This window comes from Myxocyprinus asiaticus, chromosome 9 (assembly GCF_019703515.2).
Source record: "Myxocyprinus asiaticus isolate MX2 ecotype Aquarium Trade chromosome 9, UBuf_Myxa_2, whole genome shotgun sequence".
In the NCBI taxonomy this organism is placed as follows: domain Eukaryota; kingdom Metazoa; phylum Chordata; class Actinopteri; order Cypriniformes; family Catostomidae; genus Myxocyprinus; species Myxocyprinus asiaticus.
The window spans coordinates 13124714-13254587 of NC_059352.1; the positions used below are offsets into that span (position 1 = coordinate 13124714).

Below are 129874 nucleotides of genomic sequence, written 5' to 3' on the forward strand. Positions count from 1 at the left end.
TCTTAATTATTGCCCTGATGGTGGAAATGGGTATTTTCAATGCTTTAGCTATTTTTTTATAGCCACCTCCCATTGTGAAGCTCAACAACCTTTTGCCGCACATCATAACTTTATTCTTTGGTATTATCCATTGTGATGGATGACTATGGGAATATGGCTTGTGTGTTACCTCATATTTACATCCTTGTGAAACAGGAAGTCATGGTGGAACAATTTCATGTTCTTAGTCATCCAAGTGTACTAAAAATTTTTAAATATGAATGGGAATATACTTCAGATATATTTTACTCATAAGAATTTCTAGGGGTGCCAATAATTGTGGCAAACAATTTAATTTTCAATAAGTTTACTTCAATTAAAGGTTAGATTTGTGTGTATATATTGAATGAACGATCAAAAGGATAAACAATAAAGACTTATTTTTCACAGCCTTCTTTGCTCATATATACCAAGGGTGCCGATATTTTTGGCCACAGCTGCATATCAGGTATGGTCATTATGGACTGTTGTTAAATAGAAAATAGCTACAGTATGAGAAATTACAGCATACTATTTTAGAGCAACATAATGACAGAAAATAATGACAGAATTTTCATTTTTGGATTAACTATTCCTTTAAATTAATCAAAATAAAATGTTTCTATATATTACATTTGGGATGAAACATCTACAAATTGAGACACAACATGGCTTGCGGTACTGGTCATGGTCTCTTGTCCCTGACATAAATGTAAATACTGAACAGGTTGATTCCCTATGAAGGCTGTGTGTTTGTGAGTGTTTAAGAGCAGAGAGACTTTGGCATGTTTCCTTGCTCAAGGTCAGAACAGCAGCACTCTCCAGCCACTGATGGACAGTGCGCTCTTGTGCGCATTCAACCCACAACATCTGTTCACCACCAGCCTTGACCGCTCTGATCTGACACCACCCTCGGCTTGATCGTACCACCCAATTCCCTCTCCGGGGCCAGATGGCGGCCTGCTCCCTCCTTCAAACCCCTTTCACTCCCTCTCTTTCTCTCTTACCGGAGCTGCTTCTACCCATTCAGCCACCTGCCCCACAGGTATCGCCCCAGGCTCGGGCCCTGCCACTCACTGTTGATCAGTCTCTGGTGGCTTCACTGGTCCCTCCTGTCAAAAGACAAATTGTTCGACAGCCTGAGCTTTTATGAATTCAGCCCCAAGGTCTAGGGCTCGGAAAAATAAGTTAAGGAAAATCCTTGGCCTGAGCTATTCAACTTTGAGTCAGAAGTCGAGGTTTTTAGAAAAGTTGAGTGTGAAAAAGGTAGAACATCAACAATGAAAGCATTGGCTATTGCACGCGGTTCGCATTAGGTGACTACATGAACGTTAAGTCACATATGAAGTTAATTACTTAATACAGCATATTTTGGTGCATTTAGAGGTCATTAATGTAAAACAAAATAAGGCATATTATTGGAATAACCAGTCTAAGGCCATTTTGTTCTAGAACTAAAGCAATGCCTAACACTGACAAATATCATGTCAACCAATATTGCCAAAATGTATCAATTAATAAACAAGCCAATACAAAAGCATGAAAAGAAATACGAACACAATAAACATTACTTTCATCACCATAATACATCATGATGGCGCCGCGGATGGCCGCCTCGGTGTGGAGCGCTTCTATTGTTTTGTTATTTTTGTTTGTTTGTCCTGTGTTTAGTAATCTTTTTTCAATCAGTTTTACCAAAGACGAACTGCTGAACATTCGACAGCATACACCAGTCAATATTTTCCCGGAATTTGAATTCGGACGTTTTGTTTGACATTCTAGTCGGAGGCGCAGCTGTGTTGTTTAAACGCGCTATGAGACGCAGGCGAGGGAGACGAGCCGGTGCGCTGGTCAGGCTCCGTCGGCGCGGCTTTCGAACAACGCTGCCGAGCATTCATCTAGCAAATCTCCGCTCTCTCCCTAACAAAACAGACGAACTACATCTCCTCACCCGCACAAACAAGGACTTTTCAAACTCTGCTGCCTTGTGCTTCACAGAAACCTGGCTGAGTGAATCCACTCCAGACAGCACAGCCGGGCTTTCAGCTGTTCGGAGCGGATCGCATCGTGGAGTTAACGGGGAAAACGAGAGGTGGTGGAACATGCTTTTACATCAATAAAAGTTGGTGAACAGATGTAACAATGTTAAAGAGGATGTGCTGTCCTAATTTGGAAGCGCTCTTTATTAACTGTAAGCCTTTCTACTCGCCACGGGAGTTTTCCTCGTTTATTCTGGTGAGTGTGTATATCGCACCAAACGCATGTTTGAACACAGCGCTGCAACAGCTGACTGATCAAATCACAGACATGGAACAACAATACCCGGACTCAGTTATTATTATTCTTGGGGATTTTAACAAAGAAAACCTCACACGTGAACTTCCCAAATACAAACAGCACATTACATGCCCAACCAGAGACAGAAATATATTGGATCACTGCTACACAACAATAAAGGATGCATATCGCTCTGTCCCTAGAGCAGCTTTGGGACTATCTGATCACTGTCTGGTTCATCTTCTTCCAACCAACAGACAGAAATTAAAATCTACTAAGCCTGTATTAAGGACTGTAAAGAGATGGACCAACGAAGCAGAGCTGGAACTATAAGCCTGCTTTGACTGCACTGATTGGAGTGTTTTTGAGGCTGCAGACACCAATCTGGACGAGCTCACAGATACTGTTACATCATATATCAGTTTTTGTGAGGATATGTGCATTCCTACTAGGACTTATTTAACATTTAACAACAACAAACCATGGTTTACAGCGGAACTCAGGCAGCTTTGTCAGGCCAAAGAGGATGCTTACAGAGTTGGGGATAAAGTCTTGTACAATCAGGCCAGGAACACACTGAATAAGGGAATCAGAGTGGCTAAAAAAAGATACTCTGAGAAGCTGAAAAACAAGTATTCAGCTAACGACCCTACATCAATGTGGAGTGGCATGAAACAACTTACGAATTACAGGACTCCTGCCCCCAAACCTGTGGTGGACCAACAACTAGCTGATGACCTGAATGTGTTCTACTGTAGATTTGAAAGGCCCAATCTCACACCCCACACCCACTCTGACCTTCACTTCACACAAACACCAACACCTCCTGCAACCCCCCTCCTGCTACTCAACCTGCACTTAAGATCTGTGAAGATGATGTGAGCCGCGTCTTTCAACTACAAAGGATAAGGAAAGCACAGGGCCCAGATGGCGTTTCACCTGCATGTCTTAGATCCTGTGCTAACCAGCTGGCCCCCATCTTCACACAGATCTTCAATAGATCACTGGAGCAGTGTGAAGTCCCATGCTGCTTCAAACGTTCCACTATCATCCCCATCCCAAAGAAACCAAAAATCACAGGACTTAATGACTACAGACCTGTCGCGCTGACGTCTATGGTCATGAAATCATTTGAGAGACTGGTGTTGACCCGCCTGAAGAACATCACTGGACCCTTTCTAGATCCCCTTCAATTTGCTTATCGAGCAAACAGGTCTGTGGATGATGCAGTCAACATGGGATTGCATCATATCCTACAACATCTGGACAGACCAGGGACATATGCAAGAAACTTTTTGTGGACTTCAGTTCGGCTTTCAACACCATCATCCCAGCTATACTCCAGAATAAATTACACCAACTCTCTGTTCCCTTGTCTATCTGTCAGTGGATTACCAGCTTTCTGACGGACAGGCAGCAGCTTGTGAGACAGGGGAATCTCACTTCCAGCACCTGTACAATCAGCACTGGTGCCCCCAGGGATGTGTGCTCTCCCCACTACTCTTCTCCCTCTACACCAATGACTGCATCGCCAAGGACCCCTCTGTCAATCTCCTGAAGTTTGCAGATGACACCACTGTCATCAGCCTCATCCGAGATGATGATGAGTCTGCATACAGAAGGGTGGTTGAACAGCTGGCTGTTTGGTGCAGTCAAAACAACCTTGAGCTGAACACGCTCAAAACGGTGGAGATGATTGTGGACTTTAGGAGGAACACCCCAACACTGACCCCCCTCACCATTCTAAACAGCACTGTGGCAGCAGTGGAGTCATTCAGGTTCCTGGGCACTACCGTCTCACAGGACCTGAAGTGGGAGACACACATTGACTCCACTGTGAAAAAGGCCCAGCAGAGGTTGTACTTCCTTCGCCAGTTGAGGAAATTCAACCTGCCACAGGAACTGCTGATACAGTTCTACTCAGCAGTCATTGAGTCTGTCCTCTGCACTTCAATAACTGTCTGGTTTGGTTCAGCTACGAAATATCAGAAGACTACAAAGGACAGTTTGGACTGCTGAGAGGATTATTGGTTGCCCCCTGCCCCCCTTTAAGAACTATAGGACTCACTTCCAGAGTGAGGAAAAAGGCTGGAAAAATCACTCTGGACCCCACTCACCCTGCCCACTACCTTTTTGAACTGTTGCCTTCTGGCCGACGCTTCAGAGCACTGAGCACCAGAACCATCAGGCACAGGAACAGTTTTTTTTCCCTCAGGCTATCCATCTCATGAACAGTTAAATTGCCCCATTGAGCAATAACTATGTGCAATACACAGTTTAGTCTTTCTTATATTTATCCAACACATCCAACCTCCTCTGCCATTTCATTCCTCTGGAAAAAAACAACAACAAAAAAAAACAAAAAAAAAAAAACATTTGCACTGTACATAACAGATTTGTATTTACACTGTACATAACAGATTGTATTAGATTTGCACTACCCATGTGTATGTGTGTATGTAAGTATGTGTGTCTGTATGTATGCGTATAATTATTTTTTATTTTTTATTATTATCTATGTCTTGCTGCTGTTTTTGTATGGTTGTACACTGGAAGCTCCTGACACCAAGACAAATTCCTTGTATGTGTAAGCATACTTGGCAATAAAGCTCATTCTGATTCTGATTCTGATCAAGTTTTTTGTTTTTGGGAGAGGATCCTTGTCAGAGCTCAATATTTGGTTAAAAAGATTAGTGTGAATCTAATGTAAACATGCACTGGCTCATCACAAAAAACATAAAAAATACTTAAAAAATATATTTGTAAATTTTTTTCTTTTGATTTTGAGGTGAAATATGACATGTTCTTGAGCGGTTTTGTTGGTTCTTAATCACCTATTGCCGGTAAACATTTCTGGGCCCGTAGAGGGACTTCTGTTAAAATTATTTTCCACAACTCAACCAGATTACACTTATTAAAATCTTTCTACACGACAGAGAAGTGTATACTTAATAAGCAGTAACACATAACAGCTCAACTTCTACCTAATTTGAGCTTTCAGATACTGTATCTGGACGGGCCACTAAATCAATAAGAGACACACAAAAGTCTTCTGCGATTTCAACAGTTGAGTATCCCAAACATAGTCTTTTCCTACTGTATGTAAACAGCCTATGCGCTGGGTGTTTTCTGAAAGTACATAGCCAAAGGCATTTTGAGAAGCAGGGGACATTTTGGTATGCTGCCCTCCTCTAAATGCTGGGCTAACCACAGATGAGGCGCAAAAAGAGGGGGGCATCTTTAAGTGGCCACAACTTGAATCATTTAAAATACTTATCCATGCTTTTGTCATTAATGAGAGGGGAAGCCTCCTCTGATAATCCGTGTAATTGGACAATGGGCCTCTCTCAGTCAGTTATTGACGAGTGGCACTGTTAGTGTGGTGATATGTTGCTTTGCTTGCAAAGACTATGGGACTGTTTAATCTACTGTAAGGACTATATATCTTTATTTCAGCTCTATAGACACAGCACCCTGATTCACTCTGGACATATGCAGTAAATAGAGTATGTGTACATAAATTCTTTACATGCATATATAGTGTAATAACCAATAACACCCACATTACACAATTCATTCATTGTGTTCAACCAAAATGCATTGATGGTTTCATTATCAGTGCGGGCCAATGTTAATTAAACCTACTTACAAAATCCACACCTCCAGATACAGCCATTATCATAACAGTTCCCAAATATGCTCCTTTTAATTGCTATTCAATTAATTCACTTAAATGAATGTTTCCCTGGCAAAAAAGTCATTTTCAAATGAACAGCTTTTTCAAATCATTCCATATAAATACAGATAGATACACTTATGTTCAACAAAGTCAATGTGGCATGAAAATGATTCCACTGTGCTTCAGCATTGAAAGAGGAACAGTGTTCCTGTTAATAAAAACCCTTTCCGTTAACCCTTTATGTAAAAAAAGCACACATTAGGACGATGATACATCTGTATGCTATACACAAATACCTTTTAAGATACATATAACAGGATGTAAAATCATTATGAGACTTTATGTTAAAGCTATACCATTTTCTTTTAGAGTATAGCTTAGCATTTGTGAATCTTTAGCACGAAGACGAAAGATAGATGTCATTCATGTCATTCATGCTATGTCATTCTCTTCGAAGCCAGCAAGTAACATCTGCACCAATTCTGAATGGAATTGAAAAAATAATGATTATTTTCCAACAGGTTTCTCAAACACAACCATTATCGGGATAAACAGCTAGACTCACACCACTGATTGAGCCAATGTTGCTGTGTTGGGCGGTTCGGGATTCTATTACTCCAATACAGAAAAATAAACAAACCCAAACCTAAACCATAAAGTCCAACCTCTTACACAAACCCTAAACCATGATTTTAATAGGAAAATAATTTGTATGTGCCACGGAAGAAAGAAAACATCTGGGTTTGTAACAAGACATGGGAAGTGTATTACGAGTTATTGGCATACATCAGTCATTTGTATTGCATAAATAAACATGGAATGAGTAAGCAAATGTGTTCACTGACGTTTTCTTACTTAAAGAGATAGTTCACCCAAAAATGAAAATTCTCTTATCATTTACTCACCCTTATGCCATCCCAGATGTGTATGATTTTTTTTCTTCTGGTGCACACAAATGAAGATTTTTAGAATCTCAGCTCTGTAGTTCCATACAATGCCAGTGAATGGTGGCTATAACTTTAAAGGTCTAAAATGTATATAAAGGCAGCACAAAATTAATCCATACAACTCCAGTGGTTAAATTCATATCTTCAGAGGCGATATAAAAGGTGTGGGGTGAGAAACAGATCAATACTAAAGCAGAGTATCTGCAGGTATCAGCTCATCCAATTTAATCCATTTTAATACCATTTTCAAGACCTTTTCAAAAATATTTAAGACTTGCTCATTATTTTAATCACTATTGGGTTAATACGTATATTTACCCACCACTAGATGCAGCATGAAGTCACATTTTAAAATGACATGATGCTAATGTGAGTGTAAAGGGCTGGGTTGATACTGTATGCCTACTGTGTGTATTTTTATGCAGACTTCAACGGTAGTTATTAAAGTTCTTTACTTATGCTTATGTTCATTACTATACACAAGGTGCCTCGACTGGATGTCACTCCAAAAATCTTACATAAACATCCATTTGTTTTTGTTTTTCAGTACACTCATTGAGGCTCTCGTAAAACATGAGCACAAATGGCCCTGCGTTATTGACACTACCAGCAAGATTCTCCTTGATCTAGACCAAATCGAATTGTACAGTGGTGGCCAAAAATATTGGCATCCTTGGTAAATATGAGCAAAGAAGGCTGTGGAAAAAAAATCTACATTGTTTATCCTTTTGATCTTTCATAAAAAAAAAAACAAATCACAAAAATCTAACCTTTAACTTAAATAAAACAATTGAAACAGGGGAAATATCTCATTATTAAATAAATATTTATTTCCAAAATGCATTGGCCATAATTATTGGCACCCTTTTATTCAACACTTTTTGCAACCTCCCTTTGCCAAGATAACAACTCTGAGTATTCTCCTATAATGCCTAATGAGGTTGGAGAACACCTGGCAAGGGATCTGAGACCATTCCTCCATACAGAATCTCTCCAGATCCTTCAAATTCAGAGGTCCACGTTTTTGGACTCTCCTCTTCAGTTCATCCCACAGGTTTTTTTATGGGGTTCAGGTTGGGGGACTGGGATGGTCATGGCAAAACCTTGATTTTGTGGTCAGTGTACCATTTTTGTGTTGATTTTGATGTTTGTTTTGGATCATTGTCCTGCTGGAAGATCCAACCAGGGCCCATTGTAAGCTTTCTGGCAGAGGCAGCCAGGTTTTGATTTTTTTTATCTGTTGGTATTTGATAGAGTCCGTGATGCCATGTATCCGAACAAGATGTCCAGGACCTCTGGCAGAAAAACAGCCCCACAACATTAAAGATCCAGCACCACATTTAACCGTGGGCATTGGGTACTACTTCATCTCTTTGTGCGCCAAACCCATCTCTGGTGTTTGCTGCCAAAAATGTCTTTTTAAAATGTTTTATCTGGCCATAGAACCCAGTCACATTTGAAGTTCTAGTAATGTCTGGCAAACTGAAGATGCTTGAGTTTGTTGTTGGATGAGAACTTTTTTTTCTTGAAACCCTCCCTGTGATTGATGATTAAGGGAATTTGGCCTGTGTGTTACTTCATATTTATACCCCTGTGAAACAGGAAGTCATGGCTGAAAGATTTCATGTTCCTAGTCACCCAGGTGCACTAAAAAATGTAAAATATGAATGGGAATATACTTAAGATATATTTTACTCATAAGAATTTCTAGGGGTGCCAATAATTGTGGCCAATGTGTTTTGGAGAAAAATATTTATTTAATAATGAGATATTTCCCCTCTTTCAATTGTTTTACTTCAATTAAAGGTTAGATTTTTGAGCATTTTTTTAATGAAAGATCAAAAGGATAAACAATGCAGATTTTTTCCCCCACAGCCTTCTTTGCTCATATTTAACAAGGGTGCCAATATTTTTGGCCACAACTGTATATGCTGTCATGCCACACATGAAACTTTTTGCTTTATCTGAGCTATGTTTTTGCTATATCGGGGAACATTGTTTGGAAAAGCTGGCAAATATCGTCATTCAACCTGAATGAGTGGTGCTTTACCACTGTTCTGAGACACCACATAACTGAATCAGTTGCTGTTTATTTATTTGCTCCAGTACAGCAGTTCGGTTGGCATAATAAAAAGTAGTATTTACCAACATATATTTTTACTAAACCATTTTTGTGAATTAACAGTATGTGCAAAAATTACAGTACAATTTCACTCACTTTTTTGGAAACCATTTGAATATTATTTTACTATATTATTAATAATCATTGTGGGTTTCTTTCAAGTGTTTTATTATAATGTAAAATTGAATTATTATAATTTTGAGGATTAGATATTTTTTTATATAATAGTAATATATTTCAGTAGAATTTACTTCACCTTCACTTGGAGCTTTTATTTTGGCAGACTTGGAGCCTTTATTTTGGCGGAAAGGGCAGTGTTTATTTAACAGTTTACATTGTTCCTCATTTTAAACCTGGTTAAACACGGTCATCTCCTTTTCTGTGATACTGTGTCAGCGTTGTGTTTGAATGGCCAGCTACCATAATCTGTTGCATGCACCATTAAAGAGTATAAATACAACATTTATTGTTTGAATTTCGAGAAACAGTGACATTATTTAAAAGGTTAAACTAAAATCGTGTTTCTCCAGAAAATTACATCTGACCCAAATGATGGAGCTTGACACAATTTGTGCATGTGTAGCTGTAACCGGTGCTGTCCTGTGCTCTCACTCTGCATTGGTGTGTGTGTAGATAATCAGACGAGATGCCGGTGACATAATTTTTATGAAAGTCCCACATTGAAATAACTAATTTTGAAATTAATACGAACATGAATGTGTAAAAAGTTATTTTACAACATAGATTATTTTACAACATAGATTATTTTAGGATATCACACAATATGGTGAAATTACTTTATATTCAAAAGCTTTTTATATAAAAAAAATACAAATAACTGAAGATGAGTATTAATATCTGCTACATAGATAATAGTTAAACTGTACATATTAAACGCAACCTATATGCAATTTGGAACAAAAGACAGCTATGTTTTTGATATCTGGAGAATATATCTGATATCTGGTGGAAGCGCTTTCCACCACTGAGGAACAGAGAATATGAATGATCTGAAGAGCGACTTTGTGACACTTTGCAATGGAACCACGAGGCATCACTCATTCTTAGATCGCAGGGAGCGAGAGGGGACATAGACCTGGAGGAGTGAATTAAGGTAAGAGGTGCTATTCCATCAGCTGTCCTGAAGGCCAGAGTCAAAGCCAAGTTGTTATACAAATCTAAAAACGTGACTTTCTCTCCAACTTATAGCATGAAAAAACCATGAATGAAACTCTGAGGGTATGTTGAAAGATACGGTACAACTTACTGAAATGTGTCTTCTCTCATGTAATCGCTCAGACTGTTAATGTTGAAATGACAATGGGGAATATCTCGAGCCCTGGAGCAGCACTCACGGGACAAGCGCATATGTACACTGAACTAGAGATAATTTAGCAGAGATGGACCACTTCTATTAAAATGAATGGGAGAAATTTGAACACTCAACCAAGGAGCTGTGAGCGCCCAACGGTCAACGGATGTAGAAAGGAAGTCCCGCCTTACAGTTAAAAGAGCCAAACACCTTTTAGATACAGACATCACCTGTCAATGCGCATTAGCTATACAAAATTGCGTTTTTTACCGTAATATGAGGTAAAGAATCACAATTAATGATACCAGTATTGTCAGATTTATATTTTATTGCTGATTTGATATGTTCTTTGATCATAAACTTGACCAACCATTTTGTTTTTTTATCCCTTTTTCTCCCAATGTTGGAATGCCAAATTCCCACTACTTTAGTAGGTCCTCGTGGTGGCGTGGTTACTCACCTCAATCCGGGTGGTGGAGGACAAGTCTCAGTTGCCTCCGCTTTTTAGACCGTCAATCCGTGCATCTTATCACGTGGCTCGCTATGCATGACACTGCGGAGTCTCACAACATGTGGAGGCTCATGCTAAACTCTGTGATACACGCACAACTTACCACGTGCCCCACTGAGGCCCCATAACCACTTAATTGCGATCAAGAGGAAGTTACCCCATGTGATTCTACCCTCCTTAGCAACTGGGCCAATTTGGTTGCTTAGGAGACCTGGCTGAGTCACTCAGCACACACTGGATTCGAACTCGCGACTCCAGGGGTGGTAGTCAGCGTCAATACTCACTGAGCTACCCAGGCCCCCTACACTTGACCAACCATTTTTGACATTTTGATTTTTCACCATTCAAGTAGATGGGAGCTGCACTGGCATGACTGGAAATAGCCTCCCGAGAGCATTCCAAAAATGGCCGACAGTGGACTGACTTACTAGAAAGACTTTGGCACTGAACGTGCACATAAAAACCGCGCACACATTCTATTCTCTGCTATCTGCAAGGAGCAGGGTAAGGTTTCATTCAACCTTACGAACCAAGGAAGGAAATGTTCAAACAAAAATAATAATACAAATAAAACCTCAGGTATTGCAATTTAAGACTTTTTAATACTTTTTAATGACCCACAGATACCCTGTAAAGTCCTTTTACTATAAATTCTCCTCCCTGCCGAGTTGGTGGTGAGATGCACAAAGTAAGTGAATCGCTAAAAACAAAACAAAAAATAAGAATATTCAAGTGAAAGTAGAGATTTATTATAAAAAAGGACTGTTTCTCACTCACATCCAACACATCGCTTCTGAAGATATGGATTTAACCAATGGAGTCATGTGGATTACATTTATTCTGCCTTTATATGCTTTTTGGACCTTCAAAGTTCTGGCCACCATTCACTTGCATTGTGAGGACCTACAGAGATGAGATATTCTTCTAAAAATTTTCATTTGTGCTCAGCAGAAGAAAGAAAGTCATACATATCTGGAATGGCATGAGGGTAAGTAAATGATGAGAAAATTTTCATTTTTGGTGAACTATCTCTTTAAATATAGTAGGAAGCTCGCTAAAACTTGATGCCATTATTGCATTAATTTCAAATTCTCTTTGTTGATTGGTTGGTCTGTATGGGAATAAAAGTTACTCCTTTTTGTACCAGCCAAGTCGTACGATATCTTTCAATTTTGCCATCTCATACGAATTACTCCAAGATGTCATGGGACTATGTTGAACAAACAGAGAAATGTTTTAATAGCACCAGAGAGCCACAGTGTTTTCACATTTCGAGGAAGTCAATCCATGGTTGGCTTGTAGCTGACACTGCATATTAAGCTGGGATATGAAAAATTATATTAACAGTGAAAAAATTACAAATTTTACCTTTACTGTACCATGAAAACTGGTAATGTTAGCTGTAACTAAACAATACCAATTCTTTAATTGAAACAAGAATAGATATAATCCCTTTTTTTTCTTTTTTTTTTTTTTTAAAGTAGGTAAAAAGTCTCATTAATTTTGGTCATTACTGCTTGAAACGTATCGATTTAAACATTGCAATAAGTTCAAATAATGTATCTTGCAAAAGCCATTCTCGCTTCTCCACCCCCAGATTTGCCTCTAAGCACAGTGTAATCAACAGATTGTTAGACATGCATTTTCTAGGCCTACGACAATGCATGATATATGGGGTCGATGAGAGTGTTCCTAATCCATCCATTGCTAAAATTTATTAACTTATTATAATTGTATACACAAACATTGTGGTGATTTAGGTGACACAGTGGAAAGATGAAATCCGTTTATATTAAAAGGGGTGCTCACCCCTGAAACACAGAGCTGGCAACACCTTTCAACGCCTGCTTTTAACAACATGGTTATTGTTTTATTGATCAAGGTTTTATTACATATTTGACACCCGTGTTATGTGTTAATCGAACGGTGTATAATTTTCGGACATATATTTTATGAGATTACGACCGCAACTATAATAATTTAACAACTATTATTTTTTTCTGCAGATGGAGGGTACGGAAATGGCCGACAGTGCTCGCATCACGGACTCACCTCCGATCCTCTCCTATCCTTTTGTTCTGTGGAGTGATATCACTATTAGTGGGGCCATTCACTGATGTATAATTCGAGCACTCTACACTTAAATGTTTCCATTTTATGGGAAAATTATACAATGCAGAAAGCTTGGCTCCTACTTTCGTAATGTGACATTTTTCAAGGAAGGACGAGTTAACCTATATGATCAAAATAAGAAAACTCTGCCACAAGAGCCGAAAGTAGCATCAATAATATTAATTACACTGCTTTTCCTGCAGCTGTGCTACACGTATTAAAAAAAGGAACATATGATATTACTTTTGAAAAAGCATCACACAGCTAAGCACAGTGCTAAAGTGAGACAAAACGCAAAACTCTGTACTCACACAAAAAGAAGGGAAGTCATTCCATGAGCTTTCATGTATTTCTCAAGAGTACATTTGCTGAAGGTGGCAAAAACTCTCTCAGAAATATTAATTAATTAATTTGTTCATCTCATTCTCTATAATTTAAAGATGTTATTAGCCCAGATAATAAAAGCACTGATACTCTCCAACCTGAACACACATAAGGCACTTTGTGGATCTCTTTAGTGGCCTTGTCAGCAAATGTATTATTTGCCACTGAGCAATAGGTAAAAACTTGTAGGTTTGTCAAACTCATTTTCAGCCTTTTTGAAATCTTCACAAAATCTCAGCAATTATGTTTGACCTTGGGTGCCCAAAGGCTCCTAATTCTAGAATAATTGTTCGGCATGGTAATTTAAGTCCGAACTGCTTAATAATCATATATTTTCAAAGTCAAAATTTGGTGGTGTGGACTGTGTTAAAAGCAGAAAGGAGTCCATTCCATTAGACCTATTAATCACTGAACAAAGGCAATTACAGTAAAAAAAAAAAAAAAATGTATAGTTTAAAAAAAGAATTTCATAAGACTTTAAAAAGTATTTTATAGTCAAACATGAACTTTTATAGTCAAATCAGTTGTTCAACACACAATGCACGTTCATAAATAAATGGCATCCTTTAATCTGATTCTACATAAAACAGTATTTGTGTACTTATTCATGCGATTATCTAATCAGCCAATCGTGTGGCAGTAGAGCAGAGCATAAAATCAACAAGATACAGGTGAGGAGCTTCAGTTAATGTTCACATCAACCATCAGAATGGGGAAAAAATTTGATCTCAGTAATTTCGACAGTGGCACGATTGTTGGTGCCAAACGGGCTGGTTTGAGTATTTCTGTAACTGCTGATCTCCAGGGATTTTCACATGCAACAGTCTCTAGAGAATGGTGCCATAAACAAAAAACATCCAGTGAGCAGCAGTTCTGCAGACGGATGAGAGAGCTCAATGGAGAATGGCCAGACTGGTTCGAGCTGACAGAAAGGCTATGGTAACTCAGATAACCACTCTGTACAATTGTAATGAGCAGAATAGCATCTCAGAATGCACAACACGTCGAACCTTGAGGCGGATAGGCTACAACAGCAGAAGACTGCGTCTGGCACTTTATTTGGACCATAGTGTTCCAAATTAAGTGCTATGTGAGTTTATTTTGGCAAATTTTATGATGCCTTTAGCTGTCAGTAAGAATGTACTCTCAGCTCTGTTTAACACCTTTTTCCATATTTAAATCCATTCCACAGAATTCAGCAGATTTACCCCCAAAATGAGTCCAAACAGTGCAAAACCCTGCACTCTGACCCCAGCTTAGCTGGGATATGTGAAAAAGAATTTCACTGTATATGTACAAATGTATAATGTGTAAATATATAAATATAATAAAAAAATTTTTTTTTAAAAAAACAGAACAAGTTTTCTGTTTCTGTGTGGGTCTGCACATTTTTATAAACTAGGCTGATTGACATCCTCATATTGCAAGAAGCACCTTCTCTTCAAATCAGTTTTGGACAGTTGAATATTTGACAACAAGTGAGTAGGTCACACTACACAGTTAAAATCATTTAATTATACATTTGCCCCATATAATCAGTCATTAAAGCTGCATTTTAGCTATGGATGAATTGAACACAGAATGGCTTTAAATAGACCCATAAGGTAAAAGCTCACAACTTGGTAAAATTAAATGGAATTAAAAGTGTCTAGTTGTTTTGAACACAGGTAACTGGTCAATTTTAAAACAAGGTTAAAATGTCATCAGGTGCTCCCCTTTATCATTCGGTTTTGTCAGATACTTTTAGGAGAGCTTCGTGAAGACAAGGCCATCATTCCAGCTTATTCTGGTTAAAATGATGGAGAAATATTCCTCCCATGGACAGTAAAAATAGATATCAGAATTTCCAATTAAGACTACAGATAAATGACCTCACAATACTGCAAAATATCGCAGGAATATGAGAAAAGGGGGAAATTGGATTTGGAGAAGTTAAACAGTATATGACTTAAGCCTATTGGGGATTCTTTCTCAAACAAAGAAAGTGAAGGTTTCCTAAGGCGATGTCTTCACTGGGGATTTCCCAGGGTGATCCAATGGGGGGCTCAGAAAACCCTTCAAGTTATTCACCCTACTAAATAACTAAATAGATTTTTTTTTTCTTCTATTAACTGATTATCTTTTCTTGGTAGTCCCACATTGGTTAAAGGGAGTCTATTTGACTTTGTTTTTTATTTAATTAGATGTCAAAGCCAAAATGATCATCTTTGATGAATAATTTTGAGTTATTGATATTCCTGGCAATATTGTCTTGGCTGTAAATGGATAATCCAGTATAATATAGATATTCCAGTCTGAGAAGCAGAGTAGACATTTTGTATGGTCAAATTTGTCTTTTTTCTAACTTATTTTTTTATTTATTTAGGAAATTATTCTGAATTCCAATTATGTGTGTGTGTGTGTGTGTGTGTGTGTGTGTGTGTGTGTGTGTGTGTGTGTGTGTGTGTGTGTGTGTTTTAACTTTTTTAGACTTTGACCTCATTATGGTATTTATCCTTTCTTTGTGAATTAAAATATCCTGAAATTCACTGTCAACATATTCCAGTCAGAAAATGACTGACCAAGCCAGTTAAAATGCACCTTTGATTTTTTAACAAAGAGAGCTTTTACCATTAGTGTAATTATGATATGACATCAGACATTCTCAATAAAGTATTGTCTTGTTGTTACTGCGTAAGACGGATTATGATTGGCTTTAAGCGCAGGTACATTATGAGGTGAGCCCTAAGTAATGCTGAGAACGGAGCAACTTTTTTTTTTATGGTGTCAACCAGATAATAAGCTTCTTGATTCATATATACTTTAAGAGTCAAGGGTAACACAATGCTAGACCTGTATTTTCTCTATCTCTCTGTATGTGTGTTTGTGTGTGTGTGTGTCCTTACTGGTGAGGATCTCTTTTGTCCTACATTTTCATGTGTCTGGTCTCTCATCTACTAGTGCTACAGGCTTATCTTCATACCAGCACTGTTTTTATACACTGACAATTCATCTTGCTCATTACCATCACCTCTGATACATCTTATTACAAGGTTAATTCGGACAAATCTGAAACCTATCCCCCTGTATCTTTTAATGTAATATCTCTCAAATAAGTTACAAAACAGTGTAAAAGACCCTCTAGTGCAATGCAAAGGCCCACAGCAGCTGGCATTAAATTGGTGAGTTCCAACAGTGAACATTTTATTGTGTTCCTGGGTCTGTTTGATGTTTTATCTATATAAATCTACGTAATGTGTGTCCATGTGTGGGGATGGGATGCTATACTTATCATTCAGTTTCTTCTTTAATATAAATGAATTAATCTATTTTTGTCATTAAGCATAATGTATTTCATTACTGGAGGATAAAAAGAGGGGTTAACTCATAAATAATTTACAGCGAGGGAATCTAGTTGCAGTATAATTAATTATCAACTGGATTTAGATGACTTCATGGAAGCTCATTTTATCTGTCGTCGTTTCAAGGTAAGAAGGATGTTAGCACAGCGTATTATGAGACAGAGTTATATTCCACCACGTCTGACAACTGGTATAGGCCTATATTAAAAAAGAAGCTAAATAATATATGCGTATATGTGTGTGGATAAATGTGTACAGAACATAATATACATACAAACAGTATACACCACAAACTATGATACTATGAACAGCAGTCAAGTAACGATGTATTGACGACCCACAGTCATGCACAAATCAAGCCAATTATGTGAATTCTATGTCCAGTTTTCTCATGATACAATAAAAAACATATTCCAAATATTGGATTTAACATTTGAACATTTTGTTACTGCTCCATGGTCCTTGATGTGACAAAAATGCGAAGCCATTGGCTGTTGTGAATTACATTGCCATCAGTCAAACAAAAATGCATTATTTTACTGTAACAGATTTAAATGTAAACTGATTGAAGTGGTATTATTGTTTTAAAATGACAGGATAAAAAACTTAAATACCAGAAAATACAATACTGTATTTCAAAAAAGATACAGAACATGATCTAAGTCTGAAGTCCTTATTTAGGCCTGTATATGGTCCAGGGTATACACCGGTAGTTACCATGGGAGTCATTAGTTTCAGCCTATTACAGGTACGCAGTACAGTAGGCATATATACCATGTAACAATGTAAAGCACTGGCTGTAAATATACTACTTACAATGTCCCTTTAAAATGTGGTTTATATTTATTGCTTTAGGCTGCAATCCTAAAATCCGAAGTGACATGTTGGGCATTACTGTATCAAAAGCAAACTACTATGAACTTAAAATATTTGATGTATGTGCCTATGTCCTTGGCCTATTTAGTAAACGTGTAGTAAACCATTAATCACTGACCACTGTCCCTACTGGTGCAAAATATTTTGATATTAAACAGCCTAATAATCTCATGTTAAAAATATAACAAAATGATGGAAATCCTAGCCACACCAGATAAAACTACTTCATCTATCCTGTCTATTGTGTCCAGCTTGTACAGAGTGCTGCAGTGCTCTCACTTACCCAGTACTGTTGAACAAGGCATCTGTCACAGTCCACTCCAACAAACATTCCCACGTCTTAATTTTTCAATTAGCAGGCCCCTTGCTCTCTAAACATATGCAAACACAGCAGGGCATCTTTTAAAATGCAACTTTAATCTGCAAGCTAGTTAGAGTAAATTGGCAGGCTTGTAAACCTTGATAAATTTGAATAGAGCTAATTATCAATTTATCTCTGCTGACTGGCTTTAATAAGAGGAGCACATGTTGAGGAAGCTGAACTAAGGATTGTTTTAAAAGGGTCATACATGAGAATTAAAATTGTCCTTGATATTGTCGTGTAAGGGTACATGTAAAAGGGCATTGTACTATAAAAACATACTGTAAGTAACTCAAAACTTCCTCTCCAACCCAAAAAGAGCATTTACTGCTTCCACCCTGCTAAAAACATAGTGACGTCACAATTCTTTTTTCAATTGAATAGTCCCGCCTCCACAACATACGTAATGTACATATGTTTGTTCTTTTAAGATGTTAGCCAATCATAACAGTGGGCATGTGGGCATGTCTTAAAGGTGAAGTACACAGAAACCAGGCATTTCAGACAGAGGACCAGAAGCAGGGTGTAAAAAGATAATGTAATACTGCATTATGCCTTGTTTTTTTGTGCAAAAAAAAAAAAAAAAACTTTCCTATCATTATAAGTTAACCTTTAGTAAAATAATAAATAAAACAAATGCATGACATGACCCCTTTAAATGAACAGGTCTGCATACACCTATAAGCATTATTGTGCACAACGAAAAGGACTAGACTACTGAATTCGGTGTGATTTTTTTATGAGTTGCACGACTAAAGTGCCCCTTCATCGACACAAAACCAAAGATGTGAACAAAAGACTATATCTATATCATTTAACATTATCATTAATATTGATTATTGATCAATTAGTATTGGTTTGATCTACTGACATCCCGATTCGATTCGATTCTGATTAACTTGGGTATATTTCAGTTATAATGTCCATTTTGCTTACATGTGAAAGAAATAGTCTCTAAGCTAATGCTGTTAATTATACAGGGGATCTTCTAACTTGCTACATTACGAAATATTAACTTTACAAATTTTATTTTACTATTAGCTTTTCATAATTTGTCACAATTTAGCTTTTTAAACATGTGCAAATTCCATGTATTCCATCAATAAATATGATGTCTTGAAATATATTACAGTATATTGCATACATATGTTTTATAACATGTTGATTGATTACACACAGTACATTACTTGTACTATTTACAAGTATTTACATTGATATGTAGAACAAGAGCTAAAACTGTACTGTCTTCCAGTTTTTCAGCCGATGAGTGCACACTAACGAGAGAGAACTGTAGTGCCAGACTTTGCAAAGAGTTAAAGGTAGATATCAAAACTGTTCAAATGAAGACCGTGATTAATTGAAAAATCTATATTTTTACCCATCCCTAATGCTTATTATTTTTTATTTCAAGACATATATGTGATTTTGTTAGGTTTAACATAGCAGGGGGCCTGGGAAACTCAGCAAGCTAAGAAGCTGGCTACCACCCCTGGAATCACGAGTTTGAATCAAGGGTGTGCTGAGTGACTCCAGTTGGGCTTCCAAAGCAACCAATTGGCCTGGTTGCTAGGGTGGGTAGAGTCACGTGGGTTACCTTCTTCATGGTCACTATAAGGTGGTTCTCACTCTCGGTGGAACACGTGGTGAGTTGTGCATGGATGCCACGATAACACGCTCAGCAAGGCACGTGATAAAATGCACGGGCTGACTGTCTCAGAAGCGGAGGCAACTAAGATTCAGCGAATCGAGGTGAGTCACTGTGCCACCACGAGGAATTAGGGCACATTGGGAAATGTTATTCTCCATTAACAGTACAAAAAATGCATACAAACTCAACTGCACAGACAAAATCCTCAAGTAAAACTGAATTATTACCAATAACAATTTGCTTCTACCATGGTACTTAAACAGACACAATTTGGAAAGTCAGGGCTCGAAGAAAATCCAGTTTCCCACTCGTAATTACGAGTTTGTGGTGTGGTTCATGTTCATCCCATAAATACAATCATTTCGTGAACTTGACTTGAACGCAACAGAAGACCCACTGCTGCAGTATCTTTGGAGAGTGCGGTTTTGGAAAGAGGAAGCGTGTCTAATTCAACAGTTCTGTCTTGTGGAAGTTCCAGAATGGCTATAATTGATTACAGCACCTTTAAATATACAATCATATGAAACTGCATCCCAAAAATATGCTGTTAAAGCAATGTGTTCATTTTTCAGTTACTGCCATTTAGTGTGCATTTTGTTTCCCTCAAATACATTAGTCATTAAATTACTTCCATATTATTTGGCACCCTGGGTCCGGTTGGGATTCACTGCTGTAATATATGAGTCGTTTATTCTCTGAGACAGCGATTAAATGGAGAAAGAATTGCCTTTTTAGCTGAAGTTTCCTGTGATTTGAAAAGACCCCATAATCTCACATCTCCTTAATTTTATTCAACTAAATGTACTGAAATGTACTTGGTTTGTTTTCTTTTCTACCACAAACTAAACGCACGTCATGACGTCATCAGCACATTTAGGTGTGTCAATCAAATGTGAAGGGCTCTTCAAACAAGCTGTGACTAATAGCGGAAAAAAGAGAGATGGTAGGTGCGCCCCAATGCAGTTAAGTGATGCTTGTAATCCTGCTTTTCTCAATAGCTTTGTTTAAAACCGACTATTCTTTGTTACATTAGCGAGTTTGAGTCTCGCGACGTACCTATTAATCTCTTTCAGCGCGCGATTGTTTATGCTGAGGGCGTGTCGCGCGCTGTCATAGCACATCTGTTATATTATGCTTAAAACTCCTGGGACATCTTTTTAATTAATCGTCAGTAAAATTATATAAATGGTAAGTGTCCATACATAGTTTTAGCAAACTTTTGTGGGGGGTTTTATGAATCGATTTCTTAAAAACTTGATATTGAAGCATGAATAATGATATTTGCATTATACTATCAGACAGATGGATGGACAAAAATCTAGATCACATGAAGAAATCGAGCTTGATATGATCAAAACTGGAGAGAGAACCACTTTGGTAAAAACTGGTAAGTATAAACAATGCTTAATGCACACACATTAGTACAAACTATCTTTGAGCAATGATTTTGGGATGCTGCATGAGATATTGGACATATTATAGATTGAGACATTATAGATAGAGACACTACATTTTTCAAGACATTTTGAGATGAAAAGATGCCACAGTGGTTTCTTTCACAACAGTTGTAAAATAGGTGAAATCTAACCCCTTTCATATGCACACCAAAAAGCTTGGAGTTTTGATAGCTTAATATATATATATATATATATATATATATATATATATACATATATATATATATACACATAGAGTATACTAATATATATATATATATATATATATATATATATATATATATATATATTATACTCAGACTTGCAGTATATTCAGAAAACAAAGTATCACAATGTGACTTCTGTTAAACTCTTCTGGATCATTAGCGCATAGCTCACCACGTTTATTAATCAGAAAACAGTGTAACAGAGATTATATCATACTGTACAAAACGGTAATGATTGACAGCTTTGCTGGGACTGAATTGCTGACATTGACATAACTGAGATTTGTCTGCCCATTCTGAAGTTTCTGTTTGAATTCTGTGCATGGAGAGTTATTAAAAAGCATGCACTCTTACCATAATAAAACAAAAAAGATTCGTCATATACGTATTGTACGTCTGTCATACCATAATATGTTCAGTTCACAAAAAGTGAACACAGTGAACACAAACCATAGTACTTCTGAAGAAGCCATTCTTTATCCTCTTTTCTAAATTATTCAATTTGAAGGAGAGAGAAAGAAGGGGGAAAAAAAAGCAATACAGCCCAAAGCCATTTTCATTTATCTTCTCTATTTTATTTTGGTCTAACAATGCAGATTCCTCTACGGAAAATATGTCCTGTGTGTTAATTAATCATTAGACATTAAATGTTAAATAAAAGAGAGAAAAAGCACATTGAATCATTAATTTGGGATAGGTGGGAGAAAAAAAATAAACAAGGTAGTGCCTCCAAAGCAATGATTCATTAATAGTTTGCATTCAGATCTGGCAGATTCATTATTGAATGTTTTCTGCACTCACTTTGAGAGCAGTGTGTGCATGGGAACACATCTCAGCATGTTTTATAGACAGGGCTTGATAAACATGGCTTCAGGATGAAAGAAGTTTTTAAAACGAGAGTTGACAGTGGGTTTTAGAATACTGATTGTTCTGCAAATGAAGTGATAGCCTACATGCAAATGTTTGTTACTTATGTTTAGAGTCTTGAAAGGTGATGTGCGTAATTTCTCAATGCTTAATTGCTTCTGTCCCAGTTTAATGTGCAGAGACAAATAATACGCTATAAATAAGCCATTATATACATGATTTCCGAAAAAATGTGATAAGTTTAAAGGAGTATTTGCAAAACCTGTTTGTAAAGAATATGCGTAATGTGGGCAGGCATGTGTTTTTGTGTTCATGTGTCTGATGTCAGAAAGTTGCAAATGAAATCATCAAGCTGTTTTTGCAACTTAGTTTTAATAAATGGTCTTTTTGCACTGGGGAAAAAAGTTTTGAGTTCTAAAAAATACAGTATGCTTTGTCTCAAAAGATCAATCATGATACTGTATGACCTTTAATGCTTTCAGAGGACTTAGAAAAACTGACACTAAAAGGAAGAGAACTTGCTATAAAAAGGCACTGTTAACATTTTTTGTTATTGTTGTTGTTGTTTTTGAAATACCACACGTAAAATTGTCCCTACTACCTGATATGGGTGCAATAGGTGTCCTGAGAAATTACACCTGTGACAGTCAGAGCGACCCTTACTTTATTAGACTATCAAAAATGCTTTCTGACATAAATAGAGTGCAACAGTGCCCAGTCGAAATCACTGAGATCACATTTTTTCACCATTCTGATGGTTGATGTGAACATTAACTGAAGCTCCTGACCCGTATCTGCATGATTTTATCCATTGCACTGCTGCCACACGATTGGCTGATTAGATAATCGCATGAATAAGTAGGTGTACAGGTGTTCCTAATAAAGTGCTCAGTGAGTGTATTTAAAGTAATTAGCAAAATATTCATATATATCCAAATATAAAAGTAGTCTAAGAGTGTAGGGAAGCCGACTTGGTTGCATCATTCATATGGAAGTGGGCGGTCACTGCAGAGCTCATTTGCCGCAGTTTGTTTTGCTGCGATTCTCTAATTGGTTGATTTTTCCACCTCAGGATCATGAGAGGTGTAGCTTTTCACAAGGAATACCGCTATTAAACACGATTAAAAAAGAAATACAGTTGAAATAACGTAGACTGATGGCTTCAGCAGAAGCATATCCCATCGATTAGCAACTTCCACCGAGTTACCAGTGAGGTTCAGAATTGATTTGAAAATTTTGCTATTTGTTTTTAAGGCCATGCATGGTCTTGCACCGCTAGACATCTGTGTCCTTCTTCAACGCCATGCTCTCCCCAGATCACTCAGGTCCTCAGAACTTGTACTGTTATCTGTTCCCCATTCTCGCTTTAAGTCCTCCGGAGACAGTTGCCACTCCTAAGCTTTGGAACAGCCTGCCCCTTCATCTTAGGTCCTCCCCCTCTACTACCATTTTTAAATCTAAATTGAAGACTTGTTTATTTTCTTTATCTTTTGATTTAGATGAAAATCATGACTTTTTTTTTAACTGCTTTATTGTACTTTTATTACTTTCATTTTTCTGTATATTTGTTTTGAAAAAGTTGTAATTATATGTATATCTTATGCTTTTCATTGTACAGCACTTTGGCACAACAACCGTTGTTTTTAAATGTGCTTCATAAATAAATGCCTTGACTTAGGAGCTCACGGTATGGCAAAAAAAATAGAATCTCGATTTTTTTCAAACTTAAGCAATTTTCAGTTGAAAAGATAAAAAAAAATAATTCTTTATTAGAATGCAAGGCTCATTGTATATCAAACAATTTTTGTATGTATACACCATGTCCAGAGCACACAACGCCCTTTAGTGTGTACGTGCTGAGCAGTACAGCAATATGAAATGATTTATCATTACAATTCAACTCGTGAAGTTTGTCAAAATGATCGCTTGTCAAATGTTGGCTACACAGTACATTTGAAACATGTCACAGAACAAAGCAATAATTAGCAATCTATTTGAATCATCATGGTAAAAGAAGGTGCTGGGGGTGGGGGCCTGTGTAGCTCAGTAGTAAAAGACGCTGGCTGCCACACCTGGAGTCACAAGTTCAAATCCCAGGGCATGCTTAGTGACTCCAGCCAGGTCTCCTAAGCCTAAGCAACCAAATTGGCCCGGTTGCTAGGGAGGGTAGAGTCACATGGGGTAACCTCCTCGTGGTCGCTATAATGTGGTTCGTTCTTGGTGGGGCATGTGGTGAGTTGAGCGTGGATGCCGCGGTGGATGGCGTGAAGCCTCCACACGCACTATGTCACCGTGTCAACGCGCTCAACAAGCCACGTGATAAGATGCGCAGGTTGACGGTCTCAGACTCTGAGGCATTCGTCCTCCACCACTCGGATTGAGGCGAATCACTACGCGACCACGAGGACTTAAAAGTGCATTGGGAATTGAGCATTCCAAATTGGGTGAAAAAGGGGGAAAAATCCCCCCCCCCCACCCCATAAAAAAAAAGAGAAGGTGCGGTGGATGTTTGATGTATAGCCTATCCATATAATTTGATATAAAGCACCCATAAATGTCATGTAACTAACGCTTTATTATGGGTATTTAAAACAAAGAGAGCACATTTTATCTCTTCCTTATTAAGCCTTTGGTGGATTGGCAACTTATCTAACTATAGCATTTGCTAAGATTTTTATGCAAAACCTTGATTCCTCGATTAAAAAAAAAAAAAAAGTCGTGTCAAAACGTAAATTCAAATTAATAAAAAAAAATCACCCAGCCCTACTTTAAAGGTTTATAAGGTATCATAAATAATCAATTCCCTTTGGAAAAAAGAAACAGGGATTTTTACTGGAACCAAATTGTTATGCTGTATAATTGCATGCATTGCAGTTTTTGCTGTCTTTGGAGGGCGGGGCATGTATTAAGAGAGAGCATGTGGAATCGCTTCAATACAGCACCTTTAATATATCATTTTTGGATTAGTCTAAAATTGCTGAAGATAAATCTTGTTGAGTATCATTGTAAACATGCAAATTATTCAAAAATACAATGGATTCTCTTCTTTTGCAGGAGTGGAGGTTTCCAGCATAGCACCTGGGAAAACTGAACAGAGGCTTTCTCCCATTCCCGAGCTAGATCCCTGGGAAAGAGAAGCAAACGCAAGCTCTCCAGAATTCTCTTACTCCTTATGTTCAGTGGACAAGTACAGCACTGCCTCCTTTTCCACCAACTCACTGTCTGAATCCCAGGAGAGAGGAGGTGAGCCATGCATCATCACATTTCCCCCCCTAATACCTCTTTCCCAGACCACCACAGTGGCCCTAATGTGTTTTAATGAATAATAATTACAACATCAACAGCCACTTTGAATTTTCTCATAGTAAAAAAATTCTCTCTGAAATGAGCTGGTTTTATACACTGTGTTGTTTTAAAAATCCTTTGATTTTTTTATGGATTTATGTGTTGCCACAAGCATATAATTATGCATTTTTAAACTGTTAATTATTAAAACGTATCTATAATTCACAGTGAAAACTACGGAAAAGCATGCGTTTTTTAAGCTTTCTACATAAGTTGTATAACTGAATTAAGTGGGTTAAGCAGCACATTCAATTAAACTTGCATATAAAGTTGAATTATTAAAACCAAGAACTGAGAATGTTATGATTCAACAGCTTTTTCAATATGAAATTAATTAGAACAATATATTTTCCCCCTCTTTCAGCCGGTAGGTTCAGCTTAGTTAAGGTGCAGTCATTATGTCCCTTTCTAGGGCGTTACACATTTGTTACAATGTATTTCCTGGTATTATATTCCGAGGTTAATCTAATTCCTACTCTTATGCTCAGAGGCAGTGGTATGATGTCCCGCATTATGCTCAGATCTACTTAAACTCTTGAAAGAAGCTTGGTATATATATATATGTGGCAGGGAGGAGGGTGGTGCCGGGTCGTGATGCTGCACACCCGGCCCCTAATCAGGCTAATCAAGCCCTCAAGAGGGATAAAGGCGACCGGAGGCGGCAGTTCCAGAGAGAGAGAGAGTTATGGGTAGCTGCCTAGCATGTGTTTGTGTTTGTCTTTTTTATTAAGTTTATTATTATTTATTCCCGGGTTGCGGCACCAGTGTACCAGGAGGAGGCGAGAACCTTAAACAAAAGACAAACACATGCCGGGCAGCTGCCCGTAACTCTCTCTCTCTCTGGAACTGCTGCCTTGGGTCGCCTTTATCCCTCTCGAGGGATTGATTAGCCTGATTAGGGGCCGGGTGTGCAGCATCACGACCCGGCCCCGCCCTCCTCCCTGCCACAATATATTATATATATATTATATAAGGCTGTATGGCAATGTTTCTCACAAGCAGATCATCACATTAAGTTGACTAAGCTAAAATCCTGCTAATTCTTTGGTCTGTGTCATCCCTGTTTATTTAATTACTAGTCAGTGACTTTCTCACAGCATAGCACAGTTGATCCTTCAAGGAAAGAAAACACCTGTACAGACAGTTGATAATTGATTACATCTCCAAACAGCTCTATTCCTTCTCTCTTTTGAAGCAAAGGTGATTCGGTAAATTATGCATGTGTACAGAAGTGCCCGGCGAGAGCAGGGAGGCTTTTAAACTGTTGTACACAAGCGGTGCAGACAGACAGCAGGTCATTAAGGGCCTTTGAGTGTCTATCTCGATCAGCTGAAATCCCAAGGTAAGAGTTTCAAAGAGGCATTTAGGTTCTATAGCATATGTAACAGTGTAAGGGCTTTTTAGCTCTTGTCATGATCATGTCATGTCATTTTGAGTGCTTGATTTAAACATTTTTGGACATTATTTTGTGCTTTTTTAAAACATTTGGTAACAGTATGCTGAGGTAGAAAGATGTGATTATTCAAATCAAATTTCAGACAGAAATGATGTAGTACGTCATCTCAAACATGTCAATCTGTTAACTAGCTGGTGTCATACAAGTCATACAAAACCTATTAGGAATATCGCCCAACCTGGTCTTACAGATTCAAATTACTACAGTGTACATTGTTGTGAATCGATTTTAACTTGGCTCGTTGTGCGTATCGCGGCAGTGTCCTGGTGAAGTAAACACTATAGACACTTGTGTTACACTACAAAAACAATTTTCACACAAATCACAGGTAAAATGGCAGATTATCAGTTTATTAATACTTTTTGCCATGTTCCTCACATAATGCTATCTTATGAAATCAAAAACTTACTATAGCGCATGACTTGTAAGGTGATACATTTTAACATTTGCATGACTTAACCAACTCCATTTACACGCTTGTTCAAATTGCGCAGTAGCTCAGCTGATATCGCATTGTGCTTGTGGTGCAAAAGACCGGGATATGAGTCCTGAAGAGCACGTGAGTCGAGACATGAGCCAAAAGTGTTATAAAAGCACCACAAAATGACATGGTTTCTTCTGCAATTGGTTTTTTCTCACATTTGCTTTTATGACACTATCGGTTAGGTTTAGGGTAGGGAGGTAGGTTTTCTTTAGCGATCGACCGAAATTAATTTTTAACAACCGATACAGATTATTTTGTATGTTTACATGTCCGATAACCAATATGCAGAACCAGTATTTAATAATAGTTTTATTTTGGTACAGTGGTAACCAAATAATCATTAGACTACAACAATTAAAACATAATAGGGTAATTCTCATGTAAAACTGATTTCAAAGAGGCCACACAAGATTTTTTTTTGGAAAGTTAACGGATTTAGTTTAGTTTCTTTTGGAACACAGAAAGGGAAGTCTGAAATCATTGTAAACAGTCAAATCAAGACATATTTTAACATTTTTCCACATTTTGGAAGACTTTCTGGAGCATGTCCACAAAAATTCTCATTACCACAACACACAAAATTGTGGCCAAAAATCTAAGTAGTTGATTAGTTTGAAAATAATTCACATTTATTTGAAATTTACATGGCAACCTTTATTAGATGCTCTAAATAAATAATCATTACTCATCAAATTTGATTAAAAAAAAAAAAAATTATATATTGTTTTTTATCTCATTACCGAAACAAACCTACCAATTTCACACACCTTGTTTTTTTGTGTTTTTCAGATGAACCCAAACAGTTTTTAAAAAAGTTTATGTGCAATGATTGATATAAGGATAAATTATCATAATTGCCATTTAATAATTGTTAAAGTTTCTTGCCTGTGTAAATGTATGTGTTTCGGTAATGTTAAAAAAAGTTGTAATGAGAAATCCATTCAAGCTTTAATTCCATTAAAAAATGTTATAAGACCTTCCATCCACCCTCAAGCACCTAAATCATTATTTATGCACATTATTGGCTGCTAATATAAATATAAGAGCATTTTATCTACCTGATTTACCCTGTTGTACATGTTAAAGTCTAGATCACTTGGATAGCCTTTAAAATTGTGATACACTCAAGTCAAGGGTATTAGCACACCAGCTTTAGCTGTATTTATTAAAGAACAACTGATGGTACAAATATACTTAAATCAATGTTGAAGAATTATTTTATTATAATAAAACTTGGCATATTTGGCTAACAGTAGAGAAGCTAATGAAAAGGTTAAATTATAGCAATATCTGATCTGTTTTCTATGTAAATATACAGTATATCACAGATTAAATTTTCACAGAAACAGGCCTCTTTCAGAGGGCCTAGTGAGGAGGTTGAGAGACCTCATAATGTTTTGATAACATTAGAGAAGCTAATGACTCAGCAAAATTATATTCTTGCATAAATTGCATATTTGGACCCAAATAATCTATAAAAAGGTTTAAAAACATTGTTTTAAACTTTTTTCTAAATATGGAAAATAACATGTTTTAGTAAAAAGCATATGCTTTGGCTGACAAGAGAACATTTAACCTATTTTGTAGCCATTTTGAAGGTCAACGCTAAAGCTGTTCTGCTTAATTCCAAAAAAATCAATCTTTATGAAAAAATCTTGTTGGACAGAGAATAAGAACATCCCTGATGGACATTTTCATTTTTTATACATTATTTTGAAAACATTTAGTATGCCATGCATAAGATTTATTTATTTATTCATTCTTTTATTTTTTATTTGGTGTCACAAATGGAGACATTGTGGAAATGAGAATTTTAAGGACATTTACTGAAAAGGAATGTAAAATATTAAAGAGGTCATAAAATGATAAATAATTACGTAAGATATAAATCTTCCCTGATGTCCATTGATAATGTCATTGTTTTGCACCAAAACTGTCATAGTTTAGTAATAAATTATAATTTTCCACCCTGTCTCTGGCCCTCTGTCTGAAACGCTCAGTTTTGGCATAAGCGTCTCCTTTAAACTTCAACGTAAATGGCCACTGTTGTGATTGGCTAACGTTGTACAGCCCCTCAAAAACAGCCATATTTGAAAGTCAGTCGGAAGAGAATGAACAAATGCCACAACATTATAAAACTAAATTTCAGGGTTTACACAAAACGTACATCCAACACATTGCATCTGAATATATTAAACTGTTCACTCAAGCACATTAGCACCATAAACAGTCTATTATGAATGAAACTATTCATGAATTAAACTGTTTACTTACTGTTTTGTGATCGGGTCCAAGTGATTTTAACTTCCCCATGCTTCAAAAACAGTTCCTTTGCAAAGCTTGAATCGTATTATGACGGGTTCAAAAGCAATCCATGTTGATATGAGCCGAAAAAAATGCAAATACATAGTCCAAAACACGGTGGAACATGACGCACACACAAACAGCCTCATCCTGCACTAGTGCACACATTGCCGGAAACACATTAAAATGGTCAAAGATGTGCATCTAGTGCTTGTTTACATACACCAACAATTAAAAATAGTGCAGACGGCGCAAGAACAGCAAGACGCAGAGCAGCTGAATGAAACTGAATGGCATCTCCTTTTCTGAGTTGTAACTTGACACCGCGTCTTTTAAAAGCGGCACGAGATATATGACAATGGTCAAAGACATCTATGGAATGCATGTTATATGCAAAAGAAACTTCAAAATAGTCCAGATGTTTCCTGTTTGGTGTTCTGGAATAGTTGGTCACACTAGGCCTGTCTGTCCTGCTCTCTCCCTCTCTGTTTACTATACGAACTGAGCGCCAGTGGGTGGGGCCAAGGGTTCGATGATGACACATGTTGTGGGATGTGTAAATACAACTGAGCAATGTCTCATGATGCCACGAACACACAGATTGCAAAACGAGATGTTTCAGAAGGGTGGGAAATATAAATGCTCTTTTTAGACTGGGGAGGAAGTTTTGATTTCTGAAATATACAGTATGATTTTATAATACAGTTACCTCTTTTATGTCTATATATCAAGAAAAATTTGATTCTCCATTTCATGACCCCTTTAACTTTTAAGTCTGACTAAAAATGGGCAAGACAGACAACATGACTGTTTAATTTCATTCTAATTTAATTTAATTATTTAGTTTTAGAGGAGACTGGGGCTAGTTGTCACACTTTTTTACTGCAAAGTGTAGGGGGTATTTTAGAGTCAACTTCGCAACTTCGCCACATACCTTAAAAGTTTTGGCTAAAAAAAAAAAATATTGAACATTTTCACTGTTATTGCCCAGGAAATAAGCTAAAGCTTTTGTGAGAACTTGCCCCAGTAGCAGCAGGTTTACACACTATATGGGGTAAGTTGTTACATAAAAAGCCAATCATAGGCTTTTCAGCTAAATATATAAATTAAAACAATTATGAGACACAAAATGATTCATGAAATAACATAAATGGAAAAGGTAACATACAAAAATATCAAAATGTTGTTTTGGCCAATATGCCTATATCTTTTAATATTGCCAATCTAACTTTAGCAGCATGCCTCTCTCTTTTAACTTAGATAACAATATAATGCATTAATAATATTAAAATGCATTCATATTGGAACTAAAAAGACAATTTTAAGTTAAAATACTGAAACAAAGGGCCCTATTTTAAGAGCGCAAGCGTAAAGTGTAAAGCAACGCCTTAAGTCAATGGGCATGGCCATGGCCATGAAGTTTTGATATTTTCATGCAAGCATGCGCTAAGTCTAAGCGCAAGTGGGTTTGGTGAAATCGCGCGCGCAGGGTGCTAATCAGGTCAAGGGAGGTTCTTCTCCGGCACCGTCTCCATCCTATACAGTCCGTTCCCTGTCCAGCACCAGCGATATAAACAAAGACAGCACATTCATAAGAAGTTGGTATTGTAAATGGACGTTATGCAATGAACTAGAAAAATAGAAATATGGATTTTCATTATTTTGCACATTATCTACTTCCTTGTTAAATGAGACATGCTCCTTTTATATGCACGGAAAATGTGGTTCATATAAATGTAGGCTCCGTTAAATTACAGAGAGTGTATGTAATATTAACCATTTTCATCTACTGACACACAAATCATGGCTAGTATTAACAGTGATTGAATCGGCACGCACTTTACTTCTAGGCCTACCAGTCGACATTGATTTACAAAAAATTTAATTCATGTATTGAAACACAAAAAAATTTAACCAAAAATATTTCTAAATTGAAATTACACTTCAAACGAAACAAAAATATAATCAAAATATCAAAGTGGTCAAAAAAATAATTCTAAATCCAAACATTTTACTCTCTCCAAATTCTTCTACCTACCTCTTTTGCAGTGACTTAAAAATCACTCTATGACAGGTGGAAAATTACTAGTCAAAATTATCATTAATACAATTTTAAATATACAAGAATAATAATACATATAAAAATAATTATAATTGAAAAATAAACCATGTCCTCTCGAAAGTTTAACACAAATCTCATAATGTTTTGTTTCAACAAAGGGTGTCAACAGCGAACATCAAGGACATTATTAGATGATCTGAACTTTCAAAATTTGGACATTAATTTTATTACCACCTGCTGGTGAAATCTCAAAAATGCAAATACAGGAACTGAATTTGGACTTTGCGCTGAGTTAAGAGGTGGTATTGAAATGTCTTAACTAAGGCTGCAACCATTATTTTGATAATCGATTAATCTAACGATTATTCGACTATTCAGCGATTATTTCAATGATTAATCATTAGCTCTTAACCGATTATTCAGCTTGTGCACCGACTTAAAATTGTATTAAACATGCTTACTAACAATAAAGAGGACAAAATCATCTTTTACAAATACTTCTAAATGACATTCACTGAATTAAAGGGGAAAAAATAGTGTAATTCAGTAAAGAAATTCACTACAAATAATCCTATTGTTAGAGTGTTTTTGTCTTGTTTTCCATTTAAAATTGTCTAAAATCCTTAAAACAAGATACATTTACTTGCAACATATAAGATATTTAGACTTGCTTAAAGAGAATGTATCTTAAATATAAGTGTATATATTTATTAATGTATGAATGCATCTTTTTTTTAAAGGATTTTTAGTATTATATTCAACATTCTCAGATAACAGTTTTTTTCTTGTGCAGTATAGCTGCTAAAGAAAATGTATGTTGTTTTATAAGAGTTTTAGATATTTATATTGGAAAACAAGCCAAAACAAAAACAAATCAAAAAATGTATTTAGTTGCAGTGTCTTTCAATCTTTAACTCAATAAAAAACAAACTCTCTCATATTAATAAAGCTGCGTATTGCTAATTTTCTTCACGATAAGAAATGCACAGTGACATATATTATGATTCAATAAGTCGCGAGCCATCACGTGTTGATCTAGCTGCAGCAAGCGTGCACACTCGAGGGATAAGCGTCCCCGTGACACAGTGTGCCTCAGCCGGATTCAGTTTCAGTCTATACCCCTTAGATCGGGAAATATAATTCCCTCATACTTTGCAATCTACATCACCTGAAGCTGTGAAAGTTTAGAGTGCATCTGGACTGTGAGCTGCAGTGCTGCTCTCACGCATCATTATCAACCGTAACGAGAGAAAACTGAAATTCACGGCTTTTTAACACTTCTGTGTTCAAATTTGAAGGCTGTTTATTGGATCAGTTAATGTAAACATCATATTATGTGACTACGCATTACTATACGGAGAGCTTACGACCTATTAGTTAAGTCTTGCCTTAAGAACAGATGGTGCAACCAAATTAAGCACTGACATAGTTACAAACTAACTAGTAGTTACTAAGCCCTTAGTGTGAACTTTACGTCTTAACTTACGTGAGAACTTACGCACAGCTGGTGCAACCCTACCCAGAAGAAGAAGAGGCCGCTAAAATGTGCATATAGTGATTTTATATAGTGAATTAAATGTTACAGTATATGTTAATATAATGTCAGGTTTTTTGTACCAGTTGATTTTGTTTAAAGCGCTGACTGTATATGGTGACCAGAAAAAGCATTAACATTAATTTAGTTTACCTGTGAATGCCGCTGCTTTCTGTTGAACACACAGTAGAGTAATGGCTTCTCTGGGCACTTTGGCCAATTCTTTGCATACCCACAAGATGAAGTCATTTATTAGTAAATCTGATGTTGAAAAAACAATGACTGATTAATCAAAAAAGCGTAAATATCAGAAAAACATATGTAAAAACTGATTATCTCAATCTCTAGTTTTGTTGATTTAAAACTCGATAGAGCACTAAAAGCCTCATCTGTTTGGGAGAACATATGTCGTGCTTTTAGTGCCACAAAATGGACATTTCACCTCAAAACTGCCACGATATGTGCAATAAACTAGGTACTATCACTTTGCAACAGCAATATCATTTTGAAAGAGCAACCACTGAGCAATAACATTTTTCTCTGGGTCAACAGACAAAGCAAGTCAATGCATTCTCCATTAGGGAGGTTTTATAAGCTTCTTTTGAATGCACTTCCTTCTTATGGCAGGCATGAAAAAAGAATAGGTACATTAGCATTCCCTGTTAACTGCCCACAAATGCCATGATTTCTTGGTCTTGTTGTTCAGAGGACTGTGCCGGGGTTGTGCTGAATTGTCTTTTCTGCCGATTCTACGACCTGTGCCTCATGCTACCTGAAACGTGTGAGCGAGCTGCTAAATGCATCTGTCCTGCCTACATGTACTTTTCTACCCCTGTGGAACCTGTGCACAGCACCGACTGGAACTGCAACTGTGATTTTGACTGTGGTCTTATGGATGCCTGCCATGAAACAGGGGAATGCCTTGAGCTTGCCATGGAAATCTCTGAAGTTTGCTATCGCTGATGTGCAAGCAAAGCCAAAGACTTCAAAGGCTCCAATGCTCTGTTGACACTTTGGGATGATACTTTTACTTGTTTCTTTGGTAAGTGTTTTCTAAGAACTAAATGTACTGTAAATATTTACTCCAGAACACTACAAGGTATGCCAAAACAAGTACATTTGTTAGTTTGTTGTTGAAGATATTGTAGTTCAACCAAAAGAAGTTACTCTACGTTGGAAAATATAAACATAAACATGGCTTTGAAACTGTTATAAACAATTTCTGCACTACTAGCAGCTGAAAATGAAATTGCAAAAATAATGATTGTTTCCAAACAGGTTGCCCAAACAGCCGCAGTCAGATTTTATATTGCTTTTGACAGATCAAAGTTATGAGTTAAGACATCAAAACATAGCACTTTACAATAAACATTGTGGCTTTGTTGTCCGACACTTTGATTACAAATCAAAACCTGTGAAAAAAATAAAACATTTTCAGTTATTTACACAAAAGTTATAGTACTGTAGAGTCAACAGTTATGTTTGCAATGCCACAGTACATATACACACTCTTCAATAACAATAGACAACACAACAAGACTCTGCGATAAGTGTAATGAATTGTAGGATCAAAGTGACCAAATACTGAGTTGTGCAGGCGTTTAAAAAAAAAAAAATCATCCTACTGTATCAGCCTTACATGCTAAAGAGATCTATACACTAACAGACTGTTGTACCAACTTTCAGCATTTTTTTTTTCATAATGAAGAGAGAAGAAAAGTTCTTCACCGTGTCCCTGTGTAGATGGCGTGTTTAAACTAGAGTGCAGTTGTTAACACAGTCGGTTTGAGACAGCGTTTTGTAGGACACTCGTCCTTCTAGGGCCCATCAACCTTTGTCCTTCGTTCAGGAAGACTGCTCTCTTGAGTGTACAGCGACGGTGTAATAGATTGTTTTTGTCAGCGACAGGCTCTCGTCACATAATGGGGAAAGAGACACTTTTGTATGTGTGTTTGTGTGCATGTAATTCAGGTATCTATATCAGGGAGAGGTCAAGGTGAGAGAAAATGCTCATGCCAGGCACTGGAATGGAGTGTTATTGTGTTATCATGGCTTACTAAACATTTGTTTTCTGCTATCAGATATCCGCAGAGTAACGTGGTTACTCAAACATCAGGAAAATCTCAGTTAGCCAATTGAGATGTGTAGTGCTGTTGATCTTTTTTTCCCTCTCTGAATGCAAAATATTCAATACTCATTTTTGTGTAGACAATAAAGTAATATGGTCCACAGTATGTTCACTGTCACATACTGCACACTAAACTTTCTCGGTCTGGCATGCTCTTATCTGATTGGCTGGCTGTACGCAACTTCTGTGAGTAAGGCCAGGTCACCACTAATACAGTTTTGTTTAAAAGTGCATTCATTTCAAATGAAAATGGATTAGTGTGGTTATGGCCTAAGGGTGCAAGTAAGTTTAATCTGAATGATAAAACTAGATGGAATATTTAAGACTATCACTACATTGAGAGTTTGCTTAATTTGTGAATAGTTTGCTTATCACTTTATGTACGACACTTACAAAAGTTGATTTAATCTAGTCACATAAGAGACTATGGAGGCCCATTACAGTTGCTCTGCATAAAGCATGCCTGAGCAAACAGATGCCTGCTTAAACTGTAAACATCTGCATGTCTACAACTACTGGATCTATGTCAAATTACCTGATAGCTATGGGAGCCACAGGGGTTGTTGGGCTTCTGTTATGGTTTTGCATATGGTCTTATTATCTATTTAAAGAACTTCAATTTGACCATGAATCCCAAAAGTTCATTTGATATCTTTATGTCTGTGGCTGTGTCTTCATAAATGTCTTTCCCTTATAAATGACTGTTTTTACACTATATTATTGTAGTGAAACATTCACAGCACTCACGTTGTTATTATATGTATATTTCTGGAAAAATTAACAGAAATCACTGTCATACTGTGCCCTGCAGTGCAAAATCTATCTGATGTTTTAGTTCCTCTTTTGTAAGTCGCTTTGGATAAAAGCATCTGCCAAATGAATAAATGTAAATGTAGTTTGTGAAGTTCAGAATTCTTTTTTTTTGGGGGGGGGGGGATGTTCTGGGATTCAATACAAGTTAAGCTCAGTCGATAGCATTTGTGGCATAATGTTGATTACCACTAAAATAATTTCGACTCGTCCGTCCGTTTCTTTAAAAAAATCAAAAATTGAGGTTACAGTGAGGCACTTACAATGGAAGTGAATAGGGGCCAATTTTTGGAATGTTTAAATGCAGAAATGTGAAGCTTATAATTTTATAAAAGCGTTTACATTAATTCTTCTGTTAAAACTCATGTATTATTTGAGCTGTAAATTTCTTTAAATCGTCATTTTTACAGTCGTTTTAGGGTTTATTGACATGTGACCGATACATTTAGCTCATGAGACGAGACGATACACGATACTGGGTTCACAAAAACGAGACGATATTTTAACACTATATACACTACCAGTCAAAAGTTTTGAAACACTTACTCATTCTTTATTATAATTTTTTTTTTCACATTTTAGAATAATAGTAAAGTCATCAAAACTATGGAATAACATAAATGGAACTGTGGGAATTATGTTGTGACTAAACAAAATCCAAAATAAATAAAAACTGTGTTATATTTTAGCATCTTCAAAGTAGTCACCCTTTGCCTAGATTTTGCAGACATGTACTCTTGACATTTTCTCAACTTCTTGAGGTATCACCCTGGGATGATTTTTAAACAGTATTGAAGGAGTTCCCATCAATGTTGGGCACTTATTGGCTGCTTTTCTTTATTATTTGGTCCAAGTCATCAATTTCAAAAACTTTTTTTTTAAATAAATTTTAGTTTTGTAATGAAATAAATTAATATGGTCTACAAAACTAATTTTAAACATTTAAGCATACGCCTTCAGATCAAAAGATTTTTAAGATCATGAGAAACATTTCAGTCAAGTGTTTCAAAACTTTTGACCGGTAGTGTATATGACTGGAAAAATTGTCTTTTATTCGACTGAAAGTCACAAAATGCAAAACAATGCAGGTGCATTTTGAAATGTTTTAACTAATCATCTTGTAATGAATGTCACTTCAGTCCTACTTTCTGAGTATGAATTATCATATGCAGTAAAAGACAGAACAATATGCAAGCACTGTAAAAGGTTTTGCCACAAACTCAACTGACTGGCTTCTCTCCTATGTGATTTCACATGATTGATTTTAGTTGAGAGCCGTTGTGGTTCTGTAGGTGTCTTTGCATAGTGCTTGTGTTAGCCGCGGTGTACGGCACTATTTTCTTACAGTGCTGACATATTGGCTGTGTCTCGTTTGGAAGGATGCGTCCTCCGGAGGTCGCATTTGTCGGCCGCATACGTCATCGAGGCTGTCTTGTTTAATTTTTTTTTTTTTTTTTTTTTGGGAATGCAAAAAAGGTTAACAGTTGTATAAATGTAAGTGCATATACATAAAAGGCATTGACAATAGATAAAAAAGAAAAAAAAACTAAACAAGACAGCCTCGATGACGTATGCAGCCAATAAATGCAACCTCCGGAGGACGCAGTCTTCCAAACGAGACACAGCCTTTGTTCGTTCTTGTCTGTCACTCTGTCACTGTTTATTGTTTCCACCGGGTACCCAAAATGCTGCTACACAAACAATTTAAAAGTGGCGGGGGCATCTTCTATGCTAATTTCACCCTCACACTCCTTCATGCTTATATTGTGAGACAGCTTTTCACCTCAACGAGAAATATCGTCATGTTTTAATATCGCGAGATCTCGTGGCACGAGATCTCGTCACACCCGTATTGACATGACATCGTCATGGCAACGAAGTTGTAAAATTGGCTATAACTTTACACAGAAAAGGTTAGTAAGCAATTTTATCACCCTAAAATCATATTAATTCGCATATTGTTCATGTCTTATGGTTATAATTTTGAAACAGTGAGTATTGTAACGTTTACGGATTGGCCCCATTTACTTCTATTGTAAATGCCCCACGCCAGATTTTTTTGCTTTTTTTAACGAAAAGGAGGGACAAGTCAAAATTAATTTTGTGGTAATCAATATTATGCCACATTATGCCACAAATGCTGTTGATTGAGCTTAACTTGTATTGAACCAAAATTCTGGCTAACAGTGAGGCATTTACAATAGAAGTAAATGGGGCCAATCCGTAAACATTAAAATACTCACTGTTTCAAAAGTATAGCCACAAGACAATAATATGCATGTTAAGTGATTTTAGTGTGATAAAATCACTGTAACCCTTTCTGTGTAGTTGTATACAGTTTTACAACTTTGTTGCCATGACGACATAATGTTCTAAACTATTTAATCCCAGTAAACAAGGATTTTAACAACTTTACAGCTCAAATAATACTCGAGTTTTAACAAAATAATTAATGTAAGTGCATTTGTAAATTTTACACTTCACATTCCTGCCTTCAAACCCTCCAAAGAAAATTGGCCCCATTGTAAATGCCTCACTGTAACCTTCAGTTTTGTTTTTTCTCAAAGGAGGGATGAGTCAAAATACATTTTTATTGAGCTCAACTTATATTGAACTCAAAAGATTGCTTGGAGCGCTATCAAATTACCATGTAATATCATAATATCGTGATATCATATCGAGCGTTCATGTTTATACACTAACAAAAGTACAGAGATGTGTATTTGAGCTGTAGAGTTAAAATTATTTCTTTATTTATCTGTTTATTATTTATTTGTATTTTTTGCTTTAATTATTTTAACCCTGAACATTCCGATTCTGTGTTTTTGCACAGCATATTTGTCCTGTGTATTTGTTAACGTTGCAGAATGTTACATGTGCTTGTGTCGTTTCTGATTTAAAGCACAACATCTATAAATACATCTTGTGTAAATAAATGCATTTATGTTATATTATTTATTGCCTTATGTAGTTCTTGAGTTCCTATTAATCCATATGAATTCCTTATGTATTCCAATATGCCACTGATCTTGCATTGATCTAAAATTACGAATGCTTGAACAAACTGCATGTGTGTATTTATACTACAGTAGGCCCAATATCATTACATATTAACCTTATTTCCCAAGATTATTTAGCCCCCAAAAGGCTATGTAAGAAATCATGGCTTTTGAATCTGGGCCATCTGAGCGGATATATGTCAGCCATATACACAATCAAAAAGAGAGCTCCCTGTCTTATGAGCTCGTGTGGGTTAAATGCCTTTGGGCTATGCAGACTTTAAGTCCCAGTGTGTGTTTCACGGGCCCATCAAACCCATGGGCTCATATCAGAGATACCTTTCAATCTGCGGATGATCCCCATCTGACATGACAGGTGATTTTTCTTTGTGTCCAATTAATAACCTCATTTTAACAATTAACAGTGGAGGAGCTTTGAAAGTCTTGCAGACAGTGAATACCTCAGGGATTGGTACAGTAGCTATAGTGGTTTCTGAGCCCTGACTGCCACCACTGCAGACTAGATTTTGTTCAGGGAAAGAAGACTTTTGAATGGACAGAAATTTTGATTACAAATTCTACATTTTAAATTTCTTTTTTATTTATATATTTATTTTATGTAAATTTGTTTTACACTGGTGTGCAGTTATTTAAATAAGACCAGGTTTTTGAGCCAGTCACCTGGGCTATAAATGCCACGTAATTAAAAGAGCACTCGTGAACAATCTGGTTGAACTAAAAATTCCATTAAAAAATGATTTCATAGGGGAAATGATTATTAACGATAACTTACTGTATGAACATTTAAAGACAGACCTACCATGAGCTCAGAAGTTGTTCTTTGATGGTATATGCTCCTACTGACGCCATCAGTCTTTTATTTCAACTTAAAAAAACATATTCAATAGCGGAATGTCTGGTGAAGAACTACACTACCCTTTATCTGAAGAGAAAAGATCCAACAATCAGAGAATCGCTGCAAAAGCGCCATGCAATGACCGCCCACTTCCATGACAGTGAACGACGCAATCGAGTTGGTCTCCTTACACTATATACATTTGTATAAATCTGAATATTTTACAATATTCTTTAAATATACTCATTCTATACTTAATGACAAGTTTAAATCAGTAGTTTTATATTTTTCTATTGTTTTCATTAAATCATGCACAATGCTTCGTAGGATTGTAGCTCATTCGCTTATGAAAAACGTACATAAAAAACGTACAAAAAGTACATAGTCTTGTGACGTCCTGACATACTGACAACACTGATTGGCTGATGGCACAGTAAGAATGCACCCAGTCCCAAGCACTTGACTAGAGAATATCCTGAGCTGTGATATCAAAGGCAGCAGATTGTGAAAAATATATGCAAATTAAAATAATAATAATAATAATCATATATTGATATATAATAATTTAAATAATTTCCATAAATGTAAATATAAATACTTTAAATGCAAATAAATGATGTCAATAATTATACTAAATATAACATCTGCTATAAACAAATAATGAAATATTTTGCAATTTATACAGTTGCTTGCAAAAAAAGAAAAAAAAAAATAGGCACCTTTTGAATGGACACCAGTTGAGAAATATGCTTTTTGTATGTAGTGGATGGTGTAGTTACGGTATTTACCAGCGGGGGTAACTGGGTTATATGCTTACCAGCCAAACTGTTTTCGCTTGGTATCAACTACTTCAGTTAAACACACCCCTAAACTGCATGTAAAAACAAAACAAATGCCTTTACATGTCGTTAAGACAGTCTCTTTCTGTGTAAATTGGTGGGTCTTGGCTCGAAAAAGCTGCAAATTGGACCAGACTTTACACTGATGGTCAAAAGACCGGCAACACGAGAACACAGCACACTAGATTTTGCTGAAGCAAAGCAGACCTTCCTAAGTTCACCCCCATCATCCCCGGTCATAAGGCCATGCTAGTTCCCAGGTGTTGCCCTGAGAGAGGCATCTAAGGATGGGGCAGGGTAAAGGGTGGGGGTAGGGAGCATACATATGGCATGGAATGATGGAGTACGGCGTGCTACCTCTGCCTTTACCCCCCGTAGAGGAGAGGAAATTAAAGAGCTGGAGAAGGGTAGGAGAGAGTAGGGGGTGTTTGTGGAAATAGAGGGTGATATAAGTGTCAGTATGGGGGGATGGGACTGTGGAGTTAATTACTGAGTAATGAGGGACAATTTATTGTCTTCTTGTTAGACACATCAAAATGCCTATTGTGGCTCACAAAAGAGTCTCTCGGTTAACGTGTATCCGTAGAGCTCGGTGCTAAATGTCCCCGAAAGCTTGTCTGGGGGGCTTTAGTAGTCCACTGGAGTCTGATGCTGACATCCTGGGACCCCGAAGGGCCCCAGAGCCACTGAAATACCACCAGGTGCTTTTAGTGTCGGTCCCCGAGTCAGGAGAATTTATTCCGAGAAATAATGAGAGTTGCATTAGCAAAGTATCGATCCCCCTCAGTGTGGCCTTCCCTCATGAGCCTGCAGTAAGTCTTCAGAGGCACCTCTTAAACCTACTAAATCTTCACTTCCTCAGTTACAGCCTTCTCCTGTTGTTTCCTACCTAGTGTCCATCCGTTTTATCTCAGATTAAAGTTTATCATTTATCTCTAGCTATGATATCTAATCTGGAAATATCAAAACTAGAAAAAGACATACGATTAGATGTTTAGTGATTATGAATGTGTATACTGTATATACTGTAGGCCAATGGCTGTTTTATTACAATAAATAAAACAATAATTTACTCACCCTTATGCCATCCTAGATATGTATGATGTTCTTTCTTCTGCAGAACACCTACAAAGATTTTTAGAAGAATATCTCATCTCTGTAGGTCCATACAACGCAAGTGAATGGTGACCAGCACTCCAAAAGCACCAAAAAAAGAGATAAAGTCAGCAATAAAGTAATCCATCAGACTCCAGTGGTTTAATGCTGATGGAAATTAGATTTTTTTGCATGAACTATAATTGTATGTACGTATATTTACATACACCGATCAGCCACAACATTAAAACCACCTGACTAATATTGTGTAGGTCCCCCTTGTGTTGCCAAAACAGCGCCAACATGCATCTCAGAATAGCATTCTGAGTTGCTATTCTTCTCACCACAATTGTACAGAGTGGTTATCTGAGTTACCGTAGACTTTGTCAGTTCAAACCAGTCTAGCCATTCTGTTGACCTCTCTCATCAACAAGGCATTTCTGTCCACAGAACTGCCACTCACTGGATGTTTTTGGCACCAATCTGGGTAAATTCTAGAGACTGTTTTGCACGAAAATCCCAGGAGATCAGCAGTTATAGAAATACTCAAACCAGCAATCCAACAATCATGCCATGCTCCAAATCACTGAGACCACATTTTTACCCATTCTGTTGGTTGATGTGAACATTAACTGAAGCTCCTGCCCGATTTTATGCACTGCACTGCTGCCACACGAGTGGCTGATTAGATAATTGCATGGATGATTGTTGGTGCCAGATGGGCTGGTTTGAGTATTTCTGTAACTGCTGATCTCCTGGGATTTTCACACACAACAGTCTCTAGAATTTACTCAGAATGGTGCCAAAAACATAAAACATCCAGTGAGCGGCAGTTCTGTGGACTGAGATGCGGTTTGGTGCTGTTTTGGCGGCAGGTGGTTTTAATGTTGTGGCTGATTGGTGTATATGGCCATGTATAAGATTTTTGAATGGGCTAAAACAAAAACAAAATTACTGGAGAAGCAAAAAAATAGTTGTAATTAGACACAAACCCACAGTTTGATAAAAAAACAAAAATGCATGTTATTCACAAGGCCCTTTGTAATAGACAATATTCTGCCGGAAAAGATAGTGAAATCCTTCAACCCTTTCCCAGAGAGAAACGCCAACCTTTGATGTGTTGCACATGAAATCAGACCATAGAACAAAGCTGCCGTCACCAACAGTCAGATTTCAAAAGTAATCCGCACCAATTATTATTGAGTACCTGTCATGCATGATTCACGAGCACCACTATCAGTAAAGATATGTATGTCTGTAAGACACATAAGCCCCAAAGGAGAGGATATAAATGAAATCAGCCATATAAAACACTGCAAGTCTATGAGTTCAAATTAAACAAAACATGCATAAAATGTTCATGCTAAATGTATGCATAACTCCCTTTTTCTTCACAAATGTAAGCGACTGGGGTCGCCCAGAACTGAGTGCGCTGGAGGACTGTTGCAGAGGCCCTATGTTCCACGAGGAATTTAAGGGAATAAGCAAGTAAGTGACTGATGTCTTCTTTTTGAGGCAGATCGTAATCTAAAACCAGTAATAATGACATCTCTAATCTGTGATAATGCATATTCTGATCTGAATTGTGTGCCAAGTGGCTGGACTGCTCTTGTTGTTTAGCTCAAATTAACATGTTCCATCAGCCAGTGAATCTGCCTTTGAAATGATCTCTCTGGACGCATAAGTAGAATATGGAATGTCTATAGAATGCAAATGAGGCTTCCTTTGGATATGCATAAATTAAGCAACGAGGCTCCAGCAATAATGCAAGGCTGTGAGAGACGTCTATTAATAGATTAATAGAATTTGAAAACAGGCTTTATTTACGACTCCAGTCTGTGAATAAGATTTCTCCCCTGGTGCTTTAAGAGCTACTGGTACAATTTTGTCTCTGGCCAGTTTATCATAATGGAAGTCTTCTTCAGGAAAATACATTCAGAAAATACAAACATTTTTTATAAACGGAAACTAGATGTGCTGAAAGTGCATTATGATGGCTTTCTTTATAGCTATATTAGAACATAGTGGACAGTTAAAAGCAACAGATACAGCATCAATTAGTCACACTTACTGTGCCTTAATGATAGCTGAACTAGCATAAACTGAATGGAGTTTAGAAGCCATATGTTGACTATACATTATTGAACACCTCTAGGGCAGTAATATAAGACATATTCATCGTGTTGTTCTGCTTTGTACTCCAAATGTCCCTTAGGGGCCACCAGCAGCAAGCTCAACCTCTGTTTTTGAGGAGACACAACATTTTTCCACCTTTCAAGTCAACTTTTCCATTCATCAAAATAGCAGAACACATATGCATCCAGATCCCAATAGAATAGTCCCCTATGGAACAAGCCTGTCAGGGGTAAAAACAAGTATACCAACAATGTGTTAGGTAATAGGCCCCCTCATTAATCACTAAAAGTTATATCTTTCTTATGTAATCTCAAGACAGTTGGTGTTTGGATGCGTATAAGTGATGGTATATTGTATTAATTTGTCATGACCATGAGTGTTTCATGTAGTGAATATTTATTTTTAAAAATGTTTAAAAGTACCAACTCCTATATTATTATTTCGTTTTCCAGGTTTTGTTCTGTATTGCATAATTGAAATTAAAATGCCTTTTTTATATCAGTCAGATACATAAATGGCAAAGTGATTTGAATAAAAAAAACTTCTAATCGTGCCATTTAGGTTATTACCAGTGGCCTTTGCCATTTTTAATTTAGAATTTATGAAGGGTTAACAACTTGACAATCACAAGCAAATTGGCCATTGTTAAGATGAAACAGTGAAGCATTTTTGAATGCGTGGACCAACAGCATTGATCAGCACATAGAGAATATTAAATTTAAATATTAACTTTTTTATACTTGTAACACTGAGTTTTCTGATGTATAAATCAATGGATCTTAATGTTCGTAACAGTATTTGCAAACTGCTAATTAAACCCCTAAGATTATTAAATTCAGTCGGAATCACTCAGTGGCAATTTCTCAGGGCCAGCAAAGCCTTCTCTGCTGGCGTAACATGCCTATTAAATAAATATTTTTCTCAATCACCTTTTTGCCTCTGTATTTTCAATCGCTTTCCACTCCTAATTCATCAACAAACGAATAGCAAAAAACTAAGTTTATCCAATCAGAATTTATTCCTCGATGCTTACAAGCAAAGTGTGACAATTGTTTCACAAATCGCATGTCCGAAGCCGAGCTCGTTAGCAGAAGCAGCACGTGAGTCTGAGCTCCACCCTGTCAGGCCTTCAGAATTTCCACAGAATCCCTCAACAGTGCAAATGAATGAGCATCTAAAGTCAGACTGTCAGATTTATCAGCCAATCAGATTGATTTATTTGTTCTTGGTGGGTGTGGTCTTTAGTATATGTCCCAGTCCAAGCCATAGACATTTATATGTCTATGTCTATTTATGTCTATTTATATGTTAAACAGGAAAGGAGGACTGATTTTCATTTCAAGCAAATTGGTAAGTGATTTTTGCATTGTTATAGCAACATCAGGAGTTTTCTAAGTGTAAATTAGGCTGCTGGAGCATTCAGTGTCGGATCAAGTTTTGAAAAGTAACTGTGAAACCTGACGAAACAAAATTTATTGCAAGCAAAATTTTAATCGAAAATATTAATAGAGAGCTTTTTCTTGGTATTAGACCTCCTTGGTTCTGGCTTTCGTGCATGGACGTGTTTTTAAAATATCAATTGGTATTATTAGTTGACTGCCCATGTATGATGGGCATACGGTGTCTTATTCATTGTGAAACTGTGTTTTCTTAATGGCATGAATCGCACTGAAGGCCTAGACTTAAAATACACGGGCCACAGCTGGAATCACTTAATGTACAGACTTATTTCTAATCTTTAGATTTTTCAAGAAATTTAACATTAAAGTTTCTCAAAATGAAGTCATTACCCTTAATTTAATTTGAGAAAGATTTTAGAAGCAATTTAATTTCATTCATATTAATTCTGTTTCATTCAGCCAGCATAATTTAGTTGGATTAGGTCAAATCCATATACTAAAGTAGTTTTAACTCAAATTGATTAGGTTCGTCAAACAAAATGTACTTTTGTTTAATTTAATTAATTTTCTTATGTTTGTCCAACTTAAATTTATTAATCATTAGTTTATGCCAGGTGAGCAGGTCTAAGGACAGTAAAATTGTTGCACTGTCAATTTAACTGCTTATAGAGTTAAGCAGCACTCAAATCAAACATCACTTGAAAGTGAATACCCATCCTCAACCTAATCACAAGCGCCAATCTTCACCACAATGGTAGCCCCCAAGACTCCAGTCTAACAGACACTGTTTTTAAATACCAATATAAAAGAACATTTGTTCACCCCATCCAGTCCCATGCAAAGCATGCCCAGTTTCATCAATGCTACAAAAAATATTTATGTAGCCCAAATTCGAATGGATTAAGTGAACTTCAGTTTACAAACTGAATTGGATAGAACGCAATAAAATCAAGTTGTGACAGAAATGTTCTAGAATTGTGTTGCTTTAGTTCATTTTAATTAAGTAAACCGAACAACCTGCAAAAATGTTTTTTTGAGTGTACTTCTATTTGCACATTGAATTACAATTAGTTGTAATTAGTCATGTCTTTCTTGTGTTTATTTATTCATACACAGTACATTGCAAATTGAAATAAATATCTCTCTCCCTCCATTTCTGTATTGAATTTTCAAATTATGTAACCTATTTTACCTAAAATTCAAACATTATTCTTGTTATTTTTTGTTGTTGTAAGCACTTGTATTTCCTTCCAGAAATTCAGATATAGTCATCAACTTATTTTTATGACATATCGGAAGGCCAACCTGGGTTATTAATGACATGAAAGTATACAAACCACTTTCATTCTGTATGGCAGAGGAATGTCTTGTTAATTCAACAGCTCGTTCATGCTGTTGTCTTAGAACTTTAAACTCTCAAATAGAAACTATGGATCAGTAATTCATGAGTTAAATGTTTATGCAGCTGCAGTCAAACATGCCTGTAATCTGTGAGAATTATGTGTAATACACTTTAGAGTCATCTGCATGAATTATGCACATCTGTGTGGCTAGTTTCCCACCTCTGTTTGAAAATAATAGAGCAGTACAACACACGTTGACAAAATGTTGCCCTTTTCATTATTTAGTGGAAATGCACCTTTTATATGCACAGTAATGTGTTTTGAAGTCCTGTATGTCAGCAGATGAGCCTGGTCCAAATAAACAGCACAAGCGTGCAGTTATCAATAAGACATGAGACCACAAACGGGGCATAAACATACACTGTAAAAACTGATTTTAGGGTTTAGTTGTATCAACTAGCTTTTTTGACACAACTAAAATGTCATGCCAACTTGTTACATTTTGAGTCTATTAACTTGTACTTACTGTAAATTGGATTAACAATCGTATTTGCTATTTCAACTCACTTAATAAAGTTGAATGAAAAAGCAAAGATTTGCCAGCTCCCAGCATGCATTGCAGCATGAATAAATAATGAGGTTAGTGTTGTAGGCTTATTTTTTGGCAATTTGTGTACTATTTGTGCTGTTTTTGTCATTACTGTTAGTTAATAGTTGTGTGGTTACCATTACTGAGCTTTGTATTGACATTTTTTTTGACTCCCGTTCAGTCTATTGAATGATTAGTCTTTTCTGGTGTTCATAAAGTTTTTTAATCATAATTAGGTAACCTTGAGTGTCACAATATTAAGGTTATTTGAACAAAACCTGTTAAATCCACGAGACTAAAAATAAACAGTTTTGCCAATGGATTATTTAGTTGTCTCGACAAAACTTCCGAAGTTGAAAGAAGTTGATATGTTTTGTTAATGTAACTTGACTGAGTCAAAGCAAAAAGACAACTAGCTTAAGTTTTTTTTTTTACAGTGTAGAGTAGCTTACATACCAGAATTCAACTTTTTTTACACTTGCAATGAGCTCGAACATGCAACTGAAAGATTGTTTTAGCTAAAGCTGAGTTTATGGTCAGCTGTTTTCTCACAGAAAATTAAATTGAATCAGATTGCACATAATACAAATTTCATAAACAGATTACCATGCCTGCAATTTCCTCCAACAAAGCCCTCGGGTTTAAGCAACTTGGGTTTATTGACAATTGCTCATTTAAAAATGCATGTAATTAAAACTCACTGTTATTCCCAAGTTTGAGCAAGTCCCTCAAATGTCAACTGTTTAGCAGTGTAAAAAGGTTAGTTTGGTGGCATCTGTGCATGAATGAATATGTGTGAGCCTGACGTTTTTTCACCTCACTTTATAAAATAGAAAATCTTGTCTAATGCTTTAATATGGAAAAACTGTTATATACTGAGATATATATATATATATGAGTTTAGCATTTTCTTACAAAAGTCATCTAAATTAATAACAAAAATACAAAATAAATATTTTACATATTAAAACAATTTCCTCTTTCTCCAATATTCTTTTAATCTCATCTTTACAAAAAGTACTCTGGTGGTATGCTACAGTGATGGAATCTGATGGTAAAAGGCAGTGGTAGCTCAGCGGTTAAGGCTCTGGGTTACTGATCAGAAGGTCGGGGGTTCAAGCCCCAGCACCGCCAGGATGCCACTGTTGGGCCCTTGAGCAAAGCCCTTGACCCTATCTGCTCCAGGGGCGCCGTATCATGGCTGACCCTGCACTCTGACCCCAGCCTAGCTGGGATATGTGAAAAAGAAGAATTTCACCGTATATGTGCAAATGTATAATGTGTGATAAATAAAGAAAATTATTAATTATTATTATTATAATTGGATATATACCATGGCACTTAATAATTTCAATATTCACTGTACAATGGACCTCAAAGAATACCATGGAACTACTATGTACATGTCCAAAGAATATGCTGTTTTATGCAACCATATTGAAAACTTTCACTCAGAAATAGTCAAACACTAGAGGAAATATCTACATTAATCAAATTTCATTTGATGGAATGGAAGGAACATAAAGGAAGAGTGAGAGATAAAGCAATGTGCAAGTTCTTTTTTCCATTGAAGAAGTGTTTAGCACAACACAGTGAGTCGTGCCCACGCTCCTGACAGTAATTGCAGCACAAGGAGGTCATCAATAATGTATTCAAGATCACTTACACATCATGGAGCAGTCACGGGTTTGAAGAGAGATGCTTCTGCTCTAGCAAAAAAAAAAAAAAAAAAAAAAAAAAAAAAATATCCTTTGGCTCGTCAGGTGCAAGAGATTTGAAGGAAAACAAAGTCTTCAAAGAGGGCTTGGCAACATGATATATATATATATTACTTGTCATTTGTGAAGTGCAAAGATGCAACACATTTGGCTATAACATTTAAATATTATTTGACTGAATAATAAATGATTCAAGCATTTAAATTTGTATTTTAAATGTCTATTTAGTTGCTTGAGTGGCAGTTTATATTAAATAATCACCTATTCTACAACATAGTAGATACTGGAGATTTCTGGAGATTTCAACCAAGAAAATTAAGGCATTAGAAAATGATAGTTCCTCAGAATTATAGTTCCTCACAAGAAAAGCACATTGTGATCTGAAGCATATTGGTACAAATCCAAAAAACTGCCACAAGCCACACATTTTCACAAGTGTCCACAAAGCGTGTATTTGAAGTGTGTATGTTAGAGAAACAGGAATGAAGTGTGACAAAAACACACATATACTATAATAACATACAACATTGGTTAATAGTAGTTAAATAGTTTACTGTTTGAAACTAGGCTTTTACGCAGTGATGTGCATTGAATTTGACCTTAAGGTAAAGGTCATTTGTGAAGTGCAAAAAAAAAAAAAACATTTAAATATAATTTATATCACTGAATAATTCACTGAAATATAAATATTATGAGAACAATATCACATAAATATCACTGAACAATAAATGAGGCATAGATTCAAATTTGTGTCTTAAATTCTATTTTGTTGGTTGATTAGCAGCTTATACTAAACAATCATTTTCTCTCGCAAATAACAGAAACTGCAGATTTCCCAGAATAGAGACAATGGAAAATGACAGTTTGATAGTTTTTCAGTGATGCTGGTTCGAAAAAAAGCACATGGTGAACTGAGTCTTCTTGACTCTGTGCTATCTCTTAGTGGTCAGATACTGAACTACACTTTTAGTATAATCATGCAGTCTTTGTAGGGCTTAGAGCTATTTAATATAACTTAAAAATTTAATAATAATTGAGACCAGAACATTGGTATTTCTCAAAACCTGATATCCAGATTAAACACATCAAAACATCTTTATATTCTTTACAGATTTAAATATGTAGACTACCAGAACTTCTGTGATATGTGTGATCACAGCAAATCCCTGATCTTACATTACAAAAGACCTCTCCATCACCAATCTTCTAATTTACAGTTCTAATTATGTAAATATCCGGCCTGAGTATCTGAGCTGATGGCATGAAATTATAGATATTTATGTGCATATCTGCTATCCTATTGCTTTACTAATGGAACTAATTGGCCACTCCTTTATAATAATTGCAGTGACCGAGGTCAAGTTCTCCGTTGGCCTATTCATTCAAGTATTGTTTTTCTGCATATAAACAGAACAGAGAGCAATTAAGATAACTAAGGAGAGAGGCCCTTAAACAGACATTCAGAACTGGTGACGTTGAGAGAGACTAGTGGTGTAGTTGGACATGGGTGGGTGGACTTGGAACAGTGGAATAGCGAGTCATTTTTTTGTTTTGTTTTTGGGAGTATGCACAATCACAAATTAATTCTAAATGTTACGTTTATAATAGGGCTGACAAATTTACACGTTAATTTAGTGGTATTAATTATATAAAACATAATTTGTTTAAATTTTTGCTTAATTAATCATGCCCCCAATAAATTCTGTAATAATGAATGTTCCTATAATCTTTCAAGCTTGATGTATTTGCTGTGGCAGTAGGGGGCAGTAAGCACAACTCCAGCTGTTTAGGCAACGGGTCTGTAAAACCAACAATAGCTAGCAGCACAGATTTTCACAAATGAGACGCTCTTGCATGCATTGCCACTGAAATTACGTATAACTTGACACAGCATCCTAAACACACAGTGCTTATGACCAGAGACACTGAAAACTAGTGTGACGCGATGCAACCAAAGTGAGACACCCCAAAAGCGTCCATCTGACACATGAGTACATAGATCAACAATTAAAAATAGCGCAGACGGAAGTAGCCAATAATATGGTTATGTTCAATGATATGGAAATAAAAAAAAATATATTTGTATTTTAAAACCACCTTTTGTATTGCTTAATGCTTTACTTGTCGGCTGTAACAATATACAGTATGTATATGATGTAATGTATATTAATTTTCTGGATTATAATATTTATTATGTATTTTACACATATATATATATATATATATATATATATATATATATATATATATATATATATATATATATATATACTGTGTATATAATTATTTTAATTATTCTATACTAAATGACCTTTATTTAGGGGCCTTCATTTATTAAAGATTGATATATGCGATTAATTGAGATTAATTTGATCCATTAATTGGCACATCATGTAATCAATTCGATTAAAAATGTTAATCGATTGACAGCCTTAGTTTATAATGAATGGAAAGAAAAAAATAGCCGAATTTGGACTATATATTGGAATATATATATATATATATATATATATATATATATATATATATATATATATATTGTAGCCCAAAACATGTTTTGGAAGGCAGTGTTTATTGCAAAATTGTGCAAATGTAAAAATCTCATACAAAACAGAATTAAATAATGCACAATTACAGTTAAACAGAAAGATATTTCACCAAAAAGTGTCATAATTTACTCACCCTTATGTCATTCCATACCTGTATGATTTCATTCTTCTGTGGACCTCAAAAGGAGATATTTTTTCAAAATGTCCATGCTGCTCTTTTTTTATACAATGAAAGTGGATGGTCACAATTGACTTTCAAGCTCGAAAAAAAAAAAAAAAAAAAAAAACGCACCCAAAAAAGTAGTCCATTTGACTATATATTACAATAACTGAGGAACAGACCAAAATTTAAGTCGTTACTTGCTGTTAATCTTCCCCTCTCTCAAATCATGCATATTCAAACTTGGCACATCACAGCCAGTTTCGAAACAAGACCTAATGACCTGTGACATGATTTGGAGCTTTACAGCCATGGTCACCACTTTTATTGGAGTTTTTTTTTTTTTTGGAAAATAGCATTCTTCCTGACTTCCCCAGAAAAAATACAATTTTGAACAACACGAGGGAGAGTAAATGATGACAATTTTCTTTTTTGGGTGAACTAACCCTTTAAGTAGTAGAGTTGCTTGTAAATGACAGACTACTTGATAAGTTTGTCACTGGCCATTTTGCTTAAAATGTACAGTACATGCCTTCACCAATGTACTGCATCATTAAAATAAAGTAACAAATGAGTCACTCAGAACCCTCAAGGAACAGTGGCAGAGACCGTATAGCTGAATTTGAGAAGCAAACTTTCTCTACCACAGACTCTGACCACCATCTATGACTAAGTTATGCCCTGTCATGTAGTCAGAAGCGTCAGATGCCAAGTAAACCACGGCAGCTTGGAGGTCTGTCACTTGAGCCAGTCGTCCGGCTGGAATATCTGACAGCCAGTGCTGAACTAAAGGTTTCAGACTCTCCGAATGGATAAGAGGGGTGTCAACAATACCACTGTGGAGAAGGAGAGAGCGAGAGAAAGAGAGAGACATGAGAGGCAGGGAGACAGTGTTGTTTCAGGGCCACTTGCTTCAGTTAAAGCAGTCATCGTGACAAAAATTTAAATTGATTGTCCTTCAAGGACTTCAATACTGAGTAGAACAACTCTGTGATGGTGTTTGCACTGGTGCATTGGCTTTTAATAAATGGATACTGCGATTGATACAGTCCAAACTGATGGAACTCGCGAAGTCTTAAAGTCAACATGAAATCAAAACTGACCATTAAAAATATTTTTAAATAATAATAATAAAAAAATATTATTTGGTCAGTTTTATTTATTAATAGTTTATAATTAATAATTAATTATAATAAATTGTATGCATAATGATTAATTATAACAATTAATGATTATTGATCATTAATAATGATTAATAAATTATGAATGATTTATTTTCTTAATGCAGATCCCTGGCAATAACTACCATCTCTGAAAACAACTTTGCTTTTCGGATGACATCACCTAGGCCATAATGGCTATTGGTCAGTGTTAACCAACATATAAATTGCTATAAATGGATTGGTCGTGATTGGTTAATATATCAAAGCCGCTTTCAAGGCAAGTCAGTCCACTCTGCGGTCATCTTTGGAACGCTCTCAGGGAGGCTGGGCAGCTATTTTGAGTTGAGTTGTTGTTGAGTATACTTTATTGTCCCGTAAGGGAAATTTGTTTTGGACTACATACACCACAGCCAAAACACACACAAAACTTGAACATACTCACAAATATTAAATAGCAACAATATCCTAATACAACAACATATAATGTATAAAAACAATAAAACCATGAAAATATAAGTCTCATGTAGTCTTATTTAAAAGACTGATTGAGGTAGGCACAAAAGAGTTCCTTAAATGATTCAGCCTACTAATTGGGATTCTATATCATTTCCCAGAGGGCAAAAGACTAAATTCCTCATTCAAAAAATGGGACTCATAAACAATTCCTTGGGCTTGCCTCAGTGCCATTTGCTCAAACAAAACTTGAATGGGTCGGTTTACTTTTCAACCTATTATTTTCATAGCACTTTGCACAAGGCGGGAAAGTTTTGTGTTTAACTGTATTGATAAGTTGCCATACCATGCTGTTATTCCATATCTAATAAGACTCTCAAAAATGGACTAGTAAAATAAAAACAATGTTCTGGCTTATCCCATATACTCTAAGTCTCCTCAGGAAATATAACCTCTGTTGCAGTTTTGCACACAAACTCTCAATATGGGTATTCCAACTCAATGAATTATCAACGTAGACCCCAGATACTTAAACGTGGAGACCTGTGTAATGGGTCCATCATATATTAACACTGAACTATGATCCCCCACTGATCTGGGGTCAAATATCATTTCTACTGTTTTGCTCTTATTTAAAATCAAACAATTACTATCACACCACTGTACAATTGAAACGATTTTCTTTGTAAACAAGCGACATATAAGTAGCTCTCCCATCTACTTGAATTGGGAAAGACTGAAATTTCCAAAAAGGTTGGTCAAGATGCAGACCTATACATTGTCGTGTATAATTGGTTGGGTTTAAATATTGTTTATTTGTTTTTGCGTCTTTTCTAAAATCTCCAGAATATTTTAGTTTTCTACTGCACCCAGAGCCACTGAGTTCAGCGTGAGCTGCGCGGCAAAAATAGGATTGGCGCCAAAACTATCTGCTCACTGCCGTGTCTGGGATGCTTCTGGGATTTGTCACCTCACGACTCACGCTTGCAATAATGTGAAGGGTGCAATCTGTTAACATTGGCGCTGAAACGAAAATGCGCTGTTCACGCCTCATTCACACCTGGTCATGGAGTATGTGTGAACCAGGCCTTAGGCTACTGTTGTAGGTAAATCAGCCTTTTTTTAAAATCTTGACAACAGCAATTTAATACAGTTAAACATTAATGTAATGAAGGTTTTGGCAACAATAGCAAAAAATGATAGGTTTGTAAAAGAAACATTACTATTGGGATATATCGAGATGCTCTCATGGGTGAACTTGACCTTTAGCGATTATGGGCTCTATTTTCGTGAGCGCTACGACCATGCACAACATCTTATCCAATTTTCGTGAGTGCTAATTCTAATTGCAATTTTCGTGTTAGCGCAAAGCGCAAGTGGCCGTGGGTGGGAGTGTTTGCGCTACTGTGGGTATAGGCGTGCAAACTGTGTATTGTATAAGTGGCGCAAAGCGTAATTTGCTATTTTCCTGAGGAATTGGTTGCTGCAGTAAGATGTTTCAATACCACCTCTTATCTCAGTGCAAGGTCCAAATTCAGTTCCTGCATTTGCAGTTTGGAGATTCCACCAACAGGTGATAAAAAAGTTAATGTCCAAACTCTTCAAATATAGTGGAACATTAAATGAAGTGTCTGACAATCACTGTCATAGCCATTTTGAGGAAAAATAAAATATGAGATTGTGTTAAACTGTCTTAAGGTCATGGCTTATTTTTGCAATTATCATCATTTTGTTTATATTTAAAATTGTATTTATGATCACACTTATATCTGTATTTTTCCTCCCGTTGTCGTAGAGTGATTTTTATGTCCGGTGGAAAAAGTTGGACAGAGTAAGTTTGAATTTGGTATGATTGTTTGACCACTTCATTATTTTGATTACTTTTTTTTTTTCATTTGAAGTGTAATTTGAATTTAGAAATATATTTGGTTTAATTTTTTCATGTTTCAATAAATCAATTTAATTTTACAAAATCAAAATCGACCGGTAGAAGTGAAGTGCATTCCGATACAATCACTGTTAATACTAGCCATGATTTGTGTGTCAGTAGATGAAAATGATTAATAATATTTACATTCTCTATAATTTAACAGAGCTTACATCCAAATTCTGACGAGAATCACATTTTCAATGCGTTTAAAAGGAGCATGTCACTGTCATAGAAAAATGCCTGACATTCAACAAGGACGTAGTTAATGCACAAAAGAACACAAGTCTATATTTCTATTCTTTTAATTCACTGCATACGGTCCATTTACACTACCACCTTCTTATGAATGTGCTGTCTTTGTTTATATCATTTGTGCTTGAGGGAATGGACTATATACTATAATAGGACGCAGACGCTGGAATTAAATTATACTTGAACCAGCCTTTTTGCGCGTTGCACGCAATTACACCAAACCCACTTGCGCCTAGACTTTATGCATGCTTGCAAGAAAATACTAAAACTTCATGGCCATGCCCATTGACTTTGAGCTTATTACTTGAGGCAGTGGTTCCCAAGCTTATTCCTGGAGGCCCCCCAACACTACACATTTTGGATATCTCCCTAATCAAACACATCTGATTCAACTCATCAGCTCATTAGTGGAGACTCCAAGACCTGAATTGGGTGTGTAAGAAAAGGGAGATACACAAAATGTGCAGTGTTGGGGGGCCTCCAGGAACAGGGTTAGGAACCACTGACTTAAAGCACTGCGTTGCACTTAATGCTAGACTTTTGATTGCAGATGGATAAAATAAAGTCCTGCCTATTTTTTTATATATATATTCTGTTTAACTCAGAAGTAAAATGGGTTGTGAATGCCATGTCATGTTGACTTTAAAATTAAGTATATATGTTATAGGCAGCACTGAAAGTTGAAGCCAACAGGTACATATCAACGACATGTGAGAACGTCAGTGGCGCTTTAGTCTCTAACTAAAGTAAATGCACGCTAATTTGGAACAAACGTATTTCACACCGAGGCAGCCGCATGGGAAATACAGCTTGTCTGTTCGCACACTCGATGAAACTGCCGACGAAATCCCCAACAGCCTTCCGTGCTATTTATGCCTGGCCGAATAGATTCCAATCGCCATGATACCAAAATCCGACGCTGGGGCTAAATTAGAGGAGCTGAAATAGCGTGTGACACCTCTGGTTAACATATTCAAATCTCAATTATATTTCTCTTCAGCACGGCTTTATCTGGGAAGCAGTCCAGGCAATCAAAGGCTTACTGTTTTCCCTCAGCCAATTTTGTAGATAATGTGGCTTATCACTGTCGCGGCTAAAGTTGCCAATGAAATCAGGCGGCAGTCAACCTCACACACGCTAATTGTGGTCCCCCCCACCCGTATGCATATTTACAGACCGTCACTTCACAGAAATCAGGGGCCCACTGAGAGACCCCGTGTTTGAGGGAAGGGTGGGGGTTAGGAGGAGAGAAAATAATTGCTTTCTTGCAAATTAAAATTAGAAAACAAGCTGCCGCTGTATAGAAATGAATAAAGAGCATGAGTGTGTGCGTGTATTGCGGATTTGCTGTGGGATTCACAAGAGCTTAGCGATGCTCTGCTTCGAGCGACACGCGCACGCTTCCTCTTTCTCTTTTCTTCCTTTTTCTCAGAAGAACGGTGCTGACAAATAGATACAAACAAGGCTGCCATTGTTTTGCTGACACTTCAGCTGAAGAGGCTAATTTAAATCCCTAATTGAATATAACAATAAAAGAAACTGTTTGCTCAACTAATCCCCCTAGACGTCATCTAATTAAGCCGGATTGCATTGTTTCACACTGTAATTTAGTAAGTGAGTCTCAATTGTGCAGCCCATTGTGATAAATAATACATTTTGACCCTGTCAAAAACAAATTAAGTTTCCACTTAAATATCAAAACATTTAGCTTTGCTTAATTGGTAAAATGTACATATAAAGAGAGTAAGTTTTTTTTTGTTTGCACGAAAAGTTGGCATTGATTCATGTGTTATATAGTCTGAAACATAATACTGGCAAGAACCATGACACATGATTCTGCTTAAGTGTAGATATAATGTGCTTTGCATGAAGTGGGAATAACAGCTATAAAAATGTATTGCAGGGAAATTCTGACTTATCTCAGAAAGCAGAGTCAACAGACTCTCACACTTACGGGGAAATGCAGTTGACTCTAACTCCTCGGTCGATCCACTCTGTGCCCAGAGTTTGCGTGAGTTTTACCACCCCAGCCTTGGATGTGTTATAGGACAACTGTTTTTGTGGATGGGGAACTGTTAAGAGGGAGACAACACATTTAAAACTTATTAAAGGGATAGTTCACCCAAAAATGTAAATTCTCTCATCATTTACTCACCCTTAAGCCATCCCAGATGTGTATGACTTTCTTTCTTCTGCTGAACACAAACAAAGATTTTTTGAAGAATATTTCAGCTCTGTTGGTCCATACAATGCAAATGAAAGGTGGCCAGAACTTTGAAGGTCCAAAAAGCATTTAATGGCAGAATAAAAGTAATCCATATGACTCCAGTGGTTAAATCCATATCTTCAGAAGCAATATGATAGGTGTAGATGAGAAACAGGTCAATATCTAAGTCCTTTTTCACTATAAATTCTCCTCTCTGCCCAGTAGGTGGCAATATGCATGAAGAATGCGAATCGCCAAAAACAAAAGAAGAAGAATGTGGAAGTGGAAGTTAAAGTGCCGATTTACAGTAAAAAAGGACTTAAATATTGATCTGTTTCTATTCCACACCTATCATATCACTTCTGAGGATATGGATTTAACCACTGGAGTTTTATACATTACTTTTATGCTGCCTTTACATTCTTTTTGGACCTTAAAATTTCTGGCCACTATTCTATTCACTGTTCTATGGACCTACTCTATAGAGCTGCAATATTCTTCTAAAAATCTTTGTTTATGTTCAGCAGAAGAAAGAAAGTCATACACATCTGGGATGGCTTGAGGGTGAGTAAATGATGACAGAATTAAAATTTTTGGGTTAACTACCCCTTTAATTTTTTTTAATCATTTTTATTACGTTTTTGCACCACAAACAGTCATAATTTATTTAGAAATGACCATTTTGCACATTCTCTCTGACCCTTAGAATTAAAAGGACCTTTTTGACTGTTAAGTATTGCTTGCGAAACATTCGAAATGAGAAACAGTTCTCACACACGGGCTGCGGGTTTGTGGTCAGGTCTAATATAGTTTGCACTGCTCCATCCTTCAATAACAGCCTCTTTGCAATGCCTGAATTACACTGTTTACAGGTTCATAAAACAGTCCACATTTAAATGTGCCACTGAAACTGTTATGGTCAGACTGAAATGCTCAGGGACCTTGTTTGAAATAAACTTCAGCTTCTTTATCCTAATGTTGCGATCATTTAAAAGGATTTGCAGGGCATCAGACGGCAAACAGTCTAGTTGCACAAGTTATATTTTATATACTGTAAATTTTAATGCATTCCGAAGTTCAAATTAGATTTGAAAATTCCACAGATGGTCAGAATTCCACGCAGCCCCAGTGCGACTCTACATTGGAGATGATGAATGACTTCCAGTCTATCGTCTGTCGGATGCAGTGAAAAGGCTGCTTAAACCTTAACCTTAATTTCATAAACCTGCTCTGAAACAATATGTATTGCAAAACATGCTACACAAATAAATCAAATTGAATTAAACAAACCAACTTTTTTACAGTAATTCTAAAACACACATTAAAATCCATTTCCTACTCTATAATGACCTGAAGATGTGATTAATACAGGGCCTGATTACTTCATTCCCCTCATAACTCAATAAGAGGGCCTTGAACTCCAATGTGACATGAAAACACTTTCATTAGCTTTTGGGACCCCGCAGATGAAGCGATGTAAAATTAATTACTCAGGATGTTCGGTGTGCATCATCTTCAGGAACAAAGGCAAAACGCCATTTGTTTGCCTTGACCATCACAGATGCTCGACACTGCATGCAATGCAGGGAGAAAGGGGCTCGCTTGATTAATCATCACGAGGGAGGCTCCAAGTTACATGCAACTTTAGTAGTTAACCTCATCACCCGGTGATCTCACTGCCAAATTGCCGAGGTTGGGAACGGGATGATAAATAAGGCACAGCTGTGTGAAGGCAGCGGCCGGTCCTGTGGAGACGGGATTGTGCTCTCTGGCCCCTTGTTTGTTTTAAAGGAGAAATGCTAACCGGACAATTGTTAGGTTGGGTTGGGCCTGGTTTTCACGGGAAACAGGGTGCACTGTTGAAGATGCTGTCATCGTGTACTCACCCTTATTTTGTTCCAAAACCGTATAACTTTCTTTCTGCCGTGTAACAAAAAATGGTGACTGATGCGGTCAGTCTCTAACAGTCTGCCTTTTGTGTACCACGATGGGTTTGGAAAAACATGAGGTTAAGTAAATGAAGACAGAATTTTCATTTTTGGGTGAACTATACCTTTAAGCTTCAAAGTCTGTCTTATCGACACTAAAAAAGGGGCCAGCAAGTATTAATCCTCACTGAAAAAGTGGTGAGAGGGGCCGCTGCCCTTTTATTCCTCTGATCAGTCTGCATTGATGTTTTAAAGAGTGTTGTAGTTTTAAAGAGCAGTAGGCTTGGGGGATAAAGAGGGGAGAGAAAGAGAGAGAGAAATTCATATCTTAAATGATGTTTAACATCCATCCAGATTTTCGTTTCACATTTTAAGAGCCGGGAAACAAGGCTGCTGTGTGATCTGTAAATTTCAAAGATGTTGCAGGTCAGAATGATGTCATCAGTGTCTGATTTTCATCCAAGGCCACTGGCTTGTGTGTGTTAAAAAGACAGTCCACCCAAAAATGAAAATTCTGTCATCATTTACTCACCCTGTATTACTTTTTCTTTTTCTTTTGTGGAACACAAAAAGAGATCTTTTAAAGAATGTCCAAGCTGCTCTATTCCATGCATTGAAAATAGACAGTGACTAGGGGCTGTCTAGCTCCAAAAATGTTATTTAGACTTGGCGCATACAATAGCATTTGGCATTACTGATGTCAAACTTGGTGCTTCACATCGTCACGTGCCAAGTTTGAATATGTGCAAACACTGATAAGAATTTAATGATTTTCAGTGAATAATGACTTAAATTTAGACTGTAGCTCACACAAAGTTATCTTTTGGCTTCAGAAGACTTGGAATATAACCCAAGAGTCATACTGACTACTTTTATGGTGTTTTTTTTTTCTCCTTTTTGGAGCCTATTTGCTTTCGTTGTATGGGGAAAAAAAAAGAAAAAACTGTGAGCATTCAGCAAAACATTTCTATTTATGTTAAACAGGAAAAAGAAAGTCATATGGGTTTGGAACAACATGAGTATGAGTAAATGATCTTTTTTGAGTAAACTATCTCTTTAACAGCCAGCCTATTCAGGCATCACTTTATGTGTAAATGCAAAATACTACCTATCTTCCATGTTAGGTCAACTACATCTTTTGTCATGCACCGAAAAGCAGAAAAACACAAACCCACACAAAACATTTGAATGATTTCAAGAGGCATTTAAAAGTGGTTGCTCTTACAGCCCATCCATGTTGAAGAGAGGGGATAAAATGGAATGGCAGAACCAAAAAAGAGAGGGAGAAAACAGTGTGCTATTTAGCAGATGGACAGAGGCAGTGTCATTGTGCATTTTAATTGGACTTCCAAGATGTATTCCCCAACTTGGCTCCAACAGGCCCCATCTGATTACACATTATGACAATATTATAACAGATGTCCAGGCCAATAAAGAAAATTCCTGAAGGACTGTATGTAATGCGAATAATTGATCACTTTTTTTCCCTTGCCCTCCACTCCCTCCCTCCTCCCTTGCCTCTCTCTCCACTTCTTGTAGCAGCATGTTCCTGTGTTACAGACTGCACCCACAGTTGGGACTAGCGTCCATATGGTACACAAGTTTAGTGGCTACTTGACTACACTGTTGATGGAGTGCTGCTGTTGCACAGCGAGGGACTTGTTGGAGGCATTGTGTTACACTGCGGAGCAAATAACATTCTTTTACAGCAGGCTGCATAAAAATCAAACACTCGTTTTTTCCGCAGTTACAGCCCCGGGACTGGCGACATACCAGGAAGTCCCTTTAAATTAGACTGAATCACAGGTTGCAATTTACAGCCTTAACAGCGTAGCACAGTTTTCATGTATAAAATGATGCAAAAACAGCCTTGTGAGAGGTAATACTTTGATGGGCTTTAGAGTTGAATAAACAATAAAAGGGCCAATGAATTTTACTGTAGATAGGGGCTGTTCACAGACAAAAAAAAAAAAAAGACTACAAAAATTAAAGACTATTTCAATTACCACATTTAAGTTATCTTGCGTCTTTCTCCATGTGTTTTATTTAAATGGCTCAATTTAGCAGTTAAGCTGGTTTCTCAGTAATGAACTGTGAGAGTTTTTTCTGAAACCCACCTCCACCACAGCTTCCACATGCCTAGAACAGTTTATGTCTATTTGTGCAGCAGCATGTAACACATAGATGTAGCATGTCTTGCGTTTTGTCTCATAGTGTAGCAGCAGCATGTCCACATGTTAACTCAGTATGTTTGTGTTTTTCTAGCAGTAGCAAGTCTCTGTACTTGCAGCAGTAGCAGCAGTGTAGCAGATCTAGTCCGACTAGACCAATATCCTATCAATATGTCATACCCACATTCACATGCTTAATCTTTCAGAGAAATGGCATGACTACAGTCTTGACCAACACAAAACAGGTATCATTTTACAGCTGAGAAGCTGCATGTAGGCATTATGACCAAAATTGAACAAGTGCTTTGAAATTTGCAGACAAATCAGAAGTGTTCCGTTTTGATAATTTATTAATAATTTTACACTGCACATATTATTGTAATCGGTAAAAACATCAAATTCATCAAATAGCTGTGTGTCATATGTCGCTGGAAAGTGCTCAAAGAGTAGAATACAACCAGCCTATTTGTTTTACTAACACACACACATCTGTATATATCTTTGACATACATTTTAAATGTAAACAGGTGTTGCTTATATGCTGCGTTTCTGCTTATGAATTCATGAAAAATAAATGGATTTTTGAAATAAATCAAAAATAAAACATCACATACCATTATCTTTAAAACGAGCCCACACACAACGTAATCAGATGCATAGATTATTAGATAATCCAGATGAAGCACAATGTGCACACAGGATCAAATGACTTCATCGGAAATGATGTAGTACATTATCTTGTGTCATGAAGCGCTAAACCAATCGTATTAGGATTCTGATCGCTGCAAACAGAGGTGGAAGTCATCCAAATATGGGCAGAGAGGATCGTTTACTCTAATTACATATGGCCACCAGAAGATGGTGCCAAGTACATGACACAGACTCAATGATGGCTCAAATAACACAGAATGGAACTGAATGAGATCTCATTACTCATGCCAGCATACTTTGGAGAGAGAGCATACCTTTAGTCAATGATGTATCTGTGTAATTAATTCTTATGTACAATTATTATGTTTTATAGGATAAATTATTTTTGTAATGTTATAACTTTTTATTGTTTGTCATATCAACACAAACTTTACTCAGTTACCGGTGACATGATCTGGAAAAAAACAAAAGCAAAAAAGAAAAAGTTTTTCGGAGCTACCTAATTTACACCGAGATATATAATGTCAAATCAGAAAAAAAAAAAAGTAAATTTTTGGCTTTAGTTTTTTGTGACTTTTCAGAAGTTTCTTAGGTTGAGAGTCTCAGAATTTATCATAATCTATATCATAAAAAAACTGAAAAGTGTTCTTTTAAAATGATACAAAACACTCGTTTTTTTATTTTGTTTGTTTTTTTTGTCAAGTTATAAGCCTTATAATTTTGGGTATACCACTGAAACAGGAAATCTTTGAAAACACCCTCAGAGCTTAAAGGGTTAATGGAACACAAAAGGAGATGTTAGAGACTGACAGCCTTAGTCATTCAGTAGATTTTGCTACATTTATGCCTCTCATTCACATTAGAACAGTGTTTTCCTCTATCAAAATTGGAGACTTTTTGAAAACGCTCTCCATAACCACATACTTTGGAACATGATGACGTTGGAAACTGGGGGGGTGAACTATCCCTTTAAGTTACAATGCCAGTTAGAGGCCTTCATAAGATACACAGTATCTTAAACATAGCAGTCAACTTTTCTTTCTCTTTTTGAATTGTACTTGTTCGACATTGTCTTTACAAAAACCCACCCCTCCGTTTGATGAGAGTATTAAATTCTGAGAGAAGACAGTGTAATATCTCCGCTTATGGCGGCGTAAAAATCATCACTCACCTATTAAACTGGCCATGGAAGCTGTGTTGATTATCTTGCCATATCCTTGCTTCAGCATGACACGACCGGCCGCCTGAGGCGGTAATTTGAGGGAGAGAAGAGACAAATGTGCTTTCAGACGAACATCACAGTATTGACACCTTCACTAATCAGACCTCCACGTCTACAGGGAGAGAAATAACACTCCCTGAATGAGGAGACAGACAAAAATTGTCAAAAACTCACAGCGTTATTTTAATGTGCGTGAGGCATCTCCATCACCCTCTCAGTTTTGAGTAAAACAGCTTTACTCTGATTTATCGGGTGCCTGCCAGGATTTAATGTCTCGTAATGCTGTAGGTATGAAATCACTTTCCTTCACACCTCTCTCTTCCCCTATCAAAAGGTTTTATTTCGTCTCCCAGAAAATGTCAGAAACTAATGGAAAAGTTGTTTCTAATATACAAAAGCAATTCTAAGTCTGCAGAAGTTTGGGCAAATACAAGTAACGTCAACTGTGCATTTTAAGCAGTGACAGCATTGTCCTGCATTGTGACATGCAATACAACATCTAAAACTATACTATTTTGAACAATTCTTGAATAACTATTATACATGCAGTATTTATGACCTAATATTAATTGAGAGTCCACATGAAAAACAGTAATTGTAATTTTATAAATTAATTTGTCACACCGCATGTCCATTTAAAGGGATAGTTCACCCCAAACTGAAAATTCTGCAATCATTTACGCACCCTCATGTTGTTCAAAACCCAAATGACTTTCTTTCTTAAGTGGAAAACCAAAGGAAATGTAAGATTGAATGTTAGCCACAGTCAGCATTCTCTTTCACTGTATTAAAAAAAAAGATGAAATGAAAGTGAATGGTGACTGAGTTTAACATTCTCCCTAACATCTCCTTTTGTGTTCTATGGAAGAAAGAAAGTCATATGGGTTCGGAACAACATAATGGTGAGTATATTTTCAGTTGGGGTGAACAATGCCTTTAAGTTAACTACCAAAAAGGTCCTTAGAAATGGTGAAAAACTTGGTAAAAAAAAAAAAAAGATGACCAGTTACAAAAATACTCTCTCTTATACATTCATATAAATTTAAAACTACAATCTTGATGTTGGAAAAAGGGCTTGTGGACATTTTACTTGTCAACTACCTATGCAACATCATTAATATAAAACCTTTGAGCAAAGCCTGACCTAAATGACTTGTTTGAGCTGGAATAAATGGTAAGAGAAGTATATCAATACTGGGATACCTGGCAACACATGAAAGTCCCTCTGAGGTTAACATTAAAGGTTTGGTCCCATTCTTCTAGACTGGTGACCTCACTGGCTGAGTTCTTGTTGATGCCAGCGTTGTTACATGCGATATGAATTGTGTCCCATTTTGAAATGATGTCGTCAATCATCTTTTGAATGTCCTCTGCTTTGCTAATGTCTGCAGCAATGGCCATGCTTGAAATACCTGGAATGATAAGGATACATAGAAACGAATTCACTATATACCAACATGCACATGCATCCATAAATAACATGTATTTTATTATGGAATGATTAAAACTGATATATGCAGAAAATGTATGAAAAGCAAAAATGGAACTACAATAATTCACACAGTTTTTATCCCTGGTTATATTTTTAAACAATCATAAAAAATGTTAACTTTATTTATTTATTAATACCAAATAATACATATAAAGACCAGACAACTACATAACTCTACATTATGAAACAATAATATTAAAGGACAAAAGATTTAAAATAATAACTTGGAACGCATGGAAACCAGTATCATTTTTGGTTTGGTACTATGATACCAGGGCTCTCTCTGCTGGCAAAATCAAGTACTGCAGAAACCTTTTCACTCCCTGGTGATTTGGCACCCCTAAAACACAAGAACATGAAAACACCCCTTACCTTTCAAAGTCAGTTCATAGGCCACATTCTCAGCCTTCTCTTTATCCATATCTATGATGGCTACTTTGGCTCCAGCCTCTCCGAGAGCATGTGCGAAGGCCCTGCCGATGCCCTGACCAGCCCCGGTTACATAGGCCACTTTTCCATCCAAACGTAACCTGTCCAGTACTGGCTTGCTTTGAACTCCCTGGAACACCTCATCATAGGTCACAGTGCTCTATAAACCATATATAAATATAAATCATTATTGCAGTGAGCATCAAGGTAAGAATTCAGATTAGTACTTACATTTGGTTATGTGATGATGATATGTCATTATAGACAAAGGTAAGTTTAGAAAACTTATTCTAAAAATCTTTTTCAGGATCAGTTGGGAAACATTACATTTGCTCTCATATGCATAAACACACCTATAAAGCAATTATTTGAGACTGGAAACATCTGAATAATAATAAAAAAATAAAATACCTGTGTGTTTGCTTGAGGTGTGTAGGGCACTCGTCGTATAATAGTGAGACCATCTCTCAGAGGAATAATGACCTTTAAACAGGGATCAAACAATGGTTAACACTCTAATTCAGATTGCAAATATGTAAAACTGTCTGCATTGCCAAACATTAAAAAAATTTAATCTCATGTGAATGCACAACATTTTGAACAATTATCAGAAGTAATATTTATTTCTTTAGGTAATGTACACTCACTGAACACTTTATTAGGAACACCTGTACACTTACTTATTCACTGTGGCAGCAGTGCAATGCATAAAATAATGCATATATGGGTCAGGAGCTTTAGGTAATGTTCACATCAACCATCAGGATGAGGAAAAATGTGATCTCAGTGATTTCGACCGTGGCATGATTGTTGGTGCCAGATGGGCTGGTTTCAGTATTTCTGTAACTGCTGATCTCCTGGGATTTTCACGCACAACAGTCTCTAGAATTTACTCAGAATGGTGCCAAAAACAAAAAACATCCAGTGAGTGACACTTCTGAGGATGGAAACGCCTTGTTGATGAGAAAGATCAACGGAGAATGGCCAGACTGGTTGGAGCTGACAGAAAGGCTATGGTAACTCAGATAACCCCTCTGTACAATTGTAGTGAGCAGAATAGCATCTCAGAATGCACAACACATCAAACCTCGAGGCGGATGGGCTACAACAGCAGAAGACCACGTCGGGCACTTTATTAGGATCGTAGTGTTCCTAATAAAGTACTCAGTGAGTGTAGAAAAACTTATGCTAGACAAGGAATTTGCACAGTGTTGCATTAATATGTGAAAACATCAGAATATACAAACCTGCTCTACTCGAGGATCATTTGTGACAAACTGGTTGAAATCTCGTAAGGCTATTCCAATTTCATCTGTTGAGTCCTTGAGGTAAACTCTCCCTTTAAACAGAGAGTTGTCTACACATATGACACCGTCTATACGCAAAAGGTTATGGTCCAGGAGGAACTTGTAATAGTTAATGTAGTTCTGCTTGTCTGCGTCAATGAATACCATGTCAAACTGCTCTCCCATAGCAGCTAATTCCTGCAAAATAGATGATGAGTTTATATATGAAATTTGATGCTATATGACACTGATATGGCACTGATAAATTGTTTACAGTGAGACCAGGAATGGAATAAAGAATTGAATTTGTTGACTTAAAATACACTGTATTGAACTAGTAAGAGGATTTTGCTGCATATTTTACAAAATAAGTTCAAACAGGAAGGTTTGCAGAGAAGGACACTCTTGAGGTCATGTCATTGTCAGCTAAACCTGAAATGACCTCTAACATGTAGAGATGGGGCTTGTTTTCCCCACCTTCAAGGTATCAATAGCAGTGCCAGTCTTCACGGTTATCTTTTTGCCATGTGGAGACTTGTCAAATATAGGTTGAGCAAAGTCTTTCAGATAAGGCTCAAGCTCACAGGCAATGAGTTGACCATCCACTGGTAGGGCCTCTGCCATTGATAAGGCTCCATATCCTGTGAACATTCCTATCTCTAAGATCCTCCTTGCCTTGCTCATGTGGACCAGCATTTTCAATATTTGACCTACAGAATGACAAAAATCAATCTTAAAACAGTTTGTGCATTAGATCAGAGCAATTAAGTATATGCCAGTGGTTCTCAACTGGTGGGTCGTGACCATAAATGGGTCATTTTACAGGGATGCAAACTCATGAGCAGTGAAAAAGGTGAGAAAGTCATAGCAGGTGTTCCATATATATAATTTCTGTTCATTTGTTTGTTGCTTTTAAAACTTTTTTTAGTGTTTACGCTTAAAGTAACACTTTCAAGTAATTGTAAAAAGTAAAATATAGAAAATTTCACCAAACAATTTGGGCAAATTAGCTTCAGAAAAGGTGACTTAATCTGAATGATGAGTAGATTGCATCCCTGATTTTTTCTGGAAAAAACAATGCTAAACATAATAAAATAAAGCTTACCATATAGTAGTGCATAGTTAGGATAGCACAACTGCCGAAATCATTACATTTTGTACGGTAAACCATTTTGGTACTGTATTGGGTCGCCACTTGATATCCAAAACAAAATCTGGAATATCAAGCAAAACCAATTGAGAACCACTGGTATAGGCTATCCATAAAGGGATAAAACATATGGAACACAAAATGATCATGAAGATTTTAATGGCAACTCATTTTAATAAGACTTGGATTTGTACCTTCTACCTGTCCAGTGATGCATGTAACAGGAAGTCTGAATAAGGTTTTTCCATCCTCATACACCTTATCCCAGTCATGAGAAACTGATTTCCTTAAGAAAATAAATAACAAAAACTATAATTATTTGAATAAATATATTAACTGGTATCATAACTTCCTAAAACATTACAAAATAATGCATAGTAAACGCCCATTAATAATGACACATAAATGGCAACCATTAACATGCACTGCACAAATAGTTTCAGGATAAACACAGTCGAACCATAAATACACATTCACACACCCCAAACAAAGATGCATCATTCATAGAATTAATTATCTGCAACCAACACAGGGCTTCGTCTGAATAGTTACCTAAGCAACTCGGCCAGCGGTTCACTCTCATGGCTGCTTATTTGTTCTAGGTATCCATCCAGCCCACTGGCAATGTCCAGGGCTTTCTGCAGATTATCACGCAGCTCAGCCGGAACATTTGCATTATTCTCAGCTATCTCTTTAGCCTTCAGCAGATATTCAACGATGAACTCCACAGGAGTATCTGAAACTAAGATTGAAATTATGCAATCATAGCTTTTAAGCAGTCTGTGATTGCATGGTAAGATGTGTTATGATGTGTCAGGTCAGAAAATGAGTTTATGCTATATGTATATGAGCTTAAAGTATGTATGTATATTGATTTTAAATATGTATACAGTAAAGTTTCCACTGCCTCATCTGGTACTTGCCTTAAACTAAGATTTAGCAGAGAGTATTGATTTTTTATGTCTTGATAATGTCAGTCATTCCAAAATCTAAAATATTTCATTACTAACCAAATACAGTTTAGTACAATTTGTAGCTGGTGAGTGGACTAAGTAATCGGCAAGGAATCTAACTTTGCGAATTAGTATCTAAAATAACATATTTCAACTGCTTGTCCAACACAGTGGTTCTCAACCTTTTTTGTCAGCAAATCATCTAAGTAAAGAGTTTTTAACATTTAAAGACCCAAGGACCCCACTCAGGCTCTCAGCCAACCCAGGGGCCCCAATAAAAAAATAAAAAAAAGCTATATTTTCTCAATAACCATTTCATTTAAACCATTAAAACAACATTATTACATTATATAATGCTTATCAGATGTTTAGTTAATGTTCATTCATTCAAATTCAATTTTTAAAAGATGATTCTGTTTTATACATCTTTGAAGATCCCCTGTAGTGCCTTCACCGACCACCAGGGGTCCACTGATCAATGTAACTATTTTTGTTTTCACTTAATCATATTGCTGTTGCCAACCTTTTATAAAAGCAATCAAGCATTAAGCTTACTACTTTAAAGGTGCACTCAGTAATTTTTTCCTCTTTAAAAAGGAACCCGCCGAGAATCAGCTGCCGTACTGCCCACCGACAGAGCGAGGAAACGGCCTCCCGTCATCACCCGAGATTCGAGGAACCGAGTCGGAGTCAAACGACGAACGAACACACATTCAACCAGCGTCCTCACGCAATTCAAGTAAGAGGTTTAAGTCTGGGCAGAGATAGATTATTATAGTGTGTTATTCTTGTGTATCAAGGTTATTGCTTGTACAGTTTATGGACCGCCGAGTCCGCTCATTGCTGCTAATAATACTCAAGGTATTACTGTAATGTACTGTTACCACAAATGAAATTACTGTATTCTATCAGGGGCATGCCCCTCCCAGGTCTCTCACAGGAACCATATTCTGTATGCAGATTAGGTGTATTCTTTGTAAACATCAAACGACCTACTCAATTTCAAGTTTCAAAGGTCTACTTATAACCCCCTAAATTGTACACCAAATCCTGAATAAAATCAAACAAACACATCTGAAATAACAATAGAATCATTTGGTACTTAAGGAAAGATGGCAAAGGAGACAGGGAATATATAGTCAGATCTCCTGCACAATTGGTGTGTAGTTTTCTCTACCAGGTATGCAATTCTTATTTCTTATGTTTTGAAACATTTTTGAATTTGACTTATTATTGTCTAATTGGAATTGATGAATGTATTATTTTACCTGGTAAATAAATTGTTACATTTGAGTTTATTCTGATTTTACTGATTTACAATTTATTATTGTCTTTAGTAGATTACGTTAAGTCCATGTTTCCGCAAATCTACGATCAGGTTAGTAGCGGACTAAAGCTCACTTCTGAGTGGAGCATGGGGCACACCGACTGAGACTTTAGAGCTCCAACTAACAAATTGGCATTAGTTCAAATGTACTTAGAGTGTACAGGCTCGATATGGAATTTATATTTAGGACAACATGAAGTTGATCGACCAACCTAAATAGGGTGAAGTCTAAACCTCTGGTTATTGTCATATTTTTCTAGCTAAGCCCTCTCTCAGCAAGGAGCTTTACTAGGATGTCAGCAGGATCAAATCTCCACATCTAACCGGGCTCTGGAGATGATGGTGTCGCAGCTCGCTGAGCTTACCTCTGTCGTGCAACAACTCCGCCTACCTCCCGATGCTGGTCCCACTCAGGAATCATCCTCATTGGCTTTAGCGGTTCCCCTCGTTTCTGGGCGCTCAGAGGCTTGTATCCCTCCTCCAACCCCGTTTTCAGGTGAGGCAGGATCCTGTTGCACATTCCTCTCACAATGTTTCTTGTTCTTCTCATTGCAGCCCTCTGCTTTCCCGTCAGAGACAATGAAGGTAGCATAAGTCATCATGCTCCTCACCGGAAGGGCAGCTTATTGGGGAACCACCATGTGGGACAATGGCCGTCCGTGTTGCGCTTCGTTCATAGCATCCGCCACAGAGCTCTACCGAGTGTTCAATCTGTCACTGTTGCAATATGGATCAGCCAGTCACATTGTTTCTGCTTTGGTGGATTCTAAAGTCGAAGGGAACTTGATGGACATTGAAGTGGCATCCAAACGGCAGGTTCTGATGGTCCAGTTTCAAGAACCTTTCACCACCCGGAGGGGAAGGAGGAGGTGGGTGCCAGCTCCTCAGTCTCTGCCAGCATACACGGCCACGGAGGTCATTCCCCTGCCCCTGCCGCTGCCAACAGCCACGGGGGCCATGCCCCTGCCTCTGCCAGCGTCTATGGCCACGGAGGCCGTTTCCCTGTCACTATCTGTGCCCATGGCCATGGAAGCCATTTCCTTTTCCCTGCCTGTGCTCACGACCACGGAGGTCGTTCCTCTGTTACTGTCTGTGCCCATGGTCACAGAGGCTGTTTCCCCTTCCCTGTCTGTGCTCACGACCACCGAGGTAATTTCCCTGTCACTGTCTGTACCCACAGCCATGGAGGCTGTTGACCTGCCCCTGCCGGTGCCCACAACCACAGAGGCCACTCCCAGCACACTGTCCCCTCTGGCCTGAGGCTGCACCCCAGGCAGCCAGACCCCGCCTCTGCCCTGAGGCCTCCTCCCAGTCCTCCGGACCATGCCCTTTTCCTTAAACTCCCTCCCTGGTTTTCTTTTCTTTGTTAGTGCTCGTTTTGTTTGTCTTGTTTTTGTTGGATGTTCCCGTTTGGGGTGCCAAGAGGTGTCCCTTTGGGGGGGGGGGGGGGGTGGTGTAAATGTAACAGTCCTGTCACTCTGTCGGGTTGGGGTTTTGTCTGACGGGACTGTGACATCAAAACCCAGTGTCTTGTGTTTCGTGTATGTTCTCTGTGTGAGCGCACGGGTCCGATTGTGAGTTACTGCCATGCGCTCTTCGGTCAGTCTTGTTCAGGTCTAGAGCGTGGTGTCTGGATCCTGACTTTCTGTCTGGTTCGGTTTCAGTCTGTGTCGGGATCTGGATACTCATGCTCAATGTTCTGTTGTTTGTTCTTTTTCTCCCTCATGTGTCTCTCACGAACACTGATCATGCCGCTAATTAACGTACTTGCTGCACCTGACTCACCGCTGATTCCCTGTCCATTTAAAGCCTTCGTTGTATCATTGTCATTGCTGGATTGTTGAATGTAGTTTAGTGAATGAATGTTGTAGTGTTTAGTGTTGATATGTATTGATGTTAGTTTGAGTACCAAGTAACTAACCTCACTCTCTCTGCCTAGTTGGTCCTGTTTTATATATCTGTTTGGTTGCCCGTCTCTGCCCACGTGTCGGGAGTGTGTGAGCGGCGCATCCTACTCTTCAGCAGAGGATTCCTCGTGGATCTGCCACTCGTCTGCGGGCGCGCTCTTCACGAAGGATTCCTCACGTTTCTGCTGAACTTATTATTTACTGTAAATAAATCCTTTGAACTGTTCCTCTGCTCTTGGGTCTCTTTGTCTCACACTCTCTGTGACAAATTGTCTTAAGGCCCCAAAAACATTAAATCATTTTTTAAATGCCTATGGAGAAAATGAATGGGGAACATCTCGTGCTTTTTCGTGGGTGCTCGTGCTTTTTCATGGGTGCACGGTCATTCCTGTGGGTGTTCGAGCCGGGATGTCCAGAGCGCTCGTTGCCGTGGTTCACTCAATCAGACCTCTTGAGATTAGATGATAAAAATGCCCCGCCAGGACTTAATTTATGAGCAAATTAGCTGTCAAAGCAGTTCCATGGTTTGTTAATAAAGAAGCCACAGCTGCAGGATTACACTTTATATAACTTTAATAATACTACACATAAATTGCTACATCAGCCACTGCAATAATCAAATGTGGACTAGTTGGAGGATACAACTGAAGCATATGAAGTTAAATGAAAGTAAAAATAACAAAAACGTGTTACTACGTGTCTTCACACGTAGACACCACGTTGGAAAGACGATCGGTTACTCGCACTTCCGACCAGACGCCATAAGTACATGTTAGCAACACGTAAGCACATATATTATCTCTAATTTCATTTTGGCTCATTGTTTGTACATCGCTGACATGACAATTAACAAACATAATTTTGGATTTAAGATAATTTATAATATTAAGGATATTTTATTCTACAATTGAGTTTTTAAACCATGTGAAATTTTAAAACAATTTTTCTCCTGACCCGTATCTGCATGACTTTATGCACTGCACTGCTGCCACACGACTGGCTGATTAAATAATTGCATGGATGATTGTTGGTGCCAGATGGGTTGGTTTGAGTATTGCTGTAACTGCGGATCTCCTGGGATTTTCTCACAAAACAGTCTCTAGATGTTGTGGCTGAGATTATATATACAGGTGCATCTCAATAAATTAGAATGTCGTGGAAAAGTTCGTTTATTTCAGTAATTCAACTCAAATTGTGAAACTCGTGTATTAAATAAATTCAATGCACACAGACTGAAGTAGTTTAAGTCTTTGGTTCTTTTAATTGTGATGATTTTAGCTCACATTTAACAAAAACCCACCAATTCACTATCTCAAAAAATTAGAATATGGTGACATGCCAATCAGCTAATCACCTCAAAACACCTGCAAAGGTTTCCTGAGCCTTCAAAATGGTCTCTCAGTTTGGTTCACTAGGCTACACAATCATGGGGAAGACGGCTGATCTGACAGATCAATAATTGACACCCTTCACAAGGAGGGTAAGCCACAAACATTCATTGCCAAAGAAGCTGGCTGTTCACAGAGTGCTGTATCCAAGCATGTTAACAGAAAGTTGAGTGCAAGGAAAACATGTGGAAGAAAAAGATGCACAACCAACCGAGAGAACCGCAGCCTTATGAGGATTGTCAAGCAAAATCGATTCAAGAATTTGGGTGAACTTCACAAGGAATGGACTGAGGCTGGGGTCAAGGCATCAAGAGCCACCACACACAGACGTGTCAAGGAATTTGGCTACAGTTGTTGTATTCCTCTTGTTAAGCCACTCCTGAACCACAGACAACGTCAGAGGCATCTTACCTGGGCTAAGGAGAAGAAGAACTGGACTGCTGCCCAGTGGTCCAAAGTCCTCTTTTCAGATGAGAGCAAGTTTTGTATTTCATTTGGAAACCAAGGTCCTAGAGTCTGGAGGAAGGGTGGAGAAGCTCATAGCCCAAGTTGCTTGAAGTCCAGTGTTAAGTTTCCACAGTCTGTGATGATTTGGGGTGCAATGTCATCTGCTGGTGTTGGTCCATTGTGTTTTTTGAAAACCAAAGTCACTGCACCCGTTTACCAAGAAATTTTGGAGCACTTCATGCTTCCTTCTGCTGACCAGCTTTTTAAAGATGCTGATTTCATTTTCCAGCAGGATTTGGCACCTGCCCACACTGCCAAAAGCACCAAAAGTTGGTTAAATGACCATGGTGTTGGTGTGCTTGACTGGCCAGCAAACTCACCAGACCTGAACCCCATAGAGAATCTATGGGGTATTGTCAAGCGGAAAATGAGAAACAAAAGACCAAAAAATGCAGATGAGCTGAAGGCCACTGTCAAAGAAACCTGGGCTTCCATACCACCTCAGCAGTGCCACAAACTGATCACCTCCATGCCACGCCAAATTGAGGCAGTAATTAAAGCAAAAGGAGCCCCTACCAAGTATTGAGTACATATACAGTAAATGAACATACTTTCCAGAAGGCCAACAATTCACTAAAAATGTTTTTTTTATTGGTCTTATGATGTATTCTAATTTTTTGAGATGGTGAATTGGTGGGTTTTTGTTAAATATGAGCCAAAATCATCACAATTAAAAGAACCAAAGACTTAAACTACTTCAGTCTGTGTGCATTGAATTTATTTAATACACGAGTTTCACAATTTGAGTTGAATTACTGAAATAAATGAACTTTTCCACGACATTCTAATTTATTGAGATGCACCTGTATATATATATATATATATATATATATATATATATATATATATATATATATATATATATATTTATTTATTCTCACACACACACACACACACACAGTACTGTGCAAAAGTCTTAGGCACATAAGATGTTTCACAAAAGCATTTGTCTTAAGATGGTTATTTATATCTTCAGCTTTAGCGTGTCAATAGGAAATATAAATGTTAGACTCCCAAACATTACTTTTGCAATAGAAAAGATTAGAATAGAAGAACAGGGAGCCCTGCAACAGATGTCATGGCCCCCACAAAGCCCCCCACTAACATTGTGTCAGTCTGAGATTACATAAAGAGACAGAAGCAATTATCCAAGAAGCTTGGAACATCCTATCTGCCAACAACCAAGAAAAACTGTGTCCAGGTGTACCTAGGAGAATTGGTGCTGTTTTAAAGGCAAAGGTGGTCACACCAAATATTGATTTAGCTTTTTTATGTTTACTGGACTTTGTATGACATTAAGTGATAAATGAAAACTATTTATGTCATTATTTTTGAAGACATCCTCACTATGCAACATTTTTCATAAGTGCCTAAAACTTTTGCACAGTACTGTATATTCATAAATAACGATAAAAATTCAAGGGCCATGTTTTTTTTTTTTTTTTTTTTTTTTTTTTTTACATTTACTTGTAAGTTAAAGCAACTTACAAGTGAGAACATTGCAAAACCAATTTATCCTAAGAAGGCAATAATATAAGATTTGGTTTAATACAAAGTTTCAAATATTTTCCTTATATATAAACTGACAAGTTTATCATATTTTATCTTACAATATTATACCATTTATTAATTACAAGTTTGATGTAGTTTACCTTAATTGAAATACTTATAATATAGTACCTTTGAGTGTCCAGAAGATGGTGTCAATTTGTTAATTTGTAGAATAATACTGAAACAGAGACCTAACCTTGAAAAGTGAGCCTTTGTTGGTGAAACAAGACACTTCCATATACAGCTTTTTTGTGTAATCCCAAAAGATAAGAGTAAACAGTGTTTGGAATGCTTTAAACTGTTTATTATATACCTGTTTTAGAATATAATATACAGATGTACTTAGAATAGAAAAGTTTAATATAAATGTAACCAATGATGGAAACATGTAGTAAACATAAATATACAACAGACAATGGTGGAATGTATGAATATGTTTTAAAGACAAAACTTCGGAAACTAAGAAAAAAATACATCCAGGAGGAGTAGGGATGTGCCAATACAATCAAATATCGATATATTGTGATACTTTTTCTCATACTATTGTGTCAATTCTTTAGATCCCAGTATCAATATTTTTATTAAATTTTTTGTGTATTTATATCATATCCAACAGTTCAATAAAGATGAAGCAGATCATCTAAATAAGAGTGGTGTTCTTCATTTCTTTCATATATGAGCAAATATGGACATTATAACTGAAATATACCCAAATTAATTGGAATTGAATCAAGAGCTTGTGAATCGTAACTGAATTGAATCATGATATTGTGATGTATCGTGATAAATCGAATTGTGATATATGTATGGTGATACGTATCATATCGTGAGGTGACTGGCTATACCCAGCCCTAATAAAGAGTCTGACTACATAAGGAATGTTTGATAGGCATCAATTTGAGATGTATAATTATCAATATGAATACTGGTGTTGGTGGAAATAACAATAATCAATAATTTATTCATTTGAAGTGTTTTGTATGGAGTGTGAACATTGTATAGTAGGCAGTACCTGCAATTTGAAAATCTTGAAATTAATGTATGGATTCAGATGTGAAAAATGTATTTGTATTTTAAATGTTATTTACTTACTTAATTTATTTTATGTACCCTTACCGTGCAATTCGTTCACCCACCACCTATGTATATAGCCTATAGACAGAGATGCGATGTCATGTACAGTATCCAATGATACATTCAATTATATGTTTAGAATATGAAAATATGAGATGCAGTGAAAATGCATGTTAGATCCAGTTGTCACAAGACCTCTCTCTCCATCAGAAGATATCCATATATCAGAATTCTGTCTGATATCCAAAACCAGTCAACATCAACAGTTTATGTTAACTCACTCTCCTACCAACCCAAGAGTCAGCAGAGTCAGCAGGGGGAATATAGCAGAAGGCAGGAGAAGTGATGGTAAAAATAAGCAGAGTTTATTGAATAATCTTAATTGCGTCTTTCTCAATGCTCAGTCTAATTTCGTCTGACCAGCACTAATTCAAAATGTTTTACTATATCATGCAAAATCAATGGACATTTACTTCTTCACAACATCGTCCCATGATAATGAAGACCTTGAAATTGAAACTCTTTAACTCTAACTTGTGAGACAATATAGCACACAAAATAAAATTAAACAATTTGACAAATAACAATATGAAAAATGAGTAAGCAAATTATGGGATCAAAATCCCACCAAAACTATTGCGGTCACGGATCCAAAAATAATAAGCATGAATCAAAAAATAACAAGCATGAATCAAAAATATATAAACACATTTAAAATATGCTGCAAAAAAACAATAGAAAAATTAAAGTCATCAGAATTGCAAACAAAATCATGTTTTCCTTGGTTATATTTCTGTTTTTTGTGCTCTCTGACAATTTTGCTCATATTTAATTTTTTTTTTTTTTTTTTGAACGCTTACGCTGTATTTGTCTTTACTTTTGTTTCCGAGTTCTGCGCTTGGTTTTCCAAAACTTGTGAGTAGAGTTTCATGTAAATCAGGGGGCTTTTTGCATCCCTATTGGTCCACTAGTTCTTGTTCGACAGCTCCTCCTCTAGCCAATCATTCGTCACTCCAATGCAACACCGACCGCTGCTGCTGTTCAATATTATATCATTTGTGGTTGATAGAGACGCTGCTTGTGTTTGTTTTGAGTATATTCTGCCAGCTCTAGGAAACAATGTGTTGTCTGAGCAGGCCATTATCATAGTCCGTTAACACATGTATCGAGTCAGCTGAATTTTTTTAGAGTCTTTAGTTTAGGCATTATTTAAGACTTCCTTGTTTGTATGTTATTGGCTGCATATATAAAAAAACAACTTGGTGGCTTGGTGAGGATGTTTGATGCATGTTTTTACTAGCTGTACCAATGTAGTCACGAGTTTAGAACTCAACTTGATCATATAATATAATAATATAATATTAAGCAGCAGCAGCAGCCATCGGTGTTGCATTGGAGTGACATCACCTCCCCTCTTCGAATGATTGGCTAGAGGAGGAGCTGTCGAACAAGAACTAGTGGACCAATAGAGACGCAAAATACCCCCTGATTTACATGAAACTCTACTCACAAGTTTTGGAAAACATGTACAGTATGTTTGGTCTCTATAAGTAACACACACTCACAAGCACACACACAGACTCACAAACACACAAACACACACATTTTGCCTTTGAAAAATGAAAATAGAACTTTAGATCCTTCTGTCATGGAATGTGGTATGTAAGTTTCTTTCAAAATGATCAGAGAAAGTCATGATAGACAGGTGGTAGCTTTTTTTTTTTTTTTTATAGCTATCAGTTCATCACTCAGAATGACTTTGAATAGCCTACAACACCTTTCTCTTAATGCTTACTGATGGAAGTACAGCAGGACGGTTGAGTATTGTTTTAGGTATAAAATATCTAATCTAGTTCCTGTATTGTCCATTTATAGTTTTTAAACAACAGCTTGCAGTGGCGATTTTAGGGGGTGGCCTGTTTCACACACTGATTTGTACCCAATTTAACAATATTTCTGCTGGACAGTGCAGTTATAGCTAATAAATGAATGAATAATTGATTGAATGATTGATTGAATTGCGCCTCAATCAATTATCACCTGTACTTTTATCTTTTTATGATTATACACTATACCTGATATTATACGCAGATTAATTCTCTACAATGAGAATAGCTCTAAAAAATGTGTAACTGACTTTTCCTAAACAATTACTGATTTAAAAATGGATGTTATGTTAAAATAACCAGAGATTTCCAGAAACTGTAATAGGTTGAAATAGAATAGGAATAGAAAACTGTCAAATGTCAAAACAACAGTCTGATATTGAATACAAACAATTCAGTGAATGCTAACATGAGTTTAAGAATTCATTTATTCTACATGTGTAGATGTTGAAGCAAAGCAATGCGATATTTACACATTTTGATCATGTGCCATTCATAAAGTTTCCCCCGGTATCGCCACCCCACACTAGGTCTGTGCCCCATCTTGGCCACCCCAGTAAAAATGTCTTGGATACGCCACTGACAGCTTGGTTCCTTACCTAGTTAAAAACCAGCTCATTTCAAGACGTTGGCGTCGCGTCAGGATGTCACGTGGGTCACCCGCTCAAAGCACAAGACGTTCGGTCAGTCTGTCGGTCGGACGCTTGGGTTTTGGCACGGAGTTCCCGCCATAATACAGAACATAGAAAACGTAAAAACCTGTTCGCTTTCAACGGCCCTTACTCGATATCACAGAACATGTGTTTAGCAACGCACTGCCCCATAACTGGAATCCCATTTGTTTTATTCAGAGATCAGCAGTTATGTTATTTTCAGCAGCGTATATGCAAACTCTCTTGGACTCGGTAGCGTTTAAGGCAATGTATGCAATAGTTCTGCTGCAACAAACAAAAACTGAAGCGTTTACAGTTTGGCTTGTCATATTATGCATTCGTTCTTTAAAAAAGTTCGCAAAGTCACAATACAATGGGGACGTTATTAAATCTGTACATTCTTACCTTTAGCTGCTTGCATAGCGAATCCTCTTAGTTTGAATTTGGAGTTTGTTTTGGCTATTTTCCCCGTTGCACAAGCCCACCTACCAGGTATGATGTGTTACGCAAACTGTCACGTCACAATCTTACACAAGTTATTGCAATCCTTCATTTAACATTTAGCTGTCTCTTTTGTGCGCATGCGGACTACGTAACTGCGCCTTTTGAGTTAGAGGGGTGGGGTGCACTATGCAATGGGATGACTGTGTCAAACAACATAATACACCTTCACAAATGTTTCTTTGAAGTTTAAAAATGTGTCAAGTCAATGAATTATTGCACAATATATTTCTTGACATGTCACCTTACCTGCTCTGAGGTGACGCTTAACCATACAATCATTATTTTCGATTGGTGATAAATAATTCTGGAAACCCTTCTTTTATCATTGTTATGTTAAGTTGTAGCTGTTTTCATGAGAAAGGGACGCTAACTCTCTTATGAACTTAATCTAAGTTTTCCCATACAGAAATCTGTTAGATGTAAAACACATACAATATATGGTCAACATGTATGGTTTTTACTTCTATAAAAAAAAAAGTCACATACTTGTACAGTACATATATGCTTTTTACTGCTTTGTGAAAACAATAAAAGTGTAATAAAAAGATATATATATTTATTTATTTACAGCCATATGATGGTCATATGATATATCAGATATCTGTATGTATTCACTTAAAATAAGTCTAGCTATCTATCCCCTCCAAAAAAAAAAAAAGAAAAAAAAAACAGAGCAAACACGAAAGTAGGCTAATTCCAAAGTTCACAGTATGTTGAATAACTTGACATTTTGGGATATGTGGCAAGCAAAGGTCAAGACAAGGGTCTGCACTAACTTTTTCACGTGCACTTGGTTGCTTATCATAAGCAAACCTGTTAGATCTGTTTCGTCGTTTTAAACCAGCTACACTCCACTTTTCCTTATCTTCCTTATTTCTTCTTTAAATCTAGGTGCATTTATGATAATAAATAGGCTAATAAATTTATTTGTATGCGTAGGCTATGTGTGGTTGCAAAGGAAAACATTATATAATGACTGGGGAAAAAGAGGATAGGCAAACCTGTTAAGACTGTTCTCTTTGCAAACTAAGCAATAATAGAAACATTGCACAATATCAGCATCATTATCCAACCACTTTGAGCGCGAGTCACCATATTCTCTAAAACAGAGGTGCCCAAACTTTTTCCTACAGAGGGCCAAAAATCTATCTTGATTGATATGGGGGGAATTGCATGACGTGCATTGTTACTAAACATTTTTTTTTTTCCTCATTCACATATTTTCAAATATTTTGTCTATTAATAAGTCAATTTAATAAAACAATGAACATTAGTCAGATATATTAAGTGGTTAATGTTCTGTACAATTAATATTGTTTCATTAATAACGTTTTATTTAACACCAAGGCTATTTTACACATCCGGATATTATTTTTGTTAATATTATTATTAACTACACTGTAGCATTTGATCATTTTAGCGCGTGAGCATGACACCGAACTGATGCAAAGTTTAGTATCAATGCGACAAAGCACTTTCTCACTGCGCGCGCTTAAGAGAGCGAGAGACAGCGGATTTACTCGCGCAGCTTCTGGAATTACAGTTTGATACAAAAACAAGTTTATTGATTTGATTTGTTCATCTGTATCTACTGGTTTACTAGTATAGAGACAGCTGCACTGTAAAGTGAATAAAAGTGTGTGGGAATGTCCCGCATTATGAACATGGAAATGATTACAATTATGCGCAATAGCAGCAAACCGGCGCCGAATTTAAGGCTCTGCAAACTGTTTTATATTCAAATATTAAATTTGCCCTGGTTCACCTCCTTTATAATTTCATTACACACAAAAAAAAAAAAAAAAAAAAAAAAAAAAAAACATAATTACTCTGCAATCTGTTAAGTTAAAAGCAGCGTCAACAGAATGTTTTTTTTTTTTTTTTTTCTCACTCTTGTTATATACTTTAAGGCGGGCCAAATCAAAGGTCATCGCGGGCCACCTTTGGGCATCGCTACTCTAAAACCTTGACACTGATTTTCCTCGAAATGGAACACGCTTGAAAGAACATCGTTTAGCGCTCATGTAACATCTGTCTCATCATATTTCATAATTTACCAGCCACGGGGCGTTTCGTGCACGTGTGGTCACCAAACTTATCATATGGTGAACGTTATTGTTGTATAAGTTCAAGTTTAGTGATAGCTCATGGTTTTGAAGAGAGAGAATCTTTCATAAGTTTTATGGGCAAGCTCCTCCCTGATTCCTGCCGATACCCTTCATGACAATATATATTGACGCTCCAAATATGGAGAGATCTTGGGGAACTTTTGTTAAGAGTTAGTAGACGTGAAATTCGCCTGCCAAATATTCGTTTGCCACCCAACCAAGGAGAGCTCGACGATGGAAAACGTGCAAAAACTCAACAAACAGGAGACCGTGTTCAGTCTGGTGCAGGTGAAAGGGACATGGAAGCGCAAAGCGGGGAAAAAAGTGAAGCAAGGATTAAAGGGGCGAGTTTCAGCTGCTAAAATGTGCGTATAAATCATCAAAAAGTACAGTAAAGCTTACATTATGTCATTTATGCCATGTCAAAAAGTTTTGGTACTGTAGTAGACTATAAATATTGTACACATTTTTAATATGAGAACATAACATGATTGCAATCAGGGGTTTAACCCTTAAACAGGCAAGAGTAGAAAATTATTAGCAAAAAATCATTTCATGTCACTTTTTATATCATTTGGACTTAAGTAAAACATATCCAAAGGAATATTTGATATATTTTGGATTTAAGTAGTTGTATCTCCCAAGATATGTTGCCATATTAAGGTACAAAAAAGTCAAGGTCATCAATATTTCTGTTTTATTTGATGCAAAGAATTATGAGTTTCTGATTCCCCTCTTATTTTAAAACATATACGTGTGTGTGTGTGTGTGTGTGTGTGTGTGTAACAAGACTAAGAAAAGTTTGCTTTAATGTTGCATGTGTGACATGTGTAAGTGTAATAAATGTGTATGTGTAATATTGTGGATTAACCATTTTTCTTGCCTTAATCTGGCTACGTATCTCAGGGTTACGCAAACTTCAAAATGTGCTAAATAACAGCATGAACAACATATGCCTTAATTTCCTTCTCTCACATCATAAGGCAATGTTCACAGTTAATATTAGTAGTTTTATTTGATTTATTTTTTGTTTTACTGAAGAAAAGTATGATTCATATATAATTAATTATCACAAAGTCAGCATGTCCTGCACCATGGGCGCCATGTTGGTTAGGTCAGTCTGACTTAATGATCACAGAAAATTTGAACCAAGTCATGTGACCCACATACTCAAAACAGACCCAACTATGATAAATGATAACAAGATTGGGTGATAAACTCTTTCTCATACCCCCTACAAGAAACTAAAGAGTATGTATCTTGTGGTGCACGTTGCCTGTTTTAGGGTTAAACTTTTCTGTAATTGATTTTATTGTTAATATCTAATATTTATTTAGCTTTTTGACTTTTTCTCAAAAAAGGAGCTACAGAATGACCTATGAGCTTTGTATGTTTCAGTTACGAAAGCACCTCCTCTAATGGCACCACCTGGACAGTGGTCAGCCCCATCACCTTCACATATACTGTTACTCAGACCAAAAGCCTTCTTGACCCCAGCAATGACATACTGCTTTTGGGCCACATCAGAGACACTCAACAGCTTGAGGCCATACAGTCCAGCAGCAAGCCCCTTAAACGCTTCATAGTCATGGATGAGGTTGTATACAATCTTTATGGTTCCCAGGTCACTGACTACCTTGAGGCCCGAAACGTCCTGTACCGGATCCTGCCCCTGCCCACTACAGAGGAGAACAAATGCATGGAAATGGCACTGAAGATTCTGGAAGAAGTCCACAGGTTTGGGATCGACCGACGCACAGAACCCATCATTGCCATCGGAGGTGGGGTATGCCTTGACATTGTAGGTCTTGCAGCCTCCCTCTACAGAAGGCGCACGCCCTACATCCGTGTTCCCACGACCCTTCTGTCCTACATCGATGCCAGCGTCGGGGCAAAGACAGGCGTGAACTTTGCAAACTGCAAGAATAAGCTCGGCACCTACATTGCACCTGTTGCTGCCTTCTTAGATAGGTCCTTTATACAAACCAATCCTAGGAGGCACATATCTAATGGTCTTGCAGAAATGCTTAAGGTAAATAAATTGCCTCTTAGTTTTATTATTTGTTTTTTAGGCTGTATATTTTGTGAGAATTAACCTTTTGTTCATTTTCCTCTAGATGGCTCTCATGAAGCACAGGGGGCTGTTTGAAATTCTGGAAACTCAGGGCCAGTTCCTCTTAGACTCCAAGTTCCAGTCAGCTACAGTGCTAGAAGAAGACCTCATTGACCCAGCTTCTGTATCTACACGTGTTGCTATAGAAACCATGTTGGAAGAATTAGCCCCAAACCTATGGGAGGATGATCTTGACAGATTGGTTGACTTTGGACACCTGATCAGCCCTGAACTGGAGATGGTATCTAAAACTCACTTCTTCAACTATTCATTTGACTGTTTTCAAAAGGGTAGGGCAGGTTATAAATGATAGCTTTTCATCCCGCTGATTGATCCATTTTGCCTCAAGGCTTTCAATGAGCTACTTTGGTTTGGAATGTAGACAGCCTGAAGAAATGCCTGAGACGTCATTAATTTTGGAACATTTTTCCATGCGAACATACAAATTGCAGCAATTACTGTATCAGAAACCCTTATTCATACTTCTGGAATGTCCTCTTTCTCTTTTTAGAAAGTTCTACCTGCTCTTCTCCATGGTGAAGCAGTGAACATTGATATGGCCTACATGGTCTATGTGGCCCGTGAAATAGGGCTACTCACAGAGGAGGAGAAGTTCAGGATTATCTGTTGTATGCTAGGGCTGGAGCTGCCAGTGTGGCACCAAGATTGCTCCTTCGCTCTGGTGCAGAAATCTTTAAGTGACCGACTGCAACACTCTGGAGGGCTTGTTCGAATGCCCTTACCAACAGGCCTGGGAAGAGCAGGTAATTCAATGAATCTTTTTAGCAGATCTAAGCTAAAGTCTATGTTTACCTGCAATTGTTACCCTCTTCAACTCTGAGGACCCACCGGCAGGTCCAAAATGGGGCACTATGTCGCAATACATAGGTCAGGCATACGTGGTATTTTTTGAAAGCGTAGAATCTGAACATTTGATAAAGAACCATCACTTCTGCATTTATGTTTCAAAGAATGACAAAATAAGGTCTTAAAAAACATTAGCATCATAAATCAGCGGCACCTAGAGGTCATGTGGTAGAAATATTAATATGAATATAAAAGTCTTTCATATGGCACGTAAATAGACAAATCATATAACAAATGAAAGATGTCATTCAGGAATGCCACTGTACAGTTTATTTTGTTGCCCTAATATCACAGTTGTAAAGATTTTCAAAAGAATCACTAAGAGAAATATGATTTCTGTAAGACATCAAATACAAAAGTATTATTTATGTGGCGATCACTGCTGCTGTAAGCCCCGAATAGCTAAAAACTTAATATCTGCAGTTTTCTAAAAAAAAAATTGGCATTTTTTACTTGTCTGTAAGCTTACTTATGTGAATAATCCAGTGTTTTATCTTAGATGTCCAAGAACAAAATATGCAGTCCAGCAGGAAATGCATGCTAAACAAATCATCAGAAATATATGTTATCGACTATTGGTGATACAATGTTAAAAAGATAAAATGCTTTCTAATGACACCTAGATTGAGCTTCTAGTTCACTCAGAGGCCGAGATATTCAATGATACAGTGGGGGTGATGCGTGAACTGAAAATTAGACTGAATGTCTGTGGACATCTGTGAGGGCTAAAATGCGTTAAAGCACCACCTACATTTCAGATTGGCATTTTGTGATGGAAGGTGATAAGAGGAAAAATTATTTTGTCTAGTACTTGCTGCCATCTAGTGGAATAACATAAGACTTTTAAAATAAGACTGGAGGGAGATGGAGTGAACAGAACCAGAATTACATGCTTACAAAGATTATAATGATTTTATTTATTTAATAAAGAGGTTAGAGGTTAAAGAGGTTAAAGAGCTCTTTCTACCTGGTCAAACCCTTACAAATTAGTTTTGTTGGTGTAATATAATGTATTCAAGTTGATTCAGTTAAGTAATAATTTCACTTGAATAAAACCAGTTAATTTAGATGTTACAGCATGAAGTTCATTTTTTTAGGTTAACAGTTTTTTTCAGTGCATGTAGTCTTGGTCTAAACAGCATTGTTGATTTTGTTTTTCCATGCAAAATCTTTCTCAGTCTAGATATTCACATAAAAAACTATTTTAAGTAAAACTACATATACTGTACAAAGGTCTATGCCTAAGGTTACTAAAAAAGAAATAATATGCTCCTTTTGGTGATTTTAAAATATTGTTACAAGCTCTACAGGGTGCTTGAAATAGCTAAGCACATTTGTAAGTCATGTGAATTAAGAATAAATCATATTCTTTTCTGATTCCTCTCTTAGAAATCTTCAACGACATCAATGACAGCACTCTGTTCAGGGCATATGAGAAGTGGTGTGATGAGCTTAGGACTGGGTCACCTCGATGAAACCTCACGCCACCAATGAGCTGTTTATATGATTAACCACTGTTTACATGGGGTGGGGGGGAGGGGTTCTCTTAGCTTGATCAATGTATGCTAGTGTATCATATCTTTTTCCTTTTGTATTTGTATACATTATGGGCATGCATAATGTAGGCATTATGGACATGCATAAAGTGTTATGCAGTTAAGACAACTGTTTTTCATAACTGTAAATGCCATTTTGTAAATGGCTGTGAATAGAAGAAGGTTAACATGAAATGTAAAGATCTTTCTTTATGTTTTCTTTCCTGCCATTTCATATTCGACATTAAGGGACATTTCGGATAATCATAAATATTTTTTTTTTTTTTAAGTATGCCTTGTGTTTTATGTCATGCATGCAGGTTTATAATTAACAGTGTGTATTATAAAGAGAAAGGTGTATTATGTCACAGAGCAACATTGTTTTAATAGTTTTTATAGTGAACACCACAAGTACCACAAATATGTGGGTGAAATATGACACCATTGTCTTGGTATTCAATCTCTCTGTCTTTAGAAGCCATAAAAAAAAGAAACGACAGCCATTGTAAAGCTTTAAAAAATATAATGTACTTCATGAAGGGTTCTCAGCAATTCTTGATCTTATATAGTAGTTAGAAATTAATTTCAAGTGTCAACACTACAAAACATCATCTTTAAGAACACTATACCTTATTAGTACTATATAAAATATCTAATATATAATTTATCTAAGCTTGGATACCTAATGTAAAAATTCTAAATTTAGCTGATAACAAAAGTTATTTAAAAAAATTAAAAAACAATGAAAACTACAGGGTTTGGGTAAAATAAATTGATATAAATAGTAACTTTTTGAGAAACCTTAATGAATTGTCACATATACACAACTTTACATTTTTATTACCTTTTTTCACCTTTGAAAAATTGCAGAAGACTTCACAATGAGCTGATTAGAGGCATAATATAGATATAGAATAATAATATAAAATATAGAATTGTACTTCAAAAATTGTTTAGACACTCATTTATCAGTAAAGATTTTTTGTATACTCATACCGATCATTGTGATAAAAATGAGTACATGATAATGGGGAAATGTCCTACACCATTTAAGAGATAAGTCGTGGTAGACCACACAATCAACCAAGAAACAGTGACCTTGATTAGTGACCTGCCAATAAAGAAATGTAAAAAGATAATCCTGTTCACTGTCCTTAATATTCCTATAAATGTAACTGATCAACATCAGTTACTATTAGTATTACTAAAATATCTATCTGTATACACTGTTTGGATTACTTAATGATTTAAATAAAAAAGACAATCTCCATAATTTTGTGGGGTAGAATAGAGCAGAATTTTGTATCAAGGGCTGGTCCAATTTTATAATGTACATAATTTAGTCTATCTTCTGCTTTTATGCACTCAACCAAGTCTATCAGTCATGTCAGAGGACAAATCTAAAGTTTGTCCCCCCTGCAGGTATCTAAGAATCCTCTATTTGAAATCTGTGGGTCAAATTCCCTGCAAACTACACAAGTGACATAGTAGACTAAGTTAAAAACTACAGTGATCATATGCATGTCCAAGGATCAAATGGTAGTGAAGGGACACCTTCTCATATGAGGTAATTCCAATAAACTCCTCAGTCTCTTATGGTAAGGAAGTATATGTGAAAGACTTCACCCATAGCCAATGAATGAACATGACTAGTTTCACAAACACTTGATGTCTGAAATTTTGTCAGTTTGTCAAAATATTTTTGGAAGAAAATGTGAGTGGGGCTTTTCTGTTGTTTTTAGAAGAGCCCACCCCTCAATGTAAGTCTATAGTATTTTTTAACCTGTTTTAGAGGATGTCAGGTGAATTCCAATTGCTTTGAAAAGTAGAGTAATAGCACAGCTCTCCTCAACATGCTACACAATTTGAGGTATCATTCATGTCCATAGCAGAAACAGTGGTGGGTGGGTTACGTGCTAACATTTAATACTTAGGGTTAAATGTTTGTTCAAATCCCATACTGTAAGTATGAGCAAGCACCACTTATAATTTGTATGTCCTAAATTAGACTGTTAATACTACTAACAGGCCTCTGTTAATGTATCTGGAGGTCATTAGAAAGTTGGTCTCAAGGTTACGTTAAAGTGAATTGAATTGGGCACACTTTGACATGAGTTACTGGTTACTCCACTCCAAAATTTTAAGCTTGTACATTTCCATATCTTGTGCAAAGATCCAAGACAATATCAAGGTCCTCTAAAGACTTGAACTTTGGTAGTGCTTTGGTAAAATAGTATGACTTTTAGAGATAACATTCCTAACCCTCAGTATTGTATACTTCTACAGATAAGGCACACAAATAGGTGTAATCAATGGCAGTTTTTGGGGGCCACAATTTGACAATCAGCTTACCTAACTAATGTTCAATGTAAGGTTCATATTAGCAATACAATTACAAATGTGCTCTAAAACACAGTATACTTTGAAACCTAATGGTTTCATGCTGGAATTCCACTTTAGCTGTCTGGCAATTCTTCATATTGTTTTCAGAGAAATCCTTCATAAAATCAACACAGTTAAAACCACAGTCATTCTAAACTAGTACACTCAGGGGTGTCAAACTCAGTTCCTGGAGGGCCACAGTCCAGCAGAGTTTAGCTCCAACCCCAGTTAAACACACCTGAAGCAGCTAATCAAGGTCTTCAGGAGTGCTTGAAGATTACAAGGTGGCATTTTGGAGCAGGGCTGGAACTAAACTCTGCAGGGCTGCAGCCCTCCAGGAACTGAGTTTGACACCCATTACTCAGATGATACATGAAAAAATATATACACTAAATATTCTAAAAAAATAATACTGTAAATATAAATACTGCACTTAATTGTGGTCTTCATGTTACACATCATTTGGATTAAAAGGAAACCACCTTGTGTACACACCTCAACTGAATGTAACATGCCATATGATACCATTTTCCAATACACTGCAAAAAAATAAATATTTGTTTTATTGTCCAGTAAAAATATGTAAACATCATGAAAAGATAAATTTGAGAAGCAAAACTGCATATGATATTAAGACTTGTTTTCAGCATACACTCAATTAGCACTTTATTACAAACGCTACGGTCCAAATAAAGTGCCCAATGTGGTCTTTCACCTCAAGGTTCAACATGTTGTGCATTCTGAGATACTATTCTGCTCACTACAATTGAATAGAGCAGTTATCTTCATTACCGTATACAGAAATACTCGAACCAGCCAATCTGACACCAACAATCATGCCACGGTCAAAATCACTGAGATCACTTTTTTTTTCTCCCATTCTGATGGTTGATGTGAACATTAACTGAAGCGCCTGATCTGCATGATTTTATGCATTGCACTGCTGCCACACGATTGGCTGATTAGATAACTGCATGAATAAGTAGATGTTTTATTAGGTGTTCCTAATAAAGTGCTCAGTGAGAGTATATACAGAATCTTGATTACGTTTATTTTTACTCCCTTGGCAAACTGGTTTTTCTAATTTTAAGCATAAATCTCACAAAAAGTTAGGTTTATGCTTATAACAAGAAAAATAACCTTAATTCATGTCTTGAAAACAAGTCTTAATATCTTACACAATTTTGCTTCTCAAGTAAATGTATCTTTAAAGGATGTTTAGATATTTTTACTGGAAAACAAGCCAAAACTACTGAACTAGTGTAGACTCCACATTCTCAGGTAACACTTCATTATACAAAAAAAGAAACATATCATCTAATTTTGATTCCTCCAAGTTTCTTTGCAATGCTAACAGCCATTCTCATGTTCATCCATACTGCTCCTACTGCTGTTGTTGGATGGAATAGGAGACCCAGAGGACAGCAGGGGTTCAGTGGTGCCTACTGGAGACAGAGGGTCAATGGTGCCCACTGGAGACAGAGTGTTGTCCATAAGCATGTCCTCCAGCTTGCTGGAGACCTTGGTGGGGCTGTCATAGACCCCCGGTTCCTCCTCCTCTGTGGGGCTATCATCGTAGCTGATGGTGCCGTTATTGAGGTCCAGAGTGGTGGGCCAGGAGACGTCAGGGCTGGGGAGGTGGGGGTATAGATCAGAGGTGCAGTCCCCTATACTGGGCTCTTGCTTGATCGCTCGAGCAATCAGTTCGGAGGAATAAAGTGTGGGCGAGGAAACAACGGCGAGTCCATGAGCGCGGGCTTGCATTTCAAGCTCCTAGATGTGAATGTTCAAACAAAAAGGACAAACACATAAAAAAACACACACATTTTAGCATAACATCGACCACCGTGTTTTTCTCAGTCCACTAAAAAAAATTGACTGTGGAATCCATTGTTTCTATTCAAAATCTAGTTTGCAATGAACATTTGTAACAAATATTGGGAATTGGTTTGAATAGGCCTTTACATTTTTTTAAATGTAAAAAATACTGGTCACCAGTATTGTGTAGATTACTACTGAAATGTAATCTGGTACTAATTATAAATTACACAACTAAAATTTTATTTAGTAATCTTTAGGATTACACTTTTTAGGTGATTGAATTACTTTTATATTACATATGGTTTTGATGAAAATCTAATTTTCAATGTATTAAAGAAATAGCTCACTCAAAAATGAAAATTCTCATACTTTGCTCACCCTCATGCTATCCCAGACGTGTATGACTTTCTTTCTTCTGCAGAACACAAATGAAGATTTTCAGAAGAATATCTCAGTTCTGTAGGCCCATACAATGCAAGTGAATGGTGACCAAAACTTTGAAGCTCCAGAAAGAACATAAAAGTAATCCATAAGATTCCATTGGTTTAATCCATGTCTTTTGAAATGATCTAATCGGTTTTGGGTGAACAGACCAAAATGTAACTCCTTTTTCACTGTATATCTTGCCATTGCAGTCTCTATACACGATCATGATTTCAGGCTCGATTACACTTCCAAGTGATGGACGCATGTGCAAAGTGCTAGATGGAGCTAGGAAGCACAGTCAAGTTTGAAATCATGATCGCCAAGGGGAATGCAGATGTCAAGATTTATAGTGAAAAAGGAGTTATATTTTGGTCTGTTCTCACCCCAAACAAATTAGATCAGTTCAGAAAAAATTGATTAAACCACTAGAGTATTAGGGCTGAAACGATTAGTTGACGTTATTGACAATGTCGACAATAAGAAATTGTCAACAAAAATTTTTTTTGTCGAACAGTCGTTTGATCTCATTTAATGTAACATTAGATCACATTAAACTCTAATGATGATGCGCAAGAGCAGCACTGCAGTTCGCGCCTGACTGAGGAGAGGAAAAATTACACAGCTCACAGTCCAGATGCACTCTAAACTTTCAGGTGATGTAGATCGTATAGTATGAGGAAATTATAATGCAAAAATACAAAATAAGTAAATACAGAAGCACTCTCGTTGTGGAATAAATGGAGCAAAACTTGCGTGTCGAGGGTCTTTAAAGGAAACACACCAGCGTTGCATCTTTAATGCAGTTACACTGGCGGCCAAACGTTTGGAATAATGTACAAATCTTGCTGTTTTGGAAGGAAATTGGTACTTTAATTCAACAAAGTGGCATTCAACTGATCACAAAATATAGTCAGGACATTACTGATGTAAAAAACAGCACCATCACTATTTGAAAAAAGTAATTTTTTTATCAAATTTAGACAGGCCCCATTTCCAGCAGCCATCACTCCAACACCTTATCCTTGAGTAATCATGCTAAATTGCTAATTTGGTACTAGAAAATCACTTTCCATTATATCAAACACAGTTGAAAGCTATTTGGTTCATTAAATGAAACTTAACATTGTCTTTGTGTATGTTTTTGAGTTGCCACAGTATGCAATAGACTGGCATGTCTTAAGGTCAATATTAGGTCAAAAATGGCAACAAAAAAAAAAAAATAAAAAAAATAAAGAGCTTTCTCTAGAAACTCATCAGTCAATCATTGTTTTGAGGAAGGAAGGTTATTCAATGCTTGAAATTTCCAAAAAACTGAAGATTTCATACAAAGGTGTACACTACAGTCTTCAAAGACAAAGGACAACTGGCTCTAACAAGGACAGAAAGAGATGTGGAAGGCTAGATGTACAACTAAACAAGAGGATAAATACATTAGAGTCTCTAGTTTGCGATATAGACACCTCACATGTCCTCAGCTGACAGCTTCATTGAATTTTACCCACTCAACACCAGTTTCATGTACGACAGTAAAGAGAAGACTCAGGAGTGCAGGCCTTATAGGAAGAATTGCAAAGAAAAAGCCACTTTTGAAACAGAAAAACAAAAAGAAAAGGTTAAAGTGGGCAAAGAAACACAGACATTGGACAACAGATAATTGGAAAAGAGTGTTATGGATCTTAACCCCATTGAGCTTTTGTGGGATCAGTTAGAATGTAAGGTACGTGAGAAGTGCCCAACAAGACAGCCACATCTATGGCAAGTGCTACAGGAAGTGTGGGATGAAATGTTACCAGAGTATCTGGACAAACTGACAGCTAGAATGCCAAGAATCTACAAAGCTGTCATTGCTGCACGTGGAGGATTTTTTGTTGAAAAATCTTTGAAGTAGTTTAAGAAGTTCTGAACATTGTTTTCAAATTGTAATAGTAATTTTTCATGTTATTAATGTCCTGACTATACTTTGTGATCAATTGAATGCCACTTTGGTGAATAAAAGTACCAATTTCTTTTCATAAGAGCAGAATCTATACATTAATCCAAACTTTTGCCCGCCATTGTATATTTAATGCATTATAGCTTTATTAAAGTTCAAATAATACAGAAGCAGATCATGTAAATAACTACAAACTCCGAAACTGGCATTCCTCTGTGTGGTCAGCGTCTCTTCTATGAGTTGCGTGAATGCTACGATCTAAGGGGGAGAGACTGAAACTGCACCCGGCTGATGCACACTCTGGCACGGGGATGCTCATCCCTCGAACGCGCGTGCTTGCAGCAGCTAGATTATAACGTGATGGCTCGTGACTTATTGAATCATAATATATGTGTCACTGTGCATTTCTTATCGTGAAGAAATCTGCCAATACGCAGCTTTATTAATAAGAGAGAGTTGGGTATTTTTCTAGTTAAAGATGTATTGAAGTGAACAGAAAGGTGAGAGAGCGTAGACTTCGCCCCAGTATACACTGCAACAAAATACATTTTTGATTTGTTTTTGTTTTGGCTTGTTTTCCAATATAAATATCTAAAACTCCTTTAAAACAACGTACATTTACTTTAGTAGCTATACTGCAGAAGAATTTTTTTTTATCTGAGAATGTTGAATATAATATAAAAAATATTTACAAATACAATAAAAATACAAATATTTTAAAATATCTAAAAATCCTTTAAAAAAAATGCATTCACCTGAGAAGCAGCATATAAGATATTTAGACTTGTTTTATAGAATAGATCTTGAATATAAGTATATTTTGTCTTTACTGCACTCGCAGAAGTATAACCAAGTGAAAAAATACACATATACAAAATACACTTATATTTAAGATACATTCTCTAAAAGCAAGTCTATATATCTTACATGCTTCTTCTCAAGTAAATGTATTTTGTTTTAAGGATTTTTTTTTTATTATTTTGTAAAAAAAAAAATATTTTTCCACTTTTTCACTCAATTTGGAATGCCCAATTCCCAGTGCGCTTTTTTTAAGTCCTCGTGGTCGTGTAGTGATTCGCCTCAATCCGGGTGGTTGAGGATGCATCCCAGATGCCTCCGCGTCTGAGACCATCAACCCACGCATCTTATCACATGGCTTGTTGAGTGAGTTGCTACGGAGACATAGCATGTGTGGAGGCTTCATGCCATCCACCGCGGCATCTGCGCCCAGCTCACCACGCGCCCCACCAAGAATGAACCACATTATAGCGACCACGAGGAGGTTACCCCATGTGACTCTACCCTCCCTAGCAACCGGTCCAATTTGGTTGCTTAGGAGACCTGGCTGGAGTCACTCAGCACACCCTGGGATTCAAACTAGCGAACTCCAGGGGTGGTAGCCAGTGTCTTTTACCAGTGAGTACCCAGGCTCAGTATACCCAGTATTTTTTTCCCCCTTTAATTCAGTGAATGTCATTTAGAGATCTTTTTAAAAGATGATTTTGTCCTCTTTATTGTTAGTAAGCACGTTTAATACAACTTTTTAAGTCAGGGCACAAGATGAATAATCGGTTAAGAGCTAATGATTAACTGTTGCAATAATCACCAAAGAGTCGAATAATCGTTCTAATAATCGTTAGATTAATCGACTATCAAAATAATCGTTAGTTGCAGCCCTATTATTGATTACTTTAATGCTGCCTTTATGTGCTTTTTGGAGCTTCAAAGTTTTGGTCACCATTCATGTGTATTGTATGGACCTACAGAGCTGAAATATTCTTCTAAAAATCTTCATAAATGGTTGTTAAGTGGTTTCTTGCAACATTTCAGCAGCAAATTGACTGAATTTTTGTTTCTCATGATCTTAAAAACCTTTTGATCTAAAGGTTTATGCTTAAATGCTTAAAAAATATTTAAATTGTATTTATTTATTTTTATGTATTTTTAATTGATGATTTGGATTGGATAGTGAAGGAAAAGCAACCAACAAGTGCCCAACTTACATGGGAACTTCTTCAGTACTATTTCATACACTAAGCATCCTGTACTTTAAAGACTTCCTCATTAAATTGGTTAATCTTGACAAAGTGTGACTACTCGGATGAAGCAAAAGTATAAATGCTTTGATTTTTTATTAGTTTAACATTCTTAACATTTTTGGTCACTACACAGTTCCCATACTTCCATTTGTGTTATTTAATTGTTTTGATGATTTTAATATTACTCTAAAAATTTGGAAAAATAATTAAGAAGGAGTACATGTGTCCAAATGTTGTGTATGCAGTGTGTGTGTATGTGTGTGTGTGTGTGTGTGTGTGTGTGTGTGTGTGTGTGTATCTGTGCGTGAAAAGCTGTGTGTGCAAACAGTGGGGCCACTGTGAATCAAACGCCGTGTTTTAAAATGAGGGAAATTCCCCATAATCAATTACTCAAGTGTTACTTTCCAATTTCATGCAGTCAAAGCACTGAGCATACTTTATAAGCTTTCAAAGCAATTTTATGGTCAGTGTTTTGACATTAAACTTCAAAACAGCATTTTTTTTTTCAAAGGACATGTTGAAACATGCTTGACCACAAAAATTTTTAGCATGTGACTAGTTGTCAAGATCTTATAATCAATCACAATCTGTATTGTGAGCTGTTGTTTCTAATGCTGTTTACCTGAATCCGAAGCAGTAGATGTCTATTTGCATGCTCTAATCTCTTGTGCCTGTTCTCCAGCTCTTTTGCTTTATGCTGCTCTTTCTGCAATTTCCTAATATAATCAACGGAAGCCTTCAAAATGGTCCCCTTGTTCCACCTCATGTCCCTGCAAAACAAAGATCCAAAAAGATTACGCTTCCATTAGGCATCTGTGTTTACTAAATTTACACATATGACACACACATATTGGTACACATATACAGTACCATTCCCACAAAAGGTCTTTTGACAATGAACCACACTTAAATTGCATGAATTTCATTGCATTAGATAACAAAATATCAAACCAAGTGGCATTTGAAAGCAAATTATGATATACAATTTCTTCAGAACTAACCTCACTTTTCTTAGCCATTTTTGCAATTACTTTAAACCAAACTGTTTTCAAGGTCATTTTTAGTGGATGTTAAGCCAGTGAGCCTCAAGCCCAGAACACTGGAAGTCTCCAAAAGAAGACTTTATCTACTGCTTTTTTTCTAACCTATTTCTGAGAAATGTTTTGCAGTTAAAAGTGTATTTATGCTATCTTTCTTGTGAAAAAAAAAATCATAAACACTTTAATTATCTCATGCAATGGCATTATTACACATTTAAATTGAGCTTAATGACACTGTGTAAATGAATATGTGAATACAAATATATGTGATTGTAAATGAAAGTTATGTCATTATTACTAAAGACTTTATATAGCTATATATACTGTAAGTTTATATAAAAAGGGCATTTAAAATCCCAGTAACATTTTACAATAAGGTTAACAAACATAATTTGTTTACATTAGTTAACAACATTAGTTAACAAGAACTAACAAAGAACAATACTTATTAAGCATTAAATAAGTTAATGTTAATGTTAATTTCAACATATACTAATACATATTTAAAATGTAAAGTTGTATACATTAACATTAGTTAATGCACTATGAACTAACATGAACTACCAATGAACAATAGTATTTTATTAACTAACATTAACAAAGATTAATCAATAATGTAAACAATATATAGTTAATTGTTTGTTCATGTTACCTAATGCATTAACTAATGCATTAATGGAACTAATGGAACCTTGTTGTAAAGTGTTACCAAAATCTCTTTCTAAACCTTGAAAGCACTGTGAAACTTACGGGTCATTAGACTTGGGAATTAATGTCCCCAGCTCCTTAATTCTATCATTTATATTAAACCGCCGTCTTCGTTCAACTGGAAGGATGGAAAAGAGAATAAAGATATTGTTAGATGAGAATCTGTTATGAGCTCAAATCAAATTAGCTAAATATATTATATAAAGCTCCTTCTTTTACTACTTAAAAGGTCTCCAATAAACAGCTTTTTAACACAGTTCCATTGACTATTGTCATACAAGTGACACTTAGTTTCTTCCAATAAATAAATAAATAAGATTATATGACAGACATTTAAGCAAATATTTAAAATAGCTTTTCATGTAAACAATATTAAATGTGATGATTAGGCTCACTTAGGTTATGGTTGTCCTTCTTTTGTCTCTCTTTTGCCATTGCTCTGACCTCTGCCTCTGCAACACATAATCATATTAACTGTTGAAGCAGCCCATATCTGCAATTATCAGAGACAACTTCACACTTTGAACATCAAAGCTACTTCAGCATTTTAATACAGAGTTCATATTTAAGTTCTACAGTATAAACTCTAGTGTGAAAATGCATTCTATTTTGTTGCTCTGCACTGGAAATTCTTAAAATGTATGTAAAAAAAAAAAACATTGTATTTAGGTGTTAATGCAGGATATTCTACAATCAAGTGTCCATATTGTGTGCATTTTCTTGATCAATTACACAGAGACAATTTTTTACACATTCCAACTATGAATTTGTGAAATATTTAGTTCTTTACTCTAATGTGAATGTAAATGTTATTTCAAATATTAATCTTGTTGAAATTGTTGTAATGTGTTCCAGATCTAAATAAACAGTATAATCACAGTAGATCACTTCAAATACAGGCAAATCTCTTTATACATGCTTATTTTAAAGGCAGAGCAAAGGGAAACATACCTACTGGAAAGCCTTCCTGCCTTTGATAAGAGTCAAATTTGCCACACGGTCCAGGTGTGTCCATAATGTGCATCATGCCAGGTGATGAGGTAACTATTTAATACAATATATCATTGATATTGTGCGTTTGTAACTGCACACAATATGGATACCTTTTACTGATTAGCTTGGCGAGCTTTCAAATGGTAACTTAAAGGAATATTCTGAGTTCAATACAAGTTAAGCTCAAACAACAGCATTTGTGGCATAATGTTGATTACCACAAAAATTGATTTTGACTCGTTTTTCCTTTCATTAAAAAAACAGCAAAAAATCGAGGTTACAGTGAGGAACTTACAATGGATGTGAATGGGGCCAATTTTTGGAGGGTTTAAAAGCATAAATGTGAAGCTTATAGTTTTATACAAGCACTGACATTAATTTTTCTGTTAAAACGTGTGTATTATTTGAGCTATAAATTTGTTTAAATTGTCATTTTTACAGTCGTTTTAGTGTTTACAGTGTTACGTCGTCATGGCAACACAGTTGTTAAATTGGATATAATTTTGCACAGAAAAGGTTTGTAAGCTATTTTATCACACGAAAATCATGTTTGCTTGCATATTGTTTACGTCTTGTGGCTACTTTTGAAACTGTGAGTATTTTAACGTTTACGAACTGGCCCCACTCACTTCTGTTGTAAGTGCCTTCATTGAAAGCGCCTCACTGTAACCCAAATTAAGTTATTTAAGGCCATTTTAAAAGAAAAGTTCACCAAAAAATTACTACCTCTCCGTGATGTTGTTCCGAACCTATTTGATTTTCTTCTGTGGAACACTAAAGGAATAATTTGAGAAATATTCACATATTTTTGACATATAATGAAAGTGAATGGTGACTCTGGGTTGTGAAGTAAAAATAAAAAAATAATTAAAAAACCCCGTTAGCTGCTCCCAATTCAAATACGGCAAATATTTGATTTGGGAGCTGCTAATAGTTGTTGATCAAAGAAGACTTAAGAAGACTTCATATAGTGCTTATTTTGCTTTGACTACTTGGTTTCATAGTGTTATTTGTCCTTTTTGTCACCATTTCATTTCATTACATAGCAAAAATCTGTGTGAAGTTATTTCCTTTTTTTTCCTTTTGTGTTCCATGGAAGACAGAAAATCATACGGGTCTGGAACGACATTAGGGTAAGTAAATAATAACAGAATTTAGATTTTTGAGTAAACTATTCCTTTAATTAAATTTATAGATATAAGAATGTGAGTATACCAGATAATTCCCTTTTGACAGCTAGATTAGATGGGCAGTTGCTAATGGGAACCCCTGATGGAGGAAGAGTGTGATTGCTGTACATGTCCAACAAGTTTCCAGAGAGAGGAATCTGAAAGATGATGAACCACAACCAAAAAGATTCAGGATTTCAGTGATATATGTGCTGAATGCTAAGGTGAAATGGATCTGTAAAACAATTAACATCTTTTTCTTAAATGATAAAAAGTGTTATATATGATATACTGTATATAATTTTAGAATGTGCTATAATGTTTAGCAGTAAAGCTTTTAGGGCTGTTACCGTATTAGTCATTGGAAGTCCTGCATCCATGTAGCCAAGAATGTCATCGTTATAGCTCGATTCCAAACTTATGATGTCTTCAATTACATCGTCCATCTGTACCAAGTGAGACATTATGCAAAACAAGAGCACAATGTGTTTAAATCTGTGTATTGTGTGCTTCACCCAAAAATGAAAATTCTGTCATCATTTACTCACTACTATTATTGTTTCAGACCTGTAGGATTTTCTTTCTTCCTTGGAACACAAAAAGAGATGTTTGGCATCTTCGTCTAAGTTCCAAATAAGAGAAAAAGTCATATGGGTTTGGAACGGCATGAGTGTGAGTTAAAGATGACAGACTTTAAATTTTTGGGTGAACTGTCCCTTTAAGCTTTAATCATATTAAGATTATTAAGCAGTTTTATTATATTATAAAAGTCATTACATGATTTGTCATAACTTGGCTTATGAGAAATGCTGAATTACTTCATGATAGAGACAAAATGCTGAAGAGCTGATATGATAATGGTATGCCATTTTATTAAATGTGAAATCAAAATCTTTATCGAGAAAAGACACCGTGAGCTGTTAATATGCCATGTTCATAGATCTTTCTTACGCCTTCTGTGTTTTTTTGTTGTTGTTTTTTTTCAGGTGACACCTTTGTTTCCTTGAAACCTTTACAGCACACATTCACAGTATTTCAAATGTTGAACTACGGCATTATCAATCATTACAGATAAAGACAGGAACTCAGAGTGAGACACCTGTAAAATATTCGGTTTGGACCGTTCAGTTTGCTTTTTGTGGTTTAACAGGCTTCAGCATGCATTTCAGTAATAAAACTTGACATTGGGTTCTGTAGGTGAAATATTTAAGAATGGAATTTCTGGTGTCTGATACACAAGTGGAATGATTCTTGTGTATAATTTAGGGCTTGACTAGTATTCACAATCACATATGTAATATTCTATATACAGTTTATTGTAATTGCACTTGAATTTCACAGCCAGTGACCATCATGCATTTTCGTTGTATGATCAAGAGTAAATTTGACCTTTTTATAATAACTCCTTTTGTTTTTCAAAAGACAAAAATAATTTAGAAACAGGTTTGGAACGACATGATTATCAGATAATCTGCGTTAAGCACGACTCAATTGAACTGACTAAATTTAGTGAATGTGAATGGATTATTATCCCAAAATGTTTTACCTACACTAATCATGCAATTTAACCTGGAAGTTGCATTCAAAATCCATTTGGCTCATACATCTACAGCATGGACATGACGACGGGCATAAATAGGAGTTTCTCATTCTCATTTCGCATCCTTGGAAATAGTATGCTGTGTTGGAATCCTGTCACTGTCACTGTCACTTTGTATCTACCTCTTTCTCACAGTTGAGGGTGAGAAGGGCCATAGGGCTATGGGGAGCACTGGTTCCTGGTCCAGGTGGCATGCCGTGCTCTGGTGGCTGGCTGGAACCAGGCCCTGTGCTGGCCTGTTGGCTTAGCTTGGCTCCCAGCGCACTGGACAGGTAATGCTTCACCTGCTGCCTCTGGCTCTGCTGAAGGTGATACTTAGCGGGGTTCTCCAGGTGGGACTGCAACTGAACGAGAAAGAGGTGGTGCCAATATAGTCAGGCAGACATTTAGACACATACTAATGCCACATGCTGTGGCACATATGCTATCGGCGCATTTGATTCTTGGCCTATACGTTTGTCTGGATAGACTGCATAGATAATAGCCTATTTTATATTTAAAAAAAAAAAAAAAATTAAGATATAGAGATAGACCCCTTTCCAAATGTGTTGCATACAGGAAATCAAGTGTCACATGCTTTCTGTGTATAAATATTTCATTAATGCTATAAAAGGCACATTAGTCAGTTCAGGATAAAAACGGTAATTGCTAGAAAAAAAAAATCAATCAACGTCACAATGTACTAAAACCTAATTTTATATATAACTGCAAACAGTCTGAAAATAATTAATAAACAGAATCTTGTCTCACCTGGTAGTGACTGTACTCAAGCATTTCCAACATGTTAAAAAAAGACTAATTACTTGTTAACTACTGTAAATATTCCCTTTATGGATTCAGTTTGTAATGTGCAAGAACTGACCAGTCGTCTTGGCAAGATGAAGATATCAATGCCAAAGAAAAGAGAGAAAGCGTATTTAAGGGATGGGAGGGTAACTTGCTCTTCTCATATTATTTTTCTACCCAAACTATGAATTTATGCCTTTATAGAGTTCATTTGACGTCACCATTCCAATTTCACAAAAGGCTCTTTGAATTGATGGGTTACTAGTGTCTAAACTGAAACTGGCTTACGGCTAACTAACGTTTCATCTTTAGTTCCACTCAAACTGCATAAAACATTGTTTGTTCTCAGCATCCGGCATACAATCACTAGCACTGTTAGTCTAAAAACAAGACAGTTTAAGATAGAGTTGTCTCTGAAATGTTAAAGGGGAAAGATAAGCAAGAGGTTTCAGTAGCCTGATGGGATACTGGCAACTGTATTCTTAATAAAAGTTGCACACTTATGCACATGCATATACGCACAAACAAATCCACATGCACAGTTAATATCTGGCTGAACCTGTTGATAATTAGGACTTATAAAACCACAAGTAAAAGCAGAGATTTCTGTTGTCTAAAAAAAAGACCTGTGGGATTTACTGTTTGTTATGACAACAATACTTTAATCCTCAACGGATCACTCTAAATAACAAAACCACTTCTCGAGGTACATTAGTAGATTATTTTGTATTGGTACATTTTTTTTCCTTAAATGGAAATGAACATTCTCTTATTATTTACTCACCCTCATGTCATCTCTGACATGTATGACTTTCTTCCTTCTGCAGAACACAAACAAAGATATTTAGAAAACTATTTCAGCTCTGTAGGTCCTTTCAATGCAAGTGAATTATGGCCAGAACTTTGAAGCTCCAGAAATCACATAAAGGCAGCAGAAAAATAAATCCTTCATTTAATATGTCTTCTGAAGCAATGCAATGATAGGTGTGGGTGAGAAACAGATCAATGTTTAAATCCTTTTTTACTATAAATCTTCACTTTCACTTTCAGAATGGGAAAGTGAAAGTGGAGATTTATGGTAAAAAAAGGACTTAAATATTGATCTGTATCTCACCCACACCTATCATATCACTTCTAAAGATATATATTAAACCACTGGAGTTGTATGGATTATTTTATGCTGCCTTTATGTGCTTTTTGGAGCGTCATATTTCTGGCCACCATTCACTTGCATTGTATGGACCTACGAGCTGAAATATTCTTCTATGAGGGTGAGCAAATGATGAGAGAATTTTCATTTCTGGGTGAATTGTCCTTAGTCACTTGCATATATCTAGCACAACACAATATACATATACAGTATATAAGATGATGAAAATGACTGGTGAAGACAAAGCATTAGCTCAAGAAAATACATGTAAATGTAAAAAATAACAACCCTAAGCAAAACTGCATGGGAATGGATAGTTAAAATACTGCAAATGGTGTAATTGTTTAATCGTTCTCATTTATAGTAGATTTTTTAAAATTATATAACCTAGTTATGTGTGTTTATTTATCCAAGTTATCCAAAATTGTTTATACATGCCGATGGCGTGTTTTAAAAAAAGGGCGGAACGCTCTATAAAAAATTAACATGCATTTCTTACCAGCCTCAGGTATTAATTCTTGAACAGATTTCCTAATTTAATTCCATTACACCAATGAGTTGTTTAACTGTTGTTTAACCAGTTGAATAGCCAAAAATGGGCATTGAATAAAAGAGTCTCTCTGATGAACAGTTAAATAGTTGTCATTCTACACCCTTATGACTTTCTGTCTTTCACTGAACACAAAAAAGAAAGATAGAAAGAAAGAAAGAAAGAAAGAAAGAAAGAAAAAGAAAAAAATCACACTTCTTCTCACCATATATAATGAAAGTTATTAGTGATTCTGGGCTGTCAAGCTCCAAAAAACACCATAAAACTATTATGAACTATTCCTTCACACTGTATTCCCTGTACATATTGAAGAGACTTCCAAAAAACTGAAGAAAAAAAGGCATTCAACATATATTAATTTACATACATTCAAGGGCGTTGATTCCAGGGGGGATGGGGGTGAGGTAACCCCCCAATAATCAAAACAAGCAAGTATAACCCCACAATATTTATATCATGATCAATGGAAACATGTAAATGCTTCACACTACTACCCCCCCCCCCCCAATGTTCAAGCCAAATCTATGCCCTTGCATACATTTGTAAGTAATCATAGTTGAGATCAAATCTCCACTAATGTTATAGCTGAATCAACTGTCTTCTGTAAACACAGCTTTGAAGGATATCAAATATTGTATAATTTGTGCAGCTCTATTGCAAGTTGATTTATTCAAAAGGATATCTATTTGCTGTGTTCATTTAAGAGAACGTTCATCAGTTTTATGAAATGTGTTAATCATTTACTGAATGATTGCCATTAACAAAAGTACTTGATCCTGTATTCTGTGCATTTAAATGATAGAAGTGGTAGCCTGTTTGAATATGTAAATAATAACAACCTAAACTTCCTAAATACTCACTTGTTACTATGGGCATGTAATACAACAGTATTAAAGTGCTTACTATGGTATTATTAACAATTATCTAACCTTTCATGGTAAAATCACTAGTTAGTCAATCCTCTTAGCCAAAGTTTTTATTTTCATCAAAAAAAGCAGATAGTATTCCAAACCGGACCTTTGACTTCCCATGCCTTTTTTTTCCTAAGCACTTTCAACCCCCCACCCTATTCCCTTTTAAATGTTATCATAGTCCTTTGATTGTTTTAAAAAAGCTAAAATGTTGTTCCTAAGGCAAACAGAGGGGTAATTCAGAAATCCCTGCAATGAGGACCTCACATTATCAGTCCTAGCACATGTACGGCTAAGATCCACACTAAATCCCTGACTGCTCTGAGGGTTTCTAGCCTTAATGCATTTTACATTTAAGATACAAAATGAATATGCATTTGTTTATGTTGCTCACCACACTACACTGACTCAATTATAAATATATGAAGCATTTTAAACGATTTATCTTATGGCATGCTTTCGAAAACAGACAAGCGTAAACAAATGAACTAGCTTAATAGATATTATTACCATTTGTAAGTTATGGATCCTTTTCTACATAATGATACCACGAGACATGTACATGTTGGAAAAATAAAATTTCCCTTCTGGTAAACTATAGGGACTATATGTGCCACCACAAAGCGCTGGTTGTTTTCAAGAGTCCGTGTAGCATAGGAAATAATCAGAATCACAGTGGGTTTTTAATGGACATATGGATTAAAACAGATACCGGACATATGCAGAACATGTACAAATGGAAATGTTGCTGAATAGTCTAAAGGGAGCATCAGTAACATGACATTTTGACTGACATGGAATGATTTTTATTAGTTTTTTTCATTTTCATTAGAGGAGGGAATTACAGAATGAATGCAGAGAAAATTATATTAGTTACAGCTGATTATGCATCAGATGTTAGGGCATTCATTTCCCTTTCACTACACATTTTTAGGCTTTGGTTCTGTGTAAATAAAATACTGCTCCAGAGCTGCTTTGCTGTTGTAATGACACTCAGCACACATAAATCAACGCAAAGTCACTGTGCAGTGTAAAGGTGTCTATAAATCAACATAATCACATTTATATAAAATACACATCGTAAAATGAGTCACGCTTGGGATCTGTAGACAGAAGGGTGCTACATAGACTGTACCCTCTGGACCACAAAGACCTTAAAGAATATTAATACTCTCTCTTTGTTCTTAGAGTGTAAGGGAAAGTCTTTGTTCTTTTCTTTACTATCATTGGTACCTTCATCCTTTGGCCCCAAACCTTTGAGTCCAGTAAATAGCTCCTGTTAAAGAGAAGCAGTATTCTCTAAATGCCTACAGCTACTGTGTCTGTGGACAGATTCATAAATTCTGTGTAGGAATAAGGTTTATCATCTACACACAGGAGAATAATTGAGGAAGTTGATAGTCAATACTCAGTGGTGTCCTTGAGGGGTTTGTGACATTTTGTTGATGATTCAAGATAGTTAGAATGCTATATTCTCTGCCGCTGTTCATTAAAATAATTCAACCACCCATAGCTTAACTGTTAATCAAAGATACTTTTTATACGATGTTTTTATGACAAGAGACGTATTGTAAACTCAAACATGACAGCTTTGTTAAGGTGCCTCAGGAACAAGAGGTCTTAAATGCACAATCTCTCAGAATTTAGAAGGCACTTTGAAGCAAGATGCTATATTAAATGTTGTACAACTAGGCCTTTATGACAAATTCAAGGGACGTTCAGACTAAACACATTCTTGCATTAAAAAAAGCAGGACACGGCGTAACGAATGGAACAGAATCCAGGTGCCTAAAGACGGGCTTAGATTCCATAGACCCCCCCCCCCCCAATATTTATACCATGATCAATGGAAACATGTAAATTCTTCATACTGTAAACCCCCCAATGTTCAAGCAAAATCTACGCCCTTCCTTGCTTATAAATTGAAACTGCATCTTAAAAGCTACCGTGATTACACAGAAAACTGACATGCTGCTTTTGAATGTTCATGTACCCTGAAATCGACCCCATTCTGCCAAGTTACTGACATGCATATCTAACGAATTACTTACAATCCCCTAGAAGACTTAATTTTTTTTTTTCATCAATTTGAACGTTTTTACCTTTCCCTGTGGCGCTATAGCACGTCACACAATTGATAGTGTCGCATGAACATTTTCCAAGACACGAGCTTGGGTCCCATGGAAACCAGGAAGTAATTGTGTTCACAAAAACAATGGTGAGTGCGAGTTGTAGGTTGCATTTTAGCTCAAAATTTTTATTTTTACTCCATTGATTATGATTATGTTAGATTTATGGTTGGGGTTAGGGTTAGGACATAGATTTAATCAAATATGCATTCCTGTTGGCTGTATTACATTATTTACAATTAAAACTATAACTTGCTTTTGGTGCTACCCCCATGGACATTTCACCTAGAAACTGGTAAACAGTACTTCCAGTTTTGGCCACTGGTGGCAGGGTGTTTGAATTTCAGTAATTCCTGTTGTCAAATTTAGTTGGGTCAGTCTGTAAAAACACAGTGCATACTATAACAGTTCTCCAAACGAAGAACTGTTCTCCAAACAAACCAAACTTTTCTCCAAACGAACCAAACTTTTCTCCAAACGAACCAAACTTTTACGTCAAATGGACTTTGGGTCCACATCAAAGGATCTAATGTGAAAGCACCCTATACAAATTTCAAAGGCAAAACAGAAAGGTTAAAGGATAAATGCTTGCCTATTTTAAAGGGGTTAGTGGTCAATCGTTGTTTGCCAGAATTTAATAGGCTTGTTTAATACTTCTTTTATGAATGAATGACTGAATGAAGACACTGACACTGCATTGCAGACCACAGCAGTCAACTATAAGCACAAATATATGGATTATCAGAAGGTATACAATCGGAGATATACACACTGAAACTATACTAAGTACACATATTTAAAACACTTTAACAGACTGTGCATTCTATAATAAACACTTTGAACCTAAAAGTCTAAAAGCAATGCAAACCAACTATATTTGTAGTAGGAAAGTCTAGTTCATTTTTAAAATAACTGATTCATGATGTTTGATTTACTACTCCTAAATATGGACTATGACAACTAGGAAGCTAGTGTGTCCATGAGTAAATGAGTAAAAAAAAAAATTTAAAAAAATTAAAAAAAAATGTTCAAAATACCTTTCGTGCCACACCAAACTTTGCTGACAAACTGATTAGTAGCCATAAGCTTATAGTAAATTTGTCCTTTTATGTCAACTTAAAAGACCATAAAAGTCAACTAAGGGGTCAAAGTTCAGGCAACTGATGTGGCGTTAAAATGGTCAGAGTAGGAACAGAAGAATTAACTGAACCACACACAAAATGTGCATGACCAATATCCAATATCTTGTTTAAGACAACAGATGCTTTGTGTGTGAGAGACTTGAGTTTTTTGTCTGATACTGACAGACTCACAGTCACGCAATTGCAAGGTATCTCTTACTAAATTATTTTCAGCGTTGATTTTCAGCATGATTGGGGGGAACAAATCATCCCCTTCACAGCATTCACCTAACACCACCCACCCCCCGCCAAAACTTAGCCAATGATATTGAGTGACCCTAAAAAGATTTTGGACACTTAAGGCCCACTTTAAAAATGTATGAATGTCATTGCATTAGCAATATATAAAAACAAGTTTGAAAATGGAGTAGAAAAAATATATATTTTTAATCTATTATTTATAATTGTTAATTTATTATTTAGATAATACTTTACAATAAGTTTAACATTCATGAACACATTTAGTTAACATGAATTGACAATGAATAATACTTTTACAGCATTGATAAATTACTTTAAAATTTGTATACAATAATATTAATGAATTAATTATGAATTAACATGAACTAATTAATTAATTAATTTTTAATTAATTCTTTTTAATAATTAATTATATTTATTTATCACACATTATACATTTGCACATATACAGTGAAATTCTTTTTTTCACATATCCCAGCTAAGCTGGGGTCAGAGTGCAGGGTCACGCAATTGCAAGGTATAGCAATGAACAAAAGTATATTTATAAACTACCATTAACTAAGACTAATAAATGGTTAAAAAATCATTGTTAGTTAACGATACCTAACTATTAACAAATAGAACCTTATTGTACATTTTTACCTGTACTAATTAAAAACATAAAGACCAAATCATTGCATATTATCCTGTTGCTGATATGTGTTGGGGGGTTCAAGAAAATGTAGCATGCCTAAAGCTTACTGTGACCAGACCTTTAGTGGAACATGTGCACAGGTAATGTGATGAACTGTGGTTACACTGCTAGGACAATGAAATGAAACTTTTTAATGCATCCACAACAACAACCAAATTTCTTAACCTTAAAAAAATGTAATTGCAAAAATGACAAATATAGTTTGTTTGTAAGAAAAAGTATGCCATAATTTGATGCAGATGTGAATTAGTTTGATATTTTGTTATCTAATGCAATGAAATTCATGAATTTTTAAGTGTGGCTTAAGTGTTCAAATACTTTATGGGGCCACTGGTATGTTTGAGTGTGTGTGTGTGTGTGTTAGTGTATGATTACAGTACATGCATTACAGGACTAGGTTTATCTGCATGCCTCAGGGCAGTGCACTACCATTTGCTCTTTGTGAAGAGACATTAACATTGTGCATAGAGAGCCATGTTGATGACGGGGCTTGAAACAAAAGAGCAGCTTTTTCTCCAGCCACATTCATGCAATGTGCTTTTGGGCCTGTGGCAAGAGGCATTAAAGAGAATGTACCAACACTGAACCAGAATATGAATCACTGAACATTTTATATTTTACAAAATGCACTTGCTTTAGTGAGAGACAATACTGCTTATGTTTGCAGCTGGGCTAATGTCCCTAGTTAAGTCTGATATAAATTAGGCTAATTATGAGTCTGAGACAGACTGGTTATGACAGCTGGGGAGGCTAGGGCAGAACTGAATACACTGTGTACCATAATGTGGGTGTTGAGAGCACAAATATTTGTCACGGTGTCAGAGGTCAGAGAGGCCACACAGGCCAAAAAGAGAATAAATGATGCCTTTTAGTCAGACATATAGAAATAAAAGGCAATTAGTCACTCTTATGAAACTACATAATGCATTGCTCACAAATCTAAGATTGTCCTGCTGATCTGAATGCAGACAGCCTCATAGTTAATGAGGGCAATGTCAGCTAGGAGACCTCTAACAATCATAGACAACATTTAGAAAAACCCTTGTTTTGTCAGTGTTGAGCTAACATAATAAGCAAATAACGAGAGGGTAAAATAAGAAGGTAGATTAGAATAATAATTTCAAATACATAATAGCTTAAACGAAGGCATTAATATATGTTAATACAATATACTAGAGGTCAACCAATAGTGGATTTTGCTGATATGATAAGGTGGTGGAAAAGGCCGATAACTGATTAATTGGCCGATAGTTTTTACAATCGATTTTATATATATATATATATATATATATATATATATATATATATATATATATATATATATATATATATATATATATATTTGTCTTTTCTTACTATGAAAAAATGAAGATGTGGTGTATAACTGGGGACTTTTAACTATAAATACACCGGGGACCCTTTTTTTGAAATGATGGAGACTTGGCTCTGTTACAATGCTCTATATTTAAGTATTTACCAAATTTACCAAGCTTTCTATAGCCTGTATATTCAACAAATGGAGGATTTTGTATATACATATACAAGATTAATATTTTGTAAATAACAATAAAAAACCTCATCTGGTGAAGAAAACACACACACACACACACACACACACACATATATATATTATTGATTTTTACAATATATATATATAGTTGGAGACATGATGCACATTATCATATAAAACAATTTTTTTTGCATGCCCTCACTTCAATTTAGAACACTTGATTTTCTAATGAAAAAAAAATGCATTGAAGTGAACATAAAAATATGGATGAATATTGTCAATGATAACAGTTCAAAACACAGCAAATCTCCACGAGACATCAGTGAGGCGGCTGTAATGCTGTACAATCAAGCCGTTCTAACTGTAGAGAACCACGAAAAGAAAAAAAACTATCGGCAACAATCTGCATAGATTTTTGCTGATATCTGATAGTTCCAAAAAGCGATTATCGAACCGATTAATCGGTTAAACCGATACAGTATATCGGTCTACCTCTACAATATACCATAGTATACTTCAAAAACTGCCATAGTATACAGATAAAGTAAAACAACAGCCTTTGAACGTAACACACTTCTCAATTAAAATCTAAAAATCTGATCTCAGTAATCAAAAACCTCACCAAAGAACCTAGAAATCATATGTTATATAGGTTCTCCAAGCCATAAGGCCATTTAATTCCAAATGTGTACATTACAGCCCAGAAATAATAAAAGATGCAATGCAATCGAGTGCAACTTTTTGCCAAAGTTTAAATTAAAATAGTATAGCTAAATGGTACTTAAATAAATAAATAAATAAACTTGTCTTGAAACATTTTACCCTCTTATTGCTATATTATATGCCTTTTCAAAGCTTGAATGTATTATGAAAAGCCTTGGGCATGCGACAATGAATTTCTATTGTTGCAAAATTAGTCAGCCGTTTTCATCTACCTTCATTACAAACCCAAAACCTTTGAACGAACATTTGAGCAACTCTACGAACTTGTTTGAAAACCAGTATACACTAATTCTCAGAACAGGCCAGTCCCTTTTTTTCACAGAACAAAAGCTCTTTTTCTGCTGCCTAGATTCTGACAGAGTACAACGCCTCTAGCCTACATGTCCCAGAGATGGTACACAAAGCTTGAGTTGTATGTGGACATGGACAGAGTCCTGAAGCATCGCAGCTTGAAAGGTCAGTCCAACCACCAACGAGCTAAGTAGACAACGGCAAGCCATTCGCACGTGGAGCTAAAATCTGATGGTATTTAAAAGTCATCTGTTTTTAGAAAACATTTGCAGGGTTTTTATGGTAGCTTATGGTACCATAAATTACTTATGGTAGCATGCAACAAACTTGATCTACATTTTATTCAGTCACGTGAAGCTATGAGAATAGATGATCATTTCACAAATCAAAATGATATGTTAAGTTATCTTAATAAAGCTCATAGACTCATTTTCCTACATGTTAACCATTAAAGGGTTAGTTCACCCAACTATTTAAAATTCTGTCATCATTCACTCACCCTGTTCAAAATCCATATTACTTTCTGTCTTCTGTGGAGCACAAAAAGAGATATTAGGCAGAATGTTAGGGTTTAACAACCTCAGTGTCCATTCACTTTCATTGTATAGAGAAAAAAAAAAAGATGCAATAAAAGTGAATGATGACTGAGGCTAACATTCTGCCTAACATCACCTTATGTGTTCCATGGAAGGAAGAAAGACATATAGGTTTGAAACAACATATGGGGGAATAAACTGGGATGAAATTGTAAAAAATTGGGGGTGGGTGGGGGGGCATAAGAATTATTATAACTGAGGGGAATATGGATTGTTTGTTTTTTGTTTTTTTGTTTGTTGTGTTTTGATTCTTTGGTTCTGGCTGATTGTATCAATGTTTGAAATGTTTGACAGTCTTTAAAATATATGATAATTATTTTGTTTAATATGAAAATGTTCATTCATACATGGTTTCTACATTTTAGTTCTAATTATTAAAGATCTATCATAAAAAATGCTGATGTTTCGTAAATGTTCTGTTTCAGTTCTGTTCGTGTCCCCCCAGTTTTCAGAATGTTCCTACACCCCTGCCTTTAATACACATTCCTTGTTGTAGAGCCAAGGAGGGCGGGGCCGGGCTGGAATGAGACACACCCGGTCCCCAATCAGCCTGATGGGGCGCGCGAGGGATAAAGGCGGCCGGGGACGACAGTTCGAGAGAGAGAGAATTGCAGGCAGCTGTATTGTGTGGTTTTGGTTGTGTGTTTGTTTAAGTTGTTTATTAAGTTATTATTTAAGTTGTCAAGCCGGTTCTCGCCTCCTCCTTTCCACTAAACCCCCTTACACTGGTGCCGAAACCCGGGAAGGAGGAGGGATTCCCGTCGCAGAGTCCTTGACACTGCCGTCCACCCAGGGGAGCGCCGCTGCCGTCCGATGGGGGACGGAGTACCCCGGACACGGGGAACGGCCACCGTCCGCGAGGCGAGTGGGGACGGGACTCCCCGACAGCCTGGAGCGAGGGAGCCGCTGCCGGGTGCGGAGGAGTGCCCTGCCGTCCCCCGGGAACGCAGAGGGGTCAAGAGAAGACCGCTGTCCGCGGGGGCAGGAGGGAAGCGACTCCCCGTCCGCCTGGAGTGGTAGGGCCGCTGCCAGGGGCGGAGGAGTGTCCCCACGGGACGCCGGGAACGCGGAGGGGCGTTCTGTCCGCTGGGGGTCGGAGGTCTGACTCCGGTCCGCCCGGGGAGGAGCGGCTGCAGTCCGCCTGAGAGGGTGGAGTAGTGATCGAGGACCACACAGAGAACCGGTGAGTTTCTTTTTCTGTCTGTCTGTCGCTCCGTGTTGGCCTTTCCCTCGCCATTTTGTTTTGTTTTTCCCCTCCTGTCTCCTCCCAGGTCGAGGAAGGCAGGGATGACCCGCCGGCAGTTGGGGTGTAAGGCACGCCCCCCCCCCGGAGAGGAAGGGTGGGGGATGTACGTCATGCCGGGGGCTCCCCGGCCTGAGGCAACGCCGGGAGGAGTGTAGAGCCGAGGAGGGCGGGGCCGGGCTGGAATGAGACACACCCGGTCCCCAATCAGCCTGATGGGGCGCGCGAGGGATAAAGGCGGTCGAGAACGACAGTTCGAGAGAGAGAGAGAGAGAGAGAGAATTGCAGGCAGCTCTACTGTGTGGTTTTGGTTGTGTGTTTAAGTTGTTTATTATTTAAGTTGTCAAGCCAGTTCTCGCCTCCTCCTTTCCACTAAACCCCCTTACACTTGTCTTATTGTACACAATTCATCATGCATGTAATTTCTACATAATTCTTTTATTAACATTTTATAATTTTCACCATCTGGAAAAATATTTTGATTTCCTGCTGATGTAATCAAAGCCTTGCAAGGAGGGAAAAATAGTATTAACCAATAATATGATAGCCCAACAAGTTTCATCCAATCAAATCTCTACATAAAAGTCCTGCTCTACTTTATTTCCAGCTGAAAATTCTGTTTTCCTCAAACATGTCACATTACGGAAGTTAAAAGCTTTGTGAATGCCTTTCATTTAGTCTTTATGGTAAATAGTTCAATTGCAGACTGCAGATATTACACTTAAAAGAACAGAGGAACAGGCTTTGGTTTCCTCATTACAGAAAGCCATGTAGTGAAATCAACTTAGCAGAAAAGGCAAAGGCACTTTTCAAAGTGAATTGTAAACTTTTATTTCCACATTGTTGATCATGAGGTTAAACCCTTCAGATAGGATCCTGTCCTGTCACCATTTCAAAGCAGTCAGATTTTTTTTTCCCTTCCTAAATAATTTGAAGAATGGGAGCAGCAGGCCTAATTATAAGCATTCTTGCTTGAATTAGCACTGAGTGTGTGTGGTAGAACTGTGTTTGCCTTTGTCTTCATCTCTTGAGCTGATTCCTTGCTTATTTCTGGTCGGGTCAGAGGTACTTTGACTAATTAAGGGTTCGCTCAAACTTTGGTCAAACCCATGTGGGCTTAATGTTTTCACTTTTCTGCTTCGACAGGCTCTGCCTGGTACCTCATAAAAAATTGCCTGCTTTGTGGAGAAATGGGCTAATCTATACAAAAAAAAAAAAAAAGCTTGAACTGCTGTAAATCATTTGCCAAAAGTCATTACTATAACTTAGGGTATGGATACTTTGAAGTGAGCAACTAAATAACTTCCTAAATCAAAACAACAGTCTATATCCTATGATTTTGTTTTTTGAAGGATAACATGGAATATTATTTTTGTTAATATAGTGGGCCAGCGAGAAAGTTAAAATATTAATAACTACAGTTTTGACCAACACAAAATATGTATCATTTGAAAGCTTAGAAGCTCTACTTTCCAATGCATGTCGACATTCTGACTAAAACTGTAAAATTGCTTTAAAATTTGCAGACAAATCAGAAGTGTTCCGTTTTAATAATAATAAAAAAAAATTGTACTGTACATATTATTGCAATCAGTAAAAACATCAAACTCATCAAATAGCTGTGCGTCACATGTTGCTGGTAAGCTCTCAAAGAGTAGAATACAACCAGCCTATTTACTCATGGACAAAAATATAGCGAGTAATAGCTAATTAAATGTCTTTGACATTTATGTTTCATGTGAACAGGTGTTGCTTATATGCCATGTTTTTGCTTATAACTTGACAAAAAATAAACAGAACATAAAATATCACATACTATTACTTGGAGGCGATTATCTTTCAAACGAACTCCCACACAAGGTAATTCGATGCAGATCATTAGATAATTCACATGAAGCACAATGTTACATATGGCCACCAGGAGATGGCGCCAAGTAAATGACACAGACTGATTGTGACAAAAGCCACTCATTCTGTGAAATCTCATTACCAGGGGTGTAAAAATTATTCAGAAATTAGGCTTAAGTGAAAGTATGGATACTGAGTGAAAATTGTACTCAGTTAAAAGTCCAAGTATCTAGCCAAAAATATACTTGAGTGAAAGTAAAAAAGTATTCACATTAAATTATACTTAAGTATTAAAAAAGCAAAAAAAATATTAAAAAATATCTTTTTAACTACCATTTTTAATTAATTTGTAACTTAAGAAAAAAGTTACGAATATTTTGTATTGGGGGCCTGGGTAGCGAGTATTGATGTTGACTACCACCCCTGGAGTCGCGAGTTCGAATCTAGGGTGTGCTGAGTGATTCTAGCCAGGCCTCCTAAGCAACCAAATTGGCCCGGTTGCTAGGAAGGGTAGAGTCACATGGGGTAACCTCCTCGTGGTCACTATAATGTGTGGTTCTCGCTCTCGGTGGGGCACGTGGTGAGTTGTGCGTGGATGCCGCGGAGAATAGCGTGGGCCTCCACACGCGCTACGTCTCCGAGGTAATGCACTCAACAAGCCACGTGATAAGATGCGCAGATTGAAGGTCTCAGACGCGGAGGAAACTGAGATTCATTTCCGACGTGATGTTATCAAGCCTCCCAAGGAGAATATTTTCCTTGCAGTAATTTCCTACATCCAGCTCTTGTCTACTGAAGTTTTTTTTCTTTTCTTTTCCTTCATGTCAAATTAAAAATTATCAAATGGTTAGCAGCAAGTAAATTCTCCTTTGACAGTTAATGTTGTTAAACTAACACATCTCACTCACTTTACATTAAAAAAAATGTTGCTTGCTACTTAAAAAAAAAAAAAGGGTTAATAGATAAATGTATCGTTACAATTTACCAGTGTTGAAGTATTAAATTTGTTGTAGGCTATTAGACAAGGCAACTCCATTAGCAGGCTGCACATAAAATGTCAAAGCCTGCCTTTTTATTCTTAAGAAAAAAATTAAGATGTTCTTAAGAAAATGTTTGAGAACTTCTTAAGAATTTTTCAAGAATTGCACTTAGGAATGTTCTTACTAACTTCTTATAATGTATCCTAAGAACTTTCTTAAACTTTTTTCTTAAGAACATTTTTGTGAATTAACACTAAAGGCTCTGACACAACAATGACTTTTATCCCCTTTCAATAAAATCACAAGTAAAACAGCAGATTATCAGTTCATAAACACTTTTTGCTCTGTTCCTCACATAATGCAATCTTATGACATATAAACACTTTTACTATAGCGCATAACTCATTTTAACATTTGGATTACATAACCAACTACATTTACAAGCTTGTTTAAGTGTGATCTAACTGTGTGGTAGCTCAACTGATAGGGTGTTGCATATGCGATACAAAGGACCAGGGTATGAGTCCTGAAGAGCATATGAGTCCACACGTGAGCCCAAAGTGTCATAGAAGCACCACAAAATGACATGGTTGCTTCAGAAATTTTGTTTTTCATCTCACATTTGCTTTCTATTACACTAGCAGTTAGGTTTAGGTTTAAGGCTTAGAGTAGGGAGGTCGGTTTTGTTGATTTAAATCTTGACAGAACATTAACCTTAAAAACCTAATTTGTTCAGGAGAACATTTCACTCACTTTAAGCACCACACAGTAGACGTGTCACTTCAGAACTGCCCTGAGACATGTAATGAACCAGATAATATATTTTTTTTTTATTATTTATTTATTTTGCAAAAACATTGCCACAGTCACGCAATGTTCATTGTATGGGAGAAGGCACTCACGAATTGCAATGCCAGAGCACCCAGACCCTTGAGACCTAGAGAAAGTTAAAAAAAATTCCAAATAAGCTTTGAAGAAAGTTAGTAATGTTGTTGATTTTGTGAATTGTTTTCTGAGGTTTGCTACCAAAACTCGCTGTTAAGCAGATGGATGAATTCAATAAAATTCATAATTAATATTTACTCAAATTCCATTATTTTTATTATCATTATTATCATCATTATCATTGCTGGTTTTATAGTTACTATCATAATTAATAGCAGTCTAACAACAATAATAATTCAGCAAATAGGAAGTAAAAATTCATAGATATGATTTAAATATGAAGGCAAGTGTAGAAATAAATTCTATGTACACATTTAATTACAAAAGCCTTTTGTTTATATATATATATTTGCAATGTGAATGATCGTTTTTGACTTCATAACTGTCAAAATCTGTAGCAGGCGTTTAGAATAAAGTTTCGGACAAAAAGCGTCAATATTTCTCACTTCGTGCTCATGGTTTTGAACGAATACATCACATTCAGTCGGACGGTCACATACGAACTAGTCGCACAAATATTTAAACGTATCAGAAGCTCAAATCAGATCCGAAATTCCACCTCTGCAGATGGTCAGAACTCCACAAACTGCCGTTTGTCAATCTGTTACTTGTCGGATGCAGTAACAGGACAGCTTCAGTCCAGTAATATGAAAGAATGTAGTGAGTATTTTTCAAGTTTACATAAAATTGTAAAGAGTAAAAAGTACTATTTTTTCTTTGAAAATGTAATTAAGTAAAAGTACAAGTATTCTGTATAAATTTCACTCAAGTACAAATCCCAAAAAATAATACTTAAGTATTTTTACTCAATTAATTTACACCCCTGCTCATTACTAAAATCGTGTCTGCATACTATGCAAACCTTTAATCACTGTTGACTTTGCATGTGTAATTAGTTCTATGTACAATTATTATGTTTTATTTGTTTGGAGAGGCTTTTGGACACTTGGAGATGTTTTTGGACACTGATAAATTATATTTGTAATGCTATAACTTTTGATTGCTTTGTTGTATCAACACATCATTTTTCTCAGTTAGAGTTTACATGATTGGGAACAAAACAAAAGCAGTTTTTCGGAGCCACCTTATTTAAACCCAGAGATATATAATGTCCAATCAGGAAAAAAAAGCAGTTTTTTAGCAGTTCCTTAGGATGAGAAAAGTATTCTTTACAATGATACCAAACACTTGACCCTCCTTGTTTTTTGTTTGTTTGTTTGTTTGGTTGTTTTTTGTGTGTTTTTTGTTGGGTTATAAGCCTTTAATTTTGGGTATGCCACTGAAACAGGAAATCTTCGAAAACACCCTCAGAGCTAAAAGGGTTAAGCAATATCAGCTGTGATAAGAAGTTAATTCTTAACTTAAATTTTAGATACAATATTTCAAATTATTTGGGTATTTTTCCTCCAGTAATGAAAACAGTTCCAAACAAGGCCAAAGTCTGTCTGGAACGTTGCATACACAAACAAGCGGAGTGCTACCAAAAGTTAAGCATCCCAGAGTTAGCACTCTTGGTACATACGTAATACGAAAACATATGAATCTGAAAACATAAAAATAATATAACTGGAATGGTGGCATCAAACATAAGCATGCATGGGAGATAACAAATGAAACCACTGACAGTACGTTAGTAGTGTGTAGTAAGGAAGTATTTTGAAAATCTGAAAAAGGTTACTTAAGTAATATGCTGAAATATATTATCTAACGTTTAACAAGCCAAACACTACAATGCATGTAAAAAGGGGTGCTAAAATCCAAACAGAATGGCTACAACACATGTACACTTTGGCATTACATACAAACCATTGTTTTTTTAAATCAACAAATCAACAAAGATTAACATGCATTAAAGTGCAACTCCACGGTGCATTTGTAACCCTAGAGGTACTATGATTCACTTTTTTCACAAATTCATAAAAACTCCTTTCATATCTAACACCCTGTGACAGAATATGCAAAGGCAAGATGGAACCTGCTTCTACAATTCGCTGAACATGCAATCATCGCATTTAATGACCTTGCTAGGTAAATCTATTTCCACAAAATGCATTATTAACTTACACAATAACTTTGCACAAACAAATATGCACATAAATTAACACACCTTACCAGATGCTTTTGGCTAGCTCCTTTCTAATAGAGGGGAAATTCTGTCACCAATGAAACCATTTTGGGTCTCTTTGCATGAGATTCTCACTATCCTTTTGTGTAGCCCACTCAGACCAACGAGAAATCAAAGCCACAAAAATACGTCAGTGTAGTGGAGCAAATAGGATTAAACATGTTGAACGCCAAAAGTCTGGAAACACAGCAAAAATTAGGGGAGGAATTCACTGAGTACAGATAATCCCCCCTATGGATTTAACACAGTTTAGTCTTTAAAAGCAGTATTCTTTAGCCGAAGACAGACACAGTCCATGGAATTTTCGCTGGGGACTGAGATCCCACAAATGGGATCTTTACTGATAATCAAGTGTAATACAGCATTAAATGCCCAAAGATCAAGATAGCAACTTATTGTTATATCTAAACTATAAAATACCATGTAACTTGTTAATTTTTAATGTTTCACCAGTACAGTTTAAGGAGCCTAATATACAGAAAACCTCACCTTCAACACTTCAATGGAAAATCAATTGTCCAGTGTTGGGGTTATCTGGTAGAGGGCGCTCTAACATGATGGAGAGACTTCATTAAACCAATACCCATCTGAAAGTCTGGTTCTTGCTGCTTCTCCACAAGGACCTGTTTGTGGTATTAAACGTACCTTCTGACCTTCTGAAGACATTGTTGATGATGGCACTGTCAGTGAAAGCTTGACAGATTCAACACGCAGAATACATCACCTTACCAATTCAGTGAGCATCATCAGAGTGTAAATATGTGAATGAAAAAGAGAGAGAAAGAAATGGGAAGAAACAGGGGAGTGGCGTAACAGCATCCACAAGGAAGCAGAAAGGGGAAGTGATAGATGTAGACCAGTTACAAGCAGGAAACTCCCAGTACGGTTGAGATTTCTGCTTAAATTAAAATCATTATAGTGCCGGAAAACAGCCCAGATATAACATGAACAAGTTATATGTTAACCATGCCTATCTTTAATCAAGGGTCATGGTCTGCCCACACTTTCAGATGCAAGAGTGTTCAATAACGTGACATGTTCATGGGACCACTAAAGTTAAAGTAATGTCAAGTAATTGATTTTCAATGATAAAAGAAGCAAAAGTAGGCCTTGAATATACTTTCTGTGATTCATCTAGATTTATCTTAACTTTTCTTCTAAACTCTCCACTGTTGTTTGAGAATAAATGGAGAAAGGTATTCAGTGTCTAAATAAATTTTGATCTAAGATATGAAGGAAAAAATAGAAGCTATGATTAAAGCCTCCAATGATACGCATCCATCAAAGTGTAGTATTTTTTAAATTGAAATACAAATTGATTAAGCTGTTTGGTTAAGGAAAAATAATAAACATACCATCATACTCTTGTCATCCAGTAAAATGTGTGCCAGTGTGCCTTAATTCTAGGCTGGCCTCCACCTGATGAGTCAACATCCTTCTTCGAGCAAGCCTCCAGCCTCTCTAAAACCCAGATAGACAGCATAAATTTAAAGTCAAGTTTGAATGTTTTCAAAGGTTTTAATGTTTTTGATTTTAGTAAAATATCAGAGATACTATCTACATGAAAGAATGGGTAACATTCATAAACAGACAAGAGAGAAAGAAGCACATTATGACAAACTTGGATTTTGCAAGTGAATGTAAAACCTACTGAACTGCCCACAGTGCAATGAGGTCACATACATAGATGCATTTCCAAATAGCATGTCCAGATAACATTTAACATTCTATCATGTTAGAAAACATTTAAACCTGCAGAACCTATCTGAATACAACCTGTCAAAACAAACAATTTGCATCTTATTTACTGTAGCTGTTCTCCTCAAAAGTGATTTATTTTTTTACATCGTGGCTCAGGAGTGGAAATTTCCAGCAGTGGTTATTCTTACTCTCAAAACCCGTCTCTATTCCTGTGACTAGTATAAAACAGGAAGGATGGAGCATGACATGTGTTTCCAGACTCGAAATGAAGCTGAAAATGTATCCATTTCTCTGACAGGTTGCTTCTTGTTACTTCTGCATGGTGTCTGCAAAATGCTGCAGTGTATAAAAATTATGCTACTAATATTGATAACGTAAGTTTAGATGCAGCCTTTACAATGTATTCAACAACATTAGTTTTTACATACTGATTCACAAAATCCAATATATTCTGAAACCTGGAATTGTTGCACGGCTACTGACATCTAACATCTGTGTAAGGGCTGAATGGAACACGTTTCATCAGCAACCCAACATTAGGCAAAAATCTATAACGCTGTTACAAAACCCTCAATCATCCAGACAGACACACACTGATATAGCATGGAAATACCTGGATCCACGTGAGAGGGGCTACTGGGTTCACAAATGTAACAAACAGCCTGCAGGAAAATACTTCTTAAATGAGAAGTCTTTTCAAGCTGTGGAGAGCAGCGCTCCCAAGCTGCAAGCTACAGGCAGTCTAGCCTCAAAGACAGATCATGTCTATCAAACCTGTTCACTTACATTGCTTGTGACACTGCAGTAAAATTTCAGCTAGTATCAGTATTTGGCTTAAAGCTAGGGTGGTGCTCAAAAACTGATCCCAATGTTTTAAAAAAGCTTCACTACAAGTTTAAATGTAAGGCTGAAAAGGATAACAAAGGGGGGGGGGGACTGTTCTTCGATAAAGAGAGCAAGGACAGAGCCTCCTCATGAAATCCTTTTTCTGTTCTATCCAGTATCTAATTGGCTGGAATGTGGCATTGCTTTTCACACAAATGTTGCATTGCAAACTTAAAAATGTGTAAAATGTGCAGTTAATTTTAAAATAAAGGTGAATAGCTGACTTGTAAGTAATTTGTTGTTGGAGTGTCAAAGCGTTAGCAACTACTTTCTTGAGACTGGAATTTGAGCATGTGCACCACCCACTGCGTCACAGCTCTGATCTGGTGGATTTTCTCAGTATGCATTGATGCATGCTTTTTGGGCAAGTACTACAAACCTATGATTTTGTGCACACACATCCAAATCTTTGAAGCTTTCCAAATGGCCCCTACATGTGCAGCAAATGACTGAGAGACCACTGATAAAAGGATCAAGGATCATTTTGATGGTTTTCCCAGGAATTCCTTGTAGGTGGAACCTGTGCAGACCACCCAGTCACCTGCAGTTGCTTCTTATTTCTTTGGGAGATGGATCCTTCCAAACTATGTTGAGGGTATATGGTTTACTAATTATGTAACTATTTCCTACCTACCTACCTACCTAGTACCTACCTTCCTGTCTGTCTGTCTGTCTGTCTGTCTATCTATCTTGGCAGTGTGTGAAATGGTGTGTACTAAACAAAATGGTGTTTCTAATATTAATTTAAAAATAAAATGCCAAATACACTGTAAATATGTATTTATGCCACAGAAACAGAGCTGCCCTCATCCAGGTGGATGGCCACTTGCTCTGCATTCATACCCAATCTCTTCCTTGTCTTCAGACTACCCCTGTAGGAGCAACAAGGAATGGTTCCATCCACACCAGACATCCAGACATGAGCAGATCAACCTGAGTGCAAGAGTTGGTTTTTAAATAATAATAATAATAATAATAATAATAATAATAATAATAAAAAGGATGAAAAGATTTTACTTTGGAAACTCACATATCCTAATAATGTGTTTTACAAATGTGTATGTGACACATGTGTATGTGTTATTAGGATATACAGTGTCACACAAACTACTCACAGTTCTGCTATGGAACTGTTAAGTTGTTTAATATCTAAAGTTGAACACTGACTGGCATCAACGTTTTATGGAGAGAAAAAAATAATGCAAATATATCTAAATCAGTAAGAAAATTTCAAATGGACAGCAAAAACATGTCTTTAGTGTCCAAGCTTGTATGGTGGAAAAATGTAAGAGTAGCAGTGCTAACTGTAGGCTATGTATATAATGTGCATGGTTCAGAATTACGGCAATTACGACCAGGGCCGTAGCTAGTAGGGTGAAAGGTGGTAATGATTCTAGAGGCCCAATGGTACAGAGGGCCCCACAACAAATTCTAAACTGTATTTAAACTGTATTTACTAATAGGAAAGGGGTCCAGAGCGATATACAGTCAGGGGGCACAGATTAGTTTGCTATGGCCTTGATTATGCCATAACAGTTATGTTGTATAAGATTAAATCCAAAACTATCAAAAGCTAAAAAGCGTTTGTTGTGGCTAAAGGTTATGCTAGTGATGCTAGTGTGCACTTGCAGCTGCTCTAGTCTAAAACACAAAAACAAAACAAAACATTATAAAAAAATTATTATTATTATTTTAACATTACAAATAGTCGTGTGCTTTTATAGGACTAAATGGTACCTTTCATTTAAACTAAAAAGAAAAACATTTATTAATTTGATTTTGTGGCTAAGGGTTTGAGCCAAGTGTTTAATAGGCTACGTTAAATGCATGTAGGCCTACCTTGGGGTGTGTGTGTGTGGGGGGGGGGGGGGGGGGGGGGGTTTCTCTTTCATTTATAATTACATGGTTATAAGTATAGTTACATGGTTCATAATTCTTCAGAACTGTTTTAGAGTTTTCTCAATATTCCGGTTTCGTAATAATGCACATTTCTGACAGGAAGATCGCTTCACGTCTATTCAATGTCTCTCCGGTAGATGGAGCTACACATTGTTCTTTACTTCTAGACCAAGCTTATTTAAGCATATTTTTTTTTCTTCTCTCCACTAGATGGCAGTAGAGTTTGCACATATGCCATTGTACTCTTGACTTGAATGACCATGTGCACCATAAATTATGTGGTAATTGAAAATATTCTCGAGGTTATTGCTACGCTCTGAATTCCAGCTAAAACTGGAAACATTTGTAATCCAACTAATATTTTTGACTGACTGCAGATAGGCCTATTCTTTGATTTTTTTCAATATTACATTGATTTCTGTTGAGCTTGAGATTGTAGGCAATAATAATAATAATAATAAAAGTACACGTGATGAAAAAACATACATCTACATTAAAAATCTAAATAATTTATGACGTATTTAGCAACACTTGAATATATAGACACTGTTACTTATTGTAGACAAGGTTTACATGAAAATGTTAAAACAGCACAGCAGAGATTTAGGCCATGTCAAACTTGCAAGTACCTGTAAATCCCAGACTGAACCTTTGGGGGAAAAGGGATTTTTGTGGGGGCTGCAGTTTACTGCACTCTGGTACAGACAGTTCTCTCTCACAATAGGTTTCCACTATTCACTCATGTATATAATTTAATCTGGAGGTGTTCCACACGAATGCAACAATTTGTCTATTTGGTTTGTGGGTATTTTTATTCAAATTTCAAATATATTTTTTAATTTGTATTTATTTGTGTGATGGGGACAGATAAAAGCAGAAAGAGAGGAGGGTAATGTTTTTAAAATTTATATTATATGTGAAATAACTGCAAAGTCCATCATGTACTGTTTCTTTCTTTCTTTTCTTTTTCTTTTTTCTATTTTCCTGCAGTACTATTGTTTCTGTTTTTAAGAGCTTTTCCATTTTTTTTTTTTTTTTTTTTTAGCATTGACACTCCCTTCCTTCCCCATTTCTCTCTCTCTCTCTCTCTCTCTCTCTCTCTCTCTCTCTCTCTCTCTCTCTCATACCTCTTTCATAAACTGCTTTGTTGGCTTCTCAGTTTTTGCCTTTTAGGAAAAAAATTTATTTTTAAATGTACGGCCTACCTCTGCATCCACATATTACACATCTTTTTATGAACAAAGCACATGACAATTTACATTAGCATTAGGATCCTTACACGTAAACAAATATAATTTGATAAATATTGTGCTTATAATAACAAGTTAAATTGTTGCTACAAACTTGCACTTCATAATAATCTATAGCCATATGCATCCAGTTTTTTTTCAATAATTTAAACATGTCACTGTTTCTGTAGGGCTGCCTACATTGACAAATCTTTATACTTTTGGTTTGGTATGAATAGCCCATGCGGTCAGACTTTCATCAATATGAAGCTTAAGGTGACTTGTCCTTCATCAGAGCTGCCATAGGTCTTAACAAATGTGTGTTGTGAAAATGTCCGCTCATTTGTTGTGGTCAGTGAGAAGTGAGAAGTGAGAACTTTTCTCAAGTGACGAGCCCAGAGAACTCATTAAGCCGTCTTATTGATAATCATCTGAATCAAGATGGATGTGGGAGAGTGAGCAGGCATTGCAGTGCCATCTTAGACTCAGCCATGTGTAAAATCACAGAGCTGGACAAGATGAGGCATCAATCTCTCCCAGTCCTCCTTTTCCATATCTTAGCTATAACAAGAAAAAAAAAAAAAAAAAAAAAAAAATGAGAATACAGATTTGTGATTGTTTCACTATGAGGTCTATCTCCTTAGTACTATGACGGTACCATGATACAGTTATGGCATCAGATAGAAATATACCAGTACTGAATAATTATTTATATAGACCTATATTTTGGTATTTAGATGGAACTTCAAAGAATACCATGGTATTACCATGGTACATGCACAAAAAAACATGATAATAGTACTTTTTGTGAGTGTATATAGATATGTTTGTTCCCTTTCCCTACATATACATTTGTAAGACAGGATATGTGTTGTGATTGAATTGGAAGATGACTAAATTCTTGTTTTGTAGAATATGTATTTATTTATGTATTTTGTTTGTTGGTGTATATCATTGTTATTCTATTTTATGACACATTCAATTTTATTTTGTTTTATTTTTTTTCTAATTATATTTATATTTATTTAGTTAGTTTGTTTATATCCTTGTTATATTATGATACAAAAATGTTTTTATTTTGTTTTATTTATTTATTTTGTTTGTTTATATCATTATTCTATTTTATTACAGGCAACACATTTTTATCTGTTTTTTAACTATTTATTTATTTTGTTTGTTTAAAGCGTTATTTTATGATACACACACATTTTTATTTTATTTGTATTTATTACTTTATTTTATATAGTCATTATATTTTATATATTTTTTATTTAATTATTTTTTAATTTAATTTGTTTGTTTGTTAATATCATTATTTCATTTTATGATACACATGAATTTTTTATCTTGTTTTATTGTTTTACATTTTATTTTGTTTGTTTGTTTGTTTGTTTATATAATTCTTATATGTGATACACACATTTTTTATTTAAATTTATTTATTTTGTTTATATAATTATTATTTTATTTTATTGAATGTATGCATTTTTTGTGATTTATTTTGTTTGTTTGTTTGTTTATATCATTATTCTATTTTATGACGCATTTTTATCATGTTTTATTTATTTTTTAAATGTTATTTATTTATTTTTATATTTATCTTGTTTGCTTGTTTATATCATTGTTATTTATGATACACACACTTTTTATTTTGTTTGTTATATCTTTATTATTCTATTTTATGATAAGCTTTTTATCATGTTTTATTTTTTACACACTTTTTATTATTATTTTTTTATATATCATTATTATTCTATTTTATGATACATTCTTAATTTTGTTTTACTTTTTTTATTTTATTAAACGCACGTATTGTACGTTCATAGTCCACATGCGTCAGTGGCGTTTGTATCTCCTTGGAAACGGAGGGAAATTCGTCTGCTCCGACTTGACTGGCAGGAAGGAACAGCTAGGGGCGGAGGGGGTAGATGAGTGAATGGACGGGACCCTAACGACAGAGCCTGTGTCCTCACAAAGCTGACATGAACTGTATCACCGGCTGGCTGCTAACCCTTTTTGCGCATCGGTTTTTATTTTGTGCTCATGAATTTGGAGTCGAGATCACGGAGACATCAGAGGCATTATAGCCTCCGGGAACAAAAAAGACAATAGATTTTCGCAAACCTGGTGCTTGAACAGAACAGACAATAAAGAGAGGTGAGTTCCGCTTGTTATCGAAAGCGCTGCATATTCTGCGTTTTTCCCCTGCTATTTTGCGATTTTGGGAAAATGTATTAACTCAAATAACTTCAGGATATGTTCAACTGTGCGCTCTTTGATATGGGATATGTTTGATATATGACAGCCGCACCAATGCGTAAAGCTGATGTCAGAAACTTCACCTCATGTGCGATGGACACTACATACTATTGTGTATACTACACAAACAACTTATTATTCTTTCTCTGGGTGCATGCAGACAAACAGCTCTGATTCAGACTTTGTGGCAAGTGTTTTTGTTGGTGAAATACATGGTGTAATTTAGCTAGGAGCACCTGACTCTCAGATGATCATCCAATTATAAAGTGAAACCTTGTTTTACTCTACTACTGTTATTTCTTTCACACTGATACTGTGCTTTGCAAAGACAGCCTTATTTCCTATCTTACAAAAACCTTACACTTAACTATAAGTTTTTCATTCTTTGCCCAAACCTTAACAATGATACTCAAGAGAGTACCTGTAGTGAGGATGTGTGTGAGCTTGTTTCCTGTTAACACATGTGAGATCTGTTGATTAGAGACACAGGCTGATTCTCCAAGCTGATTTTAAAGGGCTAAGACAAAACTCCATCCAAAAAGGCCATTTTCCCACTATTCCTGCAGACGCTGATTCTGAGCTTCCTGCTTCCTGAGAAAGACAAACAATAGGAGACAGAGGCATGTGACATCCTGATACTGTGTGAGGGTGACGTACTCCAGTCCAATTTTAGGGATATTCTGAATACCGTCTTTATTTGTGGGACATGTTTTAATGGATAAGATTGTTATTATGAGCATGCATGTGGCTCAGCAACTGATTTCTGGAAGTATAGTGCATATTAGCTGGTTTTGAAATAAGGACAATATTGAAATGGGGCTGTTTAATGGACACACACATACATAATAGAAGTTAGGCAGGCATTGTTTTGATTATTCTCCAGCATGTTCAGTAGCATGCATTAAATGGGGTCAGTTGTTCCAATTCGATAAAGCTATTAACTGATGTAGAAAATTCCATGGGTGGTACTCAGTGAACATCTCTCTCAGAGTCATTTGCCAATCAGGGTGCATTAATGGGTTTGCCTATAGAACCTATGCTTTCACTGTGTGAACCACTTTAAAGCAAGGCTTTTTTCTCTGTCTAGACCTCACTGTACACATCAATGTGTGCTTAACCAAAGCACCACATTTTAAACACTTACCATCCCCCTTTCCAGGTCACGTTTCTTTCTATATGATGGTTAGGGGCGTTTTATCTTTGTGCCTATGTCGAATTTCAGCAGTTTTTCTTCAAACACTACACGTACTGTGAGAGGACGATGTTACATGATATAGTTGTAAATCCAGTATGTTAACGAAGTGTAACCTGAAGACCAGCTCACCTTCCTGTTACACAATAAAGGTAGGCTCACCACAAAAGACAATATTTTGTGCCCACACACACTCGGAGCTTACACATCCACAAGTTTAACTTAAAAACATTGGGCACTTTAAAGGGATAGTTCATCCAAAAATGAAAATTCTCTCATTTACTCACCCTCATGCAATCCCAGATGTGAATGACTTTCTTCTGCTGAAAACAAACAAGTTCTCAGCTCTGTTGGTGAATATAATGCAAGTGTATGGATACCAAAACTTTGAAGCTCAAAAAGCACATAAAGGCAGCTTAAAAGTAATCCATAAGTCTCCAGTGGTTAAATCCATGTCTTCTGAAGCAAATTTATAATATTTAAGTTCTTTTTTACTAAAACTCTCCACATACACTTACACGTTCTTCTTCTTTTGTTTTTGGCGTTCTACATTCTTTGCCACCTACTGGGCAGGGAGGAGAATTTATAATAATAAAGTTTTAATATTAACTTAAATATTGATCTGTTTCTCACCCACACCTATCATATTGCTTTTGAAGATATAGATTTAACCACTGGAGTATTATGGATTACTTTCATGCTGACTTTATGTGCATTTATGAGCTTCAAAGGTTTGGTACCCATTCACTTGCATTGTAAGGACCTACAGAGCTGAAATATTCTTCTAAAATTTTTCCTTTTGTGTTTAGCAGGAGAAAGAAAGTCAGACACATTTGGGATGGCATGGGGGTGAGTAAATGCAGAGAGAATTTTCATTTTTGGGTGAACTGTCCCTTTAAGGAAATGAGTCAGTTTTGGCTAAGTTAAATGTTTTTAAAAAAGTAAAGAATTTGACCACCCCTGGAGTTCACGAGTTCGAATCCAGGGCGTACTGAGTGACTCCAGCCAGGTCTCCTAAGCAACCAAATTGGCCCGGTTGCTAGGGAGGGTAGAGTCACATGGAGTAACCTCCTCGTGGTCGCTATAATGTGGTTCACTCTCAGTGGCGCGCGTGGTGAGTTGTGCGTGGATGCCACAGAGAATAACGTGAAGCCTCCACACGCGCTATGTCTCCGCAGCGATGCGCTCAACAAGCCACGTGATAAGATGCGTGGGTTGATGATCTCAGATGCGGAGGCAACTGAGATTCGTCCTCCGCCACCCGTATTGAGTCACTACGCCACCATGAGGATTTAGAGTGCATTGGGAATTGGGCATTCCAAATTGGGGAGAAAATCAGAAGAAAAAAAAAAGTTAAGATTTTACCCAAAAAGGTTTTATGTCTTTTGAATTATTTCCATACTCGATTATAGCTGGATCTAAAGTTGTTTAAAGATTGAGGGTGCTGATCGTCAATATCTCTCTATGGGTCAGCAGTGCTTGGAGGTATAAATCAATTCAAAGCCTCCACATTTAGTGGTGTTGGCAGTGCCTCAGCAGACTATGTGGATTCAATCAATTCAATTAAACCAACTCAGTTATAGAGCAAGTGTGACCCAGTGTCTTATAATGTATCCCTCATTGCATTAAGGACATCAGTGTCAGTCCAATTTTACCGTGTCCTTAAAATGGCATGCTGGCAAACAGTATCAGAGGGTTTATTCTGATATTTACAAAGTACATTTGTAGGTTTATGTATGTATACAGATTGAGTGAATGTGTGTTTTTTGTTTTTTTGTTTTTTGTTTTTTAATTGCTCAAGACATGATACCCCATGTGTGTGTGCATTTGCAGATGTTTGTAGTACGCTGTGCCAGTTTCGTCTGTAAGATTTCCTATGGAAATCAGAATATCTGCGACAAATTACTGGAAAATATCTGAAATGTGTCCAAAATGTGCACATCATCACATAGTGGGCTGTTGTATTTCCTGTTTTATATCTGTTACTGATATCTTTTAGAAAGTGGATGCCATTTGCTCTCATTGACGGATACATATTCTGTTAAGTCAACATGGAATCAAAATTGATCCTATTTACTTAATATTAAGGAATGTTTCGGGTTCG

At 36.4% G+C, this 129874-nt stretch overlaps 4 protein-coding genes across 7 annotated transcripts; 2 read left to right on the forward strand and 2 right to left on the reverse strand.

The window, feature by feature from the left end:
- The first annotated feature begins 20890 nt into the window (after positions 1–20890).
- LOC127446406 (myoD family inhibitor domain-containing protein 2-like) lies at positions 20891–34266 on the forward strand. Its single transcript, XM_051707312.1, has 3 exons — positions 20891–20975; positions 25173–25361; positions 34010–34266. The coding sequence occupies exons 1-3, from the start codon at positions 20891–20893 to the stop codon at positions 34264–34266; spliced, it is 531 nt and encodes a 176-aa protein (XP_051563272.1).
- Positions 34267–51767: 17501 nt separating this feature from the next.
- Positions 51768–80033, reverse strand: LOC127445878 (uncharacterized). The gene is made up of 11 exons (XM_051706326.1): positions 79910–80033; positions 68811–69000; positions 68453–68544; positions 67586–67818; positions 67070–67306; positions 66234–66305; positions 65766–65982; positions 65105–65313; positions 63851–63923; positions 57678–57795; positions 51768–52761 (listed from the first exon to the last, which is right to left on the reverse strand). The coding sequence occupies exons 1-11, from the start codon at positions 79923–79925 to the stop codon at positions 52566–52568; spliced, it is 1653 nt and encodes a 550-aa protein (XP_051562286.1). The 5' UTR covers positions 79926–80033; the 3' UTR covers positions 51768–52565.
- Positions 80034–82072: 2039 nt separating this feature from the next.
- Positions 82073–87770, forward strand: LOC127445879 (2-epi-5-epi-valiolone synthase-like). The gene is made up of 5 exons (XM_051706327.1): positions 82073–82481; positions 83515–84148; positions 84234–84470; positions 84741–84993; positions 86486–87770. The coding sequence occupies exons 1-5, from the start codon at positions 82351–82353 to the stop codon at positions 86569–86571; spliced, it is 1341 nt and encodes a 446-aa protein (XP_051562287.1). The 5' UTR covers positions 82073–82350; the 3' UTR covers positions 86572–87770.
- LOC127445881 (microphthalmia-associated transcription factor-like) lies at positions 87665–120066 on the reverse strand. 4 transcript variants are annotated; one of them, XM_051706330.1, is made up of 9 exons: positions 119961–120066; positions 100865–101086; positions 99493–99588; positions 99189–99300; positions 97932–98024; positions 97376–97432; positions 97023–97098; positions 95855–96002; positions 87665–90786 (listed from the first exon to the last, which is right to left on the reverse strand). In XM_051706330.1, the coding sequence occupies exons 1-9, from the start codon at positions 119964–119966 to the stop codon at positions 90364–90366; spliced, it is 1233 nt and encodes a 410-aa protein (XP_051562290.1). In that variant the 5' UTR covers positions 119967–120066; the 3' UTR covers positions 87665–90363. The 4 variants fall into 4 exon arrangements, with proteins under 4 accessions (XP_051562290.1, XP_051562292.1, XP_051562289.1 ...); XM_051706332.1 differs by lacking the exon at positions 119961–120066 and adding an exon at positions 119095–119347; XM_051706329.1 differs by lacking the exon at positions 119961–120066 and adding an exon at positions 101493–101610.
- Positions 120067–129874: the final 9808 nt, after the last annotated feature.

What these genes read in the sequence shown, in the direction of transcription:
- LOC127446406 (XM_051707312.1), top strand. Translation starts at nt 20,891, where the DNA reads ATGGATGGACAAAAATCTAGATCACATGAAGAAATCGAGCTTGATATG. An exon ending in AACCACTTTGGTAAAAACTG is followed by an intron (nt 20,976 to 25,172) that starts GTAAGTATAAAC and finishes CTTCTTTTGCAG; the next exon opens with GAGTGGAGGTTTCCAGCATA. An exon ending in TGAATCCCAGGAGAGAGGAG is followed by an intron (nt 25,362 to 34,009) that starts GTGAGCCATGCA and finishes CTTGTTGTTCAG; the next exon opens with AGGACTGTGCCGGGGTTGTG.
- LOC127445878 (XM_051706326.1), bottom strand. An exon ending in CACCTCAAGCAAACACACAG is followed by an intron (nt 65,983 to 66,233) that starts GTATTTTATTTT and finishes TATGGTTTATAG; the next exon opens with AGCACTGTGACCTATGATGA. An exon ending in CTATGAACTGACTTTGAAAG is followed by an intron (nt 65,314 to 65,765) that starts GTAAGGGGTGTT and finishes TTATCATTCCAG; the next exon opens with GTATTTCAAGCATGGCCATT.
- LOC127445879 (XM_051706327.1), top strand. Translation starts at nt 82,351, where the DNA reads ATGGAAAACGTGCAAAAACTCAACAAACAGGAGACCGTGTTCAGTCTG. An exon ending in CGAGTTTCAGCTGCTAAAAT is followed by an intron (nt 82,482 to 83,514) that starts GTGCGTATAAAT and finishes TGTATGTTTCAG; the next exon opens with TTACGAAAGCACCTCCTCTA. An exon ending in AACAGGCCTGGGAAGAGCAG is followed by an intron (nt 84,994 to 86,485) that starts GTAATTCAATGA and finishes TTCCTCTCTTAG; the next exon opens with AAATCTTCAACGACATCAAT.
- LOC127445881 (XM_051706329.1), bottom strand. Translation starts at nt 101,525, where the DNA reads ATGTTGGAAATGCTTGAGTACAGTCACTACCAG. An exon ending in TGTCAAAAGGGAATTATCTG is followed by an intron (nt 98,025 to 99,188) that starts GTATACTCACAT and finishes TGTATTAAATAG; the next exon opens with TTACCTCATCACCTGGCATG. An exon ending in ATTCCCAAGTCTAATGACCC is followed by an intron (nt 96,003 to 97,022) that starts GTAAGTTTCACA and finishes TTTGTTTTGCAG; the next exon opens with GGACATGAGGTGGAACAAGG.